This window comes from Sorex fumeus, unplaced genomic scaffold (assembly GCF_029834395.1).
Source record: "Sorex fumeus unplaced genomic scaffold, SorFum_2.1 ptg000010l, whole genome shotgun sequence".
Classification (NCBI taxonomy): Eukaryota; Metazoa; Chordata; class Mammalia; order Eulipotyphla; family Soricidae; genus Sorex; species Sorex fumeus.
This window is the reverse complement of record NW_026606067.1, coordinates 33,282,051-33,426,229: the sequence shown is the minus strand read 5'-3', so window position 1 is coordinate 33,426,229 and position 144,179 is coordinate 33,282,051. Positions and strand designations below refer to the sequence as shown.

The 144,179-nt window shown below is 41.4% G+C and overlaps 2 protein-coding genes across 2 annotated transcripts; one reads left to right on the top strand and one right to left on the bottom strand.

The window, feature by feature from the left end:
• Positions 1-43,748: 43,748 nt before the first annotated feature.
• Positions 43,749-79,595, bottom strand: LRRIQ4 (leucine rich repeats and IQ motif containing 4). Its single transcript, XM_056110708.1, has 5 exons — positions 78,576-79,595; positions 60,770-60,943; positions 59,610-59,748; positions 55,866-56,062; positions 43,749-43,892 (listed from the first exon to the last, which is right to left on the bottom strand). Exons 1-5 carry the CDS (start codon positions 79,593-79,595, stop codon positions 43,749-43,751), a joined length of 1,674 nt encoding a protein of 557 aa, XP_055966683.1.
• A 13,779-nt stretch (positions 79,596-93,374) lies between these two features.
• On the top strand, positions 93,375-121,945 carry LRRC34 (leucine rich repeat containing 34). Its single transcript, XM_056110707.1, has 10 exons — positions 93,375-93,655; positions 97,122-97,240; positions 97,340-97,404; positions 102,460-102,543; positions 105,333-105,461; positions 108,440-108,535; positions 116,072-116,226; positions 116,865-117,020; positions 119,854-119,980; positions 121,726-121,945. The coding sequence occupies exons 1-10, from the start codon at positions 93,375-93,377 to the stop codon at positions 121,921-121,923; spliced, it is 1,410 nt and encodes a 469-aa protein (XP_055966682.1). The 3' UTR covers positions 121,924-121,945.
• The last annotated feature ends 22,234 nt before the right edge of the window (positions 121,946-144,179 follow it).

Sequence of the window (144,179 nt, the reverse complement as noted above, 5' to 3'; positions counted from 1 at the left end):
AGTAAGGCACTTGCCTTACATGCAGAAGAACCAGGTTTGATCCCTGGCACCCCATGTGGCCCCTGAGCCCACAAGAATGACCCTTGAGTGCAGAGGTTGGAGTATGCCCTGAGCACCACTGGTGTGGTCCCAAAACTAAAACAAAACAAAACAATCTTTTATTTATAAATGCAGATACTTTAACATGATTTACAATATATTATTTTTGAACATAAAGTCAATATTCCCTTTTTAGGATGAAGCACAGATTTATACTTTTATGGCCTCTCCTTTCCTCACTCTTACTAAGTTTTATATTTGAAGGATTTATCTATTTCATGCAAATATTTAAATGGACTAGGAGAATTATTCATGCTATTGATTTTTAAAATTTATATATTCCCTTTAAAAATATATACAATTTTTAAAAAAATTATCAACTTATCACTTACAATTTTATGGCATTTTAGAAGTTTAACTTTATTTATCTAAATACGTGTAGGTTCCACCCCTTCACTCATACATACACACACACACACACACACACACACACAAATATCTCTCACAAGATTGAAAGAGACACAGTAAGAGAACAACAAATGGTCTAAAGTATTGGAACAGGAGATTTTGTCTATAGAACTGAACTTACCTGAGAAGAGGGTGGCTGAAAGGGACCCTTGGGACACTTGTGCAGGGAATCAGGCACTGGTGATGGGTGTCGTGTTGGAATAGTTAAAATATCATAAGTCATGATACCAAAATAAAAATGATTAAGGAAAAATTATCATAAATTTATTATAATAGCGTCAGAGAACATTTTGTTAGCAACAACTCCACTCCTAAATATGTGAAAATATATTCCAGACATCCTATCCCCTTTATTTTAAAAAAGAGACATGTCTTCAGCATTGCCACCTGTCCAAAAATAAGTTAAGGGTGGAGAGACATAACAGCATATTTGGGCATAGTTATGTTTATTTCTCCCAAAATTTTATGGGTTTCTGTGTGAAATAACTAATTGGGAGCTCAAAAAGATACAAGATTTATTTTTTTAGATTGGAAATTCCTCATAGAACAATGTCAAGATTATTTTGATTTTTTTCTTTGACTTTTGATTACGTGAGATATTGAACAGAGATTCATTGGTCCATTTAATCTAATTTTGTTGAATTTAAGCAGAGCACTGGAAATTATTCTTTCTGAGAAATACGTTTTCTGGTGTGTGTTTTAGGAATAAAAAGAGAATGGTGGTTGGGAATATGTCTTTACAAACTTTTTTAAGCTCCTAGAAACAATAAGTTTGTATAGTAAAGTGGAAGGCTACAAAATAAATGTCCAAAAGTCCATGGCTTTCCTATATACAAATAATGAAAGAGAAGAAAGAGGTATTAAAAACACAGTCCTGTTCACAATAGTGCCTGAGAAAATCAAGTACCTCCGAATCAGCTTAACTAAAGAGATGAAGGCTATATACAAAAGAAAATTACAAAATAATACTTCAAGAAATAAGAGAGGACACTAGGAAATGGAGACACATCCCCTGCTCATGGATAGGGAGGATTAACATTATCAAAATGGCAATACTCATCAAAACACTATACAGATTTAATGCAGTCCCTATAAGGATACACATGAGATTCTTCAAAGAAATAGGCAAAACACTCCTGAAATTCACTGCAACAGTAAACCCCCATGAATAGCTAAAGCAATCCTTGGGGGGAAAAGATGGGTGGGATCACCTTCCCCAACTTCAAAATGTACTACAAAGCAGTAGTAATTAAAACAGCATGATATTGGAATAGAAACAGACCCCCAGACCAATGGAACAGAGTTGAGTATTCTGTCATAGACTCTCAAATATACGATCACTTAATCTTTGATAAAGGAGCAAGAAATGTGAAGTGGACCAACCAAGGAAAGCCTCTTCAGCAAGTAGTGCTGGGAAAACTGGACAGCTACCTTCAAAAATTTTAACTCTGGCCTTTGTTTAACTCCAGACACAAAAGCCAGATCAAAGTGAATTAAAGACATCATTATCAGCATGAATCCATAAGGTACATGGAGGAAAATGTAGGCAGAACCCTCCATGACATTGAAGCCAAAGGCATCTTTAAGTATGAAACACCACTGACCACGCAAGTGAAATAAACATAAAGACATGGAACTACATTAAACTAAGAAATTTCTGCACCTCAAAAGAAACAGTGACCAAAATGCAGAGAAAGCCCATAGAATTGGAAAGAATATTTACCCAATACCCATCTGATAAGGGGCTAATATCCAGGATATACAAGACACTAGTAGGATTGTAGAAGAAAAAAGCCTCTAACCCCATCAAAAAATGGGGAGAAGAAATGAACAGAAGCTCCCTCAAAAAACAAATACAAGGGGGTCTGGTGCTGCCAACAGGTCAACCTGTACGTGTGAGGCTAGTGAGGCGAGTGCATCAGCAGCCTGATGGTGCCTTCAGACTTCTAGATACCCCAAAATTGCTGCTGTGACTTTGGCCAGACCCCAACAACTTGGGGCCAAGTTTACCAAGAAATTAAACAACCGAAAGTTAGGTATGTGTGGGCCATGCCCACAAACCACCTTCGAAGCTCAGCTATACAAGCTGTCCTTATTTCAAAGACCCATAAATAAATCTCGAAAGAGATCAAAAGCCACAGTTAGTCTCGAACCTGTGCCTGGCTGAACAGACTGGGTTAAATCGAAAGGTGGCAGGTTGGCCTGTGCTTGCCCAGGCAGAGCCCCCAACACACACTTTCTTCCAGGATCCAAAATCGCCGCCATAACCATGGCCTGCCTCCACTGTCTCAGGACGGACCTCACCAAGATTTATCACTTCTAATTACTTGCATCTGTTCATCAATTTGCTCGAGCAGGCGCCAGTAACATCTCCATTCATCCCTGTTGTGTGCTAGTGTAGCCCGGTGGGGTCTGCTCACTCCAGGAACACGAAGAGCATCAAACGGTTTGTTCAGAGTCTTAACAAAGAAGTCCAACCATCTCGTAGGTGGGCGACCAGGTGTTCTTTTGACATCCCGTGGAATCCAGTCAGTAACGGCTCTAGTTCAGCGGTTATCTCCAAATCACATTATGTTTCTGGCCCATCTGATTTTCCACACCTTGGAAAACAAGGCTGTATCCCCGATCTTCGATCGTCAATGGAGGTTGGAACTCCAGATTCCTTCTCTCACTTGAGTGAAGCGTGATACTCCAAGCTCTTTTGATTCCTCTTTGGGTGACCTGAATAGCGTTCTCACCCTGTTTTTGTATGGCCCATGTCTCTGAGGCATATGTTAGTGCAGGAAGAACAGTGGAATTGAAAAGATGTGCCTGGAGCCAGAGGTTCTTTGTCTCCGTAACTTCTTCAATGCTCTTTAAGGCGTTCCATGCTGCTCTCTTCCTCTTGTGCAGCTCAGGTGCCAGGTCATTTGTCATGTTGAGTTCTCAACCTACCTGGTTTCTAACAATAATGAGAAACCAAGATATAATATGATGAAAATTCAGGTATATGGGTTTTGTGACCAAAATCTCCAGGCTTTCATGGAGTCCGGGTGGGCTACCTACCCTCACTTCCCAATACACATGGAAGCACCGGAAGTCACCCCCCACGAATTAACTTCAGCACCACCCTGTACACTCTATTACTGGCCTTGCTTCAGAGACCCACAAATAAATCTCAAAAGAGATAAAAGGCCAGAGACACAGCAGTGAGTTCCAGAAGATACCACAGAGCTGGAAATCTCTCTGGGTCCCACATCAAGAGAATTTCACTGGTACATCCCAGATGGAGCAGGTGCAGTCTCCCCACCTACTCCAGATGGAATCCTGGTGACTAAGAGCTTCCACAAGCAAGGCCCAGATCTGCGGATTCCAGGACCAAATCTCCATGCCACATGGCAGGAGAGGCACTGAGCTGTCCCTACCTGGTTCCCCACCCGCTCATAGGCCTGGCTTTCACACCCACAATGTGCCTCTGGCACCATCTTAGCACACCAACAGCCCTGGTCCAGAGATGTACAATTGAATCTCAAAGTGGATTAGTGGCCTACAGAAATGTCTCTGGAACCCAACTATTTACAATCTAGGATTCCAGAAGCAAGCAGCCGCGTCACCCATGATATTCAAAATGAGCAATGAACAATAAATGATCTAGCATCTGCCTCTGGCAGGCAGGCTTGAGTGCTGGTGGGGAAATTTGAACAAAACACATTGCTCAAAAGTAGAGAGACAGTATTGGGGAAATTGCCTGCCATGGAGGCAGGGTGAGGACAGGGATGGGGGGACTAAATAATGAGGACACTGGTGGTGGAAAGTGTGCACTGGTAGAGGGATGTGTGTTCAATCATACAGCTGAATCTTGAACATGAAAGCTTTGTAACTGTATATCATGGTGATTCAATAAAAAAAAAAGTAATGTGGAATTCATGCCCAATTCAATTTAGCTTAGTGATGGAATGATTGAATAAATAACAGTACTTCTACATTAAAAAAAAGAAAAACAAATGGCCAAAAGGCACATGAAGAAATGTTCTACATTGCTAATCATCAGGGAGATGCAAATTAAAACAGCAATGAGATATCTTATACCACAGAGACTGGCACACATCAAAAAGAATAAGAACAACCAGTGTTGTTGTGGATGTGGGGAGAAAGGGACTCTCTTTCATTGTTGGTAGGAATGCTGACTGGTCCAGCTCTTTGGAAAACAATATGGGCATTCCTTAAAAAACTATAAATTGAGATTCCATATGACCCAGCAATACCACTTCTGAAAATATACCCTGAGGATTCAAAAAAGCACTGTAGAAATGACATCTGTACCTGTATGTTTATTGCAGCACTGTTCACAATAGACAAAATCTGGAAACAAACCAACTGCCCAAGAATAGACAACACAATGGAATGCTATACAGCTGTTAGAAAAGATGTCACTGTTACTGTCACTGTCCTCCCATTGTTCATCGATTTGCTCGAGTGGGCCCAGTTATGTCTCCATTGTGAAACTTTGTTGTTACTGTGTTTGGCATATCGAATATGCCACGGGGAGCTTGCCAGGCTTTGCTGTGCGGGTGAGATACTCTCTGTAGCTTGCCAGGCTCTCTGAGAGGAGCAGAGGAATCGAACTCAGGTCGGCCATGTTGGCTGCATGCAAGACAAACGCCCTACCTGCTGTGCTATTGTTCCAGCCCAGGAAAGATGAAGTCATGAAGTTTTCTTATATGTGGATGGTCATGGAGAATATATTTGCTAAGTGAAATGAGTCAGAAAGAGAGGGATAGACATAGAATGACTGCACTCATTTGTGGAATATAAAATATCATAATATGAGACTAACACCCAAGGACAGTAGAGAAAGGGCCATGAGGATTGCTCCATTGTTGGAAGCCTGCTTTTTGAGCTGGAGGAGAAGGCAGCTGAGACAGAGAAGACATCACTAAGTCAATGATGGTTGGAGGGATCACTCAGGATGGGAGATGTGTGCTGAAAATAGAAAAATGACCAAACATGATGGCCTCTCGTGTCTGTATTGTAAACCATAATGCCCATAAGTAGAGAGAAAGAGGGAAATTGTTGGCCATAGAGGCAGGGGGAGTGGTGGAACAGGCTGTGGGGGAGGCATACTGGGGACATTGGTGGTGGAAAATGTGCACTGGTGGAGTGATGGGTGTTCAATCATTGTATGATTGAAACTCAAACCTGAAAGCTTTGTAAGTGCAGTTCATGGTGATTCAATTAAAATAGCTTTTTAAATTAAATTTTAAATATTTAATTGATTTTTTTGTTAGAAAATTGTGATTTACAAAATTCTTAATAGTTGGGTTTTAGGCATATATTTCAACACCAATCCCACTACCAATGTCAACTGCCTTCCTACAGTGTTCCCATATTCACTCTTCAACTGCAACCCCTGTTCTGTCCCTGCCTTTCAACTTGACATGCACATTTCAAAGTTCCAGTGGTTGCAGCTTAGATCTTATGTTTTCAGTGTTATCGAGTCTGTGTTTTGTATATACGGCTATATCATCAGCATAATTGAAGCCCTGATGCCTGTTCACCCATTTCTTTCTATTCTCTTCTTTCCCTTTTGATTTCTTTTTTTGGTCTATCCTTATCTCTTCTAAACCTCTAAACCCTGGGGCTAAGGGTGATCTAGGCAACCTCCTGCCGTCAGTGCACTGTATTTCCTCATCCAGTATTCTATATGTCACAGATGAGTGAGAGCATTCTGTGTTTGTCTTTCTTCTTCTTGCTTATTTCACTCAACAGCTAATTTCTTCCAGTTCCAACTTGGTTTCAGCAAATTGCATGATTTCATCCCTTTTTGCAGCTGCATGGTATCCATTGTGTGTATATTCCACATCTTCACAATCTATTCATCTATCATTGGATACCTGTTGTACTGAGTGCAGCAATGAGTAACTGTGTGTAGCAATGAGTAACTTTTGAGAGTTTTTATATCCTGTGGGTAGATTCCCAATAGTGAAACTTCTGGGTCATACAGCAGTTCAATTATTATCTTACTGGGAACTCTTCGTACTGTTTTCCACAGGGGTTGTACCAGACAACATTCCCACCAGCAGGTTTGAGAATTCCTTTTTCACCACATCCACCAACACAGATTTTTCCAATTTTTTTCGTATGTTCCATTCTCACTGGTGTGAGATGGTATTTCACTCTTATCTTGATTTGCATCTCTCAGATGATGTGATGCTGTACACTTCTTCATGTGCCTAATGGCCATCTACCCATCTTCCTCTGAGAATAGTCTACTCATTTCCTCTCACCATTTTTGGTAGGGTTTTTGAACTTTTTGTTGTTGATATTTATAAGCACTATGTAAATCCTGAAAATTTAGTCTTTGGTGTGTTCACTTGATCACTTGACATCCCTTTATTCATCGATTTGCTCAAGCGGGCACCAGTAACGTCTCCATTAGTCCCTGTCACATGCTAGTGTAGCCCAATGCCATTTGCTCGCTCCAGGAACACGAAGAGCCTCAAACCGATTATTCAGGGTCTTGAGGAAGAAGTCTGACCATCTCGAAGGTGGGCGGCCATGAGATCTTTTGACATCCCGTGGAATCCAGTCAGTAATGGCCCTAGTCCCATTGTCATCTCCAAATCGCATTACGTGTCCAGCCCATTTGATTTTTGACACCTTGGCAAATGAGACAGCGCCACTGATTCTCAATCGTCGATGGAGGTCGGAACTCCAGATTCCTTCTCTCACTTGAGTGAAGCATGATACTCCAAGCATAGCTCTTTCGATTTCTTTTTGGGAGACCCAAATAGCATTCTCATCCTGTTTTCGTAAGGTCCAGGTCTCTGAAGTGTATGTTAGTGCAGAGAGAATGGTGGAGTCAAAGAGATGTGCCTGGAGTCAGAGGTTCTTCATCCTTTTAGCTATTTCTTCGATGCTCTTGAAGGCATTCCATGCCACTATCTTCCTTCTGAACAGCTCAGGTGCCAAGTTGTTCATCATGTTGAGTTCTCAACCTAGGTACACATAACTGCTATATTCAGAGATGTTCATTCCATTGAGAGCAAATGGAATGTCAGGAATGAGTAGTTTTTCATGAACATTGTATTCATGAGATTCTGATGCAATCTGACCTTTCCACTCTCACGGTCAAAGTCGGCCAGCATTTGTGCCGCTTGGCTAATGTTTGGTGTTATTAGAACGGTGTCATCAGCAAAGAGGAGGTGGTGTAGTTGCTGACCGTCTATCTTTATTCCCATTCCTCCCAATTCCAGTTGTTGCAATGACATTCTTGAGGGTGGCAGTGAAGAGTTTCAGTGAAATGGTAACGCCCTACAGAACCCCTCTCTTTACATTGATGATCATTTCTTTATAGAATGGTGAGATCCTGGTAGTGAATCCGTAATACAGCTCACGGAAGATCCTGATGTATTGAGTTTGAACGCCCTGTTTGGCTAGGGCTTCGATGATCACTTTATTCTGAACAGAATCAAAAGCCTCTTTAAATCGATGAAAGTTAGACAGAGCGGCATCTTGAACTCCCGAGAAACCTCAATGAGCTTTGTTACCATGTGGATATGGTCAATCGTGCTGTCTTCAGAAACTCTCGAGCTCATCTGCCAATATAGCTTAGCGTGAGCCTCAGGCAATCACAAGTGAACATCCGAGCTCGCAAAGCAGTGCAGAGAAACGATAAAAGAAACTTCAAAGAGAGAAGAGCAGCAGTGCTGGCCAATGCGGCAGAAGCTGGGAAAAGCCTTTGCAATACCCGCCTGTCCTTCGCCGACTAAAAGACCACGATGACTGCCCTACGACATCCTGATGGATCTATCACATCTCCCAGAAGGGCAATGGAGAAGATTATCCATGACTTCTACTTGGATCTCTTCTATAGCCACGTCCACCTGCCCACATACCAAATTCCGCAGGATGGATATGTTGTTACCAATGTTCTCCCTTCCAAAATCCAACATGCCATTTTGTTGGTAAAGAAGCAAACAGCACCTGGCCTAGAAAAGGTCAGACCCAAACACCTGAAAAATTTGCCATCAGTACTCATCAATACACTGGTTCGGCTCTTCACACACTACCTGTCTGAATGCAAGGTTCCGTCCCAGTGAAAAATCAGCAGGACCCTTCTACTGTATAAGAAGGGAGACATCCATGAAATTGGCAACTATCGCCCAATCTGCCTGTTGTCTGTCATCTATAAGCTGTTCACTCGAGTCATCCTGAGTAGGATTGGCAGAACACTAGATGAAGGACAACCATGTGAGCAAGCTGGGTTCCACAAAGGATTCAGCACCATCGACCATATCCACACAATACCAAGCTCATTGAGGTTTCTCGGGAGTTTGATGTGCTGAATGAAAGTATTTTCCCCATTCAATGAGCTGTCTTTTACTTTTATCCTCTGTTTCTTTAACCATGCAGAAGCTTTTTGATTTGGTCTGATATAAGTATGGCTGTGCCAGCTTTTTTTCCCGTTCCATTCATGTGCTTGCGTGATTGTTTTTCATTCTTTTGCTCTAAATCTATATTTATTCTGTGAGTTTAGGTGTGTTTCCTGAAGGCAGCAAATGGATGGATTAACTTTCCTAATTTATTCAGCTACTATATGCCTTTTTACAGGGAGTTTAATCTCTCTGGCATACAGAGAGATTATTGACATAAAGGGCTGTGTTGAGGACTGGAGGATAGTACAGGAGATGAGGTGAATGCTTTGCATTCAGTTGATGTGGATTCGGTGCCTGGCATCCTATATGACTCTCTGAGCACTGCCATGCGTAATTCTGAGTGCAGAGCCAGGAGTAAGCCCTCAGCACCAGAGTGTGGCCCAAAACAAACAAAAAAAGACCGTATTGGTATATGGTTGTGTGTGTGTGTGTGTGTGAGAGAGAGAGAGAAAGAGAGAGAAAGAGAGAGAGAGAGAAAGAGAGAGAGAGAGAGAGAGAGAGAGAGAGAGAGAGAGAGAATGAGATCCAGTAGTTGTTTTTGCAAGAGTCTTTTTTTTTCATAAGTGACCTTTCAGTCATTCTTGCAGGATTGGTTTAATTGCTGCAAATGCTGCCAGCTCTTGTTTGTCTGTGAAGGTTCTTACCCCTCCTTCAAGTCTAAATGATACCTTGGCAGGATAGTAGACTCTAGGCTGAAGTTTTTGTCAGTCAGTACTCTTATGTTATTCCACTCTTACCAGGCTTGAAAGATGTCATATGGGAGGTCTGTTGTGATTCTTATGTTTTTCTCTTACATTTGAGAGGTTTTTTTTCTCTCTTGCTCCTTTAAGTACTCTGGCTTTGTCTTTTGGTTTTGCTATTTTGATTACTATGTGTCTTGGAGTTCTTTTGCTTGGGTCTATTTTGTTTGGCACTTTTTGGGGCCTCTTAAATCTGTGCAGGAGCTTCTCTCAAGACAACAGTGAAGTTCTCAGTTATTATTTCTTTGACCAACTGTTCTTTGCCTTTATCATTTTCTAATCCTCTAGAATTTCCATGGCTCATAGATTATTTCTTTTGCTATTGTCTATCAGGAGTCTTTCATTGTATTGTGTGTATGTTTTTTTTTAATTCCTTCCATTCCATTTCCATGAATTCTTTGATATTCTGGATCAGTTAATCTTTAAGTTGTTTGAGTTTTATTTCCAGTGATTGCTTTATTTCCATGGCCATTATATGGAGCATTGATTTGAGTTCTTTGTGGATGAGGCTTGAGGTTCATTTAAGTTCAATGATTTGTCAGGACTTTGGTCCCTGTCTGACAGAGCAGGTGAAACCTTTGTTTCACTGTTGTCCTAAAAAATTTGTTGGTTCTATGATTTGAGTTTTAGATGCCAAATATCTGAGGTCTGAATTAATTTGTTACTTGTCAGCAAGCAGTACTCTTTATAATCTATTGTCAAATGATGTCTATGCCCTTAGGATATTACTTCACTGGTCATGCAGTTCAGTGTCCAATATTTTTGTTTGTATAGAAGGGTTAAAAAAGACATATTTGAGGAAATATGTAAGACCCAAGAACCATTGAAATTGGTTGGGATGAAGGAGTGGTATTGTCCATGTGGTTTTGGGCTTGAGAGGCATTTGGAAGTGGCTTCCTCAGTCCGGGGGTCCCAGGAAGAGGTAACAGGTAGCAAAGATATCACGGGACAGGCTGGAGGCTGGTGCCAGTGACATGCCAACTGACAAAAGAGGCTAGCGCCAGTTTCCTGGGTCCTTTGGGGTGTGCCCTGGATTTGAGAGAGGTTTGGTTTGGGAGGGACTTCCTTGGTTCAAGGAATTCATGAAGAAATCGCAGACTGCACAAGAATCACATAGGAGATATTTGGTTGCGAGGTAGGGTATTTTTTGGTTTTGTTTGTTTGGCAGTGTTTTGTTGTTTTCTTTTGTATTTTTTTTTTTTTTTTGCTTTTTGGGTCACACCCAGCTGTGCTCAGGGGTTACTCTTGACTCTGCACTCAGGAATCACTCCTGACTGTGCTTGAAGGGCCATATAGTATGCTGGAAATAGAACCCGGGTTGGCCGATGCCCTATCTTCTGTAGTATTGTTCCAGCCAAAACATTTTTTTAATGAATAATTTTATAATACCCTCAAGGATCCATACTAGAATAAACCTTTTAACTGCCTTTTGGAAAGGGGGATTTAGGCATGCTTTCCAGAATTTTTACTCATAGAGAAGGACTGCCCATATATTTTAAATTGTAAACTTTTATTGGAAGGTATTTTCAAACGTGATGCCTCTCTATATGTTAATTTATAAATTATACACTATTTAATATTTAATACCATTTAAATATACTTTCTACATTTTAATATTTAATTTGCTATTATTTAATATACTATGGAGCAACAGCACAGAGGGTAGGGCATTTGCTTTGCATGCGACCGACCTGGCCAACCTGGGTTTGATTCCTCTGCCCCTCTTGGAGAACCCAGCAGCTACCAAGAGTATCTCGCCTGCGCGGCAAAGCCTGGCAAGCTCCCCGAGACGTATTCGATATGCCAAACACAGTAACAAGTCTCACAATGGAGACGTTACTGGGCCCGCTCGAGCAAATCGATGAAAAACAGGAGGACAGCGCTATAGTGCTACATACTAAAATTGCCCCAAAGAGGAATTTTAAATGATGAGATCGTATTAAAATAAACAGCACTTTTGCTGTTTTGCTGTGACTATTTAAATGATAGTCACTTAGCAGTGACAGCATGTACTCTCTGAGTCAACACTGCTTGAGGCCCGCATAGGAAGAATGTCTGCCACGACAGTGGGCGCCACCTTTGCCTGGTGAGAAGTCAGAAACTGAATTGCTGGCTTAAAGCACAGAGTCCTGGAGAGCCCGGGTCCATCTCCTGCCAAGACTCTGGCACTGAGTGCAGCTGAGATTCCTAGTGTCTTGGCTCACCACCAGGCGCCTTCAGCGTCCAACAATCTGGTGAACAGGCCTGCGTTGGGTGACTGTTCAGGAGAGAAGACACGAAGACTGGCTTCATAGATCTGGAACAGAGTTGTCTCACTTTTTTGCTGAGAAGGAAAAAATCTGAAGTTAGAAAAGTACATTATTTTACTTTTCTTTTTGTTTGTTTTTGGGCAACACACAGTTATGCTCAGGGCTTAGTCCTGGCTCTGCACTCGGGATCACTCCTGGCAGGCTCAGGGAACCATATGGGATGCTGGGGATCAAACCAGCATTGGCTGTGTGCCCCTGGTAGGCGACTGCCCGACCTGCTATACTATTGCTCTGGCCCGTATGACTTCTTTGAAAAGGGGAATAGGACTCATTTAAAAAGAAGTGATGAAGCAAATTATTGTAAAAGCACCTTTCATAGCCTTTCTAGATGATAAATGAAGTCAAAGGAAAATAAATACTTATGACTCAAGTTGCTAAACAGAGCATTTGCTTCAAGGAATCTGGGACAAACTCATAAGGCCCTATGGAAGTCTTTGCTCCACACGATCTCATTTTCTTGCCTGTGTTTTTATGACATTAAATTTAAACTATGAGGATAGGCTTCCTACTAAGTTGTTTTGTGATCCATGTAAATTGCAAATCTTTTGCTTGAAAATTAACCCTGAAACGTGTTTAGAAAATTATAGAAAATCAAAGAGTAAGACTGATGTCAGAAATAATGGTGGACTGTGAAAGGAATTTTTTTAAAAAATCTTTTTAATGTACTGGCAGAAAAATATCAACTTTGATTTTTGAACAAAAGAAATCAATCTTGTGTTCTTCAAAATTCTAATACTGAAAAAGACTAACATTTGACTTTTAAGAGTAACCCCAATATCCACCTTTATTTTGAAAAACTTAAAATTGGATTTTAAAATTCTTTTCCAACTATTTCTAAAGTTAAGCATGAAATTTTGTTTATAATTTTTAACTATAACAATGAATTCCAGTTAAGAGCTACAATGTCATAGAGAGAAAGGTAATATTAAAGAGAGGTGCAACTTCTCAATGGCTCATTGAGTGACATAGTGCTACAAGGTACAAAAAAAGCTTCAAGAAAACTATTTTAACTTCACTATTCATGTCCTCCTGAAATTCTTTTCTGCAAGGGTAGACAATGAACCTGGAAACCCGAGCAGAGATTAAGACCATTTTTTCGTTTCCTTCAAAGTCATTGCTCACTCCAGACTGAGTCCAAGCCCCCCGCCCACCCCCACCAAGAATTTGGATGGTGGAAACCTATTTCAGTTCCATGTAGATCAAGTGGATTTCAGGTGCTGCCTGAAAGTTGTCCAGTCAAGCTAGTGTATGCTAGCATCTATGTGTGCAGGGCCTCATGGCAGACTTTATCTTGTCCTAAACTTCCAGAGGTAACTGCATCTCACAGGGTGGACCTGGGAGGTTGTACATTCAACCTCCAGGGCTATGTCCCTCACTCATCACTTCAGATAAAACATCTGCAATAGTTTGGGTATTTGTATATAACACTCAAGTAAAATGTAGTTGTTTCTGGCTGGAGACACTAACATAGGAGAAGGATCATCTGGGAATCTTATGTGAAGTGTGTGTGTGTGGGGGGGGGGGGGAGCTGAATGTAGCCTTGAGAAGGGAGTCCCGGTGCTTCCCTCTCTATCCACCTTAGTCATCCGTGGAAGTACCTGGGGAAATCTATGATGGACAAGAGTCTAAGATATGCACCTGCATGGTATAGACCTTACATCTCAGCAGCTCCAAGGAGGTTTTTATCAGATTACTCCTGGATTCCACTTGCTCTTTTCTTCATGGGAAATGATCCCTATCACCTGATATCACAGAGAGCCATGGAGCCTAGACTGGATTGAAAAATTGCTTCTTGCAGGAAAGGAAAGTCAGGCTTAAATCTTACTCATGCTTTCCAGGTCTGTTGCATGTCTTCAGAGAAAAGAATTTCAGGAGATGAATAATGAAGAAAAGGTTTCATTTTGGAAAGGAATGGGAGGGAAACAGATACCTATGTGCCCAAGAGAGACCACACACTTCCTTCGGGGAGGGAGATAGGTACACTGGTGATGGGTATGATGTTGGAATTTAGTCCCTGAGAAACCATAATTAATAGTACTGTAAACAAACAGAAAGCAGTCATCCCAAGCCGGAATATGCCCTAAAGGAAGAAAGTACCTTTTTAAGATGATGTACCTTTCCTTCATATAGGCAAGAAAGTACACACAGCAAGAGATGTGGACAAATGAGCACCTTATTCTCTGCCAAGTTAGTTTATAACTTCCTCAGATGGCACTGCTGCTCCTGCCACACTCCCATCCATCCACCTCTCCACCCCCATACCCCATACAATGTTCATTGCTAGGGTGGTTGCCCAGGGGAGAGCTCAGAGTCATTGATTATCTCCTTTAGATATTCCTAGCTTTTGCCTCTTCCCAGGGGGCCCAGATCGTCTCAGGACCTGGAATTTTGCATCCCGATGGTTTTCCAGGCTGGACTCAGGAGATCCTACCAGTGTCTCAAATGCCTTTGCTGGGTTTGGTTCCAGACAAAGCTTTTCTCTCTGCATTACAAGGGCTCCTCTACCTCTCTCCTGCAACATGACTAATCAATGGTTTATAGATTACAGGAAGCAGATTTGCATTTGGGGATAGAGTGGGAGAGTGGAGGTGAGTACAAAAAGGCCAAAGGAAATGTGAAGAATAATAAATATATCAATCCTCTTGTGATAGTTTCACATACCTGTGTGTGAAATTATCAGATGATGTACTATAAATAGTGCAGTTTATGTAATAAAATATACCTCAATCCAGTTGGAGAAGAATATAGTCACATTTGAAACAAAACCATTCAAGTCCCTTGTGCTGGGACCTCTGACAGTCTCACAGCCATAGCAAATTAATAGAGAAGTTACTTTTAACTAACACCCAAGGACAGTAGAGATAAGTACCAGGAGGTCTGCTCCATGGCTTGGAAGTCGGCCTCAATTGCTGGGGGAGGGGACAGCACAGATAGAGAAGGGAACACCAAGTAAAGGGTGTTTGGAGGGCCTGCTCAGGATGGGAGATGTGTGCTGAAAGTAAACTACAGACTGAAAATGATGCCATTCGATACTTGCATTGCAAACCACAACACCCTAAAGGAGAGAGAGAGTAAAAGGGAATGTGCCTGTCACAGAGGTGGAGGTGGGGAGGGCAGGGGGAATGGGGGGATGGGAGGGATACCGGGATCATTGGTGGTGGAGAATGGGCACCGGTGGAGGGATAGGCATTTGATTCACTGTATGACTGAAACGTAAGCACGAAAATTTGTAAGTCGTAACTGTATCCCATGTTAATTCATTAAAAAATAAAAAATTAAAAAAACAAAAGTTACTTTTAAATGTACAAATACAGTAAATTTGAATGTGCATGCAAATACACCATAAACCCAAAATAATCTAAAAATAATTTCCATTTAGTTCTTATTTGGTGTTTTTTCCTTCCTCACTTCCATGATCTCAACCGGGATTCCTGTAACAAAGCCACATTAACAATAGAAAAAGTACTAAAAAACTATTTTAAAATGTTTATCTCATACATATGTGGGCAATATTCTGGGAAAGAAAGGGGCTAACTTTAAAAGGCGACTTAAAAGTGGTTCATATAGCATTTTTCACAAAGAACAACACATTTATAAGGAAACAACAGTGATGTTGGTGTCAGTGGCCCCAAGGGTGGCTTCTGTGAGGTGCAGAGGAGACAGTCACTGGCCCCCCAAGCCGCCTCTGCCACCCCGAGACCCAGAGTTTTGGGTTCTTGTCTCACCTCACAGAAAATAATTTCAGGGGTAGACAGTGAAATAGAACAGCTTATATTTGGAGGGTTTTGGAGGTTGTGGGAGAGAGAGAGAGAGAGAGAGAGAGAGAGAGAGAGAGAGAGAGAGAGAGAGGCACTCAAGGGAGAATTTGGGCTTCTCCAAGAGGGAGAGAGCCCCTACATACTCTCAGCATTAGAAATGAAACATGAAAGTCCACATCTCAAGAGGGGAGATGTGTGTGCCACATGCGCTTGGGGGGGGGGGGGCGGGCATCACATGTGCTAGGCCATGCTGGCACAGGCAGCACATAAACTCGGGCGGCCTATGTGCACCCTTCCGTTGTTCAAGGTGGCGTTTATAGAGTCCTTCCAAGCCTCCCCCACCTGGGCTTTCTAACTAAATAAGAGTCTGTTGCTAAGGTTGTTGCTAAGCGGGTAGAGTTGGGGATGGTCTTTGTAACTCCTTTGGTCCTGCTGGATCTTTTCTCTGAGGGTGGATCCAGCCTTCTCTGGTCTGGGCTAGCTGAGGGTTAATCAGATTAAAGAAAGGAATTGAGGGTTCTCAATAATTTCCTTCCGGTTCTTTCTGTAGGGAGGGGTCCAGTTTCTATGGGTCGGCTGTTGGAGGTCTTATCAGGTCTTGCTTTCTGTATCCATAAGGTGGGTCAGACTTATGACTGCTGACTTCATTACTTTCCAGAAATTTAATTGCCATGATGTGTTAGAGGTGGGGGCAGGAGGGGGGGGGCTTCCCTAACCTACCTGCCTACCTCAACAGGACAAAAAAAAAAAACCAAAAAAATTTAGATTTCTGAAACCAATGATCTTTGTGTTAAATAGTATGTCAAATCTTCACTACTGATTTTTATAAATTCCAGTGCTGCCAGACCTTTCTTGGCTAAGAATTTGGTCACTCCCAGTAAGGAGAATGTACACCCTACTCTTACACAGAAAGGATGGAACTAGTTTTTTCTGTTTGCTGCTTCTTAATTGCTTTTGCTGCAAACGTTTTTTTTTGTCAGAGCCATATATTGGGATGTCATAATCTGTTTTTCTCCATTTTCCATGACTCATGTGGGGGATTTTTTCTCTTTTAATTGCTTTTTTGAGTCACTTAATATTTACTTACTGAATTTAAAATGTTGAAATAGGCAGTGAAAAAAAAGCTTGGTGTGTGTTGGGGGGAAGGGTTGTTGTATACCCTTTGGGGTGGAACATGGCCCAATGTCTCAATGTTTTTTTAAATTAGTTTACCAATTAAAAAAAAAACCTTAAAAATTGAATCACAGTGAGATACAATGTTTCTAAGTTATTCATGATTGGGTATCTCCCCCTCTCTCACTCTTCCCTCACCTCTTCCTCCTTCTCCTCCTCCTCCTCCTCCTCTTCCTCATTCCCCTTTTTCTCCTTCTTTTTCTTCTTTCTTCTCTTCTTCTTCTCTTCTTCTTCTTTCCTTTTTCTTCTTCTCTTCTTCTTCTTCTTCCCTTTTTCTTCTCTTCTTCTTCCCTTTTTCTTCTCTTCTTCTTCTTCCCTTTTTCTTCTCTTCTTCTTCCCTTTTTCTTCTCTTCTTCTTCTTCTTCTTCTTCTTCTTCTTCTTCTTCTTCTTCTTCTTCCTCTTCCTCTTCCTCTTCCTCTTCCTCCTTCTCCTATCGAACACAGGACTTCACACAGGCAAGTGCTTTATCATTAAACTACAGCTTCAGCCCTAAAACTAAAGAATGCAGGAGGGGAGGAAAGAAGCTCATTGGAGGGGAGGGAAGAAGCTCATTTTACAAATCTAGAACTAATAATTTAGTGTGCATTGCTATCAGCAAGAAATCTCAGGATTGGTGGACTTTTACCTGTCAGTTCAGGAAGATTCATGAGACAAAGCTGGGGTACATAAAAGCTGGTTTATTTCTCCAAGTCAAGAGGGAACATTCCCAGTATGGGGAACCAAACCATGAGGTTAGCAATGGTGGGTTCCCAAGATCATGCGTTTTTCTTTTCTTTTTTTTTGGTGGGGGGACGTTTTTCACACAGGGATGCTCAGGGATTATTCCAGGCTTTCTGTGCTCAGATCATTTGAAGTGCCAAGTACTGATCAGCTGCATGAAAGGCAAAAACCGTAACACTGTACTATCTCTTATTCTCCTGCAGTGAGTTATTTTTTAAGTGAGTTTTTGTTGTTGTTGTTGTTTTGTTTTGTTTTAGGGCTACACTCAGCTGTGCTCAAGGCTTACTCCTGGCTCTGTGCACAGGGATCACTCCTAGCCAGGCTTAAGGGTGTGGAGATTGAACCTGCATCTGCCACCTTCGAGGCAAATCCCTACCCACTGTACTATTACTTCTGCTCCTGCAGTGAGTTTTACAGCTTTCTGGTTCCAGGTCCCAGTCAGGATTATAGCAGGAGTCTCTGGTGCCTTGTTCTAATGAGGACGTCTATCGAGTTTACAGGGAAATGAGAAAGATAACGGTTAGAGTTTGAAAAATCTCCATTCATTTCTGCCTTGGTATCTGATACAATCCAGCATGACAGTCAGAGCAGAAACTTGCCCCAACCTGATTCATCCCTGTGGCCAAACTACCTTCTCACAGATGCAGTTTGACCTGTCCATAAGGCGTTGCATGACCAGAAGTTCCTAAATGTTTACTGACACCTACAAATGATGCGGGATGCTAGAAAGCACAAGACATTGGCCCCTGCCTAGGATTTTCTTTACACTAACATTGTGGGGATCAAAGAAATACATGCAGAAAGTATCTGCAAAAATATAAATTATTTCTTCACCTAAAATAGTTCTTGAAAGTCAACTATGTGTTTAGTGAGAGGTTAAAAGTGTCCTGAGGTTCGTCCCCGATGCTGTGCCAGTCTTCTTCCCCTCCCAGGTCAGTTAATCCGCCAGTATTCAAACCCAGAATTTGACTTTCTCTGCGCAAGCGCCCCAGGCATCCTCTAGGACCCTGGGTCTTCCACCATCCCTGAGTGTCTTCCTGTTTGCTCCCAGCGCTGTGCCTTTGTTCAGGGTGGCGGTGCTCAGGGGACCATATGGGATGCTGGGGATTGAACCTCCCTGCTGTACTATCACTCCAGTCCCCCAGTCTTATTTTTATGTTAAACATTACTAGTGAATAAAACAGAAAGAAAATCAGAAAATAAAAATGCACGTAGGGAAGTTCTGATTTTACTCAAGCTTGAAAATCTCTAAAATTTCAGAAAACTGAAAACAGAAAGATGTTTTACTGAGAATGACTCCCTTCAACTTAACTATGAGTTTAACAAGGAAAACAAATTGGTCAGAGGGAGAATCTGTCAAACTTCATTTGTTAACTAATTCCTCCAAGACTCTAAAAATCAGGTGCTCCAGAGCTGAGGGCAGAGACCAGATCAGTGATTTATAGCTCTGGGAGGAGGTGCAGGGGACCCCCACCTTAGATACTGGGAGACTCCTAGTTGCTGTCATTTATTATTTAGAATAATGTTTTCCACTAAAGTGACTGGTTTTATGGGTTAATATAAACTGAAAAAGAGTATCTGTTCTAAACAGTTATTATGTTACTTAAGGGCTTTCCTTTGCTAATGAACCCTGAGCAATAAATGTTGTTTATCCAGCAGAGCTAGATTCGGCCTGCCCTGGAAAACAGACTTGGAGAGCTAAGTTTAAAAAACACTGTAGCACTGTCCTCCCGTTGTACATGGATTTGCTCTAGTGGGCACCAGTAACGTCTCCATTGTGAGACTTGTTACTGGTTTTGGCACATCGAATATGCCACAGGGAGCTTGCCAGGCTCTGCCATGTTGGTGGGATACTCAGTAGCTTGCCGAGCTCTCCAAGAGGGACAGAGGAATCGAACCCAGTTCGGCCACATGCAAGGCAGCACCCTACCCGCTGTGCTATTGTTCCAACCAAGTTAAATAAATATAATTATAAATCAATTAATCGCTCACAAATGAATATAAGACTGTAGAAAGACTTAGGCAAATAACTTGTTTCCTTTGATAGTGTCTATAGTTTCTTTTCATTGTTTCTTTTTTTTCTTTTTTTCTTTTTGGTCCACACCTGAGCTTAGTACTCAGGGGTTGCTCTATGGCGCTTAGGGGTCTCTGGGGTTTCCAGGATTGAACCTGGGCCTCCTTCCTGCAAAACACACACACCAACACTTTGTGCTATCTCTGGAGTCCCTCTTCTCAGTGTTTACTTATAGATATATAGTGATGGCCAGCCAGAAGTCTACAGATGATAATTGAGGATCAACTGTTTGTGTAAGTCACAAAAGACAGGACTTTATGTTCATAAAGACCCAAGTGCAGATATAATTTCATGTGATAAGCCATACGAAGAAAAATAAAAGTATGGGACATGGGGAATGATGGAATCGGGTGCCATTCTCAATGGGGGTGCAGGGAAGGACTCCCTGACTTGGCAGTATTTGAGCAAGTGTCTGAATAATTAGCCAGGCACAGCTTCCATGGGAGTTTCATGGGAAGAAATTTCCAGGCATAGGGAAAGGTAAGTGTAAAAACCCAAACTAGGCCCGTGTGTCAGGTGTTTGAAAGCCAAAGAGGAAATGAGGGAGTGTGAAATTGGCTGAGAGGTGGGGAGGGAATAAGCACAGTAGGAGGTAACTCAGATAGGGATGGAGCTCAGACAAGGCTGCAGCCAAAACCAGCACTTCCGTCCTGTAAGAGCCCACATACCAGAAACTTTCAGCTTACAAAGATCTTTATTTATTTGTTTGTTTTTTGGGTCACACCGGGAGATCCTCAGGGGTTGCTCCTGGCTCTGCACTCAGGAATCACTTCTTGCGTTGCCCGGGGAGGGGAGGGGGAGACCATATGGGATGCTGGGAATCGAACCCCGGTCCGCCGCGTGCAAGACAAACACCCTACCTGCTATGTTATTGCTCCAGCCCCTACAAAGAACTTTAATTCTACCCCTGAAACATCATATTTTAGTGCTCAGTTCTCACAGAGTATACAAAAAAATTTTATTTTTACAAAGTTGTTCATGATCATTTATTGCATTTAATATTCCAACACCAATCCCACCACCATTACACCTTCCCACCACCATTATTTCCAATTTTCCCAACCACCACCAAGTCTGCCCTAACAGCAGGTCTTAAATAATTTTTTTATATTGCTTGTTATGAATAATTCGCTAAAAATGATCAAAAAAGAATTCCTTAGAAGAAAGTGTGTGAAGAATGCTGTGTCTCACCCTGAAGCCATGAAGCCCTTGTATAAGAGATGACTAACGTGTTGTTACAGGATAAGCCTTGCATGTTAAAATTTTTTTAATCGAGATTGATTGCCATCTAATTTATATCCCGTCTAATGTGGTGTGCTCCTCCTTGTAAATCAGTGGTAGAGAGTTTAAAATGTAGTGCTCCAGGAATTGTAAAATTTTGAATAGGGTGATAAAGCTGGAATTAAGTTTTTAACTAGTTCTCTTTGTTGCTATTGTTGTTGATGATGATAATGATGGTGATGATGATGATGATGATGATGATGATGACGACGACGACGACGACGATGATGATGATGATGATGATGATGATGATGAAAATATAGAATGTTAGTTAGCAAGTAGCAAGCTCAGAACACGGTTTCCAAATCTGAAATAGTGTAGTTGTGGCTCCTTCTTGTAAGTTTCCACGAACTGTTTTATACTCCAGGGCCTGTCAGAGGTTGCCCTTCCCCGTCCCTCATTGTCTTCTGGTCAGCTCAAAAGTGGGGTTGGCAAATAAAATACCGCAAGATTTGAAAGGCAATTTTACTAAAAACAAATATTTCTTTGTTTGCATGAGGTTTAAATTGAACTGAACTTGCTATTTTGTTTTCTTAAAGTTGGCAATGCTACTCAAAATAAAGTATCTCATTACCAAGGTGTCATAATAAAAATCAAATACTTAAATGAAGAGGTAAAATGGAGGAGGATGCTGCCTCCTACCGGTGGAATGTGGTCACACCAAACATTCCTGCGAAGGTGTTCTTTTTTTAAATTTTTTATTTTTATTAGTGTGACACCATGAGGTACAGTTGTAAACGTACAAATTTTTGTGCTTGGGTTTCAATTATACAATGATCAAATACCCATCCCTCCACCAGTGCCCATTTCCCACCACCACGGATCCCAGTATCCCTCCCACCCTCCATCCACCCCCCCCATCCCACCCTGCCTCTGTGGCAGGGCATTCCCTTTTGTTCTCTCTCTCCTATTGGGTGTCGTGGTTTGCAAAAGAGGCAATGGGTGGCAATCATGTTTGGTCTATAGTCTACTTTCAGCATGCTTCTCCCATCCTGGGAGGATCCTCCCAACAGCAAAGGTGTTCTTGTTATAGGTTTTTAAAATAGGTTTTCCTAAAAGTAACAAGCTATAAAATACTCTATTGATAAGAGTGGCATTTTTGTTACCCTGATAACATTTAAACTACATCTATTACAACTACAATTTACTATATTTTAGTTTTTACTTAATACTAGTATGTTTCTTTCTAGCTATGTGGTTTTATATTTTGGTCAGAGCCAGTAGAACATTACTGCTTATTTAGGACACATACTTCCTGTTGGATTCAAGTGTACACTTCGTATATACTTTTGTTTGTCACATGCCATTAATTGAATCAAGGACCTTAAATATGTGAAGCATGTCTTCTACCACTGAGTCATGTCTTCGGTCCTCTTTATATATGTTGTTGTTGTTGTTGTTCTAATTTATTTTTGGTGGGTCTTGTATGACAGTGTTTCAGATTTACTCTGACTCTGTACTCAGTGGTCACTCCTGGTAGTGCTTAGGGGACAAAATGTGTGCTTGGGATTTAACCTGGGTCAGTCATGTGCGAGGCAAGTAGCTTACCTGCTCTACTATCTCTCTGATCCTACGTATATTTTAAATTGTACATTTTCATTGACAAACCCACTCTTAGGTCACTATCAGTACATGTATATTCACTTTTTCTTTAATATACATGATGGACCTTGTGGGTATCATATATACAGGCCCGTATAGGAGGTGAAGAAATAGTTCATACCATGAGCCCAGTAAAATGAAAACCTTTGTCATTCTAGTGATGTCCCACTGGCATAGAATTTCTGCAGAGGAAGTTGGGAGGGTACCGCCTATCAGCAAAAGGAGGGATGAGCCTTTCTCAGTGTGTTCTCTGGCAAAGCTGAACGAATCCAAAGACTTTTCCAGGAACCTGCTCTGACTTTATCAATAGGCAGCGCCGGAAGTGAGTGGCTGCGTTTCACTGCTCCCTAGAGCCATCTGGAGCTCCTTAGAGGCGATTTTACTGCTTCCCCTTCTCTGAACCAAACATTCATAAAGTGTTGGTTAGGAAGCTACTACCCACACAACTAAGTTTATCATATATATATATATATATATATATATATATATATATTGTGCCCTTTATGCTGCACTGGTCTGATCACTTCAAAGCTGCCTGCAATGACCGAGTCCTACACACTGAGAAGCCGGAGTCAGGCATGAACCCAGTAGTTCCTCAGGCTTTCTTGAATGTTCCAGCACCGACTGCAGGAATAGGGATTAAGCTTGGTTCCTGGTTCATGCTTTTCCTCTCGGCTGAGGTCTCACCAGGGACAGTATGGATGCTAATCTATTTGCTTCTCTTCCCTGTGATGAACTTTACCTCTTTTCATTTCATTTTGTTTGGGGCTGAGAGGGGATCACTCCTGGCGATGCCCAGGGCTTTTTCCTGCCTGTGTTCAGGAGACCATATGTGTTCCTGAGAATTAAACCTGTCTCGGTCATATCAAGGCAAGAAACCTACTTGCTGTACTATTGATCCAGCCCTGATCTACTTTGGCTCTTTTATGCTATCAATCATAGAAGGTGTTTTATTTTTGTAACTAATCCTCTCACTTCAGAAAGGAAATTGGGATCCCAGATGGAGAAAAATGAGCAGTTCTTGCAGAAAATGGTCCAAAAGGCTGTGCCTCGATTTAAATAACTGGATTAACAGCAGGGGACATGAAGGTGTAAGGGTGAAACTGATGTCATGACAGGCGGCAGACATGAGAAAAAACAAGTAGCCCCAGGTTCAGTTCCTGGAACTGAAACAGATTCTGTTTCTCAGCAATAAAACAATGTGTAACTGGCCAACATAAACCCACTTGGGAAAGTTCCTGGGCTCAGCAAATGGACTCAATTAATCAATTCTCACAATGCCCCAGAGGTTGCTTTTTGTTAACCATAAAGGGATGTCTCATGCTCTACCGACTGAGCTACCGAACGTAGCCTGCCCACAAGGCAGAGTATGGCAAACTCCCCGTGGCGTACCCAATATGCCAAATACCAGTAACAATGATGGGTCTCATTCTCCTAAAGAGCCCTGAATATAATCTCAGGGCTAGGATGAAGGAGACATTACTGGGGTCTGCTCGAGGCAATCAACGATTAACAGGATGATTTGTGATTGTGTGATTGTGATAAAGGGATGAGAAGTCTATGTAACCATAAAATTGGTACTGTAGCACTGTGGCACTGTCCTCGAATTGTTCATCAATTTGCTCGAGTGGGCACCAGTAACGTCTCACAACAAATTGTGAGATTTGTTACTGTTTTTGGCGTATTGAATACATCATGGGTAACTTGCCAGGCTTTGCCATACGGGTGAGATACTCTAGGTAACTTGCCAGGCTGTCCGAGAGGGGCGGAGGAATTGAACCCAGGTCAGCCATGTCGGCTATGTGCAAGGCAAACGCCTTACCTGTTGTGCTATTGCTCCAGCCCAAAATTGGTACTGATACTGGAAATTATTGTTTAAATGTTGCATAACCATTGTTACCCTAGACACTTGCCAAAACACCTTTGTTTGGGAAGTAAGATTGATTCTTCTCTGAAACAATAAGGCATGTACTGCTTATGTAATCAAACCCTATATGAACCACTTGCTGTCTGAACTCGGGGTTGCTATCAAGAGACCATTCTGTGGGTGAGATTGTTGATTCCAGTATACTGGAATAAAACTCCTTCTGCTTTTGCATTATCAAGTTAGTGTTTCTGTTCATCTCGACGCTTGGGAACCCAGAATTCTGGGCTTAACAAAGGAAATGGGTCTGTATGCAACTAACCTTGCACAGAGGAATACGGGACCTTTGGTGGCTATCAGCAAGTAAGACACAGCACTCTGTTGGATGTCCCTGGACAGAACAGAAAGAGCAGCTGCACCAATAATACCATTTAAAACAGTTATTTTAGGAAGAAAGTTCTTTTGCTTTTCCTGGCAAGTTTGTTTTCTTATTGATTGACTCTTATTTCTTGAAAAATATTTGGTCTTGCCTATGTCATAAAACTATGTCATAAAACTAATCCATCAAAATTTCTGTGGGGTACTTTAAAAGGCTATTGTGTTTATAGTTTTTTATGGATTGAAAAGTATGAATACCTGAAACTATATATTATAACTTATGTACACAGAGATACAACAGCATTTGTTAGAACTAAGCAGAGCTTTGGAAGTGATGAACCGCATCACCACCTTACCCCCTTCTTTTCCTCAGAGACATCTTATATCAAGCTTTTAATCAAATTAGAAGTGTTTGTCAACAGGATGTACCAAATGAATGGCAATTAAAGTGGTGAATCCTTGACTCTTCATTAAAATCTGTGCTAGATATTGGGACAGATTCAGAACAGATTCCTTAAGATAGAACTCTTCTTTTCTTTTCATTTCTCTTCTTTTCTATTTTTTCTAATTTCTTCTTCTCTTCTCCCTTCTTTTTCTTTTCTTCTCTTTTCTCTTCTTTTTTCTCTCTCTTATCTTTTCTTTCTTCTCTTCTCTTCTTCAAGTATGCCTGTAATTCTCAAAATTTTTTTCAATTTACGATTCTCAAATACCCATGCATGTCCAAAAAAACTGAGAACTTGAGGAAATGGAAGCACTGTATCCAACACAAACCCTCTGAATTGACATCTCCTAGAAAGGGAATTCTCAGGGTAGGGTCTAAGAGTCATCAAGATGAATCCTGCCTGGGTTTTTCTTCTTAACATTTTCAGTGGCTTTTTCTGCTTTCTAAAGTTAAGATTATGGTGAACAAGAAATTGCTGAATGACTTCAAATGTTCATTAAGAGAAAACCATCCCAAAGATGACTTCTAAATGTTGGGAGGCTTTAAGTTGCTGTGCCTATAACTAGAGCAGCTGATTCTGACTTTTTAACATTTGAGATAAAAACAAGATACAAGAGGTGGTGTGCCGAGCCAGCAGCCACAGGGAACTGGAAACTCTCCTTGACTAAGGTGTCCACATGAGCACCGAGGCCAGAAGGGACTTCTGCAGTCTTAGAAGTGCGCCAGAAGCAGACTGCTAATCACCATCATGGCCCCGCTCCCCAAGGAACAGAGGTGGTGGTGGTAGGGGAGTGTCCTCTGGGTCAGAGGCTGCTCATGTGGCCGCAGTTATTTCCCCCTTTCCCAGTGCTTTGGACTCATATCTAAACCTCTACTACCCAATTATTATGCGGAGAGCCTGGCTATCCCAAACACATTAAGCCACATAGTCCACTAGCCTATTCCAATCAAAATACTCTCCAAACTCACAAAAATTATGGTGAACACAAGAATCTGAACAAACGGAATGTGAAAGAACACGTGCCTTGAAACTGCACTAGAGATGACACATGTGTCACGGAGGAGCACCAAAGAGGAAGTTAGTATTCTTGAAGAGGAAAAACAAGACCAACATCGACCAAGCTCATTCAGAATCCTCCTTTTCAGTGAGAGGGAGCAAATGATAGTGAACTGGAGGGATCCACCTCCATACCCCTACAGCAGCATGAAGAAACAGTGCAGATCCCCACCATGAGGAGTGGATGAAGAAAAGAGCCCAGAAGCCTCAATGGGGAATAAACACAAATACAATCTCTCTGATAAAGAATTCAGAGATGAAATGTTGAGGATGTTCAATGAGCTCAAAGAAACAATGGAACAGACATCCAGTAAATTAAAGGAGGATATGAAGGAAACAGTGGAAGGAACAGACAATAAAATACAGGACAAAATGAGAGCAGAAATAAGAAAGCTACAAAAAGAAGTTATTAATAAAGAATTCAGTAGATGAAATTTAAAACTCAGTGGGTGCCCTCAACAGAATAATAACAGCCAATGACAGAATCAGTGAGCTTGAAGATGAGTTGTGGAAAGACATATCCAAGACATATCACAATCAGAATGACAAATACCACAGATAGAGACACAATACTGCAAGTAGTAAGGTCAAGGAAGGAAATCACATCAAAGGAGCATCCCTTAGATTTAGAGCAGACTTATAGCAGATTTATCAGAGGAAACCATCTGAGCCCAAAGATAATGAAAAAACTCAATAAAATGAACGCCTCACCGAGAATACTTTATCCACCTAGACTCTCACTCAGATTCAAAGGAACAATACACTACACTATTTTATGGATAACAACAGCCCAGGAACATCATAGACTCAAAACCAAACTTAAAAGAAGGTCAGAAGGGACTACTGTAAGACAAGAAAACCCCTACTAGCACAACAAACCTCTACAGAAAGATGGCACAGAAACCATGACAATAATCTCTCACTGTCCATGGTATAAATGCACCAATTAAGAGATACAGCGAGGCAAAGTGAATTAAAAAACCAAATACAACATTATGCTGCCTAAAAAATCACATCTGAACAGTCAGAGCAAAACAGACTAAAAGTCAAAGGATGGAAAACAATCCTTCAAGCAAACAATTCCCTCAAAAAAGCTGGGGTGGCTATACTAGTATCCAACAACATAGATTTCAGTTTGAAAAAGATTAGAAGGGACAGTGAAGGCCATTTTTTAATAATCAAGGGATATGCACATCAGGAAGAAATCACACTCCCAAACATATATGAACCCAATGAGCAGCCAGCAAAATACTTAAAACAACGCTAATAGACTTCAAGGAGAACATTATAGCAACACAATAGTAGTTGGAGACTTCAACACCACCTTATCACCTTTCTGTAGATCAAAAAGACTAAAACTTACCAAAGAAGTATTGATTATGAAGGAAGAAATGGAAGAAAGATGGATAATAGATGTATACAAGGCTTTTCATTCCCCCCAAACTGAATACACAATTTTTCCAGTGCACATGGAACATTTTCCAAGATAGACCATATACTGGGTCACAAAACGTACCCCAATAGAATAAGGAAGATAGAAAGTGTATCAACTATCTTTTCAGACCATGGTGCACTGAAGATAGAAGTTAATCACACACATAAATGGAGAATCAAATCAAACACTAAAAATTAAGCAGCTCAATGTTGAACAAGTGAATCAGAGAGAAAATCAAGGGAGAAATTGAAAGATTACTGGAAACAAATGAGAATGAAGACATGAGCTACCAGATCTTGTGGGAGACAGCTAAATCAGTGTTAAGGGGGGGAAATGTATAGCCCTGCAACCATTTATCAGGAAGGAAGGAAGAGCCCAGACAAATAACTTGACTTCACAGCTTAAGATCTTAGAAAATGATCAATAAAAGGAGCCCAAACCAGGCAGAAGGAAAGACATAATAAAATTTAGAGCAGAAATCAACAAGATGGATTTAAAAAAAATCCAAAAGATCAATAAACCAAGAGCTGATTTGTTGAAAAAGTAAACAAAATTGATAGATCATTAGCAAGACTCACAAAGAGAGAGAAAACCCTAATAAACTAAATAAAAAGTGAAAAGTGGGGGACACCAGAACAGAAACCAAAGAAACTCAAACGATCATAAGAGATTACTTTGAAAGTCGGTATGCCACTAAACAAAAGAGCCTAGAAGAAATGGATAAATTCTTGAATTCCTATAACTTTCCAAGGCTGAACCAAGAAGATTTGGAATACCTGAATATACCTCTCACTATCAAAAAAAATTGAAACAGTAATCAAAAGTCTTCTCAAAAACAAAAGCCCAGCTCCAGATGGATTCACTAGTGAATTCTTCCGAACATTTAAAGAGGACCAATTGCCAGTCCTTTTTTAAGCTTTTTCAGAAAACAAAAGAAACAGAAATACTCCCAAACAGTTTCTATGAAGCATGTATCACCCTAGTACCAAAATCAGACAGAAACACCACCAAAAAAAGAAAAGAAAAGAAAATTAAGGTTGATAACCCTGATGAACAGTGATGAAAAGACTCTCAACAAAATATTAGCAAATAGAATATAACGACTCATCAAAAAGATCATACACCAAGCCCAAGTGGGATTCATCCCAGGGATGCAAGGATAATTTAACATTCGCAAGTCAATTAACATAATCCATCATAGCAATAAAAGAAAAGATAAAGACCATGTGATCATATCAATAGATACAGAGAAAGCATTTGACAAAAATCCAGCACCTGTTTATGATGAAAACTCTCAGGAAAATGGAAATTTAAGGAACTTACCTCAATATAGTCAAAACCATCTACCACAAGCCCATGACCAGCATTATTCTTAATGGGGAGAAACTAAAAGCCTTCTCTCTAAGATCAGAGACAAGACGAGGATGCCTACTCTCACCATTTCTATTCAAGATAGTACTGGAAGTACTTGCCGTAGCAGTTAGGCAAGAAAAAGGTATTAAGGGCATCCATATTGGAAAGGAAGAAATCAAGCTCTCACTATTCGAAGATTACATGATACTATACTTAAAGAACCCTAAACCTTTACCAAAAAGCTCCTAGACAATAGACTTGTACAGTAAAGTCATAGGCTATAAAATAAATACCCAAGAGGTTCATGGCTTTCCTATACGCAAATAGGGAGAGAGAAGAAAATGATATAAAAAAAATCCTGTTCACAATCATGTCTCAGATAATCAAGTACCTCAAAATTAGCTTAACTAAGGAGGTCAAGGACCTGTACAAAGAAAACTACAAAACGCTACTTCAAGAAATAAAAGAGGACATGAGGAAATGGAAACAAATCCCCTGCTCATGGATTGGGATAATTAACATTGTCAAAATGGCAATACTCCCCAAAGCATTATCCAGATTCAATGTGATCCTTATAAGGATACTCAAGATATTTTTCAAAGAAATTGACCAAACACTCCTGAATTCATATGGAGCAATAGGCACCCACAAATAGCTAAAGCAATTCTTGGGGGAAAAATGATGGGCGGCATCATCTTCCCCAACCTCAAACCATACTACAAAGCGGTAATAATTAAAAAAGCATGATGTTAAAACAAAGACTCATCTGCAGACCAATGGAATAGGGTTGAAGATCCTTACACACACCCTAAAATATAAGATCATTTAATCTTTGATAAGGGAGCAAGAAATATGAAGTAACCAAGGAAAGCCGCTTTAACAAATGGTGCTGGCAAAACTGGACAGCTATGTGCAAAAAATCGGTCTCAGACTTCTAGCTAATACCATGCACAGAAGTCAGATTAAAATGGATTATAGACCTCAATATCAAACCAGAATCCATAAGGTACATTGAAGAAAAGGTCGACAAAACCCTCCACAATATTGAAGCTGGAGGTATCTTCAAAGATGAAACACCACTTCTACAGGCAAGAGGAAGCAAAGATAAACAAATGGGACTATCTTAAAATAAGAAACTTCTGCACTTAAAAGAAACAGTGACCAGGATACAAAAACAACCTACGGAATTGGAAAGGATATTTACCCAATACCCCTCTGATAAGAGATTACTATCAAAGATATACAAGACACTGGTTGGACTCTACAAGAAAAATAATTCAATCACATCAGAAAATGGGGCAATGAAATGAACAGAAACTTTCTCAAAGAAGAAATCTGAATCGCCAAAAGGCACAGGAAAAAATGCTCTTATCATGAATCATCAGAGAGATGTAAATCAAAACAACAATGAGATATCATCTTACACCACAGAGACTGGCCCACATCCAAAAGAACAAAAGCAACCAATGTTGGCATGGATGTAGGGAGAAAGGGACTCTCCTTCAGTATTGGTGGGAATGCTGACTGGTCCAGCTTTTTTGGAAAACAATATGGATGTTTCTCAAAAAAACTAGAAATTGGGCTCCCATTTTGACCCAGCAATACCAATTCTGGGAATATAAGCTGGGGACCCAAAAACACATAGGAGAAACACTATCTGCACACCTATGTTCATTGCATCACTATTCACCATAGTAAGAATGTAGAAACAAGCTGAGTTTCCAAGAACAGATGAACGGAAAAAAAACTATGGCACATCTACACAATGAAATATTATGCAGCTGTCAGGAAAAAATGAAGTCATGAAATTTGCCTATAAATGGATGGACATGGAGAGCATCATGCTGAATGAAATGAGTCAGAAGGAGAGGGACAGATACATAATGACTGCATTTATTTGTGGTATATAAAAATATATAGTAGAAGACTGATATCCATAGCCAAGAAAAACAGGGGTTAGGAGGACTAGTCAATGGTGGAACTAACCACAAGTGTGTGTGTGTGGCTGAAAGTAGGTAAGATAGAGAAAAGACCAGTATGACAATAATAGCTGGGAATGATCACACTGGACAAGATCTGAGGGTTAATTCTTGATAACCTTTCAGTATCAATATTGAAAACCACAATGTCCAGAAAGGGGCGGAGAAAGGAGAGAGAGTGTGTGAGAGAGAGAAAGAGAAAGAGATAAAGATAGAGATAGAGAGAGAGAGAAGCAGCCACAGGGCAGGCAGGGGGTAGGGTGATGGGAGGGACCTGGGGACAGTGTGTGTGTGTGTGTGTGTGTGTGTGTGTGTGTGTGTACTGTGTGTGTGAGCACCAAACATGGTCCTTAAGTCTTGCCAAGAGTGATCCCTGACACAAAACCAGAAGTAAACCTTGAGCGTTGCCAGATATGGCCCTGCCTTCTCCCTGCAAAAACAAAGCAAAACAATGCGCTCACAAATATAAAGACTAAGAGTTCTATCTGCTTAAATATACATAAAATACAAGTATATACTGCATTTGATACATACATACCAGCACCCATTCACATGCCAGCAAGTGATGATGCTTTTCTCCTCTACTTTAGCATTTCTACCGTCATCTTGTTGCTTTGGGAGACAAAGGTATCCTTCAAGAACTCTTTTTTGTTCACTTCCAGCTGCTTTGCTGCCTTTTCTCCCAGACTTGGAGAAACTGGATATTTCCTGGAATGATTTAATAGATGGATCTCTCCATTCAAACAACCAGCAAATGCATTTTGTCAGCAAGTTAAAAATCCTGAGGCTGGAGAATTGTAAGCTCACCACTGATGATGTTCTAGCACTGAGTATGATGATGATTACCATAAAATATGTTTTCTTTTGAAATACCTTTGCAACCCAACTTCAAGTGCAAAGTGTATGGGTCTCCATCCCATGGTGCTCGGGACAACAATAGGTATAATGCACTGTTCAGAACTTGCATACCTTTGAAGGAGCCAAATGGCCCTTCCTAGCACTGTGTTAAGCACTGGGACAGAGAAGGGAGCATGCTTGGCCAGATACCTGCTTCCATGAAGTTTTAATAGAGGGTATTTTAAAACTCGTGTTCCGATTATCATTTGCAAAAATAGAGGAGTTAGAATAAATGTTGATTACATCTTTTCCAATTCTCAAATCCTCTTCTGTTTTCCTACCATCATTTTAAAATTTGATCAAAACCAGATTTCTCAAGCAAACCCAATGGTTTAAACTAGAATTCTTTTATACATCAAACATAGCAACACTTTCTCTCTGATCTGCAGGGAATTTCAGGGCCAGAGAAAGTTACCTCCAACTGACTGACAATGGCACATGAAATGAACCCTGTTAACTCCTATCTGACCATGGTATATCTCTAAAGAATGTGCATTTGAGTGCAGGAATCCTAAGTTTATCAAATCTTAATCCATAGAACAAATAATTAATGGTAGAAGTCCACTCCCAGCAGTAATCAGTCATGCAGACTTTGAGGGTCTAAAAAGATCCACCAAGTGCTGCCAGGATTTAGCTCTGAGTGCAGAGATAGGATTAAGTCCTGAGCACTGTAAAATGTGGTCCAAAAAGCCCATCAAAAGAAAATACAAAAAAACAAAATGAAACAAAAAGAACCCCCCTATATATCAATAAAACACGTTTTGTGTTCAAAGTTCATGATGATATTCTGCCCAAAGATGGTGACATTTGTCCCTAAGATTTATCTCTTCTTTCCTTGTCCTCTTCTCTCCCAGTTCTCAAATGCTTTTCTATGTGTAAAATTTCAGAGATGTCAAGTTTCAGTCCTCTCTGTACCTTTTTTGATTCTCAAGTGAGTTTTTGTATTTCAGATCTACTGAATAATTGTCCCATTTTATCTAGATTGCTAAATGCTCCATTTTTTGAATTCTTTTTTATTATTAGAAAAACAGGGCTACAGAGATAGTATAGGGGTTACGGTTCTTGCTTTGCATGCAGTCTTGCCTTGCATGGTTTGATACCCTTTACTGCATATGGTTGCCCAGGCACCACCAGGAGTCACTGCTGGGCCCTGAGCACCACCAGGTAGTGCCCAAATTGCTTTTCTCAAGAAACAAACAAACAAAAAGAGTTGGGTGCTAGTGTTTATTACACTTCAAGTCTCTTTACTCTGTGCCTCTTCTGCCACCAACTGGAGAAACTTCCTTGCTTTTTTTTTCTTTCTTTTTGGGTCATACCTGGTGATGCACTGGGGTTATTCCTGGCTCTGCACTCAGGATTTACTCCTGGCGGTGCTCAGGGGACCATATGGGATGCTGGGAATCGAACCTGGGTTGGCCACGTGCAAGGCAAACGCCCTACCCTTGTGCTATCACTCCAGCCCTGAAACGTCCTTGCTTTTGAAGGGCTCTTGTGATTAGGCTAACCCCCATTGGGATAGCAAGACTTTTTTTGGAGTTGGGGGCTCCCAAGCGTTGCTCAGGAGGTCTGGTGGGCTGCATGGCTGAATGCGAGAGCTGAGGGTGCTGTGTGGTGTTTCTCAACCCTGCAGGCTACCTGGGAATGCTTAGGACTAATCTGCTTTGTAAAAAACACCTTTAAAATTTAATTAAAGAACCATGATTCACAAAGTTATCAAAGTTATTGAAAGTGAGTCATTTCTTAGGCATATAAAATTCTAACAAGCCCACCACCAGTCTCAGCTTTCCTCCACCAGTGTTCCCATGTTCTCTCCTACCTGACAACACCTTGATAGGCACATTTCACAGTTTCACGTTTGTAGTTTAGATCTCATGTTTTCAGTGTTGTCGAGTCTAGTTTTGGAATACAGAGATATACCACTCTCCCACTTGACCAGTATACCTGAGTCCCCTGACCTCTGTTTCCACATCACTTCCCTTTATCATCTTTTACCATCCCCCCTTCAATTACTTTTCTTCACTATTCTTCCCCTCGATATACTCTGCCTTCCTTAAAATCAACCGTGTCATACATATCAGATGACCTAGTTTTGGGAGTGAAATTCATTGCACTGAAATTCACAGTCCTGGGATTTAGGAAGAAATCTTAGGGCCATCTTAAAATTCTATCACAAGAGGTCTCTCAATGTAATCAATCTTCTTGAAGAACCAGTTATAATTATAATTATTTTTTCTTCTAAACTGCACATCGATAAATGCATGAAGTCATACATTTATTTACTTAAACTCTGTAATTAAAATTTGCTTCTTCAATATTTGGTCTGCATCCACATCAATTTTATTCATCAAAACGTCAGTGTTATGTATATTTTCTTTATTTTTGTTACCTGGTTTTCCCTTCAGATTAAAGTTGCACTTTCACTCTTTTTTTTTTTTGTAGTGTTAGGACAGGTCCCAAGTGATGACTATAGATGATACTTACCAGTCAGGCCAGTGGTTCCATGCTAGACCTGAATATTAGGTGTTACTTAGGCCATGAGGTGCCAGGGACCAGCAGAACCACCAGGAAGGTGCTTGGCCTTCAGGGCTACACCTAATGGGTTTGGGAGTTCATGTGTTACTAGGGATTATAGACCAGACACGATGCCCACTCAACATCTCTATCGCAAACCACAACACCCAAAAGGAGAGAAAGAACGAAAGAGAATGCCCTGCCACAGAGGCAGGGTGGGATGGGGGGGATGGGGGTGGTGGGAGGGATACTGGCATCAGTGGTGGTGGAGAATGGGCACTGGTGGAGGAACGGGTACTCGATCATTGTGTGACTGGAACACAAGCACGAAAGTTTATAACTCTGTAAAGGTACCCCACAGTGATTGACTAATAAACAATTCATTGTCACTGTCATCCAATTGTTCATTGCCTAGCGGACACTTGCCCGGCCAGAGGGGTGGAGGAATTGAACTTGGGTTGGCAGGGTGGGTCGCGGTGCAAGGCAAACGCCCTACCCACTGTGCTACTGCTGCAGCCCAATAAAAAGATTAAAAAAAATAGTGCTGGTGATGCTCAGCTCAGCAGACGACAAGGCTGGGAATCCCCTTTGTTTTACGTGGCTCGGGGGATCACCGGTAGCTTTGCTTGCGCCGGGAGGGAGGGAGGAAAGGAGGGAGGGAGGGAAGCGATTGCCGGGAGAGGCGTGGAGGGGGCCTTTTTTTTTTTTTTTTTTTTTAAAGCCGGGGTGGGTGGGGGGAGCTAAGCCTTTGGATTCGGGTTTTGTCGCTCTGGCAGGGAGGCTGGCAGGGAGGCGCGGCATGGGTGTGGGGGGTGATACTGACTCACAACTTTTCCACCGTGCGTTTTGAACGCTGCTCTCAGGAGTGGATGGAAGATTCGGTTTGTTCCTAGTTCACTTCTCTGGAGCGGTTGGCTGTTTCCCGTCGGGCAGAACCGGCATCGTGGGAGCAGAGCCTTAAGCCCCATTAATTGTAAAGTTTATGCCTTAAACATGCATGAAAACATTTGAAAAAAATATCTATGTTCCCTCGGTGAATTGGAGGATTTCTTTAATGTAAACTTGAAGCAATTAAATATTTCTTTTTAAAACTTTGTATGCGATTTCTTGAATGAGAAGGTTGAATTTATAGTTAAATGCATTGTTGAGTTTATTTTTAATGTATGAAGCAAACAAGTAAATTGTTTTTAAATTGTTTTACTTACTTACTTACTTTTTACTTTACAGTTAAAAAAATAAAAAAAAAAGAAAACCCAACCTGTACACCTATCTCTCCTAGCTACTACTTTTTCATTTTGTCAAAGATATTTTTCTATCTCTCAGTGTTTAGCTAATTACTAGTTGCACTCATATGATAACCATTGCCACATTTATATTGCTTTATTTATTTATTTTTATTTGGGGCTATGACCAGCAGTGCTCAGGAACTACTTCTAGCTTAGTGTTTGGGGAGTGCTCCTGGTAATTCTCAGAGAGCCCGTGCAGTGCCAGGGATTGAATTTGACCTTTATGTATGCAACACATATGCTCCAACCTGCTGAGCTATCTTTAAGAGATATTAAGAACTATCTTGGATTGTTTTACGAGAAGAACTCTTGAAGATTTTTTTAACACTTGAAACTTATGTTTGACAACTAACAGTTGTACAATTGGTGTTAGAGTATTGTATGCCTATCCTTGACAAATAACAGCATTCATTTTTTTCCCTATAATAATTTTCCTGAAGGCTAGTAAATTTCTTATAATAAATTTACTATATAAATTTATATATGTATTCTTATATAATTTCTTATAGTATATTTCCTACAGGCTAGTATTTCCAAGTCTTATTTGGTTTTGGATATGTAGAATGTCTATAAAATATTAAATCATATTCAATAAGATCTTCAAACACTATCATAAAAGCAAAATGATATCTGGGATTTGCTTTAAAATACTGAAGATAAAAAGCAGAGGGAAAGGGATGAGATGAGCCCATGTTCATTTAGTGAATGATGGGAACAGAGGTTCACTTACCTCAACTGTCTACTCTTTTATATGTTTGACAACTACTACAATGAAATGTTTTCTAAAGAGAAAAACCTTGCATGTTCTCTAACACACAGTTGTTTAGAGACAAGCATGAAAAATGTGCGAGACAAAAAGACAGGAAGAGACACAGATAGAAGGAGTTTCTGAATATTCCCACCAAGAAGCACTTATGTGACTTGTGGAATCAAACTCTAACAAATAAAAGCTGTAGGGCTTAAGCAAGTTGCTTGGTCTGAGAGTCGTGATCGGTGAGGAAAGGATGGAAAGTCTAGGGCGTACTGAGGCTTGAGGGGATGGCAGGGGGTTGACCATTGTGGGGCCTGTCTGCTGGCTAATCCTCAGGGCTGATAGGTGGAGGGAGAAGGAGCTGAGGTTTCCAGCAGCCTGAGTGGCAATGAGTTAAAGTCAACTGAAGGCAGACCTGGGCCCCAAAGAAGGCCCTATGGGAGAATTGCTTCACTCCTCTGAGGCAAACTGAAGTGTTTGGAGCAGAATCAGGGTGTGAAAGGTATTCCTCTGACCATCCATCCATCCTGTAGAGGCTGAATGAAGATCCCTCCACATCTGAGATTCTCATCTATCTCTGTAACTCAGGACTGTTTTTGTCTGTTAGAGGAAGCACATGCTGCTTGCCTTGGGGGGTTATCTTATTCTCCTAAGGGCTACCAGACTTTTCTATTTTCTCACTTGCTATTGTCTATTTAGTGCCATTGTAAATAGTACTGATAAGTGTTATTCAAAGGGAAATTCTTCCTATATGTTTGAGGTTTTTTTGGATGAAATTATACATTTGCATACAATGTGATCAAATAGGGTTAAAAATAGCTTCATCACTTGATTACTTGATCACTTGACATCCCTTTACTCATCAATTTGCTCGAGCGGGTGCCAGTAACGTCTCCATCCCTGTCGCTTGCTAGTGTAGCTCAATGGTGTCTGATTGCTCCAGGAACATGAAGAGCCTCAAACCGATCATTCAGGGTCTTGACAAAGAAGTCTGACCATCTCGTAGGTGGGTGGCCATGCGATCTTTTGACATTCTGTGGAATCCAGTCGGAATGGCTCTAGTCCAGCGGTCATCCCCAAATTGCATTATGTGTCCAGCTCATCTGATTTTCGATGCCTTGGCAAATGAGACAGCATTCCTGATTCTCCATTATCGACAGCAGTCAGAACTCTGGATTCTTTCTCTCACTTGAGTGAAGCATGATATTCCAAGCATAGCTCTTTAGATTCCTCTTTGGGAGACCTGAATAGTGTTCACATCCTGTTTTCATAGAGCCCAGGTCTCTGAGGCATATGTTAATGCAGGAAGAATGGTGGAATCAAAGAGATGTGCCCGGAGCCAGAGGTTCTTCATCCTCTTAGCTATTTCTTCAACACTCTTGAAGGTGTTCCATGCCGCTATCTTCCTCCTTCGCAACTCAGGTGCCAGGTCATTCATCATGTTGAGTTCTCAACCTAGGTACATATAATTGTTGCATTTGGAGATGTTCATTCCATTGAGAGCAAATGGAACGTCAGGAATGAGTCTGTTTCTCATAAACATTGTCTTCATGAGATTTAGCTGCAATTATGACCTTTCCACACTCAGGGTCGAAGTCTGCCGGCATTTGTGCCACTTGGCTAATGTTTGGTGTTATTAGAACAATGTCATCAGTGAAGCAAAGGTGGTGTAGTTTCTGGCCTTCTATCTTAATTCCCATTCCTTCCCATTCCAGTCATCGCATAATGTTCTTGAGGGTGGCACTGAAGAGTTTTGGTGAAATGGTATCACCCTGCCGAACCCCTCTCTTTACATCGATGATCACTTCCTTGTAGAATGGTGAGATCCTGGTAGTGAATCCGTAATACAGCTCATGGAGGATCCTGATGTATTGAGTTTGAATGCCCTGTTTGGCTAGGGCTTCGATGACTGCCTCAGTCTCAACAGAATCAAAGGCCTTCTTTAAATCAATGAACATTAGACAGAGTGGCTTCTTGAACTCCGGAGCAACCTCAATGAGCTTGGTTACCATGTGAATATGGTCGATTGTGCTGTATGCTTTTCCCAGCTTCTGCCGAATTGGCCAGCACTGCTGCTCTTTTCTCTTCGAGGTCTTCCTTTATTGCTTCTCTGCACTGTTTTGTGAGCTCAGACATTCACTTGTGGTTGCCAAGCCCCGTTGGTGAATGCGCTCCAGAGTTTTTAAAGACAGGCGTCTTTTTGTGGCTTTCTCACTCTTGGCATTCCTCACGCAATCATGGAGGTGCTGAACCAGTCGATCATATTCCTTGTCGATGTTGTCAATGACAGCATCTTTCCACGTTGCTGCAATAGTGCCGAAGAGCTCCCAGTTGGTGGTCGTTCCGGGAGTTCTCTTCTTAAACTTTACAGCCCTTTCCCCCCAGCTCTGTGAAGTAGAATTTTGCACAAAGGAGATGGTGGTCCAATCCCGTTTGGAATTTTCGGACAACAGCGACATTGGTCAGGCAAAACCAACGATTGAATATGATGTGGTCAATTTCATTGTGGAACTTTTCACCGGGAGATTCCCATGTCCAACATTTAGATTCAGCCTTCTGGAACTGTGAGTTACCATGGATGGTCTTGGTCGACATGATAACCTCAGACAGTCTCTCACCTCTGTTCGTTCCATTCAAGGCCACGTGTCCTGATTTGGAGTTCTTCAGGGGACCTTCTTGGTCTTCTCTTGGCATTAAAATCACCGACAATGATCTTGTAGAATGTGTAGTCTTCTTTATAGAACTTCTCCAGCTCCATGTAGAACTTCTCAATTTCTCCTTCATTGTAATTAGATGTTGGTACGTAGACAACGAAGATAGAAATTGCCAGCAGTGAGCCACATCTATTCAAGTGTAATCATCCGATTCGGGTTGTTAGGCATTCAAATGAATCAATGTTCATGGCCAAGTTCGTGTTGACAAAGACACAGACACCACCGACACCTCTTTAGTCACATGTTCTGAGGAACAGTTCTTCTCTGGTGTCAAAAATGGTGTGATGTGGTTGATTCCTTCTCATCTTGGGCAGACCAATGATGTTGTACTTGATCTTTCGTGCTTGCACCATCAGGTCCTTGATGGATGCACCCGATGCCAGCGTACATGCATTGAAAGTGCAGACAGTCATTTTATCCTTCTTCATTTTGGCAGCCTGGTTAGGCCTTGAGATTTTGTCAGCCTCTTCTTCCTCATCCTTCTTAACGCTGCCCTATTGGGGGCTCTTTCAGGGTCAGGGGAATGAGACCCATTGCATTTACTGTTTTTGGCATATCGAATATTCCACTGCCACGGATAGCTTGCCAGGCTCAGCTGTGTGGGAGGGATACTCTCGGTAGCTTGCCAGGCTCTCCAAGAGGGATAGAGGCTTTTAGGGCGACCTCTAATCACCCTTGTAGGTTTAAACCACACTTGAACCCCATCAAATATGGTGCAGTAATCTTGGAAGATGGGTATTAAGTGTCTTATGATGGGTCACACAGTGGCTTGGCAGCCACGCAGTCAGGGAAGTGGCCTGGAGTGTGGGAGTGGCTGGGTAGTGGAGGTAGTGGAGCAAGAAATAGCTGAATAGAAATACCTGAATAGCTGAATATTGCATGATTCCCCTAAGCATGGCCAGGAGTAGCCCCCAGCACTGCAGGGTGTGGCCCCCAAACAAAAGAGATATGCTCAAGTAATTAATGAATGAATGGTCAGTTAATACTTTAAGAGTATTTTTTTTTTTGGACCACACATGGCAGTACTATTGGTTTACTCCTAACTATGAGCTCAGGGATAACTGGTGGTTCCTAGGAGATCCTGTGTGCTGCCAGGGATCACCGCATGCAAGGACTATAGTATCTCTGGCCCTAACTAAAAGGTATCGACTAATTAAATAGTAGTGAAACCATTTACAAAAAACTAGACAAATTAACTATTTTAAATTACAAATTAGCTGTACATTAGTTATGAGGAACCAAAGCTATGCATGGCAGGCTTCACTAGTGGAAGGGCAGCATAGGCCAGAGTTTCCATTTACTGGAATTTTGACAGCAGGTTCCAAGAACACCACAGGGGGCCTGAAACCCGAACCTCCTGGGCCGCAGCCAATCAAAGCACCTTGCCAGGGTCTGCCAGCACGGATGGTCCCTCTTGATTAATGCACAAGCTAGTAACCAGGCTAAGGCTGAATGTAGCCTATCATGTAGCGCCACCCTCGTCAAACTGTAGAGATCAACAAATCCTGTAATAATGCTGTTTAAATTCCCTGCTTCCCGCTGTCAATTCCGTATAGACCTTGCTCCTCAAAGGCTCAGGGTTCTCAGTCTCAACCCACTGTGTCATTGTTGCCTGGGAGACCAAGCTCCCGCTTGCAATAAAGACCCTCGTGTGTTTGCATTGGAGTCAGCTCCTTGGTGGTCTTTGGGAAACTGAATCACGGGCATAACAGTTACAGTTAATAGCATCTAGCTCCTCAGATTTTAAGTCTGCATAAAGTTTACTGGAGCTAAAAGCAAAAACTTGACAAAAAAAAGAAGTTCTTTGGGTTGGGATTTGAAAGAGAAAAAAACTCAGTTTTCAGTTTAGAAATCTGTTTAAAGTAATAAAGCTACTTGCCAATAACAAATCTTTACTAATTATAAATATTATCATTACTAAACCATTTTGTGAATGTTTTTGAAAATGGGAAATAGCCACAGAAGAAAATATTCTTGTATTTAGCATTCAGGGTGATTTTATTTTCTAGCATCAACAATACAGGCAGGTCATCTGGCAAAACAGCAGAAAGTGGACCTGAGTATAGTCACAGCATTCATGACACAGTATGGGCCATCTTCGGCAAATGGTATAGCTCCTCAAAGAGTTAACCCAGCTGGATGTTAGCCTTCTATCATTGGATTTCTGGGATGGTGGACAATGGATTAGAAACTTTTTATGGGCTGTGACTAATTCTCCCAGCCTCACTGCAAGAAGAACTTGAAAGTGTTTATCAGCACCGTGGAGGGAGCGTGCACCGTGACCACAGTGGGTTTCAGTCCCTAATTTCCCCAGGCTTACTAAACTCCAAACCCTTCTTCACTGGGGTCCGAGAGGTAGTTAGGGTTAGGATGCTCACCTTGCATGGTTGCCCTGAGCACACGCCAGACATGGCCCCAAACGAAACACCAAAACCAAGACCCACGAACAGGAATCACAGGAAAATCATTTCTGGAACATTTACTGGGATTTGTTAGAAGAGCTTTATTGTATTAGGTGTCTATAATGACCTCACACTAATGAGCCGCAGCAGTGATTCCTGGAAGGCAGCAGCACCCCAGACACCCCTCCAGACCATGACAGCCAATTTCACCAGGCCCCTCAGGTGGAGTCGGTGTCCCCACTCCTCCCACTCCAGATGAACCCCAGTGGCCACAAACTTTCAGAAGAAAAACCCTGGTACCCGGAAACAGGCTCTGAAGACCCCAGGCCACGAGGCCAGGTGATGGTTTGCCCTTCCCGCCTACCTGCAGGAAGATTATTATTAGTAAGATTCTGGTAATGCTTTCTTTCTTAATTCCACCCCCTTTTTCTTTTTCTACATCTTAAAAGTAGGGAAACATTTTACTGTAGGAAACTTTCTATATGTTTTAAATAAAAAGGGAATGTGTACATGTGAAAATCTAATATAAAAAGTACTAGCTATGGAATAATTTCATTTTTTAAATAATTATCATATGAATCTTAATGTGGTCTAATTACATTGTATCAGAAAGTGGTCTACTATTTTATTTTCTGGGAACATTTCAGCTCAGATAGAAACCATAATATCTAATACTGGTCACTGATATATTAAACCTTAGTAAAAAGTGGTAAAAGTTTTAAAACATTGCTTCAAAAACGCATTTTGTTGAAGTAAAATCTTCAATTATTAAAATAAATTATCATACCATATCCAGACCTGTCTTTGGTGTGTAATTTGCATCATAAAACCTATTTGATGTACTAATTAAAATTTGGGGGTATACTAAGTGATGTTTAAAAATTTTTTTTGCCATTTTCTGGAATATGGTAGAGATATTTATTTATATATTTCTATTCTGATGTCCTCTAGTCAGATTACACTTTGCTTCATTTTTTTTTCATTAGTATTGCAAGGTTTGCTTGAAATATATGTAGAATCAATTGTCTCTGCCCAGGAGAGCTTATTGGTTTTTAATTTTGAATGTATTGTTTAGTCTCTTTGGAGCCAGTTTAAGCAGTACTTCAAAAAAAGTCATAAAAATGTGTACATGTGAAAATCTAATATAATCTAATATAGAATACCACAATCTTGGGCATTTTGGTATTCTTCATTTATGTGGGTATCCTCAGGAACTCCATGAACAGTTAATCTCTTCTGATAGTCAAAGGGCAAACCCCTAAACTGGAAGGTACACTCTACCTTCAAGATGTGACTGGGTAAACTATAGCATTGTATCATACTGTACCGCAACACTTTCTATTGGTGATCTATTGTTAGAAGCAGTAATTCAGAGAAACTTCAAGTGGATATGCTGAGTAGAAAAGATACTGTAAATGCCCACCTACTGTGTTACTCCATTTGCATGACATTTTGGAAAAATTATAAATATATAGAAAAAGTAAGAAATTGGGAAAGACATAGATGGTAGGTATGACTAAAAGGAATAGCACAAGATTTATTGCAAAACATTTATGCTCTCTTATTCCAATGGTGGTCATGTGAAAATGCATGCAACAAACAAAATTACACTGAAATGCACACACATTGATGAATTGATGCAAAACAAATGAAATCTGAAAAAGTTCTGCTCATTCTAATCAATTTTCTGGTTTTCTTGTCTTATTCCAGTTAGACAAAATGGCAGCAATAAGAAACTGTGAGGGGAGCACTGACCTTCCTATTCATCTCTTTGAAAATTGTAAATCTATCATCATTTCAAAATAGAAATGTCTAAATGAGACGCAATAGTCCAAGGAACTTCCATGTGACTATCATAAGTTCTACAACTATGAATTAATAGCTAATCTGGTTTCATTTCACCACACTTATTCGCATGGATATTACTCTAAGACGATTCCTAGACTTCATATCATTTTACTGGTAAATATTTCAGAAGAATAATAATCTTAAAACTTACATAATTCTACAAATTTTGTGAAAAAAAATAGTATAGTAGGCACATAATTTCAGGCATTTGACCTTTTTTAATCCATCATGTTAAATCACCTCAATTTTTTATGCCTTCTTTTTTTGCTTTTTGGGGAGTTTCTTTCCATCTTTCTTATCTTTTGCAGAATTCTTTCCCTTTTTTTGCAACCTTAGTTCTTCAAATTTTCCCAGTCCTTTACGCACCATGATTCCACGCCACCATGCCTGAATCTGAACAAGAAAAAGTACATCAGCCAGCATCACTATGATTGAGGATGAGTATATCTCTTTGTTCAGGTATGTGCTTTTAAAGATGCACATGAAGGTATATGATTAGAATCCCAATTTTTCCCTTTCTCATTTGGCCAGTCATCTAATTAAAGAAAATTGTGCATTTATGAGCCTGAACTGTGCTAGACACTTGGGAAACAGCAGTTAAATACCAATGCCATTGATTTAGTAGGTTTCATGTTCCAGTGAGAAGAGACAACATATAAGTGTACAAAATTAAAAAATTGTCATCAGTGCCATGGAGATTCCAGTACCTAGTTAGGAGAGATGAGAGTGCCTTCCTTTATTACTATTTCTCTGTGTTCCTATCTATGACCAATCGTCACTTGGTTATCAGGATCCTATTCCCTCCCACATATGCAAAACATCCCTTCTCTAGTAGTTGACTCTTCAAACCTTTCAGTGACTTCCAGTTTGTCTCAGAATAAAAGCCAAAGTCCTATTCCTCAAAAAAACTATGGAGTTTCCCGCAATTCCACTCCTTGGGATACACCCCAAGGGTGCCAAAACACTATGCAGAAAAGATATCTGCGATTCAATGTTTATTGAAGCACTATTCACAATAGCCAAAATCTGGAAACAACCCACTTGCCCAAGAAAAAAATCATTGGATTATAGATTATAGAACTATGTACAAAGAAATGCTACTTGGCCCTAACAAGGAAAAAAAGATGAAATTATGCAATTTGTTACTATTTGAATGGCTCTGGAGAGTATCATGCTGAGCAAAGTTAGTCACGGGGGCAGAGCCAGACAAAGAATGGATCTTTTGCCTATGTGGAGTATAAAGAAGCATATTTGGGGAAAGCAAATGCCCAGAGGCAATAGAAACCAATAGCTGGAGAACTGGTCTTCAATAAGAAGATTGCCTCTTGGGAGGGAGAGGAGGAGAGAGATGAGGGAAGGGAACAGCATGACAATGGTGAAGGAAAGTGATCACTGTGGAGGAGGACCTAGTGCTGAAAGCTGCTACAGTGTACATGCATGGTATCTCATCATGACAATATTGTAAACCACAATGCCTAAAGGGAAAGAAAAAAAATAAAGTGCCTGCCATAAAGGCAGGTGGGGGGAAATGAGGAGGGAAGGAAACGGGTTGTTCATAGAGGGATGTGGACACCAGAATATTGTACACCTGAAACATCCATGAATAACTTCAAAATTTGTAATTTGTGATTACTCAGTTTTTTTCAAAGCCAGTCCTTCCAGTGGCTTACAACATGCAATCTTCTCCAGCCTCCTCAGAGTTCACACAAACCAAACACAATCTCAGCTCAAGGCATTTGCCTTCATGGCTTCTTCTAGACAGAACACACTTCTCAAAGCACCGAAGATTCATATTGTCTCCTTCCTTAAGTACTTATTTGCTTATCATTGCCTTGGAAAAAAAACTGTGTCCTTCTCTCCAATCCCCGTTCATATATTGAAGCCCCAAATCCAATGTGGTAATTGGAGATGGTCCGGAGTAGATATTCAGCATTGGATGAGGTCCGAAATGTAGGACTTCTGAGATGGGATCAGTGTCCTTGGTTAGAGAAGTCAGAAAGTCTATTCTCTGTCATGTGAGATTACAGTGAGAATAGGCCAGGGAGAGAGGATTCATACAAACCCACCCTGATCGGGGAAGGGACCCTGAGAACAGGGTAAAGGGATCTGGAATCACTGATGGAGAGATGATACAGCACTAACATCTCGTCAACTGTAATGCCTCCATACATTTTTTAAACTAAAAAAATTCATCATCCTACCATTTGATCTCAGATTTCTAGGCTCCACAAATCTGAGAAAATTAATTTCTATTGTTTAAACCCAGTCTATGGTATATAATGGTAGCCTGAGCTGACATAAAACTCTTTTCAATTATGTCTACCCTAGCCATCTCATTTACTTTTTAACTTAATTTTTTCTTCATTTAGGCATTGTGATTTACAATGGTCAGAGAGATCCAGCCACTGTTAAGAGTAATGTTAAGCCATGCAATATTGTGACCCCCAAACCAACCTCTGTCAGCTTTCCTCCAACCCTCCAAACCCTGCTCCCTCCCTCCCGCCCATCTATTCGCAAACTCAGTGTTAGAGGAAGATTCTCAGGGTTTGTTAGCTCTGACCATTGTTTATTCCTTTCTATGTTTCCTCATACTCCACAAATGAGTCAAATCCTTTGGCATTTTCCCTTTTCCCTTTAAGTCAGTTCCATCCCAGTTGCAGCATGCTGCAGAATTTCATCATTCATTTTGTTTCAGACACTGTAATTTAACAACAGGGGCTCAAGCATACCATATTTTCACCTCCAATCCCATCACCACTCATCTTTACTCTTCTGGGTGGTGTTGTGGGGGGTGACGCTTAAGTAATTCTCAGGAGACCTGTGGGCTACGCCTAGAGATTCTCAACCAAGTGAGGCCATTGGTTCATCAAAAGAGCCTGAGAAAGCAACGCTGCTTGACATCTGCAGTGTTGGGGTTTCATGGACCACCTCAGTGGTGCTGGGGGCCTCCAGTGACACACCCTGCAGTGCTCATGGGTCACTAGGACTGCATCTGGTGATGATCAGGGGAGTAAATGTCGATTCCTGGGAATCTAACCAGAGTCATTCACAAAACAAATGCTCTAATCTGTTCTATCAGCCCAGCTATTTTCTTATTTAAACTTTCAAATTAACCTTTATTTCATTGGTTTTCATTTTGAACTCATTGTCTGCATTTTAAAAAAATTTTTAATCACTGTGAGATAGTTACAAGCTTTCATGTTTGGGTTACAATCACACAATGATCAAACACCCATCCCTCCACCAGTGCACATTCCCCACCACCAATATCCCCAGTATATCTCCCATTTCCTACCCTCTCCCTGCCTCCATGGCAGACAATATTCCCCACACTCTGTCTATACTTTGGGCATTATGGTTTGCAATACAGACATTGAGAGGTTATCATGTTATTTTCCTTTATTTAGTTTCTGCACACATCTCCCATCCCGACCAATTCCTACAGCCACCTTTTTTTCAGTTATCCCTTCTCTATTCCTGCTGCCTTCCCCGCTTTGCTCATGAGGCAGGCTTCCAGCTATGGAGCAACCTATCTGTCCCATGTATCTACTGTCCTTAGGTGTCAGCCTCATGTTATGTTGTTTTATACTCCACAAATGAGTGCAGTTCTTCTATGTCTGTCCCTCTCTTTCTGACTCATTTCACTTAGCATGATACTCTCCATGTCTATCCATTTATAAGCAAAGTTCATGATTTCATCTCTCCTCACAGCTGCATAGTATTCCCTTGTGTAGATGTACCAAAGTTTCTTTAACCAGTCATCTGTTCTAGGGCCCTTGGGTTGTTTCCAGATTTTGGCTATTGTGAACAGTGCTGCAATGAGCATATAGGTACAGATGTCATTTCTACTGTGCTTTTTTGCATCCTTGGGATATATTCCCAGAAGTGGTATTGCAGGGTCATATGGAAACTCAATTTCTAGTTTTTGAAGGACTGTTCATATTGTTTTCCAGAAAGGCTGGACTAGTGGGCATTCCCACCAACAGTGAAAGAGTGTCCCTTCTTCCCCACATCCATGCCAGCACTGGTTGCTTTTGTTCTTTTGAATGTGTGCCAGTCTCTGTGATGTGAGATGATATCTCATTGTTGTTCTGATTTGCATCTCCCTGATGGCTAGACATATGGAGCATTTTTTCATGTGCCTTTTGGTCATTTGTATTTTTATTTTGAGGAAATTTCTGTTCATTTCTTCTCCCCATTTTTTGATGGGGTTGGAGGTATTTTTCTTGTACAATTCAACTAGTGTCTTGTATATCCTGGATATTAATCCCTTATCAGATGGGTATTGGGTAAATATTCTTTCCCATTCTGTGGACTCTTTCTTTATTTTGGTCACTGTTTCTTTTGAAGTGCAGAAGCTTCTTAGTTTGATGTAGCCCCATTTGTTTATGTTTGCTTCCACTTGCATGCCCAGTGCTGTTTCATCCTTAAAGAAGTTTTTAGCTTCAATGTCATGGAGATTTCTGCCTACATTTTCCTCTATGTAACTTATGGATTCATGTCTGATATTGAGGTCTTTAATCTACTTTGATCTGACTTTTGTGCCTTTACTAAAAAGACCTATTGTTTTTAGTAGGAGCTTTTCTGTAGAGTCTTTACGGCTGGAGCGATAGCAAAGCGGGTAGGGCATTTGCCTTGCAATTGCCTTACAATTCTTCAGCCCCTCTCAGAGAGCCCAGCAAGCTACCGAGAGTATCTTGCCCACACGGCAAAGCCTGGGAAGCTACCTGTGATGTATTTGATATGCCAAACATAGTAACAAGTCTCACAATGTTACTGGACCTGCTGGAGCAAATCAATGAACAACGGGAGGACAGTGACAGTGACAGAGACAGTATCATATTGTCTGCAAATAGTGATAGCTTCACCTCTTCCTTTTCTATTTGCATACCCTTGATACCTTTCTCTTGCCTAAATACAATGGCCAGGACTTCCAGTACTATATTGAATAGGAGAAGCAAAAGTAGGCAACCTTGTATTGTGCCTGATCTTAGAGGGAAGGCTTTTAGTTTTTCCCCATTGAGAATGATACTTGCTGTGGGCTTGTGGTAGATGGCTTTGACTGTATTGAGGAAAGTTCCTTCAACACCTATTTTGCTGAGAGTTTTCATCATAAACAGGTGCTGGATCTTGTCAAATGCTTTCTCTGCATCTACTGATATGATCATAAGGTTTTTATCTTTTATTTTGTTGATATGATGGATTATGTTGATCAATTTTCGAATGTTAAACCATCCTTGCATCGCCGGGATGAATCCTACGTGGTCATGGTGTATGATCTTTTTGATGAGTCGTTGGATTCTATTTTATAATAGTTTGTTGAGGATCTTTATATCTGTGTTCATCAGGGATATCGGCCTGTAATTCTCTTTCTTCATGGTATCTCTGTCTGCTTTTGGTATAGAAACTGTTCGGAAGTATTTTTGATACTTCAATTTCGTGAAAAAGCATAAAGAGGATTGGGAGTAAGTCCTCTTAAAAGATTTGGAAGAATTCACTAGTGAATCCATCTGGGCCAAGTCTTTTGTGCTTGGAGAGACTTTTTATTACCGTTTCAATTTCCTCGATGGTGATAGATCTGTTCAGGTATTCTAGATTTTCTTGGTTCAGCCTTGGGAAGTTATAGGAATCTAGGAATTTATCCATTTCCTCAAGGTTTTCGTGTTTCGTGGCATAAAGCTTCTGAAAGTAATCCCTGAGGATTGTCTGAATTTCTGTAGTTTCTGTTGTCATGTCCCCATTATCATTTCTGATTCAGTTTATTAGGGTTTTCTCTCTCCCTTTCTTTGTGAGTCTTGCAAGAGCCTTATCAATCTTGTTTGTTTTCTTGAAGAACCAGCTCTTGGTTTCATTGATCTTTCAGATTGTTTTTTGGGTTTCCATCCCGTTAATTTCTTTTTTTTTCTTTTTGGATCACACCTGGCAATGTACAGGAGCTATTCCTGGCTTTGCACTCAGGAATCACTCCTGGCAGTGCTCAGGGGATCATATGGGATGCTGGGAATCAAACTCGGGTTAGTCATGTGCAAGGCAAATGCCCTATTCGCTGTGTTATCGCTTCAGCCTCAACATCTCGTTAATTTCTGCTCTGAGTTTTATTATTTCCTTCCTCCTGTCCAGATTGGGCTCCTTTTGTTGGTCATTTTCTAAGCTCTTAAGCTGTGAGGTTAGGTTAATTATGTGTGCGCACTCCTCCTTCCTGAGGAATGCTTGTAGAGCTATAAACTTTCCTCTTAACACAGTTTTTGCTGTGTCCCATAAGTTTGGGTAACTCGGGTCCTCATTTTCACTTGTTTCCAGGAATCTTTTGATTTCCTCTTTGATTTCCTGTCTAAGCCACTCATCCAATAATGAGCTGTTTAATTTCCAGGTGTTTGATTTAGTTTTCTGTTCGTGTATGTGATTTACTACTAATTTCAGCACATTGTGGTCTGAGAAGATTGTTGAGACAATCTCTATCTTCTTCATTTTATGGAGGTATGTTTTATGGCTCAGCATGTGGTCTATCTTGGAGAATGTTCCATGCACACTTGAGAAGAATATATATTCAGCTTTTTGAGGATTAAATGTCATATATATATATATATATATATATATATATATATACACTAAGCCCCTTTCTTCCATTTTTTCCCTCAGATTAAGAATTTCCTTGCTAAGATTGAGTCTGGTGGATCTATCAAGAGGTGGTAAAGCAGTGTTGAAGTCTCTGACTAGTATTGTGTTGCTATAATGTCTTTCTTCAAGTCTATGAGTAGTTGTTTTAAGTACTTTGCTGGTCCCTCATTACGTGCATATACATTTACTATTGTAGGTTCTTCCTGTTGAATAGATCCCTTGATCAATAAAAAATGACCTTCACTCTCTCTTGTGACCTTCTTCAGTCTGAAATCAATGTGGTCTGACACTAGGATGGCTATCCCAACTTTTTTATGGGAGTTGTTTACCTGTAGGATTGTTTTTCAGCCTTTACTTTTGAGCCTGTGTTTGCTCTGACTATTGAGATGTGTTTCTTGCAGGCAGCAAAATGTTGGATTCAATTTTCTAATCCATCTTGCCACTCTGTTTCTTTTAATTGGTCTGTTTAGCCCATTGACGTTAAGAGAGATTATTGTTATGGGGTTTTGTCCCATTTTCTGTTGAAATTTGGTGTATTTGAGGGGCCTGTCTTGTCTTAAAGTAGCCCATTTAGTTGTTCTTATAACCATGGTTTTGAGTCTATGAAGTCCCTGAGCTGTTGTTTGTCTGTGAAACTGTGTGTTGTTCCTTCTGTTATGAATGAGAGTATAGCTGGGTAAGGTATTTTTGGTGAGGCATTTATTTCATTGAGTCTTTTTTCACTATATTCCACCACTGTTTTGGGGCCGTGAGGGTTTCATCAGACAAATAGGCTGTGAATCTTAAGGATGCTCCTTTATAGGCAATTTCTTTTTTTGATCTTGCTGCTTTCAGAATTTTGTCTCTATCTAAGGTTTTGGTCATTTTGATCAGGATGTGTCTTGGGGTATTTTTATTTGTATTTCTTCTAGCTGGTACCCTTCAAACCTCCTAAATGTGGTCGCACATTTTCTTCAGCTCTGGGAATGTTGTAGCAATGATGTCTTTCACAGTTTCTTCTTCATAGGGTCTTTTTCCTGTCCCTCGGGAACTCCAATAATTCTCTTGGCTTCATAACTATCTTCTCTTGCTATCTGCTCCTGGATTGTGAGTCTCTTTTCCATTTTCTGCTATTTTCTGGAGAATCTCTGGACTTTATCTTTGAGCTCACTGATTCTGTCCTCAGCACCTGTTACTCTGCTGCTGAGTCCTTCCACTAAGTTTTTCAATTCACCTACCAGGGTTTTCAGGTTCGACATTTCCATTTGTAATTTTGTTTGCATTTTCCTCATTTATACTTTCAAATCATCTTGTCTTTTATTGGCATTGCTTTCCATTGTTTGTTTTAGCTTCCTAAGCATCCTCAGTAGTTCTCTTCTAAATTCCTTGTCAGAGAGGTTGTCTAGCACTTCATTACTGAGTCTTCTGGACTAGTCTCTTCAATAAGTAAACTTGGTGGGCTTCTGTGTTGTTTTACCATTGTGTGGTTTTGCCCTTCACACTCACTGTTATTCTTCTTCTTATGATGCAGTATTAATTAAGATGGGCTTAATGAATTATTGGCTAATGTATTTCTGTTGGTTAAGCTAACCTAGTGAAAGTTCTAACTAAGAGTGTAACTTATGGTTCTTATGCGATATGGAGGGGGAGAATAATTCGTGGCCGCATTAGCGGCCATGGCTTTGAGAAGGAGCCCTGCCACCAGGCGGGTACCGGGGTGAGATGAACAGAGGGTGCCCGGAATGGTTCAGCTACATATTTATTTTGAAAGGGATAATGTTTGGTCTGATGTATTTGAGGGTCATTGATAGAGAGCTTTATAACTCAGTCCAAGTAAAATAGAGTAAAAACAATTATATCAGCGGAGTGGCAAGATCTATCATTTTAAATTTTTACTAAGTAATTTTGTTGTAAATTTTTATTAAGTAATTTTGGTTTATAAGAACCTATGTTTCATGATCTGGGGTCTTCCTGTATTCCAGAAGTCCCAGCAGTCATACACAAATCCCACAGCCTCTGTCATGTAAACAATGGCCTACCTTCATAGTTTCACAACTAATACTAATACTGAGAGAGATGCCAAGTCAAGTCTATGCAACAAACAGGTACACTGATCTTTAGGCTGAAAACTCTGGGGTACCTTCCAGGGTTGGGAAGGATGCCTGAGAATCATCCCAGTTTTATAGGTCCTAGAACTCCTCCAAATTCCACAATACTGACAGCACAGTGGGAGAACAGCAAGTTAGATGGGAAAGCAGCATAGACTCCAACCAAACTCAACAAGCAAAACAAAGCAAAACAAAACAGAAACCACAGACAGCTCAACTAGCAGCAAACAGCTCAGCAAACGCTCAGACAATGACTTGAAAGGCCCTCTTGTGAGATAAAACAATTTTCACAAATTTTCTTTGACTGAACTATTTACTGAACACAACTCCACCTCAAAGTGTTGCATACTTCCACCATAATAGACTTGGATCCCTTCCACATTGATAACATTAGTTCTGTAGTCAGAATCCATGGGCCACTTTTTAAAAATTTTATTTTTATAAAGTTATTCACAACAATTAATTACATTTAATATCCCACACCTTTCCCAACACCAATGCACCTTCCCACAACCATATTTTGGCTTTTATAATGCCCTCCAAAGCAGAACATAATAATTTACATTGTATTTCCTACTATGAATAATCCACTGAAGATGATCAAAAAAGTTTCCTTAGAATTGGAGGTGGGGGATGGGCACCAGTGGAGGGATGGGTACTCAATCATTGTATAACTGAAACCCAAGCACAAAAATTTGTAAGTCTACAACTGTAACTCAAGGTGTTTCACTAATAAAAATTTTTTAAAAAGTTTCCTTAGAGGAAAGTGTGTGAGGATTGTTTTATCACCCTGGAGTCAGTAAGCCCTTGTATGGAGTATAGGCTCTTGCACTGCAGAAATTCTGAGATTTTAAATAGGGTGACACAGCAAAAGTTAAATTCGTCACTAGATGCTGACTTTGGAGTTCAGAGACATCTCAGCGGCATGTTGCTCTCTTCCTCTTCCGAGGTTCATTTGTGAGTCTGGATCATGGCCATTAATGAGCTTAAATGGTGCCAGAGACAGTTTGTGGACATGATTGCCAAGCTACTGGAAGTGCAGGGAGATGGGGGAGGTCACCCATTCCCAAGTCTGGGTGAGTCTAGAGATTTTAGTCACAAGTCCTGCATACCTGGGACTCATGGATAAGGCCCATGGAGCCTGTGGAGGTTGGCCGTGAGCATGACATGACTGAGTTCTGGAGGTTTTCAACTGTCAAGGCTTTGGGGGTGGGGGGGCAGGTGGTGGGACTCACCCACCTCCTAATCCAGACTTTCCTGGGCCACTTCTTTTCTTTTTCAATTTGGCTGGCTGTCCCTGCTTTACTTACAATATACCACATCTGAGTGAGATCCTCCAGTATATGCTAAGTGAAATAAATCAGAATACTGGTTTACTTACTTAGCATGGGCCCATTCTAATTCCATATGAACTATGCTGTTGTAAAAGTCAAGATTTCAATTTTTCTTATAGTCGAGGTGTATTCCATTGTTCAAAGATAATGCAGCTACTTTTAAAAATTTATTCTTAAGTCATTGGGCACCTGAGCTTTTTTCGTGTCTTGACTATTGTAAATAGCACTGCAGTGAACATATTTCTAAGAGTATTTTTTTATTCCGTTTCATAGACACCTAAGAGTAGAATTGATAGGTCATATGGCAATGTACTTTTAATATTTTGAAAAATATCTTTAAAAGCTATACAAATTTACATTCTCACCAGCACTGCATGAGAGTTCCTTTTTCTGATACTTTTATACTTTCATGATACTTTGGCAATATCTTTCTGTCACATTAATTTTCATTCCCCTGATAAATAATGAGCATTTATATTCATGTGCCTATGGGTTATCTGTGCATCTTCCTTAGTGAAATATTTGGTCAGCTCATTTTACCATTTTTTTAATTGTTACCATCCTATATTGTAGCAACATCGATGTAACTGTTGATGATTTATTATAATGAAGGTATATTTATTACAACTATCTGTCATTATTAATATAATATGAATAAATATTTATTAATATAAACAAATGTAATAATATTACTATAGATTTTTGTCATTATTTATAGTATTTATATTGACATAAATAAATATTTATTAATATAAATATAATATAAACATTACCATTATTCACTGTCACTGTCCTCCCATTGTTCATCGATTTGCTCGAGCAGGCCCAGTAATGTCTCCATCGTGAGACTTGTTACTGTGTTTGGCATATCGAATACGCCACGGGGAGCTTGCCAGGCTCTGCTGTGAGGGTAAGATACTCTCGGTAGCTTGCCGGGCTCTCCGAGAGGGGCGGAGGAATCGAACTCGGATCGGCCATGTTGGCTGCGTGCAAGGCAAACGCCCTACCACTGTGCTATCGCTCCAGCCCATTACCATTATTAACATAAATAAATTAAGGTTTATTATAGAGACAAGGTATGGAAATTGAGGCACCAGTTATAAAACAAAGATTCAAATGTGGGATGAGAGGAACTTGAATGACATGAGTAAGGATATTAAATATCAGCTGGTCTGTATGGTGTACTCTATCACCTCCTAGGCTTGGTCAACAGGAAATCCCTTTGATCTTACTTGCAGCAGAGCGTAACTTTTCCAGACTCTGATCCATAACTGAAATTCCTTCTAAATTTTCTGCCTTATTTTATTAACTTTGACCTTGATCAAAGAAGTTGTTATTGACACCAACTCTCCTATAACTTGGCTGCGTGAATTTATAGTTTTAGCATTTAAGAACTCAACTAACCAATGTCTAATATTCCATGGTTGGTTGAGTTCATGAATGTAGGAACCTGTTGAAGGAAAACTAACTGAGGATAAGTGCACCTCCACAATTCAAACCTGTGCCCTTCAAGGGACAAATAAATGTATAAGCTTCACCCCGGATTATAGGACAACAATTTCAGAATGTTTATTAATTCACTTTTTGGTTTCTTTTGCTTTATATCTTATCTGACAAAGATATAAGAAATGAAAAATGCAACAAATGGAAGCACGGTAGCATGGTGCTCCTGTTGTTCATCAATTTGCTCGAGCGGGCCCAGTAAAATCTCCATCGTGAGACTCCTTGTTACTGAGTTTGGCATATTGAATACGTCATAGGTAGCTTGCCAGGCTTTGCTGTGCGGGCAAGATACTCTCGGTAGCTTGCCAGGCTCTCTGAGAAGGGTGGAGGAATTTATCCCAGGTTGGCCATGTGCAAGGCAAATGTCTTACCCGCTGTGCTTTTGCCCCAAGAGTAGCACACAATATTTGATGGGGTTTAAAGTAGAAGGAAACCAATCTCATGTGTGTGTGTGTGTGTGTGTGTGTGTGCGTGTGTGTGTGTGTGTGTATAAGCACACAAGGATCAACCTTTAACAAACATGTTAGTAATCTCTTTTGGCTCCAGGATGAAATACAACAATCTTCACACACTTTCTTCTAAGGAAAATACATTGGACCATTTTTAGCAGGTGATTCATAATAATCAATACAAAATTAATGTTTCAGTTCTGCTTTGGGGGGCATGGTTTGGGATTTGGGGTGGAAACATTTCAAATATGGTGGTGGGAAGGTGCAGTGGTGGTGGGATTGATGTTCAAATATTAAATGTAATGGATTATTGCGAACAACTTTATAAAAATAAAATTTTGAAAAATCATAAAAAAAGAATTTTTCCAGTTTTACCTTTGTTGTCATTGTTATCTTCGTTCTGAGACTCTTAAGGTATTCCCATATGGCCTGACAGCCTTTGATACACTCTTCCATTGGAGGTTCTTCCATTGGATTGTTCTCTACTGTCAGAACATTCAGGTTCACTAGAGAATCCAAATTATATGGAAGATGGGTGAGCAAGTTGTGATCAAGCAGTAATTCTGTCAAACCTGAAATGGTTTTTAAAAATATGATGTTAGGGGCTGAATAGTGGATAGGGCACTTGCTCTGCTTGCAGCTGACCTGATTCAATCCCCAGCAATTCATATGGTAACATGAGCCCACCAGAAGTGATTCCTGAGTACAGAGCCAGGAGGAAGTGCTGAGCACCACTGGTTGTAGCCCCCAAATCAAAAATATTAATTTATCTTAAGAACATGAATGTTTAGTCACTTTGAAATGTTTGTCTCCTGAAGTAACAAAAGAAACCAGATTAATTTTGCAAACTAAGTTCTCTTCTTTGCAATTTCTTTATAACAACTAAAAGTTGTTGATGCCAATGTAAATAAATGTTTGAGACAAGTAAGTAGTAAACACTAAGACCCATTGAAAATGTTTCATTCCACTAGATCATTGTATAACTGAAACCCAAGCACGAACTTTGTAAGTCTACAACTGTACCTCATGGTCTTTCACTAATAAAAATTTTAAAAAAAGCCAGGCCATCATGTCTGCCCGGAGGGGAAAGGGTGTTGGTCCCTTCCGCCCTCCTCCCTCTGGAAAGAAAGGTGGCGGCCACATGGGAGCCTTGTGGACAGCAGATATGAGCCGGGGGTGTGGGGGCGACTAAAACCTCATGGGAAGGGGGGCGTTCCGGTCCGTCCTTCACGCCCTACTGAGGTCACCAGTTGCCCCCCGCGAGCGGCTCTCCAGCACGGCCACAGCCCCAGAAGCACAAGGACTTAATGAAGAACCCAGCAGCTTGGAGCAGAAAAGTGAAAGGACTATGCATTAATCCAGGCCATCAAGTCTGCCAGAGGGGAAAGGGTGTTGCCCCATTCACCATCTCTTCTCTGGAAAGAAGGATGGCGGCCGCATGGGAGCCTTGTGGACAGCAGGTATGAGCCGGGGGTGTGGGGGCGACTAAAACCTCATGGGAAGGGGGGCGTTCCAGTCCGTCCTTCACGCCCTACCGAGGTCACCAGTTGCCCCCCGCGAGCGGCTCTCCAGCACGGCCACAGCCCCAGAAGCACAAGGACTTAATGAAGAACCCAGCAGCTTGGAGCAGAAAAGTGAAAGGACTATGCATTAATCCAGGCCATCATGTCTGCCCGGAGGGGAAAGGGTGTTGGTCCCTTCCGCCCTCCTCCCTCTGGAAAGAAAGGTGGCGGCCACATGGGAGCCTTGTGGACAGCAGGTATGAGCCGGGGGTGTGGGGGCGACTAAAACCTCATGGGAAGGGGGGCGTTCCGGTCCATCCTTCACGCCCTACCGAGGTCACCAGTTGCCCCCCGCGAGCGGCTCTCCAGCACGGCCACAGCCCCAGAAGCACAGGGACTTAATGCAGAACCCGGCAGCTTGGAGCAGAAAAGTGAAAGGACTATGCGTTAATCCAGGCCATCAGGTCTGTCTGGAGGGGAAAGGGTGTTGCCCCAGTTGCCTTCTCCTCTCTGGAAAGAAAGATGGCGGCCACATGGGAGCCTTGTGGACAGCAGGTATGAGCCGGGGGAGTGGGGGCGACTAAAATCTCATGGGAAGGGGGTCGTTTCGGTCCGCCCTTCACGCCCTACCGAGGCCACCAGTTGCCCCCCACTAGCGGCTCTCCAGCACGGCCACGACTCCAGAGCACAGAAACCAATTTCTTAACTATCTGATTTTCAGTATAAATACTTCCAGGGTCAATAAGTAAAATAGCAGAAATCCAAAACCAACATTTAATTCTTGAACTCAGGTGTAGAAAGCAAATCACGTCACAATGCTTTTTCAGCATGTCTGATTTGGGGGGGGGGGGGGTAAACTCTAAATAATAGTGGTGAATCTTTTATTGAAACAATGAATCTAATCAAAGCAGATAGAGTGTTAACTAGAATTCATCTGCCCCACAGGGACTGGGAAGGGTGGGGGGTGGGGTTTTATTGCGGTTCTTCATGGTAAAAAAAAAAGTATTGGTAAAGGGAAATGTGTTTGATATTTGCATGACTGAGACCTAAACCTGAAAGCTTTGTAACCTTTCCCACGGTGATTCAATAAATAAATAAATAAATAAAATTTTAAAAAAAATTAAAAAAAAGAAGAAGAAAATGTTTCATTCCTCCAGGGACCAGAAGAACTACTAAGGAGGGCTGTACACCTACCCTCTAATTTCAAGTTTTTGATGTCTTGTAGGTAGACAGTAGCTTCTACTCCTGTTCCTTCATACTCCTTTCACTTCAAAAAGACTCACCATAGTTTAAAAAACATTTTCTATGCTCCTAAAGAATCGGTACACTAAGGCAAGATTTTTTTTTAATGTTGGCACCAGTAAGACCTGAGCAAATGCTTATTAAGTTAAAGGAACAACTTGTTGGATATACTGATTTAACTAATGAAAAATGTTTAGTTGTTTAAATATGAACTATATGATTTTTTCATGTTAATCATGTAGACCTGTAGCTGATATCACTGTTCTCAATCAATATTTTTCCTTTTGTTTTTAAACGACTTAGTGACCAAATACGAATTTACTACAAAGCTACCAACTTCAAATCTGGCATATCATAAGTATGTCATATATTACTGATGGTGGTACACTCTATTTTCTTAGCAGCAACTATTTTCAATTTCCATTAAACAATCTTTGTAAGTCTGCCTTTGTAAGGCTATTATGCTAATAAGGTGTCATTCCTGTGTCACTAGTGAGGCCTGAGAAGAGGAAACTCTCCCTAAACTAAGGAAGTCTTCATCATAGAAAAAAATGCCTCAGGTCATACCAAGCCACATATCTATAGCAGGTCTGTGAACAATATCATTTTACTCCATGTCATTTCATTATAAAGTTAATGAGGACAATTATTCCCAACATCAGTCACTGCATAGCAGTGCATAGCGTTTTCACATTTTCCCATGTGAGAATGCATTTTTCTGGGTATTCTGGCTTCCTTTCTTCCTGATCGTAATGATGTGCTCGTGTGTTTCTCTGGTGTGTTTAAATTGTCTCAGTCTGGGAGAGCTTGAGTGGGGGTGTAAATATGGCGTGTGCTGAAAAAACATCCTCTCCAGAATTGATTCCTACCTGGAGCTCTAAGTTACTGGGACGGGACCTTTCCATTATTGATTCTGAACTGAATAAGTGAGACATATATGAATGAATGAGTGAATAAATACAAAAATTCTTGTTTAAGATGAAGAAATAGTCCAGTGGGTAAAGTGCTTGCATGTGACTGATCTTGGTTTGATCCCTGGCCTGCCATATGAGATCCCAAGCCACACCAGAGTGATCGCTAAGCACAGAGCCAGGAATAAGATAAGCTATAAGCACTTCTGGTTGGGGTACACACACACACACACACACACACACACACAAAGAAGAATTATTTTCGTTCAATATTAGAAATGTTTGGGTAAGTTTGGGTGATGTGAAAATTATCGGAAACATGTCACTGGAAATTAGCTCTTGTTTATTTTAGCTCATGGTAAACTTAGTTTTGTTCCATGTTATTTGACTTCATCAAAATTTCCAAGAACCTATTGACAAAGTTAAATGAGGACTCAAATGTATGATTCTGTAGGATTTCTCACCTTGTGCTTCACAAATGGTATCAGGAAGTTGCTTAAGCAAATTGTGGCGACAATCAAGAATTTTCAGGTTAGGCATTTGGCCTAAGGATTGAGGCAGGGATTCCAACTCATTGTTCTCTATATACAGTTCCTGAAGATTCTGAAATAACATGAGAGCATTCCAAAATGATAGTACATTGATAAATGAACTACAATAACCAGAATCAGCTATGAGTTCCCATGCTCTTTCAATTGGGGATGTCATACATTGGAATAGAGGGAAATATACTTAAAGAACCACCACAAAAAAATAAAAATTTATTGTCCATCCTTCTTGGAAAACAGTATGAAATTCCTCAAAAAACTAGAAATTCAGCTCCTATTTGACCCAGCAATATCACTTCAGGGAATATAACCTGGGGGACCAAAAACACAGCCAAAAAAAGCATATGGAAAAGAAGAAAAAAGAAAGCGAGAAAGAAAGAAAGAAAGAGAGAAAGAAAGAAAGAGAAAGCAAAAAAGAAAGAAAGAAGGAAGGAAGGAAGGAAGGAAGGAAAGAAGGAAGGAAGGAAGGAAGGAAGGAAAAAAGAAAGAAACATAAGTGGCAGTTAAATGGAAAACTATTAATCTCTGCACATGAAACATGCTAAACCATACAGCAATAGCAATCATAATAAATCTGTGGGTTGTTCAGTAAACAGTAGAAATGCGAAAGTGTAATAATGACTGATTGTTTGGAGCTGGAAATCTAGTTGGTTTACACGAGGCCTGTTTACAGACCTCAACAATTTTTTTTTTCATTTAACTGCCACTTATACGTAACCTGTGAAATGTTTGCTATTTTAAAGTATCATGCAGGTGTTGTGACTTGGAGTCTACATTTTGGATAGGGCAACGTGACCTCTTTCCCTGAATAGTGGCAGGAAAATTACGGCTTATTAAACTGTTCACACTGAAGAGCAGGGTCTATGCAGTACAGTTATAAATCCCAGCAAAGCAACAAAATTATTTAAATGCAGCCATAAAGCATTTATGTCTACATTCTTTAAAGAATTATTTTTCATTTCCTGGACATGCTCTCTTAATAATAATAAAAGACCTCAAGATTTCCTCAACATCAGCCAATACAAGGGATTGGTGGTGAGCTCTTTGTTTATGTCTGCTCATTTGGTGAGGCTTACCTGTAGCATATGAATGTTTTCTGGTAAACTGGTGAACTTGTTTCCCATATCTTGCCCAATGTATAATTTTTCTAAAGATTCTAATGAAAGTATTTCTTCTGGAAATGCAAAGAACTGATTTCCAGATAGCCCAAGGATCTTCAGTTCTGAAAGTGAGCCAAAGTCTGAAGGCAACTAGAAGTATTCCAAAAAGATAGATTTCAAGTCAAGGTTACTTTTAATAGAAAATAAACTGGACCTTTAGTTTTGAGGTAGATTGTTAAACAAAAAGTATAACACTTTAGAAGTTCACATTGATGAAAACATTATACAAATGTTTGCATATGTAGTATAAGCTTAAGTATAGAAATTATTACTGAGATATTGCAATGGTAATATCTATAATTCACTTAAAGGAAATGATAAATTTAGTGACATAATCTCTTACTTTAACAGGCTTTAACTCAGGAATTTTGAAATTTCAGTTAAGCTATCAGAAGCAATGAAAGTATTATATATTATACATATATATATATATATATATATATATATATATATATCTTGGGCTGGAGCGATAGCACAGCGGTAGGGAGTTTGCCTTGCATGCAGCCAACATGGCCGACCGGAGTTTGATTCCTCTGCCCCTCTCGGAGAGCCTGGCAAGCTACCGAGAGTATCTCGCCCGCACAGCAGAGCCTGGCAAGCTACCCGTGAGGTATTCGATATGCCACAGTAACAACGAAGTCTCCAACGGAGACATTATTGGGTCCGCTCAAGCAAATTGATGAATAATGGGAGGACAGTGACAGTAACAGTGACAGTCATATTCTGCATTCTAGAGAATACCAAAACAGATCACGATCACCATCATTCTGTTGTTCGTCGATTGCCCGGAGCAGGCACCTGTAACATCTCCTTCGTCCTAGCCCTGAGTGCCATATTCAAGGCTCTTTCAGGGTTAGGAGAATGAGACCCATTATTGTTACTGGTATTTGGCATATTGAGTACACCACGGGGAGTTTGCCAGACTCTGCTGTATGGGCAGGCTACATTCGATAGCCTGCGAGATTGTCCAAAGTAGGAATAAGATAATAAGATGTCAGCTTCCAGGAGGTGGGTTTTATAGTCTCTGCGTCTTGGCCATTCATGGGATTACGCGGCGCTGGGGGTCAGTTGGTGGGTGTGACCCTTGCCTACTGGAATATGGAGGATCTGGGTGGAGAATGCTCAGCCCCGATCCGAGCAGGCTTGGAGATCTCAGCCCCGGGACCCGCAAGCCTTTGTTCCTCTGCCAGTACCTTCATGCATGTGGAGAGTGGTCTCAGCGTGGTTGTGGCTGGTTCTGGAGGTCTTTGGCTGCCAGGGCTCTGCTCGGGGCAGGGAGGGAAACTTAACCTGCTCCCCTCCAAGGGGCCCTGGCGAGGACAGCCAGGCGCGGGGGCAGGAGACTCTGCCAAAACAGATACTATATAGATATTTCACGGCTCCCAGATTTTCAGGGTGAGAAGATCAGAAAAAGGTACTCTAATAAGGTGGATGAATATGTTTTCTAGCTAGTCATTCAACTTTGGTGAAACATCACCTTCTGGAGTAAAAATCCATTAGCTTAGGTGAGTAACTCTAAGCATCAGATTTCCTTCTTTGGTTAAGCAAAACTCTGCACTGCTGTTACTTGACTACCTCTTCATCTTTTCTTGGCCCTCTGAAGCCACATGGGGAATGTAAAAATATGTGAAACAATTGCTCTATTGATTATCTCAAATGCCTGTTTTCTAGTAGTAAAGAAAAAGGGCAAGATACATATCGCAAAGCTTTTTAATTCACTTCGAGTCCCATCCCATGCTCACTTATTTTTGCCTTTATCCCTCACTAGAAAATTCTTCCTCACAGTTTCCTGCTTTAGTCTTTGGTCTTTCCTCCCTCTTCTCCCCTAAATAATCACCCAGTTTTTCATAAGAATTGTAGAATTCAGCTCAAAAACCTCTCTATAGAAAATGTGGAATAGATCTATCATAGGTAATGAGCCAAAAGGACACACAATAGCACAATATAAGGGAAATTTCATATATCTGAAATCTTCCATAAGACATTTTTCCTTAATTGCATAGGATGATAGCTTATTTTTCTAAAACTGCAATAAAAATATTTCAATTATATTTATTAAATTTAAAAGATGAGAACAAGTCCCCGGAGAAATTGATGTTTATACTTCCCTTTTAGGCTATTTCAAAATTCTTTATCAGACAGATTCCTCTTCAATGTAAAGCACTACATTCAGTGCAGTCCAAAATAACGAGAAAGGATTTCTCAATCTAACACTTTATTAAAACTACTGCTTCACTTTTATTGCTGTTCACTTAGCTCATAGGTTTAGCATTTCTTAAAAGAACATTAAATAAACTTTAGACTTTTTCCCCATTATAGTCAATACCTAATAATTCTCTCAGTAATATTTAATGATAGTGAAAATAAATCTGCATATACCAGAAAGTTTACAGAAGATCAAATAATGTTAATTACTGCTGATAGTATAGTTAAGCTATAGTCATTGTGAGATTGGGTTTTCTTCTTAATAGAAACATATTATACAAATAAAATTTATCTAGATACACACTATTTTTACTTCTATGTTTCATCTACATAAATGAAAGTAAGTCAGGCTCAAAGAGCTAGAAATCCATCAGGTAGGCCTTTGGGATAAGACATGTAGATGGTTCAAAGGCCTTGTGTTATTATGTGGGGAGATGCATTGGGAGGCTACTTGATGTGCTCGCTAAGAGAAAACAGAAAGAGACAGTACAGCAATATTTTGATATTCAATTTCACTTGTGTCACTTGTATCACTCATCATCCTATTGGTCATCAATTTGCTTGAGCAGGCACCAGTAACATCTCCATTCATCCTGGTTGTGTTCTAGTGTAACCCAATGGCGTCTGCTCCCTCCAGGAACACAAATAGCATCAAAATGTTCATTTAGTCTTGATGAAGAAGTCTGACCATCTTGCAGATGGGCGGCCAGGCATTCTCTTGACGTCCCCGTGGAATCAAGTCGGTAATGGCTCTAGTCCAGTGGTCATCTCCAAATTGCGTTACATGTCCGGCCCATCTGATTTTCGACATCTTGGCAAACGAGGCAGCATCCCTGATCTTTGATCATCAACAGAGGTTGGAACTCCGAATTCCTTTTCTCACATCCTTCTAATAACACCAAACATTAGCCAAGCGGCACAAATGCTGGCCAACTTCGACCATAAGTGTGGAAAGGCCAGACTGCAGCTGAATCTCACCAAGACAATGTTCATGAGAAACGGACTTTTTCCTGGCATTCCGTTTGCTCTCAACAGAACAAACATCTCCAGATGTAGCACTTATGTGTACCTGGGTTGAAAACTCAACATGAAAAACAACTTGGCACCAGAACTGCGCAGGAGAGAGAGGGTGGTGTAGAACACCTTCAAGAGTGTTGAAGAAGTTGTTAAAAGGACGAAGAACCTCCGACTCCGGGCACATCTTTTTGACTCCACTGTTCTTCCTGTTCATAGGAACAGAGGCCTCAGAGACCTGGGCCCTATGAAAACAGAATGAGAATACTATTTGGGCCTCCCAAAGATATTCAATATAACAATGTAAAGGCCCTCCCGTTGATCGTCGATTTGCTCGAGCGGGCCCAGTAACGTCTCCATTGGAGACTTTGTTGTTACTGTGTCTGGCATATATTTAACAATATTTAATATAACAATATTTAACTTATGCTTACTTCAATGTAGTGGTAAAACTTGACACTTGATCACTTGACTTCCCGTTGATCGTCAATTTGCTCGAGCGGGTGCCAGTAACATCTCCACTTGTCCCTGTCGCGTGCCAGTGTAGCCCAATGGCATCTGTTTGTTCTAGGAACACGAAGAGCCTCAAACCGATCATTCATGATCTTGATGAAGAAATCTGACCATCTGGTAGGTGGGCTAGACACAATAGTCTTATTCTTGATCTTGCTTTCTTATGGCTTCATTGATCAGAGACCAACTACAGTGTTAACATTATAGCTATGCTATTTTGAGACCACATTCACATATCTTTATTTCAGTATGTTGTTATTAAGCAGGCTTGGTGCTGAGGGTTTTTTCCAAACATTTACTAAGAGACCATGTGGTTCTGGGGATTAAACCCAGGCCTCATTTATGTAAAACATATGCACTAGGTGGGTAAGCTAGTTCTCTGATTAGAGCATGCTGTTATAATTGTTTTATTTTATTAGCTACTCTATAGTTAATTATTGCACAATCTCTTGTTGTGCCCATTTTAGAAATAAAGCTTTGCCAGGTATATTATAGATATGTGTGTATATATATGTATATACATATACATAATAAATATGTATGTAATATATAATATACTATTTTTAATTTAAAGTATCTTCTAGAAGCCTTGGTGACATCTGCATGGAAAAGGGGAGTCCACTCCATTTGATGAGGTCTGTGTGTAATTTCTTCTTCTATTTTGATATCTTTAAGTGTCTCACATTTAAAGGATTGGATGATCATTCAGGACTCAAATAGAATTAAATTAATGTTTTCTTTTTTCAAGTGCATTTTCTTTTTTCAAGTGCACTTGTTTATTTAGATTTTCACTCCAACTGTTAGATGACAGACTTTGTATACTGTATGCTTTTCTTTCATTTTGTTAGAGTGCAAGGAGACCAAACCCAAAACATTTGCTCTTTAACCAAGCTACATACTAAGATGGGCTTTTTTTTTTGCTTTATTTTATTTTGGTATTAAGTGTCTTATGATGTGCCACGTGGCCGCAAAGTGGAACTGGAAAGCTGCCTGGAGCAAGACCGCGGCTAGGTAGTGGAGCACCATATTTGATGGGGTTCAAATATGGTGTGAACCATGGGATCACCCGTAAGGGTGATTAGAGGCCGCCATAAAAGCCTCCATCCCTCTCAGAGAACCCGCCAAGCTACCGAGACTAACCCACCTGCATGACAGAGCCTGGCAAACTACCCATGGCATACTCAATATGCCAAAAACAGTAAAAACAATGGGTCTCATTCCCCCTGACCCTGAAAGAGCCCCCAATATGGCAGCATCAAGAAGATGAGCAAGGAGAGGCTGATAAAATCCCAGGGCTGAACTAGGCTGCAAAAACAAAGAAGAACTAAAATGACTGTATGTACTTTCAATGCATGTGTGCTAGCATCAGAAGCATCCATCAAGGACCTGATGGTGCAAGTGTGAAAGATCAAGTATGACATCATTGGTCTGACCGAGATGAGAAGGCATTGATCACATCATGCCATTTTCGACACTGGAGAAGAACTCTTCCTCGGAACATTTGACAATAGAGGTGTCAGTCGTGTCAGTGTCCTTGTCAACACGACTTGGCCATGAGCATTGATTCATTTGAATGCCTAACAACCCGAATCGGACGATTACACTTAAATAGATGTGGCTCACTGTCGGCAGTTTCTATCCTTGTTGTCCATGCACCAACATCCAACTACGATGAAGAAGAAATTGAGAAGTTCTACATGGAGCTAGAGAAGTTCTATAAAGAAGACCTCACATTCTACAAGATCATTGTTGGTGATTTTAATGCCAAGATAGGACCAAGAAGGTCCCCTGAAGAACTCCACATCGGGACACGTGGCTTAGAATGGAACAAACAAGGTGAGAGACTGTCTGAGGTCATCATGTCGACCAAGACCATCCATGGTAACTCACAGTTCCAGAAGGCTGACATGTGAATCGCCCAGTGAAGAGTTCCACAACGAAATTGACCACATCATATTCAATCATCGGTTTTGCCTGACTGATGTAGCTGTTGTCCCAAAATTCCAAATGGTATCAGACCACTGTCTCCTTCATGCAAAATTCCAGAATGGCAATGGAGAAGATTATCTATGATGTCTACTCAGATCTCTTCCATAGCCACGTCCACCTGCCAACCTACCAGATTCCGCAGGATGGATATGTCATTCCCAACATTCTCCCTTCTGAAATCCAACATGCCATTTCATTGGTGTAGCGTACAGCACGCGGTCCAGACAAGGTCAGACCTGAACACCTGAAGAATCTGCCGCCAGTACTCGTCAATACACTGACTCGGCTCTTCACATGCTATCTTCTGAATGCAAGGTTCTGTCACAATGAAATACCAGCAGGACCATTCTATTGAACAAGAAGGGAGACATCCACGACATCGGCAATTATCGCCTGATCTGCCTGCTGTCCGACGTCTACAAATTGTTCACTCGAGTCATCCTAAACAGGCAGAACACTAGAAGAGGGACAACCATGTGAGCAAGCTGGGTTCTGAAAAGGATTCAGCACGATAGACCATATTCACATGGTGACCAAGATCATTGAGGTTTTGAGAGAGTTCAAGATGCTGCTCTAACATTCATCGATTTAAACAAGGCCTTTGATTCTGTTGAGACTGAATTCTGTTGAGACACTGAAGTCCTAGCCAAACAGGGCGTTTAAATTCAGTACATCAGGATCTTCCACTAGCTATATTGGATTCACCACCAGGATCTCACCATTCTATAAGGAAGTGATCATCGACATCAAGAGAGGTGATCGGCAGGGTAATACCATTTCACCAAAACTCTTCAGTGCCACCCTCAAGAACGTAATGTGATGACTGGAATGGGAAGTAATGGAAGTGAAGACAGACAGTCGGCAACTACACCACCTCCTCTTTGCTGATGACATCATTCTAATAATATCAAATATCAGCCAAGTGGCACAAATGCTGACTGACTTCAACCCTGAGTGTGGAAAGGTTGGACTGCAGCTGAATCTCACCTAGACAATGTTCATGAAAAAATGAACTAGTCCCTGATGTTACGTTTGCTCTCAATAAAACAAACATCTCCGGAATGCAGCAGCGATGCGTACCTGGGTCGAGAAATCAACATGACAAATGACTTGGCACCAGAACTGCTCAGGAGGAAGAGAGCGGCATGGAGTGCCTTCAAGAGCATTGAAGAAGTTGTTAAGAGGACGAAGAACCTCCAACTCCAGGCACATCTATTTGGCTCTACTTTTCTTCCTGCTTTAACATACATCTTAGAGACCTGGGCCCTATGAAAACAGGATGAGAACGTTATTCATGTATCCCAAAGAGGAATCGAAAGAGTTATGCTTGGAGTATCATGCTTCACTCAAGTGAGAGAAGGAATCCAGAGTTCCGACCTCCGTCAACAATCAAGAATCAGGGATGCTGTCTTGTTTGCCAAGGTGTCAAAAATCAGATGGGCTGGGCACGTAATGGGATTTAGAGATGACTGCTGGACAAGAGCTGTTACCGACTGGATTACACGGGACGTCAAAAGGACACATGGCTGCCCACCTACGAAATGGTGAGACTTGTCAAAACCCTGAAAAAAAAACGGTTTGAGACTTTGTGTTCCTGCAGTGAGCAGATAGATGTCTTTGGGCTACACTAGCACATGACTGTGATGAATGGAGATGTTACTGGCACCCACTCAAGCAAATCGACAATCAACAGGATGACAAGTGATACAAGAGACAAGTGATTTTATTTTGGTTCACTGTTTTGTCTACTTAAAGGAATTTCCTACATCAGGAATAGTTGTGGGGTCTGGGCAGAGAGTCTCTCATGAAACCTAAATTATTTCTAGATTGTTGTCTTACTCTCTTCTCCAATCCTAAAGTTACTATCAAAATATTTACTTTTTAACTGGCAGGTTTTAGACAACTGAAGCAGTTAGGAAAACCAATGCCCCTCACTCAAAGTTCTAGGAATTGGAAGTTGAATATAAGGAGAATAAAAACAATCCTGGCCTAGGAAATCGATTATATCTAGGTAAAGGACCAACAGTTCAAGTGGTAGAGCACACGCCTAGCAGCATTCTCTCCATAAGCACTACCAGGTGTGGCTGTTTCTTGTTTTTGTTTTACATTCTCTAAATTTATGGGGGAGGGGGGTTGTTTGTTTGTGCTTTTTCTTTTCTTGGATCATACTTGTCATTGCACAGGGGTTACTCCTGGCTCATGCACTCAGGAGTTACTCCTCGTGGTGCTCGGGGGACCATATGGGATGTTGGGAATCGAACTCAGGTTGCCGTGTGCAAGGCAAACGCCCTACCCATTGTGCTATCGCTTCAGCTCCTAAATTTATGTTTTGACCACATGAGTGTGGTGTCCACACCAGAAAAGGCAGGCCTATTATTTATTTATAGTTGTTGGTTCCAAATCTTCTTTTCAAATAGCAAAAAGTAGCGAAGAAACACATGGACTCACTGTGCAAATAGTTTAATAAGCAAAAGAAATAAATATAATTAAATTTGAATCGTCTCTGAATCCTTCCTCTCTTTAATTTCCTCTTTTCTGAGGCAGGCACTAAGAGGAATTAGTATTTTTTTCCCAGTCCATGTCTTTCCATTTTTACTACATATATAAATATCAATAAAAGAAGTATGTGCATATGTATATGCATATGTATATTTTTTGAGAATCAAAGTTTATAAATGTATCATAAGATTCTGAGATTTGGCATTTTACTATTTAATAAACATAAAATTTTGAGATTTATCCAAGTTGGCATTATTGCTCTGGTTCACTTCAATGTCTGTAGTTTTTTGTTTTATAAATATAGGGCTGGAGTGATAGCACAGTGGGTAGGGCGTTTGTCTTGCACGTGGCTGACCCGGGTTCGATTCCTCCTACCCTCTCGGAGAGCCCGGCAAGATACTGAGAGTTTCTTGCTCACACAGCAAAGCCTGGCAAGCTCCCCATGATGTATTCGATATGCCAAGAACAGTAACAACAATTTGTTGTGAGATGTTACTGGTGCCCGCTTGAGCAAAATCGATGAACAATGGGAGGACAGTGCTGCAGCACAAATTATTTCCCTTGCTGATTGACATTCATATTTTCCTTTATGATTTCAACAAAGCTAGGATGATCTTTCTAAAACTGTAGTCACGTAATATGGTTTCAACTGCATTAATTTTAGACTTTTGGTATTCAAAGTTATTGCACTTTCAGCAACACTGAAGTGTTAAAGATTTCCCTCCCAACACTGTCCTGCGCCATTTTCAGAGTCCCTATGCCTCTCCCAAACCTCCCACCCACTTCAGTTCTACATCACTTACATCAGTTCTTAATCAAGTCCAAGAGTTTGCCATCATTGAATACTGTCTATTCTCTTGCACTGTTTCACATAACATTTATGGGTTCATCAAGTACTTGTCATTTTCATCTTATTTAGCTTAGAATGATGCCTCTACTTAAGTCATGTTGTAGCGAAGGCAAAACTTTATCTTTTCTGTATATTGAATATTATGTAGCTTCTTTAACTATTCACCCTCTGTTGGGCGAATTATTACTTATTGTACTTAGCACTGCAATGAAAATAGTTTTATTGCACTTACAGGTTTGTATTGTTGAGATACTTTTGTTTTCATGGGGTAGATGATAAGAAGTGGAGTCATTGAGTCATATGGCAGTTATACTTCTAAAATTTTGAGAAGTCTCTGTATTGTTTTCCAAAAAAGGCTAAACCAGATGGATTTCCACCAACCTTGAGTGGTGGTTCCTTTACACCACATTCCTGACAACATTGGTTGTTCCAATATTTTTCTTACTTTTTTAGGGCTGGAGCAATAGTACAGCGGGTAGGGCATTTGCCTTACATGTGGCAGACCCAAGTTCGATCCCCAGCATCCCCTATGGTCCCCTGAGCACTGCCAAGAGTAATTCGTAGGGTGTGACCCAAAAAGCCAAAATTTTTTTTTAAATTGGGTCAGAATAAGATAGACTATTACAAACCTGTTCATGATTGGGTTTCAGTCATGCAGTGTTCCAAAACCATCTCTCTCCATCAGAGTACACTGTCCAGCACCAATAACCAATGTCCCCAGTTTTCCTCCCATTCCTCACAATTCCCCCACCCAGCCTACCTCTATGGTAGGTACTTCTCTCTCTCTCTCTCTCTCTCTCTCTCTCTCTCTCTCTCTCTCTTTGGGGCATTGTGGTTTGTAATGCAGATACTGAAAGGTTATCATATAGAACCTTTCACTTAATTTTAACACTCAATTCTTGTCCAGAATGATCATTTCCAACTATTATTATCATACTGATCCCTTCTCTATCTTACTTACACTCTGCCCCACACACACTTGTGGTAGATTCAACCATTGACCAGTCCTCCTAGAACCTGTTTACCCTGACTGTGGTTATGTCTTCCACATATATTGTATCCCACAAATGAGTGCAGTCATTCTGTATCTGTCCCTTCCTTCTGACTCATTTCACTCAGCATGATGCTCTCCATGTTCATCTACTTACAGGCAAATTTCATGACTTCATTTTCCCCCAAAGCTGCATAGTATTCCATTGTTTAGCCAAACTAATAGCCATAGTTCCTTTATCCATTTGTCTGTTCTTGGGCACTCAGGTTGTTTCCAGATTCTGGCTATTGTGAATAGTGATGCAATGAACATAGGAGTACAGATGGTGTTTCTACTGTGTGTTTTTTGGTCCCCAAGGGCATATTCCCATAGTGGTATTGTTGGGTCAAATGGGAGCTCAATTTCTAGTTTTGCATGGAATGTCCATATTGTTTTCCAAAAAGGGTGGAGCAGTCAGCATTCGCACCAGCAATGAATGAGAGTCCCTTTCTCCCTGAATCTGTGCCAGCACTGGTTGTTCTTGTTCTTTTGGATGTATCCCACTCTGTGGTCTGAGATAATATCTTATTGTTGTTTTGGTTCACATCTCCCTTATGATTAGTGATGAAGAACATCTGTGCCTTTGGCCATTTGAACTTCTTTGAGGAAGTTTTTGTTCATTTCTTCTCCCCATTTTTTGATGGAGTGTTTCCAGTCTTTTTCATATATGCCATTCTCACTGGTATGAAATATCTCATGTTGTTTTGATTTGCAATTTCCTAATAAGTGACAATGAATACTTTTCATATGACTACTGGCTATCCATACGTCTTCCTCAGAGAAGTATCTGTTCATCTCTCTCATATTTTAGGGATTATTCATTTTGTTCTTGTTATTGACCTTGTGAGTGCCTAATATATCTTGGTTATCACCCCTATAATCCCTATATCTAATGTATACTGTAGGTATATTTTCTCCTAATGAGTGTCTTTATTGTAGTAATAATTTATTACCATGCAAATCTTTTTAGTTTTCTGTAGTTCCATTTATTTTTGTTTTCTTTCCCAATGGCGTTGATTCGATGAAAACATCTCTGAGGTCGTTATCGTGGATACTTTCACTGATGTTTTCCTTGAGGTTTTAATCTTTTTTTATTTCCCTTTTCAGCTTTTGTGTCATACCCAGCAATGCTCAGGGGTTACTTCTGGCTATACACTCAGGAGTTATTCCTGATGGTGCTTGGAGAACCACATGAGGTACTAGAGATTGTCAAAAGATTATTACTGGTCTCTTCCACTGAATTCTTCTGTTCATTGAGCCCGGCAACATTGTTTTATTTATTTTGCTTTGGATGGGGTCACACCCAGCGATGCTAAGGGGTTACTCTTGGCTCTTCACTCAGGAATGACTCCTGGCGGTGCTGGGGAGACCATATTGGATGCTGGGGATCGAACCCAGGTCGGCCGCGTGCAAGGCAAACACCCTACACGATGTACTATTGCCCCGACCCCAACATTGTTCTAAAGTCTTTCTCAACAATTAGAAATCTCTGGTGTCTGAAGACCATCCTGGGATTTTGACCCTACTCATCAAAGCAATTGAATTCCTCTATTTTTTTTTCTTTCATTGAACCTGGTGTTACAAGAAGTCTAGGAGTGGTGATCAGAGTACCAGGTGATCCAAGCAAAATTCAGGGGGATGATGTTTGCAAGAGTGAATCTGTATCTTGTTTGCCTGAATAATGGCTGAGGATTTGTTGTTGCTGGTCCCCAATAGCTGCCATAGCAGTGATGTTTAGCTGGTCAGGGCTCAGAGTTGCTGATGTCTTGCAATTGATTTGGCAAGGCCATCGATCTGACTTGGTTAATAACTGGAATTATGATCCTGTGTCCTAATAATAGATGTTTAGAAAACTGATCTTCATATCCACTCAGGATTTGCATTTGCCAGTACTAATAACCATGCAGGGGCTGCTCCCAGCATGTCCTAGAGCACAAGGATTCTCTCCAGAACAGCTGCAACAGCACTGTGTTGACTGTTGCTAACTGCTACTATCTTTCCCTTTAAGGAAGTGAGTAACAGAACTGAACCTCAATAAAACCTGTAGGTTGAGAACAGCCCCCCCACTCCCCGAAATGGACATTTAGGACTAGCGTTCCCAAGCTGAGCAAATTTTCCTTTGATCTCAGCTGACTGTGGCTGCAAACCTTTCGGGTTGGGTTCATTTTCCAGACTGGATGCTCACAGATATGCCTGGGATAGCTGCATCACCTATGTTGAACCCAGCCAGTTCTCAGTTTCTCTCCAGCTCAGCAGAGAGATGCACAAATCTCAAACTCTTAGACCATACTGATTTAGTGCCCTGCTCTTAGGTTGGAGATTAAGTCTAGTGCATGCACCTTTGGGAAACTCATCAGATAGCTAAGCTATCTGTGGTTGCAGCTGGCCAGAGCTCACATCAGGATGGTGGCCTGAGATTGTCTGTAAGTTGATTAGTTCCTAGTATCTTCACCCACTTCAGTGGATACAGATACAAAGCTATATGTCTGTAAAACACCTCTGCATTCACACTTATTGCTCCCAGCCTTAAGGGCATCTTATTTATGCCTGGTGCTAGTCTATCAGTACCTTTTCTCTTTCAATCTGATTTTCCCCTCCTACAACTCTGGGAAGCCTTCCTTAGCTTTGGATTTTTCACATTTCTCTGTTCTGCAGCAGCAAATCTACAAAATATGATGGCTATGTTCTCTTGAGAATTTTCTCAGTGAGTCCCCCCGTGTGTTGTATTTCAGTTTTTATGCATGCATGTTGGGGGGGAGGGGGGTTGCCACAGGAACACTCTCAGAACTTTACCTTTTCAGTCTTCTTGACTTTGGCCTTTAGGATTATCAGTCTGAACAGACTATACTACAGAAAAACAGAATATCAAGAGCAATTCTTTTGCAGTTATCTATGAATGAAATAATAAGACCTAAGATAGTATCTTCCAGAAATTCCTGATATTTAAGGAAATCCTGTTAGGAGGAGGTAATCGCTGTAGAAATTCTGTAAAATCCAGCAGCTCTGAGTTGAAACCTGGCTCAATCACTTACAGGTGTATGTCCTTGAAAACTTAGTTAAGCTCTGATACTTCAATATCAAAATATATCATTGAGGATAATATTAACCAGTCAAAAAGCTGTGAATGATAGGGCCCAGAATGTTACCCCAAGGTATGTCACTCTCGAATAATGATTACTTTTAACTTTTTGGTTTTGTGATGTGGAGCCACACCTGGTCGCGCCCAGGGCTTACTTCTGACTCTGCATTCACGGATCACTCCTGATGCTCGAGGGACCATATGGAGTGCCGGACATTGAACCCAGGTTAGCCGAATGCAAGGCAAGTGCCTTACTCACTGTACTATCTCTCTGGCCCAATTATGATTTTTAACAGACACAGTGACACTAGCATGCACAACCTGTGACTCACACTTGGATGTGGCTTAATTAACACAAATTGCATCACAGAAGCCAATGTGTTAAAAGTTATTTGAGAAACAATTACTGCTCAAAGATGACCCTGACTTGTATGTCCTGAAAGTAGGAGAGAAATAACCTGTGTGAAATAACCTTACTTCCTTAAGTAAGGACAGAGACGTCTTACCACCAGAGATGGGAATGGGAGCCAGAAGGCCGTAAGCACAAATTTGTTAAACTCATCCCTATCTATCTACTCACCCTTCACTATTTACTACTCATAGCCAAAATCCCTTGTCAATAATTCAGAAACTTGGTTTTTTCCTAAAAGTTATCAGAGGCTCTTTGAGGTTCAGAAGCTTCTTAGTTTAAGATAGTCCCACTTGTCTATCTCTTTCAGTAGTGAGACATCTTTGGTGCTTGGCCAGTGGTGAGACATCTTTGAAGATACTATTAGTTTCAATGTCATGGAGGGCTTTGCCAACTTTGTCTTCAATAAACATTATGGATTCCGGTCTGATGTTGAGGTCATAAATCCATTTTGATCTTACTTTTGTACATGGTGTTAGGGAGAGATCTGAGCCCATTATTTTTTTTGCATGTAGCCGTTCAGTTTTGCCAGCACAATTTGTTAAAGAGGCTTTCCTTACTCCACTTCACATTTCTTGCTCCCTTATCAAAGATTAGATGATCATATGATTGAGGAGAGATGTCAGTATATTCAACCCTGTTCCATTGGTCTACAGCTCTGCCTTTGTTCCAGTAGCATGCTGTTTTAATTATTACTGCTTTATAGTAGAGTTTGAAGTTAGGGAGGTTAATTCTTCCCATTTTCTTTTTCCCAAGAATTGCTTTAGCTATTTGTGGGGGCTTATTGTTCCATATGAATTTCAGGAGTTTTTGCTCCATTTCTTTGAAGAATGTCATGGTTATTGTTAAAGGGATCACATTGAATTTGTACAGTGCTTTGGGGAGTATTTCCATTTTGACAATGTTAATTCTCCTGATCCATGAGCAGGAGATATCTTTCCATTTTCTCGTGCCCTCTTTTATTTCCTAAAGTAGCATTTTGCAGTTTTCTTTGTACAGGTCCTTTACTTCCTTAGTTAAGCTGAGTCTTAGGTACTTGATTTTCTGGGGCACAATTGTGAACGGGATTGTTTTTTTATGTCACTTTCTTCTTTCTCACTGTTTGCATATAGGAAAGCCATAGACTTTTGGGTATTGATTTTATAACCTGCAACTTTACTATACAAGTCTATTGTTTCTAGGAGTTTTTTGGTAGAGGTTATAGGGTTCTCTAGGTATAGTATCATATCATGTGCGAATAGTGAGAGCTTGATTTTTTTCTTTTCTTACCTGAATGCCCTTGACATCTTTTTCTTGCATAACCGCTATTGCAAGTACTTCTAGTACTATATTGAACAGCAGTGGAGAGAGTGGGCATCCTTTTCTAGTCCCTGATCTTAGAGGGAAGGCTCTCAGTTTTTCCCCACTGAGGATGATGCTTGCTGTATGCTTGTGGTAGATGGCTTTAACTATACTAAGGAAAGTCCCCTCTACAGAATGGGAAAGGATATTCGCCCAATACACATTTGACAAGGGGTTGATATCAACGATACATAAAGTACTGGTTGAACTCCACAAGAAGAAAACATCCAAACTCATCAAAAATGGGGTGAATAAATGAACGGAAACTTTCTCAAAGAAGAAAGTTGAATGGCAAAAAGGCACATGAGAAAATGCTCTACATCATTAATCATCAGGGAGATGCAGATCAAAACCAGAATGAGATGTCATTTCACACCACAGAGACTGGCCCACATCTAAAATAACAAAAGCAACCAGTGCTGGCAGGGATGTGGCGAGAAAGGGACCCTCCTTCACTGCTGGTGGGAATGCCAACCGATTCAGCCTTTTGGAAAACAGTATGGACGATTCTCAAAAAATTAGAAATTGAGCTTCCATTTAACCCAGCAATACCACTCCTGGGAATATATCCCAGAGAGGCAAAAAAGTATAGTCGAAGTGAGATCTGCACTTGTTTGTTCATTGCAGCACTCTTTACAATAGCCAGTCTCTGGAAAAAACCTGAGTGCCTGAGAACAGATGAGTGGTTAAAGAAACTTTGGTACATCTACACCATGGAGTACTGCGTAGCTGTTCGAAAAGATGAAGCCATGAAATTTACATACATGTGGTACTACATGGAAAGTATCATGCTAAGCGAAATGAGTCATAAAGAGAGGGATAGACATAGAAATATTGCATTCATCTGGGGAACATAAAGTAACAAAATAGAGAATAACACTCAAGAATAGCCGAGATAAGTACCCAGAGGTTTACTCCATGGCTTGGAGGCCAGCCACACAGGCTTGGGGAAAAGGCAGCTCAGATAGAGAAGGGAACACCAAATAAAGGGTGTTAGGAGGATCCTCCCAGGATGGGAGAAGTATGCTGAAAGTAAACTATAGACCGAACATGATTGCCACTCAATGCCTCTTTTGCAAACCACAGCACCCAAAGGAGAGAGAGAACAAAAGGAAAGCCCTGCCACAGAGGCAGGATGGGACAGGGGGGAATGGGGTGTGGGAGGGGTACTGGGATCTGTGGTGGTGGAAAATGGGCACTGGTGGAGGGATGGGTACTTGATCATTGTATAATTGAAACCCAAGCCCCCAAATTTGTAAGTCTACAACTGTACCTCATGGTGTTTCACTAATAAAAATTTTTTAAAAAGTTATCAGAGGCTCCTCACTTCAAGTCTTTATTCTCTTTTGAAGGGTCACATATACATGTAAAAATCAAGTAAAATAGCCACCTCCTGCCGATGCTGGGTAATCTCGTAATCAGCCACAATCGAGATCTCGTGGCTGCTTCTCCTGGAAGGGAGCATGACATGAGGCTCCCATAGCCATGCCACCAGACTCTGCACCAGGCTGTTTTCACTTGGGGTACCCCAGAGGGGGTGGGTGAGAGCCCTCCCCACCCTAAGGGACCCAGCACTGGCAGCCAACCTACATAACCCAACTGCTGCCATGCTCAAGGCTGCTCCCCAGATGCTCAAGCTGAGCCTCACAGATGAGTGAACATATTCCTGGACACAACATAAGATATTCCCTACCCATTCTCCATAATTACCATACCATATTTTATGGGGTTCAGACAGTAGGCAACAAATCATAGAGGGAAATATATATGCATATATACGTATATTCAGATATCTATTTCTATCTATCTATCTATCTATCTATCTATATACATATATATACCAAAGCTCACATCACCCAAACTTTAACATGTTAGTGTATCCTATAGAATGTCTTAATGGCTCCTGCCAAAATACAACAGTCTTCACACTGTTTCCTATATGAACATTTTTTTGTCAGCATGTTCAGCAGTTTTTCATAACAGACAATACAAAATATATTCTTTTGGTTTGTTTTGGGACAGGGCTTGGGGCTTGGGATGGAAACATCCCAAATTTGGTGGTGGGAAGGTGTAACGGTGGAGGGATTGGTGTTTGAATATTAAATGTAATCAAATATTGTGAACTAACTTATAAAATAAAAAACTTTAAATATATAAGCTTTTTCACACATTCATCGTTTTATGTCAATTTAGTTCTTAGAACCAGTTGTAGACCCAGAGGTTGTTTCTTCCAGTCTATGTTAAATAACCAGTGGCTGTCATAGTCTAAATACTGTCACGGTCCTCCCGTTGTTCGTTGATTTGCTCAAGCGGGCTCAGTAACGTCTCTATTATGAGATTTGTTGTTACTGTGTTTGGCATATCGAGTACATCACGGGTAGCTTGCCAGGCTCTGCCCTGCGGGCAAGATATTCTCAGTACCTTGCCTGGCTCTCCGAGAGGGGCAGAGGAATCGAACTCAGGTCGACCATGTTGGCTGCGTGCAAGGCAAACGTCCTACCACTGTGCTATTGCTCCGAAAGTAGTGAGTGGTCGCAAGGTCAACCTAAAGTCAACCTGCAGCAAGCTATAAACTAAATAGTCTAAATAACTATATGGTTATTGTTATGTGGTAGGGGAGTGATATATATATGTATGTATATATACATATATATAATCACTTTATTTGGTATGTCCAAATTGTTACTCATAAAGTCAATTCAAATTCGTTGATGTTGGACAAGAAACCATACAATTTGGGGTAGTAAGGGCCCCAGAGAAGAGCACAGTGATAGCCAGGAAGGCAACCAGTACCTTCCATAGCTTATTATCATCCAGCGCCAGAATTTCCAGATTCTTCATTGTACAGATAAATTGGGGACAGCAATCCAGAAGGTTCTGGCTGAGATCCAGGAAGCGCAGGTTGATCAGATGCCGGAAGGAGCGGCGCAGTGCTGGTAGACCAGTGTTCATAAGGTAGAGCAGGTGCAGCGAGGTCCACTTACAGATGAACTGTGGTATCTTCCCCAGGTTGTTCCCACTCAGACCCAGTTCAGTCATCTCCAAGAGCCCAGCCAGGCTTTGTGGGATGGAATGAAGGTAGTTATAGGATAAATCCAAGACCGAGAGATAACTACATTGTCCCAGCGACTCGGGTAGAAAGGACAAGTTGTTGTATGCCACATAAAACTTCTGTAACTTTTTTAGGTCCTTGATTTCTTCTGGGATGATACTTAACTTGTTCTCATCAAAATCAATGATCTCCAGATTGGGGAGCATGCAGAGTTCTGGAGGAAAATTTTCAAATTGATTATGCTTCAAGTAGATCTCCCTCAGTTTGATCTGAGTCATTACTTCCCTGGGCAGAGCTTTTAGGTTGTTACCACTCAGTCCGAGCAGCTCCAAATGATGAAGGAATTTACAGATGTCAACCGGAATCTCCTCTAGGTTGCTGTTGTAGAGTCGGAGCTCGCGCAGTGAGTGAATATTGCCTAGGACATGCAGGGAGGAGCCCAGGAGGGGGTTGTTGCTCAGGTCCAAGCCCTCTAGTTTACTCAGTTTCCCCAGCTCTGGACACAATTTGCTCAGTTTGTTTTTGTTCAGGTAGAGGATTCTGACATTCTCTAAGTTCTCAATATCTGTGGGGATTTCATCGATCTGATTATTTTCTAGATGCACTTCTTCTAATTCCTTTAATAGTAGGATGTCTAACGGAAAGGTAGTCAAGTTCATATTAGCAGCATCCATGAAATATGTTCTATCAGAAACCTGTACTGGATCATTTCCAAAACGAAATTTAGATGAAGTTGATATTGATTGGATCTCAGTTGACATTATTTTGATGGAAATTTCAAATATTCGAAATCTGAAACATTGTGAAAAGAGAGAAAAAAATCAGGGCTTATCTATGATTTGTGGGTGATAATTCATTTAGCCCCTGATTTCTTAAACACGGGTGACCTCATACTGTGTCATATAATTGAATGCTGGGTTTATCTTTAAAAATGGCAACAATAAAAGGTTCCTAAATGCAGAAAAAAACATTTAATTAAAAAAATCAAAGACATAATGATTCTGGGGTATTTCTGGCAGTGCTCACCGAGTCTGCGTTTCTTGGATAAAAAAGCATCATGAATAGAAAAAGTTAAAGTAGACCTGGTTGTTCATGCCAAGTGCCACTTTCAGATTTGGGACTTAGAGAGAAACCTTACATAGACACAGGCACAGGAATTTCTGTGACAAGGAGAAATCAGTTGACGTTTTAATAGGCACGTGTGAACTGTCACGGTGACTTGAAGTTTGGAGTAGTTTCACATTCAATCAGTTCTCTCCGCAAACTGATTCTTCTACATTAGACTTGGGCTGACTAAATAGTCTTGGAGAAATTGTGGCCTGGATTAAAAGTAGAGAGATCTCTTTTCTCATGGGATTGGAACCCTACACCTATAAAGAGGGAGGAGCTTAGTCCCTGGGCCAATCCTTAGAAATTGTAGTGATTAGAAAAGTACTGAATCTGTAATCAAAAAAGAAGCTAAGTACCTCAATATGTGGAGAGAAATAATAGAGCACCCAATGGTTTTAGAATGCCAATACTCCCTAAATGGATCGATTGATTCAATGCACCCCAATCAAAATCTTAGCAAGATAATCTGTCTGTTTTCTAACATAAATTGACCACAAAATTAATATATGAAAATGCAAAGAACCTAGAATTGCAAAAGTTGATCTTGAATAATTCGAGCAAAACTGGCAGATATGCATGTTTAGTTTTATAAAACTTATAAACATAATGTCAATATTTTATTATAGATAGCAGACTAAATTCTTGGCCATTAATAAACATATGCATATGCATGTCTATGCATATTTAAAAGCCTAAGGGGTTAGTGAAAGAAGACTATGACAACATAGCAGTAAGTGTGATGATATCTCTTTGACCTGCCTTCAAGGATGGGGACTTGCTGCGGGAGGACTCGGCCTTTCATCCAAGGCACATTCCATTGGTGGAACTTAGTTTGTTTCTAGCTCCATAATTAATATCTATCCTCCTTGCAACACAACATGTGCTTTGGGTCTATGTTGCTATGACTAGCCTCAAAAAAAAAAACTCATTTAGTACTATAGAAAAAATCCCCAGTCTCCTAAATACAAACTACTGAAAATGCTAAAGGATCCTTGAAAACTCATAGAATATAGACAGAGGTGATACTATAAAATGGCAAACACTTAATATACTTATTATGTGATCCAGGTTTTACTTATATCTACCTATTTAATCCCCATAATTATGAAGGAGGTCCCCTTCAGATTCTTGATTTACAGATTAAAAACTGAAATAACAACAAAGCACTCTTCCCAGAAAATAATGGGAAGTGGCTACAGAAACAGAGAAAATAAATTAATTTCACCCCACCTGTTTTTTAACACTACTCACAAGAAGTTTGGTTTTTTAAATTAGAATAATTATCAAGTGTGATGCTTCAGGCTTGATTTTCTTTTATTGTTTTCCAACAGTCATCTGGGAAAAAATTTATGTGGAGTAATTGTCTTGATCAAGGTTAATACAAATATCTTGGAGCTACCAGATACATTAAATAACTTATTTTTTAACATTTCTTTTGTTTCATGAAGAGAGCTACCTAGAATATCTGAATATGTTTGTGCATTTACTATTTCACCTTACTAATATATATAGCTACATACATATATCATGTATCTATTAAATTTGATAGCCTTCTGAAAGCTATATAAATGGTATATATTAGCAGACTTTACATAAGTACATTTTAAGACCAGAATTTATAATAGCCTTTTCAGTTACTCAATTACTGTATGTAAGAATGGAATCATCTATAACAAGCCCAAAGCAAGTATCATTCTTAACTGTGAAAAATTGAGAACATTCTCGCTGAGATCAGATACAAGAATGTTCTCTGCCTCCTCTTTTATCCAACATAATATTAGAAGTCTTAGCTATGTAAATAAGATAAGAAAAAGAAATCAAAAGGATCCAAATTGGGAAAGTTCTGTAGCACTGTCCTCCCATTGTTCATCGATTTGCTCGAGTGGGCCCAGTAATGTCTCCATTGTGAGACTTGTTGTTAGTGTGTTTGACATATCGAATGTGTCACAGGGAGCTTGCCAGGCTTTGCCATGTGGGCGAGATACTCTCGGTAGCTTGCTGGGATCTCTGAGAGGGGTGGAGGAATCGAAGATGTCAAATTATCACTATTTGCAATGACATTATAAAATACATAAAGACCCTAGAGAATCCACCAAAAAAGCTTTTGGAAACAATACACCAATATAGTAAAGTGTATATAAAGTCAATATACAAAAATAAATCATATTCCTATACACAATATAGTACAGAAGAAAGTGATCAAAGAGTTTAGACCATTAAAAATAGTGTTCAAAATCATCAAGGACCTAGGAATTTAACAATTTAACAGGATTACAATTTAACAAAAGAGGTGTGAGATTTATACCATGAAAACTTTTAAGTCACTTAAATAGATGGAAGATCTTAGAAAACATAAAAATATCCCATGCTCATGGATGGGAAGAATCAATATTCATAAAATGACCATCCTGCTTAAATTTTATATATATATGTAATTATATATATTCAAAATGACAAAATGTTCATCCTGTATGTATATTTAATACAATCCCTATCTGGATGCAAACAACATTCTTCAAAGACTTAGAATAATTAATAATAAAGTTATGTGCGTTTGCCTTGTGCGTAGGCAACCTGACCGACCTGGGTTCAATTCCTCCGCCCCTCTCAGAGCATCCGGCAAGCTACCAAGGGTATCTTGCCCACACAGCAAAGCCCGGCAAAAAAAAGTCATTAGAATTTAATGGATAACCAACCCAAAACTCTTTAGGAACCCATTAAGTTACCTATTTAGCTTCAATTCAGATGTGGATGAAAAGGGTTTATTATAAATGAATAAAAATGTTCTTCTCACCCTTTCCACTTGTGTTGGAAACAGGAAGTTAGATCAAGTAAGTATATCCTATTATATTACAGTATCACACTTTATTATTGATGAATCTTTTGAGATTCTCTAGAAAATCTAAGCTTGCCTACATAGTTTTCCACTCAAGTCATATATACGGGATTTTATATTAATATTACTTGAGAGGATATTAATAACCTTCTCAAGATATTGTTTCATTCATTCATTCATTCATCATCCTGTTAATCGTTGATTGCCTCGAGCAGGCCCCAGTAACGTCTCTTTCATCCTAGCCCTGAGACTATATTCACGGCTCTTTAGGAGAATGAGACCCAGAAAGCAGCACAGAAGGGGATGGAGTGACAGTACAGTGGGTAGGGCGTTTGCCTTGCATGTGGTCGACCTGGGTTCGATCCCCAGCATCCTGTGTGGTCCCCCGAGCACTGCCAGGAGTACCTCCTTAGTGAGAGTGAGGTGTAACCCTGAGCATCGCTGGGTGTGACCCAAAAAGTGAAAATAAAATAAAATAAAATAAAAGCAGCACAGAAGTTCACCATTCAGTTGCTTCTGAGATACACTTAAACTCTCACAATAAGCACAAACTCAGAGTGAAAGTCTGCTAGCAGACGAAATACAGCAAAGATTGTCATACTTGTATCAGACCAAATAGCATTATTGGTTAAGAGAATGACAGATCAAGAGTACCTAATCCTCACCTATATATGCAATGAAGAGATGCAAAGTTTAAAAAGCAACTTCTAACAGACTCGAGGAGATACACTGGTGGCAACAAAATAGTAGTGGGAGACTTCAATAGTCAACTCTCATCATTGGATAGATCAACTAAACAGAACATAAATAAAGAAACAAGAGTCCTAAATGAGGGATTGAAAGAATTGAGACTAGTAGACATCTACAGTACCCTCTATCCTGAAAAAGCTGAATACACAATCTTCTCACGTGCACATGGAATATTCCCCAGGATAGATCACATAATGTCACACAATTCAAATACCCACACACACACAAAAAGTCACATCAAGTCTCTTTGCAGACCACATTGCCATGAAGGTAGAAATCAATTGTAAAAAAAAGTTGGGGAAAGCACCAACATTTGGAAACTGAGACATACTGCTAAATTACAGCTGGGTCAAAGAGGAGATCAAAGAATAAAAATACTTCTTGAAATAAATGAGAATAAAAACACAAACTATCAGAACCTATGGGACACAGCAAAGCAATACTAAAGGGGAAGTTCATAGCAATATATGGGCTGGAGCGATAGCACAGCGGTAGGGCGTTCGCCTTACAAGCGGCCAACATGGCCGACCCGAGTTCGATTCCTCCGCCCCTCTCGGAGAGCCCGGCAAGCTACCGAGAGTATTCGATATGCCAGACACAGTAACAACAAAGTCTCCAATGGAGACGTTACTGGGCCCGCTCGAGCAAATCGAAGATCAACGGGAGGGCCTTTACCTTTTTACCTTTTACCAGGAAAGAGGAAAAAGCTCATATCAATGACCTCACCTCAAAGCATTAGAAATCAGGAAAAGAAGATGTGACCTGAAAGTAGACTATAGACCAAACAGGATGGCCACTTAATACCTCTATTGCAAACCACAACACCCAAAAAGAGAGAGAGCAAGAGGGAATGCCCTGACACAGAGGCAGGGTAGAGTGGAGGGGATGGGATGGGGGTCGTGGAAGGGATGCTGGGACCATTGGTGGTTGGAAATGAGCAATGGTGGAGGGATGGATACTCAATAATTGTATGACTGAAATGCAAGCATGAAAGTTTGTAAGCCTGTAGCTGTACCTCATGGTGATTCACTAACTAAAAAGAAAAAAAAGAAATCAGAAAAAGAACAACAAGTAGAATGAAGGAAATAATAAAAATTAAGAGCAGAAATCAATAAAATAATACAAAGATCAATAAAATCAGGAGCTGGTTTTTCAAAGAATAAGCAAGATTGACAATGTCCTAACTAGACTCATGAAGAAAAAATTCTAAATAAATTAGATGATAAACAAAAAGGGAGAAATTACAACAGAGATATAAGACATACGACAGATGATAAGAGATAACTATGAACAACTCTATGCCACTGAACTGGAGAACCTGAAGAAAAGAATGAATTCTAAGAATTATAGATTCCCAAGACTGAAGCAGGAGGAAGTAGAAACTCTGAACAGACCAATCATAAGTAAGGAAATTGAAATAGCAATTCAAAAATCTCCCCAAGAATAAAATTCCCAGCCTCTTCCTGTTCGACCCCAACGCTGCACCTGGTTTTCTCCATCCCTCAGATCAGTCATTATTCGAATCCAGGACTTTGCTTTCCACGCGTCTGTGCTCCAGGCATCCTCTAAGACCCTGGGCCACCCACCATCCCTGAGTCTCTTCCTGTTCATCCCTAACACTGCGCCCGGTCTTTTCCATCCCTCAGGTCAGTCATTCAAACCCGGAACTTCGCTTTCCCTGCATCTGCACCACAGTCTTTCTCTAGGACCCTGGGCCGCCCACCATCCCTGAGTCTCTTACTGTTCATCCCTGAGGCGAGGTCTCCGTAGAAGTGGGCGTGGCATAATTTTGGGCCGGCTAACACTCACACCACTACGTGATATTTAATGGTAAATTACTCATACCCAGCAATCTCGTGTAACATCTCAGTCTCCATACCACCACACCAACATAAAGAAACAACGCATATCCCCACCATGAGGAGAGGACATTGAAAAGAGTCCAGAAGCCTCATTAGATGTTACTCACCTATGGAATCTCTCTGATAAAGAATGCAGTTATGAAGTAATGAAGATGTTCAATGAACTCAAAGAAACAGTGACACAGTTATCCAATAAATTAAAGGAGGACATGAAAGAAACAATGGATTGGACAATCGAGATATTACAGGAAGAAATGAGAGCAGAAACTGGAAAGCTATGCACAGAAGTGTCATGAAAAAAGGATTCGGTAGATGAAATAAAAAACTCAGTGTGTGCCCTCGACAGTAGAATGGCTACAGCTGAAGACAGAATCAGTGAGCTGGAAGATCAGCTGCAGGAAGCCTACAGGCAACAACAAACAATGACAAGAGACCTCAAAATAACACTAGAGTGGATAAGAGTCTTCAGAGATGATTCCAAGAGGAACAACATTAGAATCATTGGAGTACCAGAAGGTTAGAAAAACAATCACAATGAAAAAGCCACGGTTAAACAAATCATTGCTGAAAAATTCCCAGAGCTGAACAATGCAGCCATTCAGATTCAAGGAGGCCGAAGGGTGCCAGCTAAAAGAGACCCTAACAAAAAACACTCCAAGACATATCATAGTTAGAATGATGGATGCCACAGATAGAGACACAATACTGCAAGCTGCAGGGTCAAAGAAGGAAATCACATACAAAGAAGAACCCCTTAGATTCACAGCAGACCTATTATAGGAAACCCTCCAAGCATGAAGGCAATGGTGGGATATAGTGAAAAAACTCACTGAAATAAATGCTTCACCAAGAATACTCTATTTGGCTAAACTCTCGCTCAAACTAGAAGGAATGGTACACTATTTTGTGGATAAACAACAGCTCAGGAACTTCATAGACTCAAAACCAAACCTAAAAGAAGGGCTAATGGGGCTACTATAAGATAAGACAAACCCTAGAAGCACAACAAATCCTTACAGAAAGACCCAAAACCCCATACTAATAATCTCTTTCAACGTCAATGGTGTAAATTCACCAATTAAGAGACACAGAGTAGAGCCCAAACCAGGCAGAAGGAAATGGATTCAATATTCTGCTGCCTACAAGAAATCTGAACAGTCATAGCAAACACAGACTCAAAGTGAAAGGATGGAAAACAATCCTGCAAGCAAACAGATCCCTCAAAAAAGCTGGTGTGGCCATACTAGTATTTGACAACTTAAATTACAGGTTGAAAAATATTAGAAGGGACAGCAAAGGCCATTTTCTATTTTCAAGGGATACGTACAACAGGAAGAAATCACACTCTTAAATGTATACACACCTAAGGAGGGAACATATAAACCTTTAAAACAACTGCTAACAGATTTTAAGGAGGACATTGCTAGCAACACAATAGTATTTGGAGACTTCAACATCGCCTTATCACCTCTGGATAGATCAAAAAGAACAAAACTCCGCAAGAAAACATTGGCTTTGAAGGAAGAAATAGAAGAGAGAGGGCTTATAGACCTATACAGAGCTTTACACCCAAAAAGAAAGAATGCACATTCTTCTCCAGTGCACACAGAACATTTTCTGAAATAGACCATGTGTTAGGCCACAAAACATAACTCAATAGAATCAAGAAGATAGAAATAATGTTAACAATTTTTTCAGACCACAATGCACTGAATATAGGAGCGAATCACACACAGACATGGAGAACCAAATCAAACATCTGGAAATTAAACAATTCAATGTTGAACAAAGAGTGGGTCAGGAAGGAAGTCAAGGATGAAATAAAGATACCTGGAAACAAATGAGAATGAAGACAGGAGCTACCAGAACCTATGGGACACAGCTAAAGCCGTGTTAAGGGCAAAATTTATAGCTCTACAAGCATTTCTCAGCAAAGAAGAAAGAACCCACATAAACAACTTGATTTCACAGCTCAAGATCTTAGAAAAGGATCAACAAAAGGAGCACAAACCAGGCAGAAGGGAAAAAAATCATAAAACTTAGAGCAGAAATCAATGACATGGAAACCCCAAAAACAATCCGAAAGATCAATGAAACCAAGAGCTGGTTCTTCGAGAAAATAAACAAGATAGATAAATCACTAGCAACACTCACAAAGAAAGAAAGAGAAAGAGAACCCTAATAAATCGAATCAGAAATGAGAAGGGGGATATCACAACAGAAACCAATGAAATTCAAAAGATCATCAGAGACTACTTTGAAAGTTTGTATGCCACGAAACAAGAGAACCTAGAAGAAATGGATAAATCTCTGGATTCCTATAATCTCTCAAGGCTGAATAAAGAAGATCTAGAACACTTGAATATTCCTATTATCATCAAGGAAATTGAAACTGTAATCAAAAGTCTTCCCAAAAACGAAAGCCCAGGTCCAGATGGATTCACTAGCGAATTCTTCCAAACATTTAAAGAGGACCTACTGCCAGTTCTTCTCAAGCTTTTCCAGGAAATTGAAGAAACAGAAACTCTCCCAAACAGTTTCTATCGAGCTCAAATCTCTCTAATACCAAAAGTTGTTTCCTCTCTAATACCAAAAGTTGACACCACAAGAGAAGAAAACTACAGGCCAATATCCCTGATGAACACCGATGCGAAGATCTCAACAAAATACTAGCAAATAGAATTCAACAACTCATCATAAGGATCATACACCTCATACACCATGACCAAGTGGGATTCATCCCTGGGATGCAAGGATGGTTTAACATTTGGAAATCAATCACCATAATCCATCATATCAACAAAAAAAAGATAAAAATCGTATGATCATATCAATAGATGCAGAGAAAGCATTTGACAAGATCCAGGACCCGTTTATGATGAAAACCCTTGCCAAAATGGGTATAGAAGGGATTTTCCTCAATAGAGTTAAAGCCATCTACCACAAGCCTATGGCTAGCATCATACTCAATGGGGAAAAGCTACGATCTTTCCCTCTAAGATCAGGGACGAGACATGGATGCCCACTCTTTCCACTAGTGTTCAATATAATACTGGAAGTACTTGCAATAGCTGTTAGCCAAGAAAAAGATATTAAGGACATTCAGGTAGGAAAGGAAGAAATCAAGCTCTCACTATTTGCAGATGACTGGCTGGAGCGATAGCACAGCGGTAGGGCGTTCGCCTTACAAGCGGCCAGCATGGCCGACCCGAGTTCGATTCCTCCGCCCCTCTCAGAGAGCCCGGCAAGCTACCGAGAGTATTCAATATGCCAAACACAGTAACAACAAAGTCTCCAATGGATACGTTACTGGGCCCTCTCGAGCAAATCGACGATCAACGGGAGGGCCTTTACCTTATGATACTATACTTAAAGAATCCTAAAACCTCTACCAATAAACTTCTAGAAACAATAGACTTGTAGAGTAAAGTTGCAGGCTATAAAAATCAATACCCACAAGTCCATGACTTTCCTATATGCATATAATGAGAGAGAAGAATGTGACATGAAAAAAAAACCAATCCTGTTCACAATTGTGCCCCAGAAAATCAAGTACCTAGGAATCAGCTTAACTAATGATATGAAAGACCTGTACAAAGAAAACTACAAAACGCTTCTTCAGAAAATAAAAGACAATTAACATTGTCAAAATGGCTACAAAACGCTTCTTCAGAAAATAAAAGACAATTAACATTGTCAAAATGGCAATACTTCCCAAAGCATTGTACATATTCAATGCGATCCCTTCAAAGAAATGGAGCAAACACTCCTGAAATTCATAAAGAACAATAAGCTCCCACGAATAGCTAAAGAAATTCTTGGGAAAAAGAAAATGGGAGGAATCAACCTCCCCAACTTCAAACTCTAGCCAAAATTTGGAAAAAAAACCCTAGTGCCCGAGACAGATGACTGGTTAAAGAAACTTTGGTACATCTACATCCTACCTATTACTATTTTTGGCATATCAAATAGTAATGATAACAGACTCATTCCCCTGACCCTGAAAGAGCCTCCAATCGTTGGGAAAGATGAGTAAGGAGAGGCTGCTAAAATCTCAGGCTGGGAGGAATAGACATTACTGGCACCCACCCACACCCACAAATCAACGAACAAAGGGATGACAGTGACAGTGACAGCCAATATCATGCTCAATGATGAAAAAGTCTTCATTCTGAGATAAGAGCCAAGGAGGACAACTTTATTCACTTTCATTCAATATAGCCTTGGGTCCTTGCCACAGCAATCAGTTAAGAAAAAAAAAACCCAAAAAGATCCAACTGGAAAAGAAGCTAAACTATCACTATTTGAAGGTGGCATGATAACATATATGGAAAACTCCAATGAATCCACCAAAAAATCTTAGGAACAATCAATAAATATAAAAAAATCTTGGACTACAAAAATCACATGCAAAAGTTGGTTTCACTTCTATATGCACGCAATTAACTGGAAGTGTAAGAAAAAAAGACAATTCCATTCAAAATAAGTCTAAAAACATTAAATACCTAGAAATCAACTTAACAAATAATGTAAAATATTTATACCCCAAAAACTATGTCACGTTTTAAAGAAATAGAAGAGGACAACAGGAAATGGGAAAATAGTCCATCCTCATGTATTAGAAGAATTTTTACTGTCACTGTCCTCCCGTTGTTCATTGATTTTCTCGAGCAGGCCCAGTATGGTCTTCCTTTTGAGACTTGTTTTTACTGTGTTTGGCATATTGAGTACGCCACGGGGAGCTTGCCAGGCTTTGCCATGTGGGCAAGATACTCTCGGTAGCTTGCCGGGCTCTCCGAGAGGGGTGGAGGAATCGAATTCGGGTCGGCATGTTGGCTGCGTGGAAGGCAAATGCCCTACCCGCTGAGCTATTGGAAGAATTAATATTGTCAAAATTATCACCCCAAACAAAGAACTATGCAGATTTCATGTAATCCCCCTTAAAATTCCAATGACATTTCTCAAGGACTTAGAGCCTTACTAAAATTTGTATGGAATAACCGAAGAAACTCTTAAGAGAAAAAGACTGGAGGTATCACATTTCCAGCAGTAAACTGTAATATAAAGCTATAGTAGTCAAAAAGGTGTGATGCTAGGCTCTTAAACCAATGAAACAAAATTGAGAATCCATAGATAAACTCTCAGATCTATGGACAATTCATCTATGACAAAGAATCTTGGAATATGAGGTGGAATGAGGACAGTCTCTTCAATAAAGGGTGGTAGGCAAATTAGTTAGCTACAAGTAAATAAGTGAAGTGGGAGCTGTATCTCTCAGCATTTACAAAAGTTAACTCATACTGAATTAAAGACATCAAGATTAGACTATAACTCATAAAACTGAGGAAAACATAGGCAAAACTGTCCAGGATGTAACTTAAAAGCCGATGACTTAATTCTAATAGAAATAATCATTTTGGTTCAACCACAGTCAAATATGAGTTAATTTACTTACATAAAGCTACATCTACCAAACCAAAGTGCCAGGCCAAAGACAAACATAAATGGTGCCTTTTTAATGGAGCATGGAAATGACGTACTCGTATTGTCTTTGGTTCTTTTAGAAAGCTCAAATTCAAGCTAGATCTCTACTTAGAGTTATTAACACATAAACGCCCAGCGAAACCTTCAAGTTTGAAACCAACATTGCCCTTATTTCCCTACTAATCAGCTTTTCAAAGGCTGGGGAGAGGGGGGTGACCCCGTCATACATTCAAGACAGGAACTCTACCACCAAGCTACATACCCAGACTATTAAAAAAAAAACTATTTTCCTCCTTGATCAAGAATCCATTGTGGGTAATGAGAAATGTACTGAAATTGTACATTTGATCATCTAATTTGACATGGACTTTGACATTTCAGCCATCAGTTGTGAGAATATAGTTTTTCGTTTGCTTGTTTTATAGTGCTATACGTGCTGTGAGATGAAAGCAGCTCTTTGCTGTTTATTTTGTATTGATCTTTATTAGTCGCTTTCTAGATCAAAAATTTAATTCTAGCAAGGGGCAGGGATTGGGTGGGTGAGCTTAAAGGGCTGGAGTGCATGCAGGAACCCCCCCACCCCGCGTGATCCCCCAAAGCACTATCAGAAATAGGCTGAGCACCGCTAGGTATGGCCTCTAAACAAAAAAAGAAAATAAGGGCTGGAGTGATAGCATAGCAGGTAGGGCATTTGCCTTGCACCCAGCCGACCCGGATTCGATTCCCAGCATCCCATATGGTCCCCCAAGCACCATCAGGAGTAATTGCTGATTGTCTGAGCCAAGAGGAACCCCTGTGCATTGCTGGGTGTGCCCACCCCCCAAAAATACCCCAAAAAACAAAGAGTGATACTGAGCTTCTTACTACCTTTCCCACCATCCCCTGAACAGCAATGAAACCCCAACGTTCCGTTTCTTTCCTAACTCAAAATTCTTTAAGCCGGTGATGTTCAGCTGCTAGCCCGTCTGCAGGTGTAGAAGGGTTGAAAATACCTGGTCTAGCACCTTGGTTATAACAGCTGGTCCGGTATGCCTGAGCTGTCCTTAGGTGTGAAAAGGTTGAAGACCCCCTGCTCTAAACAGTGATGGCTGAATTGCACCTGGATTCCCATTTATTTCCGTTGTTTTAAGCCATTCTCAACTTTCTTGGGAGCACACGGGGCCAATGAATACGGAATCAACTGTCTTTATATGATCCCCTTTAACCCGAAGAATTATTTCAGGTACTGCTTGAAATGTATTCCTCCCCGAGTTGCCTGGCACCACCGCTTTCTGTCAGTGAAGCACTTGGGCTGGACGTGTCTCGTGGAACAGCTTGAGAGAAGGTGGTTTCGGACATTTCTTTTTCACAGTTGAACCATTTTCACAAAGATCTTGAGGGTCTTTCTTCCACTTTCCCACAGGAAATCTCTGTCCAGCCCTAGACTCAGTCTCCCTCCACCTCTAGCTCCCTTCTTTGGGGCCTAAGGCACTTGCCAGACCTCTCCCCTCCCACCTGTACTGCTGAGTCCCAGTGCCAAGAGGCTGTTGCACTGCGTCCTATTAATTTCCCTGGAATCCAGTTCTGCTGGATTCTTTGGGCAGCTGGTTCAGACTTCCTCTCGCGAATCCTGCCAGACCACCACCCCCACCAGCTCTGAGACTCACAAGATCTTTTTTTTTTTTTAATTTTATTGAATCACCGTGAAATACAGTTGTAAGCTTTCATGTTTGAGTTATAGTCATACAAAGATCAAACACCCATTCCTCTACCAGTGCACATTCCCCACCACCAGTGTCCCCAGTATCCCCCCTCTTCCATTTCCCGCCCTCCCCCAACCCCCATGGCAGGCAAATTCCCCCATACTCTCTATTTTGGGGCATTATGGTTTTGCAAGACAGACACTGAGAGGTTATCACGTTTGCTCCTTTGCCTACTTTCAGCACACATCTCCCATCCCGACCCACCGAGGCGGATCCCTCCAACCATCATTTATTTCCTTAGTGACCCCTTAGGCTACCAGCTATGGAGCAATTTTCCTGGCCCTTAGAAACTCACAAGATCTGACTGCCTGCCCCCCATCCGCTCTATCCTCGCCTGGCTAGCCAGTCCCTACCCTTCCCAGTGGGCATCAAGCACTTGGCGCCTGGCAGGGTCCCTCCACCCCCCACCCCACATACTCTTACCTCCACCGAGAAGCCTGCCCTGATTTTCCGACCCTCCACAAGACAAACTGGCATGCCCCTGCCTGCTCCCTTCGCGCCGTGCCCTGGTCGGGATGGTGTTAACTGTTTCTTGGCCTGCCCCCGCGGGCCGGTGCACACTCGGGGGGCCCGGGACTGTGTGTCATAATCGTCTCTGCAGTTCCCGTCCTGGAACCTAACTTCTTCCCCCCTCACCCGCCTCCCCGCCCACCCCCCATCAGGCAGGACGAAGGGGGGTCCTCAAGTCAGCCGGGGTGAAAAAAAGCTCCAGAGCATCAGCGGCCGCTGGGACCCTCGACTTCCCGCTGAGTCGAGATGCTGGAGGCCGGGAGCCCGCGGCCGCGGTGGAAGCGCCCAGGAGTGCGCGCTCCCGGCCCGGACGCGCAGGCGCAGACAGCGTCTCCGGCAGCCGGCGGGGCGGGGGCGGGGCCGGGCGCGCGCGGTCGCCTAGGCGACAGCATCGCCGCTGCCCCGCGGAGACAGCATGAGGTCCAGCCCTGCGGCGGCGGCGGCGGCGGCAGGAACTGGGGGCCAGAGCCGCCCCCCCGACAGCTCCCCCACCCCGGCTGCGCACTCTCAGCAGGCCTCAAAGCACGGTAAGAAATAGGGGGTCGGTCGGCGCCCGTCCTCGCAGCCGGCTGCCGGAGACCCTCGGCTTGGGGAGCGGGGTGGGGTGCGGGAGGGGGTCCCCAAGCTCCACCAGGGCTCAGACCCTCGTGCGACAGTGTGTGCTGGAGGAAGGTGTGACTCCCGGTCTCCTGGAAGCGGAGCCTGGGGCTTCTCCGCTGCTTGATTGATCAATCAATCAATCAATCAATTAGTTCCTCCCCCCCCCCCCCAAGTCAGATCCGCTGAGCTAAGAAAATCTTGAGATCTTGCAGACATCGCACTTATGTGCCCCCTCCGTGTTCCATGTTCCATGTCTAGCGAATGCAGCAGAGTCTGCAGGCCAGATTCCCCGCCCCCTCCCCCCTTTCCGTTCTGATCCGCGCTGGGCGCCGGTAGCCAGGGACCCGGCCAGACCCGAGCGTGCTCCCGCCTGGTGACAGGGATGAAAGGCGGTATGCTCCGCCTTTGGCGCCAGATGGGAAAGAAATTTAAAAGATTTCAGTAACTAATTCGAAGTCACACTGCCAGTTCCAAGTAAAAACTCCGATCTGAATTCTTCCCCCTGGAATTCTCCAGTACCTTACTGGCTCTTCTCTTACTGGAAGGCTGGGCGACCCTCTCCGTAGGGATAGATCCCCCTTTCTCCAGGAATGTGTTGCTAGCTTAAAATCATTTGCAATTCAAGCTTCAGCATAAATGAGAAGCAAAGAAACTTGGGTTTGATTCTTGGCATCTGGCCCATAGCTAGTTCTGCCTAGGTTTTGCTTTGAGTAAATTTCTCCTCAGGAATTCAGTATAGGAAATAAATAAATATCTGAACCTTAAAATCCAGACATACCACGGATTTCATCATACTTTAATAGAGTTTTAACTGAAGTAAAATGTAACTAAAAAAATGTAGCAGGACATTTATACTTTACATTTGTAGCCAAGAATCGGAACAATATTGGTGTGACTTTGTTTAGCTACATTTAGCTTGTGTCTTCATAAAACGAGCTGTCTTTTGAGTTCCTTATTTGTAATAGCTCCTTAATTCAGGAGCTGGAAAGAGCCCAAAAGGAGTGGACACATGCTTTCCATGTAGGAGACCGATGTTCTTTTCCCAAGGAAGCGTCCTAAGCACCACTAGAAGCTGCTCTCAAGTGTTACATGGTCGTCCACGCTCTGCCAAGTATGACCCAAAACCAAACTACAAAAAGAAAGTTTGAAGGTACCAGATAGTCAGCGCCCACACCCGTGGCCACATCAGCTCACCCACTGGCCCTGGGCCCTGGTCTTCAGATTCATGATCTGAATCTTCGAGGAGTTGCAAGCCGAGCAATTAAAACTCCTGGACACCACTGGTCCCCCAGGCTCAGCACTCTTGGGCGCCCCCTGGAGGGGGTGGTCCAACCTGGGAAAGCCCTGGCAACTGCACCCACACACCGCTGCTGCCCTCATGCAAACATCCTACAGCCTAACATCACAACTTCACTAACAATCCCCGAGACTCATCCCAGTTCTACAGATCCTGAAGTTTCTGGGCCATACGGCTACTTACATAGCCTACCAGCACCTCCAAATTCCACAGTTATGCAATTCCAATAGAAACACACCAAATTAGATGAGAAAGGAGAAGCCAGCTAAACTCAACAAACAAAAACATTAACACTGAAGGCGTAGTTAGTGACAGCTTAGTAAAGCCCAAAGACTTAACAATCCTGTGATAAGGTATAATAATTTTCACAGATTTTCTTTTTTTCTTTCTCCCTCCCTCCCTCCCTCCCTCCCTCCTTTCCTTCCTTCCTTCCTTCTTTTTGGCCACACCCAGCTGTGCTCAGGGATTACTCCAGGCTCTGCACTCAGGGATCACTCTGGCAGGCTCAAGGGACCATATGGGGTGCCAAGGTTTGAACCTGGGTTAGTACTATGCAAGGTAAAAGCCCTCCCCACTGTACTTTTACTCCAGCCCCTTCAAATATGTTCTTTTACTAACATTTTTGATAATTCCTTTAGCCATTTGGTTGTCACTAGTAATATAAAACAAATACTGTGTGTCTGCTAAAAGGGAAGGCTTGAGGGGTAGTTGGAAAAATGGGGACAGTGTTGAAAGATTACTCAAATGATGGGATTAATGTTGAGCATTTCCTTAGTTGCCAAGCCCTGTTCTTTACTGGAGGTTAGTTCTCCTCATGGGTCACTTCCAGGTTCGTGTCTGTCCAACTTCAGTGGGTGCCTCAGTGTTTAGTTTCAGAAGATATTTTTATTCTCTCTCCTCTTCCTTCATCCTAAATCTCATCTTATTTACTTCTGTAGCATGACTCTGCATATTTTTACATGTCTTTGAAAGAAGTGTATTTGTTGGGAGGGGGTGAAAAAGTGCTCGTTGAATAATTTAGAGGCGATTAAAGTTAGAAAATTTATTTTTCTAACATTTCAGAGTCTGTTGGTGATGTTCAGAGACAATATTTGAGTCTATGTATAGAAAAGAAATGGAGAACCAATCCTTTTGTAGTGCACAAGTTACGTGAACTAGACAAAAACATTGAAAATGGGTAAGGAAGACAAAAAAGTATGAGTAACACTTATTGGTATTTGTATGATTTTACAGACATTTGAAATACTCAGTAAACTGGACATACTTTTATTTATTTAGTGGTTTCTATTCCACATATGGGGGTGCTCGAAGCATGCTCCCAGATCTATGCTCAGGAATCACTTCTGGCAGTGCTCAGGGGACCGGATTGAACCTGGGCTGGCTTCAAACAAAGCTAGCACCCTATCCACTGTACCATCACTCTGGCTCCTGGACATACTATATAATCAGAGAAGAGGGGCCTTGTTGTCAAGTCCAAAGGTTGTGGAATATATGACAAAGAGCACTAGACCTGCTGACTCCAGTTGGGGTCTTTGTTTTTGTGAGCCAGATTAATTTATGTAAACAATTGAAGGCTTTAATAAGATCATTATAAAGTTAAGAATCTTTGTTTTTGTGGAAAAATTCGATATAAAAAGTGCTTTGTAGAGTCCAGAGAAAGAGTACAGGAAGCAAGACACTTGCCTTACATGCAGAAGACCCAGGTTTTGAATCCTGGGCCCCACATGTGGTAGGTCCTCTGAGCACACTGGGAATAACCCCTGAGCAGCACAGAACTAGGACTAAGCCCTGAGCACCATCAGGTGTCACCCACCTCTAGACCAAAAAAGAAAAAAAAAAGAAAAAAAACCCCACTGCTTTGTGAAATTAATGGGATATACAATAATTTTAGTTTACCTATATTATTTATATTTAGTAATTTTAAGTTATCTATATCATGTTTAAACATAAACCACTATGTGATATGTACTTAGTTCCTATAAATGCAATCCATGATGACATATATAAATATGTATATATGTATATATGTACAAAATAATACTTTTTTTTATTACTGAGTTTCTTTGCGCTTCAAATCCCGTTTTGTAATTTTACAGACTGGAAGTAATTTCATTGAATTTGGCTGGTAATAATCGCTTAATACCAGTAGAAAGATTAACAGGTGAAGATTTTTGGATTCTTTGTAAAACTATAAAGAAGATCCGAAATATTGAAAGTACGTCTCCATAAGAATCATTGCCTCCTGCTTTTCATTTTCCTGACTTTAAGTGTTTAATTTAAGGAATATCACCTTCTGTTTGTCTGTATTCTCCAGGTTTGGATGTAAGATATAATACCATTGGGGATACTGGTGCGTTCTATGCTGCAGAATTGTTTCAGGTACTATTTTCTTTTTCTGAAAAATGAAGTTTATTAAATCAGAATCAAAGTGAAGAAAATTCCTGGCAGAAGAAAGCCGAATATACGTTAGTTTCGGGGTAGCTTAGAACAGTAAATAATGAAAAGATGTCCATTGATAAGAATTCAGTGAATCATTATTTGATTGAAACTGATACAGATGAGAGGAAAAAAAGGAAGAAAAAAAAACTACACAGCTCAGCCACCAGAGAAAAAGTATGGTGAGTAAGGCACTTGCTTTGTATACATTTGACTCAGGCCCAATCCCTGGCACCAAATATGGTTCTCTGAGCCTGCTGGGAGTGATCCCTGAGCACAAAACCTGGAGTAATTCTTGAGGCACATTGGGAATGCAATCCCCCTCCCCCCCATGTATCACTCATTGGAGGAAATAAAACAGATAAAGGGAAAAAGAAATATTACAGTACACATAAGTTACTCAAGAAATACATCCTGAAAACAAAAAACAAAAAAACAAAAATAAACAACTCGACCAACTAGAAGGTATGTAAAGGCAGTAAAACACATGGAAGACCCATACCTTCAATGCCTTCACTTTGAAAAATGAAAGATTTGGTTCTTTTTGTGTTTGAAAAACAAAAGCAAAATATTAAACACTTGGTTTTGTTGCCATTGTACATTTAGTAGACAGAAACAACACATGCTAATTTCTGCCTTTGGTTCTTGACCTGAAGAAAAGCAGCATGAATAGTAAACTGAGTCTTATGATTATTCATCACTAAAATGCCTTTAACAAAACATTTAGTATATCTCAGAAGTTTAAAAATTAATCCTCTACACAGCATCCTGCTGGTGCTTTCACCCCTGGCCGATGGCTTTGCAAGCAATTACGCTATTAACACTGTGCTGGGAGGTGACTAGGCAGAGGCCATCACAGAACCTTTAAATGTATCCAGATTAAATGCTGCTTCTAGCATGGTCAATTTGTACTAGTTTCCAGGAGTGAGGTGATGATATTTTTTTTAATTAATTAATTTATTTATTGAATCACCATGGGAAAGGTTACAAAGCTTTCAGGATTAGGTCTCAGTCATGCAAATATCAAGCACATTTCCCTTTACCAATACTTATTTTTTACCATGAAGAACCCCAATAAAACCCCACCCCCCACCCCTCCCAGTCCCTGTGGGGCAGATGAATTCTAGTTAACACTCTATCTGCTTTGATTAGATTCATTGTTTCAATAAAAGATTCACGACTATTATTTAGAGTTTACCCCCCCCCCAAATCAGACATGCTGACAAAGCATTGTGAAGTGATTTGCTTTCTACAGCTGGGTTCAAGAATTATATGTTGGTTTTGGATTTCTGCTATTTTACTTATTGACCCTGGAAGTATTTCTACTGAAAGTCAGATAGTTAAGAAATTGGTTTCTGTGCTCTGGAGTCGTGGCCGTGCTGGAGAGCCGCTAGTGGGGGGCAACTGGTGGCCTCTGTAGGGCGTGAAGGGCGGACCGAAACGCCCCCCTTCCCATGAGGTTTTAGTCGCCCCCTGTCCCCCGGCTCATACCTGCTGTCCACAAGGCTCCCATGCGGCCGCCATCTTTCTTTCCAGAGAGGAGAAGGCGACTGGGGCAACACCCTTTCCCCTCCGGACAGACCTGATGGCCTGGATTAACGCATAGTCCATTCACTTTTCTGCTCCAAGCTGCCGGGTTCTGCATTAAGTCCTTGTGCTTCTGGGGCCGTGGCCGTGCCGGAGAGCCGCTCGCGGGGGGCAACTGGTGACCTCGGTAGGGTGTGAAGGACGGACCGGAACGCCCCCCTTCCCATGAGGTTTTAGTCGCCCCCACACTCCCGGCTCATACCTGCTGTCCACAAGGCTCCCATGTGGCCGCCATCTTTCTTTCCAGAGGGAGGAGGGTGGAAGGGACCAACACCCTTTCCCCTCTGGGCAGACCTGATGGCCTGGATTAATGCATAGTCCTTTCACTTTTCTGCTCCAAGCTGCTGGGTTCTGCATTAAGTCCTTGTGCTTCTGGGGCCGTGGCCGTGCTGGAGAGCCGCTCGCGGGGGGCAACTGGTGACCTCGGTAGGGCGTGAAGGACGGACCGGAACGCCCCCTTTCCCATGAGGTTTTAGTCGCCCCCACACCCCCGGCTCATACCTGCTGTCCACAAGGCTCCCATGTGGCCGCCATCTTTCTTTCCAGAGAGGAGAGGGCGACTGGGGCAACACCCTTTCCCCTCCGGACATTCATGATGGCCTGGATTAACGCATAGCCCGTTCACTTTTCTGCTCCAAGCTGCTGGGTTATGCATTAAGTCCTTGTGTTTCTGGGGCTGTGGCCGTGCTCCAAACTTAACTATGATTTTCAGAGAGCAATGTTGGGTGGTTTACTTCCCATGGATCACTTTGTATATAGAGAGATGTCGTGCAGCCGCTTATGCAGCTGCATGGTTTTGAGGAAAAGTCCTAGTTCCCGCATACTCGAGCTGTGGTTGTAGAGGCTTCTGGTCACCGGGGTTCCATCTGGGGGAGGCGGGATGCGGTACCTACCCCATCTGGGGCTTCCCGATGATCTCGGCTCTTTTTGGAACCTGGTTTTTTTTTTTTTTCCCCTTCGGGATCTGTGGATCCCGCCCTCCATGTTGCCTTTCTCTTCGGCTGAATGCTGTAAATATGGCGCTGGGGGGCGGGCTGTGGGCGTGACTTCCGGAATCTGAGGTTACCTGGGAGTTGTAGTCCCGGCAGATTTGAGGAAAAGTCCAAGTTCCCGCATACTCGAGCTGTGGTTGTAGAGGCTTCTGGTCACCGGGGTTCCATCTGGGGGAGGCGGGATGTGGTACCTACCCCATCTGGGACTTCCCGATGATCTCGGCTCTTTTTGGAACCTGTTTTTTTTTTTCCTTCGGGATCTGTGGATCCCGCCCTCCATGTTGTCTTTCTCTTCGGCTGAATGCTGTAAATATGGCCTCAGGTACTATTTTACTACAAATTGGGCTCTTAATTTTCTTCTCTCTTCCCAGCAGTCAGTTAAGAACCAGTTCTTTCTTTGAATTGTACCCCCCCCCCCCAAAAAAAAACTGTTATAAGTTAAGCCTTTATTGCAGACTTCCCTTTTGGAAACTCACCTAGCTAAACCAACACTGTAGTTGTATTTTATCTCAACAGTGTGGTCAACAAGACTACTCGTATTTAAAGAAAAGGCCTTGTTTCAACCTTGGAGGATAGACAAATATATTTGTATTTTTTGTTTTCAGTTGAAGTGTTTAAAGCAGCTTATATCATTTTTAATTCCTTCCTTTTTCATTTTCTGTCTCTTTATCATCTGCTAAAAGCCCTTGTGATGAGCTCAAAGACCTTAAAATTATGATATCTATTAAAAGGAAAATAACATAAGATGGAGTGGTATGGTAATAAAATGGTAATAAAAATAGTATGAACTGACCAAGTTATTCTCAATAATCACTAGTAGAAACGTTTCAAAATCATTGTCAAAACATTCTTAGTTCTTGATACAGTGAAATCACTTAGTTTAATCATGCACATACTTGGTTTGCAAAATATTAAGGGTGATTGGAAACCTTAATATTTACACTGGTAACCCACTAACATTATGCATTGGAAACCCATTTGTGTATTTAATTTTCAATATGGTCAGTACCTTGCTATCCTAGTTTGTCTTTTTGCAAACATTGTGGCTAGTATTAAATCCTGACTTTGATTTATTGGTCAAAACAATATAGTCTAACATTGCAGTCATGTTGATGTTTAAATGAAAATGATTATTTCCCTCCTTAATTGTAGGTCCCTTACTAGTGCACAATAATAAAAAAAATATTGTTCTCTGTTCTGGGTTCTGGCTGTGCTATTGCTCCATCCCTATCCCTCATAAGTTCTTAAGTGGTAAAAATAACAGGAGCATCTTTATCTTACTGAGTGATGCTGAGTAAGCTCTCGGATGATTCCTTGATATGAAGCTGTTGAATGGAAAGACAAAATATGGTAAGAAGCTTGATCATTTCAACCTTCCATCCAATCATCACCCTGGAGAAGGAAAAGGGCTGGTAATGGAGTTAATCATCGATAATGCAAGAACTGGAAAGATAACTCAAATTGTAGTGCACATGCCTAGCAAGTGCCAAGTCATGAGTTTGCTCCCTGGTACTTCATGGTTTCCTGAGCACCATGGGGTACAGCCCTGTTGGTCCCAGAGCACCCTGGACCTGTGCCCAGCTGAGATGAGCCCTACCAGGAGTGACCCTTATAGCAAATATAATCTGAATTTAAAAATAGTAACTGGCCATGCCTAAGTAATCCCAGTAGTATGCATTTAAGAACTTCTTGGGGACCCACATATACAGGATTGTAGAGCAAGAGCTCCCACACTTCAAATTAATCAAACCAGAGAAGGTTTTGGAGACATCAGATTTACAATCCAGCTCCCGGAAGTACTGATGACAGCATGACCTTGTGAACATCTGAAGTGGGGTGAGGATTGTCTTGTGGGGCTGAAGCCTTTTCTTGTGTGATCTGATGTTCCCTCCAAGTTGACAGTGTCAGAAAACTCATCTGGTGTAGCAAAGAATTTTCTCATGCAAGAAAACTGACCCTTCTTGACTCCACCTCAGCCCCCAACACTCCTCCTTCAGTTTTCAAAAGTGTGAATGTGATAGCAGCCTGAGCAAAAGAGAAAACTGAAAAATAAATAAATAAGAGAAACATGATGGGGAAGTTAAAAAAAAACACCTGGACTTTAATAATTTCTGTTATAATGATTTGTTTTCTTTTTTGATATTTGGGTCACACCCAGCAATGCTCAGAGGTTACTCCTGGCTCTGCACTCAAGAATTACTCCTGGCGGTGCTCAGAGGACCATATGGGATGCTGGGAATCGAACCTGGGTCAGCTGTGTGCAAGGCAAACGCCCTACTCACTGTGCTATCGCTCCAGCACCTATAATGATTTTCTTAACAAATGATTTTCTTAACACTTAAAGTAGCTAAAGTATATGTACACATAATACAATTGATTTTTTAATAATTCATATGTAATTTCTTTTCTCTCCTTATAGAAACACCCAAATCTCAGATATGTAAACCTCATGTTTAATGATATTGGGCCTGAAGGTGGAGAATTGATTGCTAATGCATTATTTGTAAGCATTTATATATCTCAGAGTGACATTTCATGTGGGAATTATTATTTCTGACAGCTTGGACCCAGCAAAGCAAAATATTAACTTGTATTTTAATTTTGTTAATTTAAAATTTGTTACCAATAATATATTAATCTAATGGGAATGTGTATTTTATTAATTAGTATGTGGGCATTTTATAAGCACTTTTGAGCTCTTTTGTAAAAAAAAATTATATAGATTTTGAGCCAAAGAGATAGTACAGCATATGACATTAGCCTTGCACACAGTTAATCCAGGTTTGATCCCAACCACCAAATATTGTTCCCTGAGAACTGTTTGAAGTAATTCCTGAGCAGCTCTGGGTATGACCCCCAAACAAAACAAAAACACGTTGATTTATTTTAACTTGAATTATTTTGGGTTTGTGGGGTGGTGGAGATCAACACATACAAGTCAAATACTCTACCATGAAGCTATTTCTCTGGTCCCCACTTTATTAAGACATGTAATCACATACATGAAAATTAGCTTTTTTTGTATAACAATACAAAAAACTTGCAAAGTTTTTGTATTTATTTCTGTCTTCTTTAGTGCCTTTTCAAAGATGTTTGATTTCCAGTATAAAACTTGTCCCTTTTGTTTAATTTGTAATTAGTGTTTTACGCTTTTCTAGCTTTATAAGTGGATTTATCTTTTTTTTTCTTTTCTTTTACTTTATGGATCACACCCAGATGTGTGTCTTACTCCTGGCTCTGTGCTCAGCGATTACTTTTCAGCAGGGTCTCAGGGAACCCTATTCGGTGCCGGGTGACCAAACCTGGGTCAGCTATGTGTGGTACTCTCTCTGGCCCCTAAGTGAAATTTTCTTTACTTTTGGATTATTCACTGCTAGCTTATGGAAATAAAAATTGAGGAATGGAGAAATAACACAAGGTTAATGAGCATGATTTGCTCCCCAAATATTGCCCCCCACTGTCACATGATTCCCCCGCAAGCACTCTCACCACATGCAGCTCTGGGTGTTCTGGAGTGTGGCACTGGAGAATCAGCACCTCATACCCAGGGGCACCACATACACAAGATCTTGCACTGAACCTTCCGCCAGATTGAAAATTTCCAGGAGGGGCCCCTGGGTTTCCTGAGCACTACTTGGGAGGCCAAATGAACAAAATTGATTCTTATATATTTATCTTCTATCCTGTAGTTTTGCTAGACTCAATTATTAATTCTATCATGTATGTGTGTATGTATTCTTTACACACAAGACCAGGTCAGGGCCAGAGCAGTGGTACAGCAAATAAGGTGCTTGCCTTGCATGTAGCTGACCCAAGTTGGATCCCTCGCACCCCATATATCTCATGCCCTCCCCCACCATAAACCCACCAGGAGTGATCCCTCACTGCAGAGCCAGGAATAAGCCCTGATCATTGCCAGATGTGGCCCCCAAACAAAAAACAAAACAAGACCATGTTACGTCCAGATTATTTTGCTTTTTTTTTTTTTTTGCCAGACTACCTTGGCTAGAATAACCAGTAGCACTGTAGCACTGTCCTCTGGTTGTTCATGGATTTGCTCGAATGGGCACCAGTAACATCTCCATTGTGAGACTTGTTACTGTTTTTGGCATATCAAATATGTCACAGGTGGCTTGCCAGGCTTTGCCGTGGGGGCAGAATACTCTCGGTAGCTTGCTGGGCTCTCCGAGAGGGGCAGAGGAATCGAACCTGGGTTGGCCCCATGCAAGGCAAATGCCCTACCCGCTATGCTATCATTCTGGTCCAGAATAACCAGTACACTGTTAAATAGAAGTGATGAGAGTGGACATCCCTGCCTTCTTCCTACTCTTAAAGGAAAACTAATTGCTTTTAAGGATATTATTTCTACTACTTATTCTCACATTTATTCATTATGAAATAGCTGTAATTTTCTTTGTGATAAATTTCTTTGCCAAAAAAATGAAAGATATAGAATTAAACATCTTGGGGAAATGCCTAAGAAATTATATTGCTCTAAAAGTGATGTGACAAAATTTGAACTTCATTAGCTAATTTTAAGTTAAAATGGAATTATTGAAGGATTCGAGTAGAAAAATGATATCAATTTATGTGTTTGTGTTCATTGAATACATTTGCTAAAATATGATTAAAGTATGTACTGACTGAAAAAAAAGTGAGGTGGGGGAATGTGTAATTATTGCTTAATGGGAACAATTAGGGGATGATAGAAATGTTTTGGAACTTACTACAGGTTATGTCTGCACAATATTGTGAATATATTAAAAACAGCAAATAGTACATTTTAAAATAGTTGACTTTTTGTTATACGAATTTCAACCACCTAGTGGAAAAATAGCAGTATCATTTTCTTAAAGATACATTTACAGATTTTCCAGTGGAAACTTATTAAAAACTTCCTTAATACACTGCCCATTGGGCATTTGTTTCCAGAAATTCTTTCTTGAGAACTAATAGTAAACTAATTTGTTTTTGTTTGGGGGTGACACCAGTGATGCTCAAGGGTTACTTCTGGTTCTTCACTCAGGAATTAGGAATTAGTTCTGGTAGTGCTTGGACAAACATATGGAATGCTGGGGATGGAATCTTGGTCGGCTGTGCACAAGGCAAGCACCCTGCCAGCTGTATTATCTCTCTGGTCCCCTAATATTTTCTGATTATGGGAGATTGATAATCCTTTTAAGGAATATATCCTAATATTTGTTAATGAGAAAACTGTTTCCTAACTTATGCAATATAACAAAAATTATGTATATCACAATTTTAACCAAGTTTTGACCTTTTCCTTTACAGATGAATGAAACTCTCAAAAACCTAAGAATGACTGGAAACAAGATTGAAAATAAAGGGGGGATGTTTTTTGCTTCAATGCTACAAATGAATTCATCTTTAGAAATGTTAGATCTGGGTGACTGTGACCTGGTGAGTAAATTGATAATAAGAAAATCACCTGGATATTGGATCATTCTCTCTGGCAATCAGTGTAGATTGGCAATCTACACTGGCAATCTCTGACACCAGCAAATGGAAGTCTTATGAATGGCTAAATTTACCCTTAAATATAATCATTTGATCACTTGACATCCTGTTACGCATCAATTCGCTTGAGTGGGCGCCAGTAACGTCTCCATTCATCCCTGTAGAGTGCTAGTGTAGCCCAATGGCGTCTCCTCGCTCCAGGAACACGAAGAGCCTCAAACCATTCATTCAGGGTCCTGACAAAGAAGTCTGACCATCCCGTAGGTGGGCATCCATGCGATCTTTTGATGTCCCGTGGAATCCAGTCGGTAACAGCTCTAGTCCAGTGGTCGTCTCCAAATCTCATTATATGTCCAGCCCATCTGATTTTCGACACCTTGTCAAATGAGACAGCATCCCTGATTCTCGATCGTTGATGGAGGTCAGAACTCAGGATTCCTTCTCTCACTTGAGTGAAGCATGATACTCCTAGCATAGCTCTTTCGATTCCCCTTTGGGAGACCCGAATAGCGTTCTCATCCTGTTTTTGTAGAGCCCAGGCCTCTGAGGCATATATTAATGCAGGAAGAACAGTAACAACAAGTCTCACAATGGAGACGTTACTGGTGCCCAGTCAAGCAAATCCATGAACAACAGTGCTACAGTGCTGTAGTATAAGAACCGGACAAAGGAATGTAAGGTATTAAAGGGGGAATACTTCTATTGCACTTGATCCTAAGTACATGAAGGAGAAGGACAAGGAAGGAAAAAAATTGAAGGAGAAAAATAGGCAGATGGGAAGTGACAGGGACAGGAGGCAGGGGCCTCTGGCTCATCAATGGGGTAGAGATATGGTGTATCTATACATTGTAACTACAGAGCCAATAATAATGCATGGGATCTAAGCTACAACCAAACTTATAAAGGTGCCTATCAAGGAGGCAGGTCGAACCTGGAGATACTGGTGAAGGGAAGGTAAGAGCTAAAATGATGTTGGTGGTGATATTGGTAATGAAATTTGTATGCCTACAACTAAGCTATAGATAACTTTGTAAATCATAGTGCCAGATAGTTGTGGCCCCCAAACCAAGAAAAATTTATTAATTAATAATAATATTAGAGGATGAGAGATAGTTAATCAAGTAGGATACTTGCCTTGCAGATGGTGGACCAAGGATCAATTTCCACCATCCCATCTGGCTCCCTCAGCACCAGCAGGAGTAATTCCTGAGTGAAGACCCAGGAGTAACCCCTGAGCATCATCAGGTGTGGTCAAAAACCAAAAGCATAATAATGATAATAATAACAAAGATAACCCTTGTTTCTCTGTGGAGAGAATTGAGAGAGTGGCAAGGAGAAGCATATTGACTACTTCAGAAGTTACTGCAATAAATGAGGTCGGAAGCGTAATGGCATACATGGGGTGTAATGATGGCCATAAAAATGGACTGAATTGAGACATATTTTGGAGATAGAATCTTAAAGCTTACTGTTATGAATTTGCTAGAGACTAAGAGAAATGGTGGATAAGAGGAGGCTCAAATTTTCTAACATATCAGCTTTGTGTGTAGGGTAGTGTGGTCACCAGAGATGGGGAGAATTAGGCCCCTCCAATAAGGTAAAGATGAGGAGGCCTATACAAGCTGTGAAAAGTCATGGTTGGTAATCTCCTGCCATTCACGCAATTACAATACTAGTGTTGAGTATCGACACTTGTTACACAAAGACATGTTCTAAGTACCATGCATCATAGCTGGGATTCAGTACAGGTATGCAAAGTTGAGGTTTGCATCCTCTTTTTGAGAACTTGGAAGCAAACCTAGAGGCAAATATCCTAACTCCTCATGTTTTAGGGCTGGAAAAAAGAATACGAATAATTTTTTTTTATATTTGATCAACCTATAAAACAACTGAGTAGGCACTGTTTAACTTTTTAAAAAAAATACACAGCAGTGTTTGAAAGGGGCAATGCCTGCCTCACTATTGACACCAGAGTTATAGGGAGGTCAGAGAAGGAAAGAAATCCAGGGGGTAGGAAGAGATTGTCAGGAAGCAAAGGAATCAGGGGTTCAGGGCAATCTGAGGACTTCAGTGGTGTAAAGGAGAGTCGAGCTAAGTATCCAAACCAAAGAGTTAGCAATACTAAAAACAAGAGATACAAATTTCAACACCCAAACTTAAAAAATGTGCCTGTCCTAGCTGGAGCGATAGCACAGCGGGTAGTGCACACGGCCAACCCAGCATCCCATATGGTCCCCCGAGTACTGCCAGGAGTAATTCCTGAGTGCAGAACCATGAGTAACTCCTGTGCATCACTGGATGTGACCCAAAAAGAAAAAAAAAGTGCCTGTCAAAAAAAAAAAAAAAAAACCAAAATGTGCTGGAAATGCTGACAGAGGGGAGATTACACTGATTTGGAATTGGTGCTGGAACACAGTGTGTCTCAAATCCTTAAACTATGAATAACTCTGTAAGTAATTATACTTTAATAAAATATTTTATGATGTTGTGCAGCGTGACATCATATGCTCTTCATAGCCAGCAATAGAAAACAAATTATCTAATGATGTCTTTTTGGCAGGTCTGACTGTTGGGGAAAATTCCAAATATTAATGGTTGGTCTTTTGTCTTAATATTGAATGTGATCAATGTAGAGAGAGAGTAAAGTGGAAAGGGAGGTTCTTGGTGGTTCTTAGTGGTGGAAAATGTGCACTGGTGAAGGGATGGGTGTCTGATCATTGTATGACCGACCGAGACTTAAACTGAAAGGCTTTGTGACTGTTCTCAAAGTGATTCAATAAATAAAAAATTAATTAATAATAATAATGTTTTAGAAGGCACAACTCTGATTTATCACAATCCAGATTATTAATCTTGAAATACTTATGGAGATTAATATACATACTCCTGTGAGTTACAGTAATGAATTTTGATGTTTGCAGGGAATGCAAAGTCTGATAGCATTTGCTACCGTCCTAACTCAGAACAAGACACTTAAAGGAATTAATTTAAATCGACCTATACTATATGGTCAGCAGGTATGTATTCAGAATGATGGCAGTTAATGGTGCATGCAAACCAAATAGGTGCTACTGAGGGTTATGTCTAGGATCATGAATGCATTGAATTTCTTTTTTTTAAACTTTTATTAGTGAATATAATTATAATTATAATATTATATATAATTATATTTATATAATATAGAAATATATTTAATTATATATTATATAATATATAATATATGTTATATGTTATATATTATATATTATATAACAACATATTATTTTATTATATTGATATAATTAATATTAATATAGTAATATTAATATCAATACAATAATATATTATATTAATATAACTATATATTATATATTATATATAATAATATATAATTATATATAATTATAATTATAATATTAGTGAACTGTACCTCACCATGAGGTACAGTTGTAGACTTACAAATTTTTGTGCTTGGATTTCAGTTATACAATGATCGAGTACCCATCCCTCCACTAGTGCCCATTCTCCACCACCACTAATCCCGGTATCTCTCCCACCCCCCCAACCCCCATCCCACCAGGTATACATAAATCTTGTAAACAATTTCTACCAAAAAATCTTTATTTGAGGGAAGATAACAAAATTTTTGGGGGGGTGATGGGTATACCAGTGTTGTTCAGGGGCCACTCCTGGAAAAAATATAATTCTTGATAGATAGGACTCATAACTAAATACGACTTTATTTTATTTGACAGGGGGTGGAGGGTGCTGCTGGCCTCTCCTGGCTTTGCCAGAGATTGCTCCTGGTTCTGTGCTCTGGGATCACTCAATCCTGGTGCTGCTGGGGGCTACGAGGTGGTGGCAAGTGCCTTACCCTCTGCATTATCTCTCAGGTCTGAAACGTGATTTTAAATGATGCTTGTTTAAGTAGTACATGTTACCTTTTTCCACATAATTTCTCAATGACTATAACTGTGAGGAGCAAGGTAGTTAAGATGAGAACATGGATGATTTAAATGTCAAAGAATTATAAGATCGCATAATAAATTTTAAAAATGATAGGATCCTACATTTTTTTGTTTTTATATTGAAGTGAGTATACCATTTTTTCTTTTTTTATGTAGGAGCATTGCTATTTATTCAGCCATTAATTAGGCTGATTGAATTGGACATGAACTCCACCTTACTTTTTTTCCCCTTTTTTATAATTTTATTTATTGAATCATTGTGAGAGCAGTTACAAAACTTTCGGGTTTAAGTCTTGATCATACAATAAAACACCCGTCCCTTCACCACTGCCCATTTTCTAACACCAAAAACCCCAGTAGACCCCTATCCCACACTCTCCCCCTACCTGTGGGGCAGATGATTTCCATGTTACTCTCTCTCTACTTTGATTACATTCAATATTTTGACACCAGACCCACCATTATTATTTGGAATTTTACCCCAACACTCAGATCTGCCAAAAGGCAATGGTAGACAAATTGTTTTCTATTGCTAGTTATGAATAACATACGAGGCCGCAGTAGTGGCCGCACGTTTTTGGAATTCTGAATTTTAACAATTAAATCTGGAGGGATTTCTGCCAAAACTTTCTGGGTTCCGAGATTTGTTCCTGAGTCTCTTGGATCATGGCCGTTAAGCAGCTTGATCAGGAGCCAGAAAGGCCATTCATGGGCGGCGACTTGGGGTCTCATTGGGGCGGGGAGAAAAGGGCCGGCTCCACCCCCATCCCATGAGGCCCCAAGTGTCTCATCATTGTGGGCCCATTTCTACTCATCCAGTGGCCTCAGGAGGACGGCAGCCACCGAGCCACCAGGGCGAACAGGCCAAGGCATGAAACCTATTCCCCCCTGGGCTGGCCTGGAGCCGGTAACCTATTGCAGGGACTGGATGCATTTCTACCAAAAGCCGCTGGGTTCTGAGATTTGTTTCTGAGTCTCTGGGATCATGACCCTTAAGCAGCTTGATCAGGAGCCAGAGAGGTTGTTCATAGGTGGCAACTCGTTGGGTTGGGGAGGAAGGGCCAGCTCCACTCCCATCCCATGAGGCTCCAAGTGTCTCATTACTGCGGGCTCAAACCTGACTGTCCAGTGGCCTCTGGAGGATGGCGGCCATCGAGCCGCCAAGGGGGAGCAGGCGGAGGGACAGCACCCTTTCCCCCTTGGGGTGGCCCAGTGACAGTAACCTACTACAGGGTCCAGACACATTTCTGCCAAAAGCTGCTGTGTTTTGAGATTTGATTCTGAGTCTCTGGGATCATGCTGTTAAGCAGCTTGATTAGGAGCAGAATGAGTATACCATTTTATCTTTGTAATTGTGGGTTAAAATGACAAATATGAATGAATAGCATTCTAAGCTTGTACTTGATCCTACTGGTAGACTGCATGCTGGAGAGAAAGTAGGATAACTCCAATTTTCTTTTTTTTTTTTAATTTTGTATTGGTGAATCACCATGAGGTACAGTTACAGACTTACAGATGTTCGTGCTTGTGTTTCCAGTCATGCATTGCTCGAGTACCCATCCCTCCACCAGTGCCCATCCTCCACCACTAATGATCCCAGTATTCCTCCCATCCCCCACCCCATCCCCCCGCCCCATCCTACCTCTGTGGCAGGACATTACCTTTTGTTCTCTCTCTCCTTTTGGGTATTGTGGTTTGCAACAGAGGTTTTGAGTGGCCATCGTGTTTGATCTATAGTCTACTTTCAGCGCACATCTTCCATCCCAAGCGGGTCCTCCAACCACATTTTACCTGGTGTTCCCTTCTCTATCTGAGCTCCCATTTCCCCCAGTGTGTGAGTCCAGCTTCCAAGCCATGGAGCAAACTTCCTGGTACTTATCTATGTTATTCTTGAGTGCTAGTCTCCATTCTGTTATTTTATATTCCACAGATGAGTGCAATCTTTCTGTCTTTTTCTTTTTGACTCATTTTACTTAGCATGATACTTTCCATGTTGATCCACTTATATGCCACTGTCATTACTTCATCTTTTCTAACAGCTGGATAGTGTTCCATTGTGTAGATGTACCAAAGTTTCTTTAACCAGTCATCTGTTCTCGGGCACTTGGGTTTTTTTTTGCAAATTCTGGCTATTGTAAACAGTGCTGCAATGAACATAGAAGTGCAGATGTCATTTACACTATACTTTTTTGTCTCTTCGGGATATATTCCCAGAAATGGTATTGCTGGCTCAAATAGAAGCTCAATTTCTAATTTATTTGAGAAGAATCCATACATTTTTCCAAAAGGGCTGAACCAACTGGCATTCCCACTAGCAGTGACGGAGGGCCCCTTTCTCCCCACATCCACACCAACAACGGTTGCTTTTGTTCTCTTGGATGTGTGCCAGTCTCTGTGGTGTGAAGTGGCATCTTATAGTTGTTTGCATCTGCATCTCCCTGATGATTAGTGATAAAGAGCGGGTTTTTTTGTGTGTGTGCCTTTTGGCCATTCGTATTTCTTCCTAGAGAAAGTTTCTGTTCATTTCATTGCTCTACTTTGTGATTGGGTTCGTTCTTTTCTTCTTGTAGAGTTCAACCAGTGCATTCTAGAACCTTGATATCAACCCCTTGTTAGATGAGTATTGGGTGAATATTATTTTCCATTATGTACATTATCTTTGTATTTGAGTCATTGTATCTTTTTGCAGTGTAGAAGCTTCTTAGTTTAATATACTGCAATGTGTTTATCTCTGTTTCCACTTGGTTGGTCAGTGGCATGTCATCTTTGAAGATATCGTTAACGTCAATATCGTGGGGTTTTGCTAAACTTGTCTTCAGTGTACCTTATGGATTCTGGTCTAATGTTGAGGTCTTTAATCCATTTTGATCTGATTTTTGTGCATGGTGTTAAGTCGAGATCTAAGCCCATTTATTTGCATGTGGTTTTCCAGTTATGCCAGCACCATTTGTTAAAGAGGCCTTCCTTGTTCCACTTCAAATTTCTTGCTCCCATATCAAAGATTAGATGTTCATACATTTGGGGTTGTGTGTAGAAATATTCTACCCTGTTTCATTGGTCTGTGGCTCTGCCGTTGTTCAGTACCATGCTGTTTTAATTATTACTGCTTTGTAGTAGAGTTTGAGGTTGGGGAATGTGATGCCTCCTATCGTCTTTTCCCCAAGAATTGCTTTAGCTATTCGTGGGCATTTGTTGTTCCATATGAATTTCAGGAGTGCTTGATCTATTTCTTTGAAGAAATTCATGGGTATACTTATAGGGATCACATTAAATCTGTATAGTTGGGTCAAATGGGAGATCAAATTCTAATTTTTTGAGAATCGTCCATAATGTTTTCCAAAAGGGTTGGACCAGCCGGCATTCCCACCAGCAGTGAAGGAGGGTCCTTTTCTCTCCACATCCGCGCCAGCACCAGTTGCTTTTGTTCTTGTGGATGTGGGTCAGTCTCTGTGGTGTGAAATGATATCTCATTGTTGTTTTGATCTGCATCTCTCTGATAATTAGTGATGTAAAGCATTTTCTCATGTGCCTTTTTGCCATTCAAATTTCTTCTTTGCGAAAGTTTCTGTTCATTTCCTCGCCCCATTTTTTGATGGGGTTGGGTGATTTCTTCTTGTGGAGTTCAACCAGTACCTTGTATATCCTTGATATCAACCCCTTGTCGGATGTGTATTTGGTGAATATCCTTTCCCATTCTGTAGGCTGTCTTTGTATTTTGGTCACTGTTTCTTTTGAGGTGTGACCCAGCTATAGCACTCCTGGGAATATATCCCAGAGAGGCAAAAAGGTATAGTCGAAGTGACATCTGCAATTGTTTGTTCATTGTAGCACTCTTTACAATAGCCAGAATCTGGAAAAAACCTGAGTGCCTGAGAACAGATGACTGGTTAAAGAAACTTTGGTACATTTGCACAATGGAGTACTATGTAGCTGTTAGAAAAGATGAAGTTATGAAATTTACATACAAGTGGTACTACATGGAAAGTATCATGGTAAGTGAAATGAGTCAGAAAGAGCGGGATGACACAGAAAGATTGCATTCATCTGGGGAACATAAAGCAACAAAAGGGGAGACTAACGCCCAGGTGCGGAGGGCCCGCAAACCACTTTCCAGCCCGCGGAGGTGGCCCTAGGATCCGTAGGTGCAGGGAAGGACCAACCGAATGAACACAAGACACAAGAGACAGAGTACAGTTTAGAAATAGAGAGAAAAAGGGAAAGCACTTTATTGAGGGATACAGGCTGTTTATATAGGGTCCGGGCAGCTCAGTCAGGAGCAGAAGCAGTATAACCATATATGGTAAGGTCACCAACAAGAGCTTTACCTAACATTCACTTAATCACTTAATCACTTAACTTCCCGTTAGTCGTCGATTTGCTCGAGCAGGCGCCAGTAACGTCTCCATTTGTCCCCGTCGCGTGCTAGTGTAGCCCAATGGCATCTGTTCGCTCCGGGAACATGAAGGGCCTCAAACCGATCGTTCATGATCTTGACGAAGAAGCCTGACCATCTGGTAGGTGGGTGGCCACGCGGTCTTTTGACATCCCGTGGAATCCAGTCAGTAACAGCTCTAGTCCAGCGGTCGCTTTAAATCTCATTACGTGACCAGCCCATCTGACTTTCGACACCTTGGCAAATGAGACAGTGTCCCTGATTCTTGATCATCGACGGATGTCAGAACTCCGGATTCTTTCTCTCATTTGAGTGAAATGTGATATTCCAAGCATAGCTCTTTCTAGTCTTCTTTGGGAGACCTGAATAGCGTTCTCATCTAACATTCAAGGTAGACATTTGTACCTCAAAGGGTCTTGTGGCAGAAGGTGCATCCTGAGCTTTACATTTGTATATCAAAGGGTCTTAGGGAGTAGATGTATCCTGGAGGTTACTATAGATAAGGCCGGATAAGCTGTCAGCCTAATATTGCTTGCTATAGATCAGGCATTCACTGAGATCAGGAAGTCCTGAGAGACTGTCACCAATGTCTGTCCCAAGCAGTTCCTAACATGGGAAACACGGCCAGAGTCTATGAGAGGGCTCTTGGCTTCCCACACCCAGGAATGGCTGAGATTAGTACCAGGAATTTTGCTCCATGACTTGAAGGCCAGCCACACGTGCTAGGTGAAAAGGAAGCTCAGATAGAGAAGAGAGCACCAAATAAAGGGTGTTGTGATGACCCTCCCAGGGTGGGAGAAGCATGCTAAAAGTAGTCTATAGACCAAACATGATTGCCACTCAATGCCTCTCTTGCAAAACACAGGACCAAAAGAAGAGAGAGAGAACAAGGGGGAATGCCCTGCCACAGAGGCAGGGTGGGACGGGGGGGGGGGGGGGGGGGATGGGGGATGGGGGGATGATGGGACCCATGGTGGTGGAGGATGGGCACTGGTGGAGGGTTGGGTACTTGATCATTGTATAACTGAAACCGAAGCACAAAAATTTATAAGTCTATAACTGTACCTCATGGTGTTTCACTAATAAAAAAAATTTTTAAAAATCTGTATAGTGCTTTGTGGAGTATTTCAATTTTGACAATGTTAATTCTTCCTATACATGAGCAGGGGAAATCTTTCCATTTCCTCGTATCCTCTTTTATTTCATGGAGTAGCGTTTTGTAGTTTTCTTTGTAGAGGTCCTTTACCTCCTTAGTTAGGCTGATTCCGAGGTACTTGATTTTCTGGGGCATGATTGTGAACAGGATTGCATTTTTCATGTCGCTTCCCTCTCTCTCTCATTATTTGTGTATAGGAAGGCTATGGATTTTTGGGTATTGATTTTATAGCCTGCGACTTTAATGTACAAGTCTATTGTTTCTATGAGTTTCTTGGTCGAGGCTTTAGGATTCTCTAGATATAGTATCATATCATCTGCAAATAGTGAAAGCTTGATTTCTTCCTTTCCTATCTGGATGTCCTTCAATATCTTTTTCTTGCCTAACTGCTATTGCAAGTACTTCCAGTACTATATTGAACAGCAGTGGAGTGAGTGGAATCCTTGTGATAACTCCAATTTTCAAAGCTTCTCCTTGCTCTTTAACATTAAAGGGTTTTCTTGTTGGTTGTGCCAAGCTAGGGAATAAGGACTTATTTTTTTACAGCAAGTCTAAACAGCAACAACTATATATATAATATAAAATATATATCTTCATTATTATAAAGTTTATTGCAAATGCAGTAATCTGGCACTTAAGCAATGAAATACTTTGTTTTATAAATATATGTTTTATAAATATATATATTTCCATTTTATTCATTTATTTTTCCCTCTTTTTAATTGAATCACCATGAGATACACAATTACAAAGTTGTTCATGATTGGGTTTCAGTCATATGGGTTCCAACCCATCCCTTCACCCGGTATTTTATGTACATAAAAATTCAAATGTGTATTTCTTACCACTGTTTTCAGTTTCCCTTTGGCCACCTCCCCATCCCCCCAGCCTGCCTCTCTGGCAGTAGTTTTTTCCATTTTAAAGCCGAGCCAAACAACGTCAGACTGTAGACTAATCATCCTCTAATCTTTTATGGTAAGTTAAATAACTTAGTATGTTTGGGGTAAATGTGTACTGTTTCAAAATTGTATTTTTGAAGAAAATATTCTGTTTTTAGGAAGAGTCCACAGTTCATTTAAGTTACATGTTGAAAGAAAATCACTGTCTCATTGAGCTACACATGTGCAAGCATGATATTAAAAACTGGGGTTTCAAACATTTGTGTGAGGCACTGTATCTGAACAGTAGCCTACGCTACCTTGATGTCAGCTGGTAAGTGATAATTTAAACATTTAGTAGCTCCAATTAAGTCATGGGAATAATCCATACAAATATTCAGAGTATAGGGTCCCCGAGAGATAGCACAGTACATAGCCACCGGCCTTGCACCAAGAATGATCCGTGTCACAGAGCCAGGTTAATCCTGAGCACACCTGGGTATCCCCCCCCCCCCCCAACAAAGGTAAAAAGGTAAAGGCCCTCCCGTTGATCATCAATTTGCTCGAGCGGGCCCAGTAACATCTCCATTGGAGACTTTGTTGTTACTGTGTCTGGCATATCGTATTCGATATGCCCCCCAACAAAACAAACAAAAATAAATATTCAGAGTGCATAGGATTCAAATTCTTTTAAGATACAAATTCTGAAGATTGGACTATATAACCATTGTAACTTTTTTATCGTAAGCCTTATTATTTAGTTTATTCTGATATCTTCTGGTAACCTGAGTTATATAATTATGTAAGCCAAATGGAAGTCATATGTTATGGCATATTTTTGTTAACTTTTTTTGAAATTAAGCAATAAAATATTCATTAAAATGTACCTCTTATTACTCTAATAATTTCTAAACAAGTTTTTTAATAGAATATTATTTATTTTTAAAATGTTTGAACTTTTTCTTTTCCTAGCAATAACATAACTCGTGATGGAATGAAGTTTTTGGCTGATGTGTTGAAAAATAATACCACATTGGAAGTAATAGATCTTTCTTTTAACAGAATAGAAAATGCAGGAGCAAATTATCTTAGTGAAACTCTTGCTTCACACAACAGAAGTCTTAAAGCGTTAGTATGGTTTTTATATTTATTTCAAATAACAAAATAAGTTACATTTTTATAATACTATATCCAAAATTCTTTAACTCTTAATATGCATGATGAAATACACATTTCTAAAATGACATACTAGTAAGCTATCACTGTCACTGTCCTCCTGTTGTTCATCAATTTTCTCAAATGGGCCCAGTAACGTCTCCATTGTGAGACTTTGTTGTTACTGTGTTTGGCAAATTGAATACATCATGGGTAGCTTGCCAGGCTTTTGCCATGCGGGCAAGATACTCTCGGTAACTTGCCAGTCTCTCCGAGAGGGGCGGAGGAATCGAACTTGGGTCAGCCATGTTGGCTGCATGCAAGGAAAACTCCCTACCTGCTGTGCTATCGCTCCAGTCCAGTAAGCTATAATAAACATTTTGACTTATTCTTTTTCAAAATTAGTGTCTTTAAAAGTTAGATAGATTCTAGTTGACTGAGTATGGCTGAGGATAAGAGGCTGGAGAAATATCTCAGTGGGCTGAAGTATGTGTTTTACGTGCAAGAGACCTTGGTTCAGTCACAGGCATAGCATCATCTCCCACGCATTACCAGGAGTGATCCCAGGGAGCACCAAGCCTGGTGTGGTCCAAAGACAAAACAAAAAGATTGATAAGATGAAATTTTTATTTTTTTGTTTTTTGTTTGTTTGTTTATTTGGGGGCCGCATCCAGAAATGCTCAGGCATTATTCCTGGTTCTGTACTCAGGAATTAGTCCCCATGGTACTTGGGAAACCATATGGGATGCTTGGGATTGAACCCAGGTAAGCCAGCCCCATGCAAGGCAAGTGCCCTAACTGCTATACTATCACTGTGGCTCCTGATGATAAAATTCTTATTGCCATTCTTGTGTATGTTTAAGTCTAACAGAAAAACCATAATCACGTAATATAGTCAAAACATTTTTTAACTTTTTAAAAAATTTTTATTTATTGAATCACCGTGAGAACAGTCACAAAGCCTTTCAGTTTAAGTCTTGGTAGGTCATACAATGATCAAACACCCATCCCTTCACCAGTGCACATTTTCCACCACCAAGAATCCCAGTATACCCCCCTCCAACCTCTTCCCCTGCCTGTGTGGCAGATTTCCACTTTACTTTCTCTCTACGTTGATCACATTCAATATTACAACAGAAGACCCACCATTATTACTTGTAATTTTCCCCAACATTCAGACCTGCCAAAAAGACATCATTAGATAATTTTCTATTGTAGTTTTCTATAGATAGTTTTCTATTGCTGGTTATGAAAATCATATGATGCCGTGCGGCCACCATTATGGCCACATGATTTTGGATTTCTGATATTTTAGTAATAAGTCTAGAGGGACTACTGCCAAAAGCCCTGGGTTCTGAGATTGGTTTGTGTGCCTCTGGGATCATGGTCATTCAGGAGCCGGAGGAGGTGTTGTGGGTGGCAACTCGGGGCCTTGTCAGGGTGGGGAGCAGGGCCGGTTCCAACTCCCTATCCCATGAGGCCCCACGTGCCTCGTCACTGCAGTTTCCTACCTTCCTGTCCATTAGGCTCTAAAAGATGGTGGCCATCATGCCGCTGCCTCCGGGGGAAAGGCAGAGGAACAGACACCCTTCCCCTTCCAGGGGGCATAGCACCATAGTTTAATGCACAGTCCAGATGCATTTCCGTTGGGCATTATATTTTGCTCAATTTTTCCCACCACCATTCAAGCCTGCCTTCCGGGGACGCTCAATCACAATATAGACAAAACTTTAAAAGTGAAATTAGAGATAGTACAGGGGTTCAAGCATCCTTGCTTTTGTGTGCTGCTGACCCTGGTTCAGTCCCTAACGCCACATATGGGGTCCCTTACGAATTGCCAGGGGTAGGCCCCAAACACTGCTGCTGTGGCCCCCAAAGAAAATAAACTTAAAAAATAAGAATGAATCAATAAAAGAAAGACCATTTTCATATATAACTCTATCTTGAAAAAATATATCTATAGTTCATCCCCCTAATAAATGATACAGAAGCAGTCTGTCAATTTCTAAGATATAGATATCTGTACTAGGGACGTGAACTATTCGGTTACAAAACTAAGTTCTTGGAATTTAGAAATCGCACGTGATTTTTATTATTCAAATATATATATATATATATATAGTTTTATTTGAATCACTTTGAGATGCACAGTTACAAAGCTCTTCATGGTCGGGTTTCAGTCATACAATATTCCTACACCTATCCCTCCACCACTACTATCTCTTTCTCTCTGTCTCTCTTTCTCTCTGTCTCTCTCTCACCCCTCCCCCCTACTCTACTTTCGGGGTTTGCAATACAGATGCTGAGAGGTTATCATGTTTGTTCCTCTATCTATTTTCACACAGTTCTTATCCAGAGTGATTATTTCCAACCATCATTGTCATAGTGGTCCGTTCTCTATCCTAACTGCCTTCTTCCCCAGCACTTGCGGCAGGCATCCAACCATGGACCAATTCTCCTGGCCCTTGTTTCTACTGTCCTTGGGTATTAGTCTCATATTAGGTCAAACATGCTTTTACATCAAACATTTAAGAATAATGCTGACTTCACACAATAATAAAGTCTAATTTGGGAAGGGGCACTGAGTTGTGTCACACCAGCCATACTTCGGTCTTACTCCTGTCTCTGGACTATGGGATCATTCCATATATGTAGCCAGGGATTGAATTTGGATCTGGCACTTGCAGAGCAAGCCTTACTATCTCTCTGACCCCCATATGTATTAAATGTCAACTTACGTATTCTTTTGGTGAAATAACTGGTTTCCAGTGCCACTACTTCTAAATTGCCTTTTTTTCACCCGTAGATTGTCAGTAGTAAGCAACAATATAGAAGGAGAAGGACTTGTTGCACTTTCACAATCAATGAAAACAAATCCCATATTCTCATATATTTACATTTGGGGAAACAAATTTGATGAGGCTACATGTATCGTAAGTATGTTATTCTTCACTGAGAGGCTTTTCCTGGAATCTTTTCTGTAACATCAGGTACTTTTATTTAGAAGTCTTAGAAATGATAGCAAAATCATCAAATCTGAAGTCTCAATGAATTTTAGCCAATGTTTTAAACTTTAGTTAAGGATAATTCTGTGATTAGAATAGCAAAAAATATTTAAAATGCCACATATTAACAGAAAAGCCAGCGAAGGGACAGGGTAACGTTTATGCCTTTGCATGCATGGATCTGGGTTTAGTTTCTGCCCTGGATGGTGGGGCAGGGACAGTACCTTAGAGTCCCAATTCCATTAGTTAAAATAAAAATACCAATTTTGATTTATCCTAAATTTCATGTGGTGATTGCTCCAAACTATTTCCCAGTGATTTTCAAATCAACACAGAATTTGGGGAGATAAAAAAAAAAAACAAGCTCAGGATGTCACAGGAACAGGAATGTGAATTAGGCTACACAGCACCTGCCATGCATATGTCAGGGATTGAGATCCAGGGCCCCCAGGTGTGACTCTGGAGAGCCCAGACCACCACCTGACCCGAGTACTAGCAGAAATGAAGTCTGGGACCCCCTTCCTAAGCACTGCTGGATTTGATCCCCCACAGGAAAATAAGATATCTGGTGTTCATGTAGTTCTTGAAACTACTAAAAACAAAAATCATAGCAATACACAGCTTTCGTTTAGAAAGAAGAAAATAAAGTTTAGGGGCCAGAGAAACATTGCAGCAGGTTTGGTGCTTGCCTTGCATGCAGCTGACCCAGGTTCTATTCTTAGCACCACTGATGGTCCCCCAAGCAGGCACTGCCAGGAAGATCCCTGAGCACAGAGCCAGTGATAAGGCTTGGGAACAGTTGGGGGTGTCCCCCTAAGGAAGATAAAAAGATAAGATTAAAAATTCTCAGGGGAGGATGGGGAGTGGAGGCAAGTTACCTCAGGTACAGTATGTGCATAATGTGAGGAACCCTGAGTTAACTTCTGGCAAACACAAAAAAGCCCTTGATATTTACTAAAGGATTAACCAAATTTCCACCACTAAAATTACTAAAACATACACTGCTATATTTTTAAATGCGTATTCATTAGTACTTCCTCTCATTAGAAGCTGAAGATATTAAGTTTAGCAGTGATAATGACAAATTAAAGCAGAAAGCAGCTAACCTTTCAAATCTTTCCATTTTTCCCCTTCTCAATACTTTCAACTTTATTAACAAATTATTGAACATATTTCTATGACGCCTATACTCCAGAGACCCATAAGATATTTACACTAAAGAGAATTGGCACCCAGTTAGGCTGTCCTCTAATAACCATGGTAATTATATTTCTTAGCCTAACTATAGGTTAGTTTCAGGGAAGTTTCTGAACTTACACAACCTTTTACCAAAATCTTATAGTTTATTTTCCTGAGGAATGGGTCCCTCCCTCTCATCAGATTTTCAAGGCTATACAACCACCATGCCTGTCAACTAAGACCATTTTAGCTATGGGACCTTCAGTCCACAAATTGGTAATACAAAACTTAAAATTTTTGCAAGATTATAATTTCACTTTGTAAAATTAAGTACATAAAATGTAAAAACATATAGAAAATATTTAAAAATTCAGTATTCAGAATATTTTAAACTACAAATTAGTACAACTTGAGTTAAATAGTGAAATAGTTTGGTATAGTAAAATAAATAAGCCATCTTTTTAATGAAACTTTTTAATAAAAAACATCACTAGGCATATGCAGATTTAATTCAAACGGGTCATCTCCAGCCAGACAACACAGATGTGGAGCCATACACAGTGGATGGACGTGTGTATCTTGCAGAAGTCTCCAATGGCCTGAAAAAGCACTATTACTGGACACCAACTTATACAGCTGCTTACAGTCACTCGGCAAATATAGGAACTACTCTTGTAAGCCAAGATCAATGAAAAATGAGTCTTAGATTAATTTTCATAATTTTATTATCATTTTCACAGAGTATGACTTTATTGCCTTTTTCATAAATTGTTATTTTGTTAGATGTATAAAAAGACACCACTATTTAAACTTTGTACAACGGTCCATTGAGAAAACCCAAGGAGTGTAATACAATTGTTTGTTTTTTGTTTGGGGGCCACAGAGGTAACTCCCAGATCTGTACTCCTGGGGGACTCAGGGAGCCATGTGGGATGCTGGGGATTGAACCCAGGTCAGCAGCATGCAAGGCAAGCCCTGTACCATCTCTCCAGCACCAAGTATAATTTTTGCAAAGAAATGTGTTATTCATTTAACCATAGAGAATGAAATCAAGGAAGAGAAGACCCATTTTATAATGAAAATACAAACAGTACTAAAAACAGGATATAAGAAGGTCAGTATATCTTAAAAATTAGGATAACTGAAAGTTGCCATGAAGTGTTTAAAATTCGATATGCCAGACACAGTAACAACAAAGTCTCCAATGGAGACGTTACTGGGCCCGCTCGAGCAAATCGACGATCAACGGGAGGGCCTTTACCTTTTTACCTTATTTAGATGTTATAGATAAGGAATAAATACAATTTTACAAATTCAGGCCTGATAAATACACACAAATACAACTACATTATATATATATAAACTTCCCAAGCATGTCAGAGCTGCCAGGGAATTGTTCCTCCTTTGGTGGGTGCCAGTAGCATTTTGATATGATGGTACCTTAACACTACTCTTGCAGGGCCTGAGCAATAGACAACAGGACGGCACCTTCCAGGCAGGCTTCTCGCCAAAGTTTGATCCCTGGCACCCCATAGGACCCCTGAAGGCAGCCAGGAGTAAGCCCTAAAATCTGCTGGGTGTGGCCTCAAAATAAAACAAACAAACATAAAAACTGCTCTTTATAACCTATCTTGTTTTCATGTTAATTCCTATAAGGCAAAAAGATGCTGGTTGTTTAATAAAGATATATTCACAAATATTTTATTTACTGTACACAAAGCAAGAAGATGCTCCTTTAAAATAAATAATTTGGGGCTGGAGCAATAGTACAGCAGGTAGAATGTTTGCCTTGCATGCGGCTGACCCGGGTTTGATTCCCAGTATTCCATATGGTCCCCCGAGCACCAACAGGAGTAATTCCTGAGTGCATGCACTAGGAGTAACCCCTGTGCATGGCCGGATGTGACCCAAAAAGCAAATTAATAATAAGAAGAAGAATATAAATAATTTATTCTCATTTCAAAGCTTAAAAAAAGTTGTAAAATCTGGTTTTGAATTCAGGTGAGATTCTGTAATCTGAAAGAAAATACTATGTTTTTCTAATTTCAGAGAGTGAGATGAAATAAAGGTGGTATTCAACTTTAAAAGTAAAGTAAAGTAAAGGCCCTCCCGTTGATCATCGATTTGCTCGAGCGGGCCCAGTAACGTCTCCATTGGAGACTTTGTTGTTACTGTGTTTGGCATATCGAATACGTCACGAGGAGCTTGCCAGGCCCTGCCGTGCGGGCGAGATACTCTCGGTAGCTTGCCGGGCTCTCCGAGAGGGGCGGAGGAATCGAACTCAGGTCTTACCAAAGTTTTGTCCTCCACTTGAAAGTATTGTGAATTTCTTAAATCATAGTTGCATTTATTCCAGAACTTTAACATTACAAAAAAATTGCATCTGCCACTACACATTCGCTTAGTAGATGAAACAATTAAGACAAATATTGCCTACTCGGGCTGGAGCGATAGTGCAGTGGGTAGGGCGTCTGCCTTGCAAGCGGCCAACATGGTTGACCCGAGTTCGATTCCTCTGCCCCTCTGGGATAGCCTGGCAAGCTACTGAGAATATCTCACCCGCACAGCAAAGCCTGGCAAGCTACCCGTGATGTATTCGATATGCCAAACACAGTAACAACAAAGTCTCCAATGGAGACATTACAGGGCCCATTTGAGAAAACCGATGAACAACGGGAGGACAGTGACAGTGATTGCCTACTCACTAATGATCTTGAAATTTTAACAGATGATACCTTATACTCAAAACATGGGGAAAAAAATGAGATGTTGTTTCTGTACATGTATGTGTGCACGCCTGTGTGCATCTGCATATTTGTGCATGCTAATGGTGGCAGTTACAGAATGGAAAGAACATTAAATAGTAAAAGGCATCTTTTTCATGCCATATAGTTACAAAGCCTTCAAATACCTAAATGCTTAATAATTCTCGTGTTCTCACAGATAAATCTGAATATTCTAGAACTGGTTACTGTTGTGGTTTTTAAGAATATGTGGTGTTGGATGAAAAATACACATATTTTGTTCATTTTGTTTATGAACAGATTTTATGAATGGAGATCAAGGGTTTTCAATACAAATTTTGTTGGTGCTAAAGAAAATTCTCACAGGCCTTGGGAGGTTGCTCAGTTAACCCAGATGGTTTTTGTTTATTTGATTGGGCCACATCCAGTGTCTGCTGTGACCTCATGCTCTGGGGGACAGTGCAGTGCCAGGATCGAGCCTGGGCCTCCCAAGCGCAGAGAGTGCACTCCAGCCTGCCTAGCTCTCCCTCTCTGGCCCTTAAAAGTGACTGTCTTTGAAGAATGTCGTGGGTATCCTTATAGGGATTGCATTGAATTTGTACAGTGCCTTGGGAAGTATTGCCATTTTGACAATGTTGATTCTCCCCATCCATGAACAGGGGATATTTTTCCATTTCCTCATGTCCTCTTTTATTTCCCGAAGTAGCGTTTTGTAGTTTTCTTTGTACAGATCCTTTACTTCCTTAGTTAAGGCGATTCCTAGGTACTTGATTTTCTGGGGCACAATTGTGAATGGAATTGTTTTCTTCATGTCACTTTCTTCTCTTTCATTATTTGCATATAGGAAAGCCATGGATTTTTGGGTATTGATTTTATAGCCTGCCACTTTACTATACAAGCCTATTGTTTCTAGGAGTTTCTTGGTAGAGGTTTTAGGGTTCTCTAAGTATAGTATCATGTCATCTGCGAATAGTGAGAGCTTAATTTCTTCTTTCCCTATCTGGATGCCCTTAATATCTTTTTCTTGCCTAATCGCTATTGCAAGTACTTCCAGTACTATATTGAACAGCAGTGGAGAGAGTGGGCATCCTTGTCTCGTCCCTGACCTTAGGGGGAAGGCTCTCAGTTTTTCCCCATTGAGGATGATGTTTGCTGTAGGTTTGTGGTAGATGGCTTTAACTATATTGAGGAAAGTCCCCTCTATCCCCATTTTGGCAAGGGTTTTCATCATGAATGGGTGCTGGATCTTGTCAAATGCTTTTTCTGCATCTATTGATATGATCATATGATTTTTATCTTTTCTTTTGTTGATATGATGGATTATGTTGATTGATTTCCGAATGTTGAACCATCCTTGCATCCCTGGGATGAATCCTACTTGGTCATGATGTATGATCTTTTTGATGAGTTGTTGGATTCTATTGGCTAGTATTTTGTTGAGAATCTTCGCATCCGTGTTTGTGTAAACACACAAAAAATAAAAAGGCCGGCGGTCTTGCCGTTTCCCCACTCCAGGGAGGTCGAAGGCGATGGTCAGGTGAAGGAAGGAAACGAGGCCAAGCTAGTTGGTCTTAGTAGCCGTTTATTACATGGAAGAGATGTATGTCATGGAGGCCTCAGGAATCCTCGAGCACGTGCGCCTTTGTTCTCTCAGCTTCTGTCCTCAGCCCCATCTTCCCAGGTTCTCTGATGCACGTGTCCCCCCAGAGAGCCCTGAAATCTCCCTTATATAGATCATAGCACCTCTAAAGGGCGCAATATAATGATGTCATCAAAAGGAGTTACAGAAAGAACACTGAGGTGGCAAACATGCATTGTTTCCTTACATCCGCAGGCCAGTAATCCTGGCCTCACCTTTTCACAAGCTACAAGCACTTAGATTAGCACAACAAAGACCAGTCTGCTAGAGCTTGGAATCTACATCTCCAAAAAAGCAGTCTCATCCAAGCTAGTCAGGACACACAGAAAACTGCTTCTAGGACGTGTTTCTCCTCTCCTTGTCCAAACAACATATAAGCATACATAATATTAATCATTTCGTATGGACACAGTAAGAAATACTTTGAGCTTATAGAATTGCTCTCCTAGGGCCATCTCGATCTCAGACTGCAATGCTCAGGCCAGATATCTTTCCTATTCCTAGCAGCAGGGCCCTAGTCTCGTCGTTACTTTTGGATCATGACAGCATTTGCCTATGATCAAACTCTTAACTTATAGTTAAGAATCGTGGCACCTTGGCCTGGCCCATCGCGATGCCAGGGTAGCACATAACTTACCGGCTTGCCCTGGTTCCATCCAGTCCCACGTCGGGACCCTGCCCTTGGAGTGCTAGGAAGTGAGGGCAACTGAGGCTTAAGTTGAGAAGGCAGATGCCCAGGAGTGAATAATATTCAAAGCCAATCAATTCCTAAGTTACAAAGCATATTAATTAATTGTCTTCTTGTATCTATACAAAAGGACCTTGCATTAAGGTAAACTGCTCAAAAGACATAAGGAGAGGAGAAAGACAATATTAACTTACAGTACAGCTTCAGTGTCTAAGAAGGATGAGACCTTACAAATTGGTTGGGGAAGAGAGCATAGAAGAGGTTACAGACAGACAAAGTAATGGGAGTGACTCGGGAGCACTGTGATGGGTACAATCTGATAAACCTAAGCTCCGTGTACTCCAACATCTCACCCTTTTCTGTTTACAAAAACACAAAAATTTGAAATAGACAAAGGAACAATTCCAATCACAAAACAGTCTCATATGTAGTAGTAGTAAAACTTCAGTCCGCCCCTGAACCCAGAGCAGTGCTTGTCGTAAAGTGTCCAATAGTCCTGCACTGTTCAAGGGTAATCAGAGTCATTTAGTCGCTTATTGAAGAAATGAAGTGTCCGGATCGCAGTTTGAAGAGTTGTTTTTGCAACATCAGCAGTAGTGGTCACAGCAATGAGTCCCAGTAATGAGTCCCAGAGAAACAACTGTCAAAGAGTCCTATGAACTTCAGGAAGCACTGGATCAGGCAGGGAGCACTGGAACAGGAGCATCACAACTTCTGTCAGAAGCTCTTCAGCAGGGGAATGCAGCCATTCTCTGTTCATGTTTACGGCAGTCATAGATGTACAACCTAGCTTATGTCTGGAAAAAACACTTTTTAAAAGTTATCAGAGGCTTTGAGCATTGGGGTTTGGTTCATCTCCATGTCTGGGGGTAAAGAAAGAGGCAGGGGGAAACTCCGAGAGAAACAGTTATCCTAGAGAGAAATTAAAATGTGTTCCTATTAAAAGTCATTCCTTTCTCCTTCAGGAGATGAGGCACCTGTGAATTCCAAGGAGAGGGTAAAAGTAAAGAATTGTTAATCCAAAATATGGGGTCCAGGCGTTGTCCAATCCACAACCTATAAGAGAAGGCTATAAGGAATGTTCTTAATTTGATCTCGTGATATGTTAAAGGAGTTAGAGGCCTTTTCTGCAGGCCTTCTGATGCTGGTTCCTCTGATTTCCTTGTGAATTCCAGGTGAAATCAGCTTGGCGATGGCTTGGAGCTGGAATTTAGAGAGCTGTAAGACTGCAAAGGTCTGAAAGTTAATGCAGGTAGATGAATTCGGCTCCTGATGAAATGCAATGGGACCCAAAGCTTCTTAGTGGAGTTATCTGTTGAAAGAAAAATATAGCCTTTTCCTCGAATGAGGTGTCTCCCTGCTACCCAGTTTTTGTCAATTTTTAATCAAATTAGGAGAAAGTTAATAATTTTCTGAGTCTGTGCATCTTCCTGAAAATGCTTTTCAGCTGTTGTATGACTCCCCTTGAGGTAAATTCAAAAAAATTAAAGAAAACAATGTCAAAGAATAGGAGTCAAACGGGGCATTCCTCCTTATTTATTTATTTATTTATTTATTATTAACTATGCCCGATTCATAGGTCCAGGAAGACCAGAATGAGATCTGATAACAGTAATTAAAACAAGTTCAGAGCACTTTTGTAAAAGAGCCTGTTGCTGTTGAAGCAATTGTTGAGCTCAGTTACAATACCAGGGAAGAGACCAACATAAACTGAATCTGAGATGATATTAGTAGGCCCTGGCACATGGGCGAGTGAAAAAACTAATGTGGCGAGTTATAGCCTTCATTGGAAGCTCTTTCCTGATATCCAAAATAACCTGATTTATAACCATACACACACACATGCAGAAGTATCCTAGTGACAATGCCTTCTGTCCCTCACCAGACTCAGCGTCTGTAATGGCTGAGTGGGTGAGCACCCAGGAATGAGGCGTCTCTGTGCCTCCTGGGTCAATAAGCAATGGCCTAGTGGGAGAATAACCTCGTACCCACTGGCCCTGAAGCTGTTTTCCCAGAGGTGGCATCTCATGAACTAGAAGTAGAAGTTCACTTCCCCAAAAGTAAAACTGTACCAGTCTGAGTTTTTGAATAACCTTATTTGGAACTAGCACTTCACCATTGGTTCTGATAAAAAACCTGAGAGTCAGTTGTTCAGACTGAGTTCCTGGCAGATATTCTTGGGAATCAAGACTAGAAACTAGAGGCTTTCTCCACCTCTGACCTGACTGAGGTTTCTCAGGGTAACTGAGTCCTTTTACACAAAGTTCTGCTCGGTTTGCCAGCACAAATTCACCAACAGACACAATGCTTTGATTCCAAAGTTTCTCACTTTTTTCCTGGCTCAAAACCTGATGCACGTTAGGTGCAAAACTCAGCTCCGCATGTCCCATACACAGGATAGCTTGTTCCCTGAACTCAACCGCTTGTTGGTGAGCCTCTGTTCCATGAGGAACAGAGTCTGGGATCAGAGATGTCTTTCCCTTCACTTCCAGACAACCATGAAAAACTGATGTGCTGCTTGTAACATTTGCTTGAGCAAACTCCCTTTCTACCTGGGGGTTCCAATCTTGTCCCTTTGCATCAGAATTTAATCTGCAGGGACTCTGGGTGGGAGAAATGCTAACTGTATCAGAGAAAGAAATATCCAAAGCAGCGCTCCTTGCCGTGGCTGGCTGTAGTGAATCTACTGACTGGAGCTCTGAAGCTCCACACTGGGGAGAAGGGCTGCAGCTGGGAATGTCCCCTGATTTTGCGGGGCCTGGGGCTGGCCCCACTGCACGTTTCCCGAAATGGGGTCGCCAGCTACGCCAAGATTGGAGGGGCAATCTCTGGCCCAATGGTTTCCATTATGGCCTTGTGGACAAGGTCCAGGTGGTGGTCTCACAGTAGCACGTTTTGGAGGTGCCCTGCAATCCTTACGGAGGTGGCCTGACTTCCCACAATTAAAACATTTGACCTGAATACGCCTCTGTATGGCATAGGCCTCGACAGCATTAATACGTGCCTGATGTTTGATAGAACCAACATTCCGACATGCCTTCAAGTACCCTATTATGTCCTCCTTCTCCTTAATGGGGCGCAGGATGGCCTGGCAATCCTCGTTAGCATTTTCAAAAGCCAATTGTTTGGACAAAATTTCCTGCGTTTCCTTACCCTTAACCTGCCTTTCAATGGCTTCCATCAACCTTCCTATGAAGTCTGCATAAGGCTCTGTGGCACCCTGAATAATCTTTGTATAGCTTCCCTTGAATTCAGCATCTGCATCAATCCTCTCCCAGGCCCACAGGGCAGCATCACGGACATGAGCAAAAACAGCACGAGGCAAGGTGACTTGCTTCTTAGGGTCATGCCATTTCCCTTCACCTATTAACATCTCATAAGTCAATTTAATTCCTGAAAATTTTCGTCCAGCATAGCCTAGGCTCTGAAGTTTTGCCTTAGCCTCATCACTGAACCACATCCTCCATTGGATGTACTGAGAAGGGCTTAAGCACGTCTTAGCAACCACGTGAAAATCTTGAGGTACCCAGTGAGCTTTTTTACTCCAGCCTGTAAGATACTCCTTACAGTACGGAGATGTAGGTCCGTACAGGGCACAGGCCTTTTTGAAATTACTGAGTGAATCCATTCTTAACCCTTCATAAGACGGAGACTGATTCTCCTCCAGCTGGATGGGAAAAAAGAGACGGAGCTCATGGGGTCTGGGTGGGATTGACCACTTACGGTCGAGAGGTTTCAGCTGTAAGCTTCTATCGGGAGCGTGTCCCGAGCGGCCTGGAGGCCTCTTGGCTGAGGAGCGGCGGCTCCTATGAGAAATCTCCTGTACCAAGCCGCTCTCAGACTCAGAATCTGAGGAAGTGGTAGCTGGCTCATCATATGCATCACTTTCCTCTGACGCACTAGAAGTGGAGTTGTACAGAGGAGTTGGGGGTCTCTCTGCCTTGATATCAGTAGGGAACGTTAATTCATCAGTGGCAGAGAGATTTTTGCTCTGAGAACGTGTTTGTACTGGAAACGCCTTGAGCTGCTTTCGGGGCTTGGGTACAGGAGCAGCCAAGCATTGAGCATCAGGCTTCTTTCTAGGCTTGGGTATGGGAGGAGCCGAGGGTAAGGCTCTCTCAGTAGTGAGAACTTTCTTAATTTCATCCTTAATCTTAAAATCCTCTCTGTTTAGCTCCTGAGGAAAGCCTTCCATAGTATATCTAACATCCTCCTCCTCGGAGCTATCTTCCAAAGCCTTAAGAACTGAATACACAATTTCCCAAGTTACCCAGAATTGTTTAGGGATTTGAGCCCCTCCCTTAAATTCCCTGAAGACATTACCTTTAACCTTTTCCCAAACCTCAGGCGCCAAAGTTCCCTTATCTGGAAACCAGGGATGAAATTTGTAAACAGTTTTTAGGCAGGACCGGAGTTGGTCCCGAGAAACACTATGTCCAGTACTCTTTGCAAAATGCTTAACCAATTCAATAAAAAAATGGCCACGATCAGTTTGGCGTGAAGAATTTTTAGAGGAATTCACGCGACTCTGTTTTTGTCCCATCTTAGTGGAGGAGTACAGCTAACAGTTTAATTCACCGCACCACAAAATCTAAGTTCTCCCACTAAAATTTTCTAGAGTGGGGGTGTACCGAACGCTGTTCTTACCTTTAGTTGTGCACCGGTTGGAGGCTCGTGCCGGCCCAGGGACGCCAGTTGTGTAAACACACAAAAAATAAAAAGGCTGGCGGTCTTGCCGTTTCCCCACTCCAGGGAGGTCGAAGGCGATGGTCAGGTGAAGGAAGGAAACGAGGCCAAGCTAGTTGGTCTTAGTAGCCGTTTATTACATGGAAGAGATGTATGTCATGGAGGCCTCAGGAATCCTCGAGCACGTGCGCCTTTGTTCTCTCAGCTTCTGTCCTCAGCCCCATCTTCCCAGGTTCTCTGATGCACGTGTCCCCCCAGAGAGCCCTGAAATCTCCCTTATATAGATCATAGCACCTCTAAAGGGCGCAATATAATGATGTCATCAAAAGGAGTTACAGAAAGAACACTGAGGTGGCAAACATGCATTGTTTCCTTACATCCGCAGGCCAGTAATCCTGGCCTCACCTTTTCACAAGCTACAAGCACTTAGATTAGCACAACAAAGACCAGTCTGCTAGAGCTTGGAATCTACATCTCCAAAAAAGCAGTCTCATCCAAGCTAGTCAGGACACACAGAAAACTGCTTCTAGGACGTGTTTCTCCTCTCCTTGTCCAAACAACATATAAGCATACATAATATTAATCATTTCGTATGGACACAGTAAGAAATACTTTGAGCTTATAGAATTGCTCTCCTAGGGCCATCTCGATCTCAGACTGCAATGCTCAGGCCAGATATCTTTCCTATTCCTAGCAGCAGGGCCCTAGTCTCGTCGTTACTTTTGGATCATGACAGCATTTGCCTATGATCAAACTCTTAACTTATAGTTAAGAATCGTGGCACCTTGGCCTGGCCCATCGCGATGCCAGGGTAGCACATAACTTACCGGCTTGCCCTGGTTCCATCCAGTCCCACGTCGGGACCCTGCCCTTGGAGTGCTAGGAAGTGAGGGCAACTGAGGCTTAAGTTGAGAAGGCAGATGCCCAGGAGTGAATAATATTCAAAGCCAATCAATTCCTAAGTTACAAAGCATATTAATTAATTGTCTTCTTGTATCTATACAAAAGGACCTTGCATTAAGGTAAACTGCTCAAAAGACATAAGGAGAGGAGAAAGACAATATTAACTTACAGTACAGCTTCAGTGTCTAAGAAGGATGAGACCTTACAAATTGGTTGGGGAAGAGAGCATAGAAGAGGTTACAGACAGACAAAGTAATGGGAGTGACTCGGGAGCACTGTGATGGGTACAATCTGATAAACCTAAGCTCCGTGTACTCCAACACGTGTTCATCAGGGATATTGGCCTGTAATTTTCTTTTCTTGTGGTGTCTTTGTTTCCTTTTGGTATTAGAGAGATATGGGCTTCATAGAAACTGTTTGGGAGAGTTTCCGTTTTTTCAATTTCCTGGAAAAGCTTGAGAAGAACTGGCAATAGGTCCTCTTTAAATGTTTGGAAAAATTCGCTAGTAAATCCATCTGGACCTGGGCTTTTGTTTTTCGGAAGACTTTTGATTACAGTTTCAATTTCCTTGATGTGAATAGGTCTATTCAGGTATTCTATATCTTCTTGCTTCACTCCTGAAATTTATATGGAACAATAAGCCCCCACGAATAGCTAAAGCAATTCTTGGGAAAAAGAAAATGGGAGGAATCAACCTACCTAACTTCAAGCTCTACTACAAAGCAGTAATAATCAAAACAGCATGGTACTGGAACAAAAGCAGAGCTGCAGACCAATGGAATAGAGTTGAATATACTGACATCTCCTCCCAAACATATAATCATCTAATCTTCGATAAGGGGGCAAGAAAAGTGAAATGGAGCAGGGAAAGCCTCTTTAATAAATTGTGCTGGCAAAACTGGACGGCTACATGCAAAAAAGTGGGCTCAGATCTCTGCCTAACGCCATGCACAAAAGTAAGATCGAAATGGATTTATGACCTCAACATCAGACCGGAATCCATAATGTTTATTGAAGACAAAGTTGGCAAAACTCTCCACGATATTGAAGTTAGTGGTATCTTCAAAGACGTCACGCCACTGGCCGAGGAAGTGAAAACAGAGATAGACAAATGGGACTATCTTAAACTAAGAAGCTTCTGCACCTCAAAAGAAACAGTGACCAAAATACAAAGACAGCCTACAGAATGGGAAAGAATATTCACCAAATACACATCCGACAAGGGGTTGATTTCAAGGATATACAAGGTACTGGTTAAACTACACAAGAAGAAATCACCCAACCCCATCAAAAAATGGGGCGAGGAAATGAACAGAAACTTTCGCAAAGAAGAAATCCGAATGGCAAAAAGGCACATGAGAAAATGCTCTACATCACTAATCATCAGAGAGATGCAGATCAAAACAACAATGAGATATCATTTCACACCACAGAGACTGGCCCACATCCACAAGAACAAAAGCAACAGGTGCTGGCGCGGATGTGGCGAGAAAGGGACCCTCCTTCACTGCTGGTGGGAATGCAGGCTGGTCCAACCCTTTTGGAAAACAGTATGGACGATTCTCAAAAAATTAGAATTCGATCTCCCATTTGACCCAGCTATAGCACTCCTGGGAATATATCCCAGAGAGGCAAAAATGTATAGTCGAAGTGACATCTGCAATTGTTTGTTCATTGCAGCACTCTTTACAATAGCCAAAATCTGGAAAAAACCTGAGTGCCCGAGAACAGATGACTGGTTAAAGAAGCTTTGGTACATTTACACAATGGAGTACTATGTAGCTGTTAGAAAAGATGAAGTTATGAAATTTACATACAAGTGGTACTACATGGAAAGTATCATGTTAAGCGAAATGAGTCAGAAAGAGCGGGATAGACACAGAAAGATTGCATTCATCTGGGGAACATAAAACAACAAAACGGGAGACTAACACCCAGGAAGGGCTCAGATTAGTACCAGGAATTTTGCTCCATGACTTGAAGGCCAGCCACATGTGCTAGGTGAGAAGGAAGCTCAGATAGAGAAGAGAGCACCAAATAAAGGGTGTTGTGAAGACCCTCCCAGGGTGGGAGAGACATGCTAAAACTGGTCTATAGACCAAACATGACTGCCACTCAATGCCTCTCTGGCAAAACACAGTACCCAAAAGAAGAGAGAGAGAACAGGGAGGAATGCCCTGCCACAGCGGCAGGGTGGGACGGGGGGGGGGGGGGGGGGGGGAGGAAGGGGGGTCGGAGGGATGATAGGACCCGTGGTGGGGGAGGATGGGCACTGGTGGAGGGATGGGTACTTGATCATTGTATAACTGAAACCCAAGCACAAAAATTTGTGAGTCTATAAGTATACTTCATGGTGTTTCACTAATAAAAAAAAAATGATAAATAAAAAAAAAAATCACCGACAAAAAAAAAAAAGTGACTGTCTTGCAAATGGAGGTCATCATGAGTCTGACCCCAGGATGCCTACACTTGCCCAGCGTGACTTCGGATGGCTCTGCTTGACTGTCACAGAGTTCCCTGGCACCACAGCACAGTGTAACCTCTTGCCCACAGCCCGGAGTTTGATCCCCAAGCACGCACATGTGTGAGCAGCACAGTTCCCCCAGACACTGGTGCAACTAGAATGGGCAGGAGACCTTGCTAACACAGCGCTCCCATGACCCATCCCCCGAGAGGCCCCTTAACCCCCTGAGTATATGAGCAGCTAGACCAAGTGTGTGCAAAACCGTAATCATTGAAATAACAGTGATAGAGGAAACAAAATTACCCCCATTTCATAATAAAATTTTTAGAAATAGCATCTTCTATTGATGGAAAAAAATTTAATGATTAAGATTTATTATCAACAAATGTCACAGTGGAACCAAAAAATTGATAAACCACAGAATTCTACAAATGACACATTGATTTTACTGTTACTAAGTTTCATCAAATTTGGCAATGAAGCAGGCCCCCTCCCCCATATACCACCACCATTGTAGAAGACAGAGAACCTAAGTAAGCTCAATTTTTCAGTTCAGCATCCCCATAAATACATAAATACATAAATATCTCCTATTGCCAGTTAGGTTTTCGTTTTTTGGTTGGTTGGTTTTTTATTTGTTTTGAGCTGTATCTAGCAGTATGCAGGGTTTACTCCTGGCTCTGCATTCAGGAATCAGTCCTTGAGGGATCTGGGAACCATGAGGGGTTCCAGGGCTCAAACCTGGATCGGATAGCAATGAGTCTTACACATTGTACTCTCTCCAGGTCCCCAGATAAGGTCTTTGACTTAAACTATTTTTTCCAAATTTCCTACTCGTGGGAATCTCAAGAGGAAGGGCATATATGAATCTTAGAGTAAATCTGTCACTACGTTGTTTTTCTTTTAGCAACCATCCTTTAATTTCCTGCTCAAGCAAGTTGTTGGTGTGCAGAGCATACTGTGCGCATTTTCTTATTTCCTTTTGAAACCACAAATAGGAAGTGGTTATGTTTTTTAGATACATGTCAGAATATTTACCCTATATATTCTGCTTTCCAAGATAAATAATAGTAATTCTGGTTTAATGTCTACTCTTCGTGGCTGCAGAACTCAGTTTGCTAAGGGTAGGGAGTCCCAGAGAATACTGGAGGGATGTGGACCTGGTGGTGGGTGTGGTGTGGCAACACTGCCTGAAACATGGACAGGACTGCATGCCACAGTGCCCAGTTCCTAAAGAAACCTACTCAAACCATACCCATCTGTTTTCTGCTACCACAGAAACCACATTTTCTAATCACATTAATCACATTACAGAAACATCTGCCACACTATCTTCCATCTAGTGTTAAAAGAATCATAAGAATTATTACATATTTGTGTATCTCTTGACACCCCAGCATTTTTCTAAGGTATGACTGTCACACTTGTTTTCCTTTAAACCTGAAATAGATTCTTGATCTCTCTTACTATCAGAATTTTACCAACTGCATGTAATGTTCACATGTTGGTTCCTACATTAAATATTTGTTGGGGAGGAAAATGGGACCAGGAAACTAGAAACCAAGGCCATTACTATCTTAGAGGGACTTTATCATTTGATTATGTAAAACTTATCTCTATTGATCAGCTTTCTGCTTACCATCATTTCCTTAGATATTAGCTTGCTTCAGTGACTTTCCAGTTCCAAGTGATTTTATTTGCCTGTATACAAATACCTACTTAGAATCTAAATTTCAGAGCATGAACAGATCATGAACAGGCCGTCTGGGCTAAGAATTATTTTTCTAGTAAGTTGTCTGGCCAGCCCAATCACAATTATTACGAGGAAAACAGCTCTAGCTCTTGGATCTCTGCCCTCCAGCACTCAGCTGTGATTGGGGAATGTGAATGCCTGGGTTATAACTTGGCATCTAACATCCTCTCCAACACCAAATCCCTGGAAACCCCTCTGCTGCAGGAGAAAGTCAGAGCAATTCTTCAACTGCACTGGGATTCTGTGAAGCCTCAGAAACTTGGACACAAAAGCTGTGGAAATTTAGGACAAATATTGGGATTAGACCAGAGGCTAGTCTTCAGGCCCCATCCCAGCCAGGTGCTTTGGCTCCGGGTCGCCTCAAACTTCTCAATTAAGTAGAATAAATATGTTTACTATTTTCAGTGTTTTCATTACAGATCTCCACACTAGAACTTAAAGAGGGTGGTTCAACAACACCCAATAGGAGAGAGAGAACAAAAGGGAATGCCCTGCCACAGAGGCAGAGTGGGATGGGGGGAATGGGGGGTGGGAGGGATACTGGGATCCGTGCTGGTGGGAAATGGGCACTGGTGGAGGGATGGGTACTCGATCATTGTATAATTTAAACCCAAGCACAAAAATTTGTAAGTCTACAACTGTACCTCATGGTGTCTCACTAATAAAAATAAAAAATAAATAAAAAAGAGGGTAGTTCCCCCTGCCCTGCTCATTTTATAGACAAATTTAATATGTGTCCTCATGGTAAGATTCAATCATATAATTCCATAAAAAATGAGCTGAAAGGCTGGAGAAACAGCACAGCATCTAACGTGTCTGCCTGCGCAGGGCTGACCTGGGTTCGATCCACCTGCCCGCTGCCAGAATTGATCCATGAGTAGAGAGGAATAAACCTCGATCACAGCTAAGTGTGGCCCATAAAACAAAATATAAAAATAAAACAAACTTGATCATTTTAGACCAACGTGAGGGTGCTAATCAATTTTCCATATACAGCTTTGTGATGTCTATTTCTATTATGGCTATTGAACATTATTCTGAGATACGTCACCATCTACACTGCTTCTGGAGCTAAATGTGAGCCTACACGTTTTAATGTCCTTCAAAATATTAATACTGCTATTCATACCAGTACTCTACATGTTCACTCTACTGTGAGATCAAGTTCAAGGTAAGGCAGTTTCATATATTATCAGAGGTGAGAAATTATAGTCTACTCAAGTAATTATTCCACAGATCAAAGATGTACTTTTTGTTTTGGTTTGGTTTTGCGTCACACTTTAAGATGCTCAGGGGCTACTTATGTTCAGCCTTTAGGAATTACTCATGGCCGTACTTAGGGATATAAGGGAAATCAGGGATCTAACCCGGTTCAGCCGCGTGTAAGGTAAGCACCATAATCATCTTACTATCTCTCCACCCCCTAAAAATGCACTTTGGCCATCACAACTCCCAACAGTTTTATCATGCTCTTGTCATTCCAAAGTACTGACATTAATTTCTATCTTACTATCAAAGATTACTTCGTTGCATAATTGCGTTTATAAAATCATTGTCTAGGGCAGGAGAGATAGTCTATGGGGTAAGGGTAAGGTTCTGCCTTGCAAGCAGCTGATCCCGTTTCGATCCTCAGTACCACATAGGGTTCCCTGAGTGCTGCTAGGCATTGCCCCTGAGGACAAGAGCAGCACTGGGTGTGGCCCAAAAACTACACACACAACACAAAGGCCCTCCCGTTGATCGTCGATTTGCTCGAGCGGGCCCAGTAACGTCTCCATTGGAGACTTTGTTGTTACTGTGTTTGGCATATCGAATACCTCTCAGTAGCTTGCCGGGCTCTCCAAGAGGGGCGGAGGAATCGAACTCGGGTCGGCCATGTTGGCTGCTTGTAAGGCGAACGCCCTACCCGCTGTGCTACTAAAACCAATAAATCACCTTTTCTTGCCAGAGTGCTCCTCAGTTCAACCAGAGACAAATACAACCAATCTGTGGTCCTTTTGGTGTTCTCTGCTTAGAATGAACCTTCTCTTCCCCATCTCCATTCTTTGAATTCTCCATTGTGGGTTCCCTAGAATTAAGTCCTAATCAACACTAACCTCAGAAGGGTTTAATCTTCTACCCTGTTATCAGTCTTGTAATCATAATTACTTATCTAGATATCTGATTCCTAAGCCAGATTACATGTTTTGAAATATCACTGTATATCACTGTCCTCCCGTTGTTCATCGATTTGCTCTAGTGGGCACAGTAACGTCTCCATTGGAGACTTTGTTGTTACTGTGTTTGGCATATCGAATACGTCACGGGTAGCTCGCCAGGCTCTGCCGTGGGGGCAAGATACTCTCGGTAGCTTGCTGGGCCCTCCGAGAGGGGCGGAGGAATCGAACTCGGGTCGGCCATGTTGGCTGCGTGCAAGGCAAATGCCCTACGATTAAATTGAACTTGCTCAACTTCGTTGACCTGCACAAATATGTCAAGTTTTGAGGCAACTGATAAACCTTTGTTCAATTAATGACTGAGTTTTTGGGATGTGATAATCATGACTGTCAATACAATGGAAGAAGCTGAACATTTTGACACAAAACGGTTATAAGCAAAGAAAAATCTTCAAGTATTCATCTTGAACAACAATCTCAATACTTTGTAGTCTGGCTTCTCTTTTGTGGGGGGCTATGTATTTTGCAGTTGCCTCATATTTCTGAACTAGGTTCCAAATATTCCTGACGAATAGTTACTATATTCCTTCATTTTTGAAACTGTTCATTAATTGGTTTAAGTGAAGAAATACTTCAAGAATTCTTATATAAGGTCAATATAAAAAGAAATCCAAAGTGTGCTTATCCGGAAACTACACATGTAAACTTCTCACATGTGTCTAACTCTTTCACGAACTACATGATCTAATTTGAACTATTGTAATGCATATTTTAAGGAAAGGCACTGATTGCTCTTTAAACACAAGCATTTGGGAGCTGGGGCAACAGTTACAAGTGTCTGAGCACAGGCCTTCCAGACAGCACCCCGGCTGACCCCTGGCACTGCCTGGCATAGCTAGGGCGATCCTGCAGCTAGTGAGCAGTGTGGGCCACGCCCCCATCGAGTCCCTCACTGGAAGGCTCCTGGGCTCTCAAGCACTGCTGCAGAGACCCGAGACAATGATCTGTGGACTCTGGAGAAATAGTACAGCAGTTAGGAGCTTCCCAGGCTGACTCAGTTTGATCCCTGACACTCCATATGGTCCCCAAGACTGCTAGGAGTGGTATCTGAGCACAGAGCCAGCTGTAAGCCCTGAGGGTGTGGCCCCAAACAAACAAATTCCCTGGCATATTTCTTGGAAAATCTACACAATTCTTAACCAAATTACACTATAAGCAACTAAAGCAATTTGTTAAAAATAATTACTTATAAAGAGACTAGAGAAACTGTACAGTGGGAAGCATGCTTGACTTCTATGCCCACTGAGTCTGAACCCAGGCACCCGATAGAGCCACCAAAGCCCCTGAAGGGATCCCGTCAAGTAGAGCCTGGCGTTAGCCCTGAGCATAGCTGGGTGTGGCCCTAAAATTAAAACATAAGTAACTATACACATTAAACTACTACTATAGGCATATTATGATTAGATACTTTGTAGTACACAAAAGATTAAAAGACCTGGTTTACACACAAAGAAATTAGAGAGAACAAAAACTCTGTTCTAACGAAATATAGACCTGTATGGGATCTAAAATGTTTGTTGAGCTCTCCTGAGTGTTACTCAATAAAACTGTTTTCCAAAAATACTACATAGGTCGGTTTTTCACCTAGATGAAAAATAAAAACAGCAGTGTACTGCACCAAAATAATATGATTGATGCTACTCAAAAGTTAGCTTTTCTAAAAATTGAATTAGCTACTATGTATTAAAGGCATTTTCAGTGATCCAATTTCAATTAATTCTAGTAATGATTTGATACTTCATCTAATTGTTGCTTTTCATATAGTAATTATTTCCGTAACTGTCATGATAGAGATGAGTCAACAAAAAAGTTCACTTTTCAAATGATTAAAACCATGTATATTCAGCAATTGCTATTTCAAGTCTTGTCATAAACAATTTAATAAAGAATAAAATCATTTAGGAAAGATTATTAAAAATTTAAACTTCAAAAATTGAAAATCTTTTCATAGAATTTGCTTCAAAACCAAATTTTGCATTGGAACATCTATTTATTTTGCAAAACAAAGTCCAGGCAGTAATCATACCCTAAGAAAGTACAAAAACCAATGTTCTACCTAAATGCACCCTCATTCCTTAACTCTACTAAAGTAGGTTTTTTTTCTTTTTTGGTCACACCCGGCAATGCACAGGGCTTACTCCTGGCTCGTGCACTCAGGAATTACTCCTGGCATTGCGCAGGAGAACCTAGGGGATGCTGTGGATCGAACCCGGGTCAGCTGCGTGCAAGGCAAACGCTCTCACGCTGAGCTATCGCTCATCAACCTCTACTACTGTTTTTTCCAAAGAAAGTCTTGTTTTCCTAAGTATGTCAAAAAAATATGTCATAAAATATGTGGGGTCAGAGTGCCAATACAGCAGCTGGGGTATGTCCTGTGCACACGACCAATGCGTGTTCTCCGCGGGCCGACACGCAACAGAAAATTTGGCCGAAGACCGTTAGGAAACGGTTTTCCTTCAGCAGAAGTTCGGGCTCGGGAAAGGAGCGTCGAACTCTTCTACGCAGCCTCGGGGGGCGGTTGGTTCCCGCCCCCCCCCCCCCCCCAACGCCGGATGCCTTGTGCGCACTCAAGGGAGCCTCCAGGGAGGAGTCTGGGCTCTCTGCAGAGTCCCCTGCGCAGGCCTTTCCCAAGGGGCTGCTCCTCGGCAGAGGGTCCCAGTCAAGCTCCTCAAGTCTAGGCCGCTGGTCTTCAGGGCGCTTCTGAGCCCGAGGGGTCCTGTCCCTAACGGGGTCCAGGGGCCAAGGCCCAGCTGGGCCATCCCGGATTGCGGCCTGGATTGCCCGGGTCTCATCTCCAGGGCGGGCAGAGGGGCCGGGCACAGAAGTCTGCAGGGACGTGGGCGGGGCTGAGGGGGTCTCAGGGAACGACAGAGGCAGGGCAGGAGGAAGCAGGACTGGGGACAAGGTCCGGGAAGGGAAACGACTGCAAGATAACTGAGGTTAAAGTGAAGACTGAGCAGAAATTGGTCTGAGGTGTCTGTAACGGTTGGCCTTCCGCAAACCCAAGCCTGGCCACGATCACCCTGAGCAGGGCAGTCATTTTGCAGAGTGAACATTCTGTGTTCCCTCTGGGTCGGGCCCCCAAAGTTTTGGTCACCACCGTGCAGCTCAGAGCCTTGCGTCTGCGGAAGGCTGCTCCAGCCAAGCACACGAAGGTTCAGCCACCTTCCACACAGCCAGAGGAGGGTGCAGGAGAGAGGCTGGAAGCCAAAAAGTTTGCAACCAAGTTCAGTGAAGCCATCTCCCACCAATCGTTCCTAAACAGATACCAAGAGAAAGCGACAGGACTCTGACCATAATACCATAAGAGGAATAGGAGAGCATGATTCCTGCCAGCCAGTGCTGTGACCTCTGGGTCGTGGCCATCAGGGCCCTTGTGCCCAATCAGCCTGCTGACATAAGTGCCAGGCCCAGGGCACGATGTGGGCACGCAGGGCCATGCTGAGCCATTGAACAATAAGACACAGGCACCAGATGTCTAACCCCTTGAAGGATAATGGGGATGGGAGTGAGGGGCGAGAAGGACCCAAGAGGGAGAAAGAAGCCTGCAGGGAAATGGGTGGGAGGCAGGCAGAGCCCTGGGAGGTGCTGGGGGAGGGCCAAGAAAAGGCCATGGAGTGAGGGAGCAGGCGAGAGGGAGGACGGGTGGAGAGAGAGGTAGGAGAGAAAGTGCAGAGACTGCGGGTCTGTGGAGAATGGTGATACTGTGGTCGTGTAAGTGACTGTAGACAATGGTCCAGAGAGGGACAGTCGGCAGCCCAGAGGACAGGCCGATGTTGAATCATTAAGTGCTTTTATATACTGTTAGCAGGTACCCTTCAGTTTTTAATTTATAATTTTCCCTAAAACCTGTTCTGTTATATAGAGGGATAATTACAATTTCATAGCAGGTTTCCTAGTTGGTGGAGCCCAGTTAAAACAGGAGCTTCCGGGGACACTTGGCCGAGTTACAGGCTTGTGAGATGATCAAGGACGTGATTCACTGCCTCACACATGCAAGGCATAGACTCGAACCCTCTAACCCACTTCAGAGGCCCAAACTATTAGAGCCAAGTAATGGCATCGCACACCTCAAGTCCATTGCATTCTTTCTGCCCTTTACAACAATTCGTACATATAGTCCATGTGCTGCTCTTGCATCGTGGCCGGGTACATGTCGCCTGCAACTTCCCCCCTGAGATGTGTATCTTCAGGCTTTCGTCTCTAACGCTAGGGTGTATGCAAGAGCGCTCTCAGTGGTTGGCGTAGCCCACATTCTCTCTGAGTGAGCCCTTCTCTCTGTCTCTCTGTCTCTCGGTCTCCTCCCTCCCTCCCTCCCTCCCTCTGACTCTCCCTCTCCACACCTTCAAGAGCTGCCCCAAATACAAACATTTTCACTTCCCTGCTTGTCTACTCCTGAAATCTCTTTGCGTGAAACAGGAACCCACTAGACCTGGGTTCTGGGTGGCAGAGGTGCGTGGGCAGAAATTCACCGTCTTGTCCTCCCAACGTCACATGAGCCACCCGTGGGGCCCGCCAGCATCAGTACCAGCCAAACCATGAAGACCTTGGGGGTCAGCTTCTTTAGAGAAGCCAATGTATAAGGAGCTAAGGGTCTTGTGTATTGTCCCATGTGCTTATAAAAAGCGTCCCGAAAACATCCCCACAGAGCAAAACAGGCCGGCCAGCATCATTACAGATCATCATCATCAAAGACACACAGACTGTCCCTGCGGGGGCACTAGGATACTGTGGGGGACACTCTCCACTGCATCCCGGTGCAATACCTGGACCCACTGCGGGTAGGGAGCAGGGTGACTCAGGAAAGGAAGAAGCTCCTGCACCGGGGTCCTCCTCAGGAGAAACTCCTACGGCAATTGCTGCTCACATCCCCAATCCCATGCTCTCCCAGGAGGCATAGCTCCCCTTCTTTCAGCACGAGATGCCCCAGGACACAGTGGCCTGCAGCTCACGGTCCCTCTGCCACCGTGCGGCTGAGTGTCTCAGCAGAGAAGCTACGGCCATCCCACGGGTTGAGGTCATTGCTCAGGAGGGTCTTTCCAGAGGGGGACCCGGTGTTTCCTGAGAGAAGGCCTCCCCAACACCAGTCAGTCTGGTCGACTTTGTCTTGGTCAGGTCACACTCTCTGGGGGAAGCATCTGTGTCCTTGATACTCTTCCCCAGCAGCCCGAAAACATGAGTGCAAAGGAGGGAGGGGTGGCCACACTCGATTTTCAGGAAATCTGAGATTGCTCCGACCTTCCCCAGGGTCGTGGGGGAGGCACTCTAAGGGATGGCAGAGCCCTTTCTCGGGCTGCATCGCTCCCCGCGTCTCCCTTAGCACAAGCTCCGAGTCACTGGGCCCCTCATTCCCTTTCCCACCACAGAATGTCCCAGCCAGCCACCAAAGTCTTCAAAAGTATTACCGGGTTGATTTATTTGCATTCTCTGCTGGTCCGAAATGCAGCAGATTTTACTTCTACGGATCTGTTCATCTGGTTTTTCTTACTTTGGCAGAGGGTCGGGCTCAGGGAGGGGGAATCGAACCCTCTTGAGGATCCTGTGTGGCAGGTGTTCCCTTCGCCTCCTGATCGTTGACCTCTCTTACTCGGCACCACACTGGAGGAATCTGGGCTCTGCAGAATCCCCAGCGCAGGCATTTCTCAGGACACTGCGTCTCTGCAGAGGGTCCCACTTAAACTCCTCAAGAGGAGTCTGCTGTTTCTGATAAGAGTTCTGAACCTTGGAGGTCTTTCCCTAGCAATGTCCGGGGGCCCAGACCCCGCGGGGTGTCCAGGATTGCTGCCCTTGTGCTGGTCTCATCTCCGCGGTGGGCAGAGGGGCCTGATGGCTTCAACTCGGGCTCAGAAGGCGG

What these genes read in the sequence shown, in the direction of transcription:
- LRRIQ4 (XM_056110708.1), bottom strand. Translation starts at nt 79,595, where the DNA reads ATGTCAACTGAGATCCAATCAATATCAACTTCATCTAAATTTCGTTTT. An exon ending in ATGATAATAAGCTATGGAAG is followed by an intron (nt 60,944 to 78,575) that starts GTACTGGTTGCC and finishes GAATACTTCTAG; the next exon opens with TTGCCTTCAGACTTTGGCTC. An exon ending in TACCATTTGTGAAGCACAAG is followed by an intron (nt 56,063 to 59,609) that starts GTGAGAAATCCT and finishes AAACCATTTCAG; the next exon opens with GTTTGACAGAATTACTGCTT.
- LRRC34 (XM_056110707.1), top strand. Translation starts at nt 93,375, where the DNA reads ATGCTGGAGGCCGGGAGCCCGCGGCCGCGGTGGAAGCGCCCAGGAGTG. An exon ending in TCAGCAGGCCTCAAAGCACG is followed by an intron (nt 93,656 to 97,121) that starts GTAAGAAATAGG and finishes GTAATTTTACAG; the next exon opens with ACTGGAAGTAATTTCATTGA. An exon ending in TTGATGAGGCTACATGTATC is followed by an intron (nt 119,981 to 121,725) that starts GTAAGTATGTTA and finishes AAACATCACTAG; the next exon opens with GCATATGCAGATTTAATTCA.